The 113,931-nt window shown below is 42.1% G+C and overlaps 3 protein-coding genes across 4 annotated transcripts in view; 2 read left to right on the plus strand and 1 right to left on the minus strand.

The window, feature by feature from the left end:
* Positions 1–19,570: 19,570 nt before the first annotated feature.
* On the plus strand, positions 19,571–27,281 carry LOC139561266 (cyclin-dependent kinase 2-like). The gene is made up of 7 exons (XM_071378253.1): positions 19,571–20,030; positions 24,253–24,330; positions 24,425–24,542; positions 24,745–24,915; positions 25,078–25,179; positions 25,264–25,467; positions 26,775–27,281. The coding sequence occupies exons 1-7, from the start codon at positions 19,915–19,917 to the stop codon at positions 26,877–26,879; spliced, it is 894 nt and encodes a 297-aa protein (XP_071234354.1). The 5' UTR covers positions 19,571–19,914; the 3' UTR covers positions 26,880–27,281.
* An 8,061-nt stretch (positions 27,282–35,342) lies between these two features.
* On the plus strand, positions 35,343–95,695 carry LOC139561290 (SAP domain-containing ribonucleoprotein-like). The gene is made up of 11 exons (XM_071378282.1): positions 35,343–35,558; positions 38,730–38,829; positions 39,340–39,380; positions 39,510–39,583; positions 39,939–39,990; positions 50,563–50,636; positions 53,022–53,059; positions 53,147–53,175; positions 60,588–60,656; positions 93,682–93,768; positions 94,791–95,695. The coding sequence occupies exons 1-11, from the start codon at positions 35,526–35,528 to the stop codon at positions 94,830–94,832; spliced, it is 639 nt and encodes a 212-aa protein (XP_071234383.1). The 5' UTR covers positions 35,343–35,525; the 3' UTR covers positions 94,833–95,695.
* A 5,157-nt stretch (positions 95,696–100,852) lies between these two features.
* Positions 100,853–113,931, minus strand: part of LOC139561276 (growth/differentiation factor 11-like) — a 42,954-nt gene continuing 29,875 nt past the window's right edge. Inside the window, exons 2-3 of one of the 2 annotated variants that reach the window (XM_071378271.1) lie at positions 106,647–107,020; positions 100,853–101,359 (exon numbers count right to left, since the gene is read on the minus strand). In XM_071378271.1, the coding sequence (XP_071234372.1) occupies positions 100,982–101,359; positions 106,647–107,020 (752 nt within the window). In that variant the 3' untranslated portion in view covers positions 100,853–100,981. Of the gene's footprint in view, positions 101,363–106,646; positions 107,021–113,931 lie in introns of both variants that reach the window. The other variant, XM_071378263.1, reaches the window with a different exon arrangement.

Consider the following 113,931-nt stretch of genomic DNA (forward strand, 5'->3'; position numbering starts at 1 on the left):
CAGAATGTATTTAAAAAAAATGCTATCTTTGCACTGGTGCTTGAAAGAAAGATGAGGCATAAAACGCTTTCATTTCTTTTGAAGAATTTAGGAAATGATCTGATTTCGGACATACAATTTCTCCAACAAGTACAGAGTGATACTTTTCCCATTTTCATAAGACAGTGGGGACATGGAATGAATGGCTTAGTGGTTGTGGTAGAAAAACGCAATAAATCAAAGTTTATTGGTCGTCTACATAGATTTGCCGATTTTACATTTTGGTCATTTAGCAGACGCTCTTATCCAGAAAAATGTACAGGAGCAATTTGGGTTAAGTGCCTTGCTCAAGGGCACATCCACAGACTTTTCACCCATTAGGCTTGGGGATTCGAACCAGTGACCTTTTGATTACTGTCCCAATGTTCTTAATCTACCAGATGTTATCGCAGGTGCAGAAAAATACTTATGTTTCTAGCTCCAACAGTGCAGTAACATCTAGCAATACAATACATACATAATCCATGAGGATGAGCCATGGCTAGAATACAGTACATATAAAGTGGGTAAAACAGTTTCTCGGCCCCGGCTTTGATACATCTGTACGGTCTCCGTCTGCTAGATGGTAGCTGGGTGAACAGAGTGTGCAAAGGGTGTCATCAAGGCAAAGGGGGCTACTTTGAAGAATCTCAAATATATTTTGATTTGTTTAACACTTTTTTGGTTGCTACATGATTTCCATATGTGTTATTTCATAGTTTTGATCTCTTCACTATTATTTTACAATGTAGAAAATAGTAAAAATAAAGAAAAACCCTTGAATGATTAGGTGTGTCCAAACTTTTGACAGGTACTGTATATGTCTAGAAGTATGCTTTGGAATGCTTTTTAATACTTGTAACATAAGCTTTATGCCTTGTATGCGAATCCATTCATTGTACAATGTTAACTAAATATCTGCTTTTGATATAGACAATTGTCAGACCAATTCTTGCTAGTCAACGTCAACTCATTGCCTAATGCTCGAGTGTATATTTGAATTATCTTTATGTAGTCAGATAAACATTTTAATAGGCTAATTGCTTAGTCTTATTACGAGTCACATGTGAGGTATCTATAATATCATATACACGTCAAATATTACTGCACACTACAATATCTCCTATTGTCCACAATCAGAGAGGGAGGAGAGGTGAGGTTCTAATCAGGCTCGGGTGGCGAGCAAACCATCCACCAATTCCGATTATTTTAAAGTAGACAAAAGGGACTGTAACAAACTCTGTTTAACAAAATCATGATTCTCTGCAGATATATTGTCCCCGTCCATACAGCCAGCGGGGTTCTCCGTACATCACGCGCACAGAAAGAAAGAACTCTCCGGGAAAAACAAAGGTTGAGGGGTATGTCTCATGATTAACAACTCATGGTGTGAATGTAGTAACGTACAGGAACTCAAGTCCTTTTTCTCTCCCGATCTGGAATACCTCACCATCAAATGCAGACAGCATTACCTCCTGCGATAATTGTCTTTGGTTATTGTCACTGCCATGTACATTGCCGTCAAGCCGACACTGTGACGGCTCTAAAGGAACTACACTGGACTTTGCACAAACTGGAAACCGCATATCCTGAGGCCGCATTTATTGTAGCTGGGGAATTTAAAAAAGGAAATCTGAGGAAAACGCGCTCGAAATTAAACCAACACAACTCCTGTGCTACACGCGGAGAGAACACGCTTGACCATTGTTACTCTCCATTCCGGGATGGCTACAAGGCCCTCTCCCGCCCCCCTTTTGGCAAATCAGATCACGCCTCCATCCTGCTCCTGTAGGCAGAAACTTAAACAGGAAGCAACCATGGAAAAGACTGTTCAATGTTGTTCTGACCAATCGGAATGTATGCTTTAGGATTGTTTTGATCACGCGGACTGGGAAATGTTCTCGGTCGCCTCTGGGAATAGTATTGACGTACACACTAACTCGGTAACTAGTTTTGTAATGAAGTGCATAGAGGATGTTGTTCCTCCTGTGACGATTAGAACTCACCCAAACCAAAAACCGTGGATAGATGGCATCATTCACGCAAAACTGAATGTGCAAACTACCACATTTAATCACACCAAGGTGACTGGGAACATGGACGTATACAGATCAGTTATGACCTCCGTAAGCCAATCAAAGAGGCAAAATGACTGTACAGGGACAAAGTGGAGTCGCAATTCAACGGCTCAGACACAAGACGCATGTGGCAGGGACTCCAGAAAATCACGGATTATGAAGGGAAAGCCAGCCACATCACGAACACCGATGCCTCACTCCCGGACAAGCAAAACCCCTTCTTCGCCCGCTTTGAGGAAAACACAGAGATGCCGAGGTAGGCCCTCACCGCTCACGAGGACTGTATGCTCCCAATCTCTGTGGCCGAAGCGAGTAAGACATTCAAGTGTGTTAACCCTCCGGCTTGCAAGGCTGCCGGGCCAGACGGCATCCCAAGCCACATCCTAAGAGCATGTGCAGACCAGCTGGCTGGAGTGTTTATGGACATATTCAAACTCTCCCTATCGCAGTCTGTTGTCCCCACTTGCTTCAAGATATCCTCCATTGTTCCTATACCCAAGAAAGTGAAGGTAACTGAACTAAATGCCTATCGCCCCCTATCACTCACTTCTGTCATCAAGAAGTGCTGAGCGGCTAGTTAAGGGCAATATCACCTACACCTTACCTGACACACTACAATTTGCAACAGATCCATGGACGACGCAATCGTCATTGCACTGCAAACTGCCCTATCCCACCTGGATAAGATGAATACCTATGTGAGAATGCTGTTCATTGACTACAGCTCAGCCTTCAACACCATAGTGCCCTCCAAGCTCATCACTAAGCTCAGGGTCCTGGGTCTGAACCCCTCCCTGTGCAACTGGGTCCTTGACTTCCTGACGGGCCAACCCTAGGTGGTGAAGGTAAGCAACAACACCTAATTCTCAACACGGGGGCCCCACAGGGGTGTGTTCTCAGCCCTCTCCTGTACTCCCTGTTTATCCATGACTGCATGGCTATGCCCGTCTCCAACTCAATATCAAGTTTTCTGACGACAACAGTGGTAGGCCTGATTACCAACAACGCTGAGCAACAATTACCAACAATCCCTGGTGAACCTCTCCCTCAACAAAACGAAGGAGCTGATCCTGGACTACAGGAGACAGCAGAGAGAGCACGCCCCCATGCACATCGATGGGCCACAGTGTAGAGGGTCAAAAGCTTCAAATTCCTCTACGTGCACATCACTGAGGTCCTGAAATGGTCCCTCCACACAGACACTGTGGTGAAGAAGGGGTAACAGCATGTTACAAAATGTTCAACCTCAGCATGTTCAACAGCATGTTCAACCTCAGGAGGCTGAATACATTTGGCTTGGCCCCTAACACCCTCACAAACTTCTACAAATGCAACATCAAGAGCATTCTGTCAGACTGTATCACCGCCTGGTACAGCAACTGCATCGTCCGCAACCACAGGGCTCTTCAGAGCGTGGTGTGGTCAGCCTAACGCATTACCAGGTGCACACTGCCTGCCCTCCAGGACATCTACAGCACCCAGTGTCACAGGAAGGCCAAGAATATCATCAAGGACCAAAGCCACCCGAGCCACAGCCTGTTCACCCTGCTACAATCTAGCAGGCAAAGACTGTAGTATCAAAGCTGGGACAGAGAGAATGAAAAGCATCTTCTATCTCCAAGCCTTCCGACTGTTAAACAGTCATCACTAGCTGGCATCCGCCCGGTACCCTGCCTTGCACTTTAGACACTGTCACTAGCTGGCTACCACCCGGTATTCTACCCTGGACCTTAGAGACTGCTGCCCTATATACATGTACAGTGGGGAGAACAAGTATTTGATACACTGCCGATTTTGCAGGTTTTCCTACTTACAAAGCATGTAGAGGTCTGTAATTTTTATCATAGGTACACTTCAACTATGAGAGACGGAATCTAAAACTAAAATCCAGAAAATCACATTGTATGATTTTTAAGTAATTAATTTGCATTTTATTGCATGACATAAGTATTTGATACATCAGAAAAGCAGAACTTAATATTTGGTACAGAAACCTTTGTTTGCAATTACAGAGATCATACGTTTCCTGTAGTTCTTGACTAGGTTTGCACACACTGCAGCAGGGATTTTGGCCCACTCCTCCCTACAGATCTTCTCCAGATCCTTCAGGTTTCGGGGCTGTCGCTGGGCAATACGGACTTTCAGCTCCCTCCAAAGATTTTCTATTGGGTTCAGGTCTGGAGACTGGCTAGGCCACTCCAGGACCTTGAGATGCTTCTTACGGAGCCACTCCTTAGTTGCCATGGCTGTGTGCTTCGTGTCGTTGTCATGCTGGAAGACCCAGCCACGACCCATCTTCAATGCTCTTACTGAGGGAAGGAGGTTGTTGGCCAAGATCTCGCGATACATGGCCCCATCCATCCTCCCCTCAATACGGTGCAGTCGTCCTGTCCCCTTTGCAGAAAAGCATCCCCAAAGAATGATGTTTCCACCTCCATGCTTCACGGTTGGGATGGTGTTCTTGGGGTTGTACTCATACTTCTTCTTCCTCCAAACACGGCGAGTGGAGTTTAGACCAAAAAGCTCTATTTTTGTCTCATCAGACCACATGACCTTCTCCCATTCCTCCTCTGGATCATCCAGATGGTCATTGGCAAACTTCAGACGGGCCTGGACATGCACTGGCTTAAGCAGGGGGACCTTGCGTGCGCTGCAGGATTTTAATCCATGACGGCGTAGTGTGTTACTAATGGTTTTCTTTGAGACTGTGGTCCCAGCTCTCTTCAGGTCATTGACCAGGTCCTGCCGTGTAGTTCTGGGCTGATCCCTCACCTTCCTCATGATCATTGATGCCCCACGAGGTGAAATCTTGCATGGAGCCCCAGACCGAGGGTGATTGACCGTCATCTTGAACTTCTTCCATTTTCTAATAATTGCGCCAACAGTTGTTTCCTTCTCACCAAGCTGCTTGCCTATTGTCCTGTAGCCGGTCTACAATTTTAGCCCTGATGTTCTTACATAGCTCTCTGGTCTTGGCCATTGTGGAGAGGTTGGAGTCTGTTTGATTGAGTGTGTGGACAGGTGTCTTTTTTACAGGTAACGAGTTCAAACAGTTGCAGTTAATACAGGTAATGAGTGTAGAACAGGAAGGCTTCTTAAAGAAAAACTAACAGGTCTGTGAGAGCTGGAATTCTTACTGGTTGGTAGGTGATCAAATACTTATGTCATGCAATAAAATGCAAATTAATTACTTAAAAATCATACAATGTGATTTTCTGGATTTTTGTTTTAGATTCCGTCTCTCACAGTTGAAGTGTACCTATGATAAAAAATTACAGACCTCTACATGCTTTGTAAGTAGGAAAACCTGCAAAATCGGCAGTGTTTCAAATACTTGTTCTCCCCACTGTATATAGGGCAGTAGTCTCTAAAGGTGCAGGGTTGAGTAACCAGGTGGTAGTCGGCTAGTGATGGCTATTTAACAGTCTGATGGCCTTGAGATAGAAGCTGTTTTTCAGTCTCTCGGTCCCAGCTTTGATGCACCTGTACTGACCTCGCCTACTGGATAATAGCGGGGTGAAAAGGCCGTGGCTTTGGTGGTTGATGTCCTTGATGATCTTTTTGGCCCTTCTGTGACATCGGGTGCTGTAGTGATATGTTGGGCAGACCGCACCACCCTCTGGAGAGCCCTGCAGTTGCGGGCGGTGCAGTTGCCGTTAAAGGCGGTGATACAGCCCGACAGGATGCTCTCAACTCTGCATCTGTAAAAGTTTGTGAGGGTTTTGGCACTGTTGCACATTCTTCACCACACTGTCTGTGTGGGTGGACCATTTCAGATTGTCAGTGATGTGTACGCCAATGAATTTGAAGGTTTCCACCTTCTCCACTGCGGTCCCGTCAATGTGGATAGGGGCGTGCTCCCTCTGCTTTTACCTGAAATCCACGATCAGCTCCTTCGTTTTGTTGACGTTGAGGGAGAGGTTGTTTTCCTGGCACCACTCCGCCAGGGCCCTCACCTCCTCCTTGTAGGCTGTCTCGTTATTGTTGGTAATCAGGCCTACTATGGTTGTGTCATCTGCAAACCTGATGATTGAGTTGGAGACGTATGTGGCCACACAGTCATGGGTGAACAGGGAGTACAGGAGGGGGTTGAGCATGCACCCTTGTGGGGCCCCTGTGTTGAGGATCAATGAAGCGGAGGTGTTTTCTACCTTCACCCCCTGGGGGAGGACCGTCAGGAAGTCCAGGACCCAGTTGCACAGGGTGGGGTTCAGAACCAGGGCCCCAAGCTAGATGATGAGCTTGGAGGGTACTATGGTGTTGAATGCTGAGCTATAGTCAATGAACAGCATTTTTACGTGGGTATTTATTTTGTCCAGATGGGATAGGGCAGTGTGCAATGAAATTGCAACTGCATCGTCTGTGGATGTATTGGGGCGGTAAGCAAATTGAAGTGGGTCTAGGGTGTCAGGTAAGGTAGAGGTGATATGATCCTTAACTAGCCTCTCAAAGCACTTCAGATGACAGAAGTGAGTGCTCCCGGGCGATAGTCATTTAAATCAGTTACCTTTGCCTTCTTGGGTACGGGAACAATGGTGGACATCTTAAAGCAAGTGGGGACAGCAGACTGGGATAGGGAGAGATTGAATATGTCCGTAAACACTCCAGCCATCTGGTCTGCGCATGCTCTGAGGACGCGGCTAGGAATAACGCCTGGGCCAGCAGCCTTGCGAGGGTTAACATGCTTAAATGTCTTACTCACGTCAGCCACGGAGAATGAGAGCCCACAGTCCTTGAGAGCGGACCGTGTCGATGGCACTGTGTTATCCTCAAAGCGAGCGAAGAAGGTGTTTAACTTGTCCGAGAGCAAGACGTCGGTGTCCACGATGTGGCTGGTTTCCCCTTTTTTATCCGCGATCGTCTGTAGAGCCTGCCACATACGTCTCGTGTCTGAGCCGTTGAATTGTGACTCCAATTTGTCTCTTTACTGACGTTTTGCCTGTTTGATTGCCTTACGGAGGGAATAACTACACTGTTTGTATTCCCAGTCACCTTGCTGTGGTTAAATGCAGTGGTTCATGCTTTCAGTTTAGGGCGAATGCTGCCATCTATCCACGGTTTCTTGATTACATCAAGCTTATGACTCTACAAACTTGTTGGATGCACTTGCTGTTTGTTTTGGTTGTGTTTCAGAGTATTTTGTGCCCAATTTAAATTAATGCTAAATAATGTGCCATTTTGGAGTCACTATTATTGTAAATAAGAATATAATGTTTCTAAACACTTCTATATTAATGTGTATGCTGTCATGATTACAGATAATCCTGAATGAATCATTAATGATGAATGAGAAAGAAATCGGTAACAGAATCCCTCCCAAAAAACAAATCAGTCACGAAATATCTGCACTTGAATTGGCTACAATGGTAAATCATAGTAGTCACAAACCACAGATGGGTCACCTGCTACTGTCCTCACTTCCACTGGCATACTGTTATGTTCAGCTGATAACTGTTTTCTGTATTTTTCTGTCGTTTGGTGGTTGAAGCAAAAGTGTGAAGTCTGGACAATACTCCCTCTCTCTTCTCTGTCTCTCCAATTAATGTCACATCTCCTGGCACTTGCTGACACCTTACCATGAGCCCCCGCTCTTTCCCTTTACTGTAACCAGAATCCTCACCCACTGAGCACCAACCGACACCAGACGTCCATGGACATTAAAAAGTAGTTGAAATTTGGTCAATCTGCCCTGGATTTGATTTCAACATCCACAGACGTTTTTCTATCCAGTCTGGACCAGCGTTGATTTCAACATCCACAGACATCTGAACTAGCCTTAATTTGGCCAAAACATAGACATCCATGATTGGTTCAAATTTGGTCCGATCCGGACCAAATCTGAACCAATCCCAGACGTCTATGTTTCACAAGTTTGGACAGCATAGTACAGTACAGTAAAGAAAAATAGAGAATAGTTATACAGTAGGCTGTCATTGTAAATAAGAATTTGTTCTTAACTGACTTGACTAGTTAAATAAAAGGTTAATAAACATATTAAAAAATATATAGTACAGTCCTGAACAGTATAATATAGTGGTGTAGAGTTTAGTACAGTACACAATGGAGCACACTAGAGTTGAGTACACTATAATGTACAGTACTGAACTAAACTATACTCTACTCTACTGTTCCATGCTGTGTTCTACTGTGTTATACTTTGATGTCCAAACTTGTGAAACGTAGACATTTATGATTGGTTCAGATTTGGTCTGGACCAAATTGTCTTGTTTGGAACTCATTAAAATAATAGGCAGTGTGTAGAATAATACATAAATATGCAAAGGATATTGCATATTTCTACCTTTGTGTGTCTATTTAGGGTACATCACCATGAAGAGAATGACATTCATATCCATAATTATGCATTTCTGTGTAGTACAGATCAAGGACCCATGATGAAATTATGTTACTGCAATTCTGTTATAGGGTGTAAATCCATTTCACTTACTGTAGTTCAATAACCAAAAGCAATTTTTTCAAATTCAAGTGTCATGTCATAGCTGCACCCCATTCTTTCTGCAGCCATCATTGAATCTTAATTCAGAGCATATATTTAACAACGATTTTGGAAAATGTGGTCAGATTTACCCGAAATTCTGTTACCAAACTTTGCATCTGCACAGTTCTTCCAGTAAAAGTGTTTTTGTCAAATGTTCTGTGTAAATTGTTCAAAGTAGTTATTGTGCATAGGGTTATATGGTTAATTAAACTTTGAAAGCAATGGTTTTTGTTTGGCATACATTATAAGTGAAAAACCTGAATCCTTTACCATGGAATTGCCCTATAGCCTGTGAGCAGGCAGGAAGTTCTTTGCTAATGTTGTCTTATGGAGTTGCAAAGGTCAACGGTCACTATAGGAAGTTGAGAATTGAATCAAGGTGTGTGTCCCAATAATCTCTCATTTCTACCGAAGTGTACACTTCATGAATTTGAAGGGAAATAACTGGTATATGGAAACTCTCTATACCCAATGCCTACACCAATCCAATGCTATTAAATGTGTGGGCAGTAGTGAACAACTGTACACTTCAGAAAGAAGGAGCGATTATTGGGACGCACCCTTGATATGAAGTCATAGTTATGTATTGGCGTTCGTTACTCCCCCGTCCCAGGAAGGGCCATAAAGAAACAGACTTTTCGATTTCTTCTGTACTCTTATGTTACTAATTTGACCCTTTCAAGTTTAATCTCTTACTTTTTGCATAATGTGTTTGTATCGCAATTTCCATGCATAAGTTGAGACTTGTTCCTTTGATGATTTGCCCTACACTTGTTTTAAAGACAATTTTCAGCCAGATTCCATGACTCCACCATATGCTCTAACGTCACTCTAACCTCACTTAATTAACTTTTTTCATTAATATCACTTTTCAAATATGAGCACCATCTATCATATTCTGACAGATTTCGAACAAATGGAATTTAATGTACTATACGTAATGTCTGTTCCTTATAGGGATGCCTGGAAGAATTGGCTTAGCTGCAATCATGCCTGCCCTGACGTCCGACCTTACAGCTGTGCGTGCATGGGTATCACAAGATGAGTGTGTGGGGATGGCAAATCAATAGCATCCTTTTACTCCCCTCTTTCCCCATATTCTCCTTTCAGTGCCATAGGCCTCATACCAAGTCAAATTATCTATGCTCGTAGCAATCCACATACGCTGGGAAACACTTGTGCTTGCTTTTTAACGCCTCTTCCGCATTCCAGAACGATTCAGTCAAACAGACTAAGACATTATTGAACTAATGGGGTAGAAATGAAGGTCTTAATGGTTAAAAATACCACAACTTTGACCAGTGTGACGGTTTGTGTGGGAAAACATAGTATTGTGATGACCTTTGATTGACAAGAACAATTACCTAGCTTTCTAGGAGCAGTGGTAATGTGTCTGGGTCTGGACCCCCAAATCACGTCTCTCAACTTCGTGCTACTCCCATTGTTTCGGTACAGTATTATCAAAAGTTTTAAAGGTTGAATGAATATAATATTTTTGTTTTTAATTCAGAAAAATACTGAATGTACTCAAATCAAATTTTATTGGTCACATACACATGGTTAGCAGATGTTAAAGCTTGTGCTTCTAGTTCCGACCATGCAGTAATATCCAACAAGTAATCTAACAATCTAACAACTTAACACCATGAAACAAAATAACATGCATGCAACTCAGTATATACTTAAATCTGGTCAAATATTTCAACAAATTATTCAGTTGATGTATGGACACACAAAGGCAGGGTTATGTGGAGGCCTCTGCAGCCACAAGTACTTTTTATTTTATTTTTAATTTAAACTTGAGGTGCATTCAATGGTAAGTCTGTGTGTAGCTGACAGAGACATATGATCTTGCCATTCCAATTGCCTTAGGTTGGTGGTGAGATTGTTCAAGCTGCACAACATGTGACCACTCATGTGCTAACAACATTGCTCACTAAAGCACACAGAGCACCTGACCGACCACACTGCACAGCACTGAAAGATACCAACACAGAACACTGGCTTAGACAAAGCCCACACAAACCTGATTGAAACTAGCTGTACGGTTATAGTGAGTGAAATAAAAACTTTTCCTCAATTTGAGAGTTGTGTAAAATAATGTTTCTGGAGACACATTAAACTGAAGAGTAATTCAACTGTTCCCTTTCAGTCAGTCAACTTCATGCACTAGCTCCCTCCACTGAAGAACATTAGAATCACGCCTAACAAGGCCAATGAACACAGTGCCTCACCGGAATAGTTATAAACCCAAGACACGGATTAATTCCTTAAATTCTTCCGCTCTTCATTTCGATCTGAACAGAACATTTTCACGCATTCTTTAAAATAAACATGGAAATGCGAACTGTCCCACTTAAGGAGGGCCTGCCCATCCTTCTGGGCATTGTGTGTTCAAGCCCGGTAACTGGTTTTGTGAGTTTCCTGATTAATTTGTTAGTTATTCTTCTGCCGGTTTAGCCTAGCTAACTGAATGATGCTGCGTTTAGACGAGGGACACAAAAAACATCATACCAGCCAGCATAGCGGGACAAGAAAGCAAGAAAGATGGTTACAGCAAAAGCAAGCCAGCACAACGGTATGTGGCACTATGGTGATTTCAGTAAACAATCAGTGCAAATCAACATCCGGAAGACAACAACGCTATGGCATACGACAAAAGTTGAAATATTTTTACTTTGGCGGCAAGTCCCGTCTACCGTGGCGGCTGACTTCATTCACCGCCAGCCTCAACGGCATATACCGTCATGCTCTCACTCAAAACAATAACATCCAGTTTGCCGTCTACCGTGTACCATGTAAACGCGGTATGAGTAAAATGGCTAACACAACCAAAATGACAAAGGCTAACAAGCTGGGTTCGGGTTCAAAGACCCGTACCTCGGCTGAGTCAGTTACGGAACGCGGGAATTAATTATCGATTTTGATCCGATAAAATGTCTTGTCACAGTACCGTTTGCTAGCCGATGTCACCCATGCGGCTTCTTAGTCTTGATAAGCCAGTAGACCAGAGGTGTCTGTTTGTGTGACCAATTTTGTCTGTTTTGCTAATCCGGCTTGTGGTAGAGCGCTTTCTAAGCAGCGTCTCTCCCACTGGCTTGTGGAGGCTATTTCTCAGGCATATGACAGCAAAAGGCAAAAATGACCGAATGGTGTACGCGCCCACTCCACCATGGGTCTGGCAGCTTCTTGGGCATTGCTTAAAGGGTTGCCTGTAGGAGATATTTGTGCTGCGGCGAGTTGGGTATCACCACACACTTTTGTGATGTTCTATCGCTCGGATGTCACTGCCCTAAGTGTAGACCACAGTGTGCTTACAGCTGGAGCAGGAGTGGGTCATTAGGCAGCACGCAGATTACACAATACCCAAGTACCGCAGGTTTTCCTGTCGGGTTGGGACTTTGGGTGGTCTGCCATGGGCCATTTCATTTGGTGTCTGCTGGGGTCAGCTTGGGGCGACCCCAGTAGACACCATAGTTGTGTTGTATCGAGTTGACCGACTGAAAGGGAACGTGCAGTTATGACTAACTACGGTTCCCTAAAGGAGGGAAACAAGGTACAACACCTGGTCGGGTCAGGGCTTGGTGAAGAGCAGAGCTGAATTAAAGGAATGAATACGTGCCTCAGGTTTATCACCTGTGGAAAGCGGAGATTCTGGTGAGGCACAGTGTTCATTGGCCTTGTCAGGCGTGATTCTAATCTTCTTCAGTAGAGGGTGCCAGAGCATGAACTCCCCATCGCTGTGTTGTACCTCATTTCCTTCCTCCAGGCAACAATAGTTATAGTCACAACTGTACGTTTCTAGCATGGCTTCCTTCAGTTACAGTATTACCATTTACACACACACTTGACTTGATGCCATTGAAATGAAGGCAAACAAATGATTAATTCTCGGCACATGAAATGTAACTCTAGGTTGCTCTCGAGAACCCAAAAAGGGCTTCACAGCTTCCTCTTCGGTTCTCAGCTGAAGCTAAGGACCAAAGCTGGTTCCATGTGAACTACAATCCTGACACTCTGTTTAAAAGTTTGGAAATATTAATAATCCTTACTTCCAATATGATGTTGGAAACATAAAGCCCTCTACTTTCACATCACATCAAAATAATGTAACATTGTTGCAACTGACAGTACTTTTTAGTTGCAAACCTATTTTTGTCCTTCTTCCGTTACACACAGGCATTCGGAGATGCTTCGATAGCTAATTAGAACAGGTGGTCGCCTCTGTCTTCTGTAAACAAGCACTGTAACATGGTAATTGTCCCAGACTAGCTACAGAGTTGTAACAGGATATGTGATGCTCCACTACCTGTTAAAGTTTAGCTAGTGTAAAGCCTCGGAAGGAATTTTTCTAACCTCTTCTTGGCGCTACTTTCTTCCTTTTCGATTCAGAAGAAAAGTGTCTCTTCTAAAAGTCTGTGTCCAGTTGCAGGTGGTTCTCCAAAAACTAGAGAATATATAAATCCACATTTTGCACCGAGTGAGGAGTTTCCTCAACATTTTACTTGCCAGACATCTTGCATTTCTCAATATCTTTGCAGGAACTAGTCGTTTCGATGTGACCTGGCCGCGGGCATGTGTAGAAGTAGATGACAAAGCGTCACACAGTGTGATCAAAACAAAGATCTTCACACATGCAAGAGGCATTTCTCAGTCGATACAAAACGTGGATGTAATATCTTTCTGAATATTCTCAGTTTTTTGGAGAACCACCTGCAACTGGACATTTAGAAGAGACAGGTAAGTTGAAAAATTCCTCCCAGCAGTTTACATTAGCTAAGCTAAAACGGGTAATGGAGCATCACATATCCCGTTACAATTCTGTAGCTAGGCCCAGAGTTAGTTCTGGGATACATATTGCCTGGAAAAACTCCAGGTCTTGACTGTCCTCTCTCTCTCTATCACTCACACACAAACACAACAAAAGGTTGGTCCACTCTGGGATCAGAGAGCAGAGTGGAAGACTGATAAACCCCTGAGGAATGTCAGGAATTTTAACATAATCAGGAGTCAACAGGACTTTCCAAAAGTAACCTTTCTAGAAAACATAAAATGTTGTTTGATTATTGGAATGGTGTTGAGTAGGAAAGTTTAATAATTTTTTTCTTAGGGGGTAGATCAGCTTTAAGCCTCCTGTTGTGTTTGTTTCATGTTAATTAATTCTGTGTTCCCGGTCCAAAATGACCGCCCCATTATAGCTGATTATAAATCCATAATATTACATACAGTGGGGAGAACAAGTATTTGACACACTGCCGATTTTGCAGGTTTTCCTACTTACAAAGCATGTAGAGGTCTGTAATTTTTATCATAGGTACACTTCAACTGTGAGAGACGGAATCTAAAACAAAAATCCTGAAAATCACATTGTATGATTTTTAAGTAATTAATTTGCATTTTATTGCATGACATAAGTATTTGATCACCTACCAACCAGTAAGAATTCCAGCTCTCACAAACCTGTATATTATCACCTAATGTTGTGTTAGATCTTTTTATCAACTTAAGATCTAGTGAACATTACAAGTTTTGAACTTCTATTTGCTATTTATGGCCTGTAGGCCTCATTGACCGGAGCTCATACAACTAGTTTTTGAGTAAAAAATGCATAATGTATGGATTATTTTGACTATAACAAATACTCAGATGAAACATATTGTGCTATTTATCACAGACTACTTTGTGTCAAAGTGTATTTTGTGTGTTCAGATGCTCTGTGTGGACAAAGTCATGGAACCTTATGACAATCAGATTAAATGAAGTACATTGGGAGGCGCACAATTGAGCCAGCATCATCCGGGTTAGGGTTTGGCCGAGGTAGGCCGTCATTGTAAATAAGAATCTATTCTTAACTGACTTGCCTAGTTAAATAAAAGGTTAAATAAAATAAAAAACTAGTGAACAACCACACCTAGGCTTCTACTTCCAGCTCATACAATCTATATACATTTTATAGGCTCAGTCTATTTTATAATAGTTATATATATTTTTTTTTTACTCCTGTCCTTCCTCTAACCTCAACCCCTCCCATGTATTTCTTTCACAAAAGTTCAGAACCTACATACGTTTTACGGACACAGTTAGTTATCTTGTTATTATTGCCAACCTTCAGCTCCATTCAACCTCTCCCATCTATCTCTTAACACCATCCATATTGGATTTTCATTTGCCATATTTTTGTCAACTGTGCTGTGATGTTTCACAAAAGTTCTGAACCTTTCTATTCTCATAATTTCTACAGGTTGTAAATTAAAAATATATATTTTTGCTAAATTTATTATTAATCGATTGACTATGACTTTTCAGATCACCCACTAGTGCTATCTGCAGAGTTTGTATGAAAGTCTTAATGAGATAATAATGAAACTACACGGTCTCACTAGCTAGGTTCCCATCCAATTGGCGACAGATTTTCACCAGTAGTGTTTCCACCAAATGGATTTGATGCATATAAAAATCAGTGCGCGATGAAGTGATACACACAAAATCAGTGGGTGATGACGTAGTGCACACAAAATGTACTTTTTCAATTAAATGTTCATGTAAAATCTAAAATTCTATTTGTTTCCATTGTATTTTCAACTATACCTATAGTTTTGTCACAAAAACTACTGCGTTAAATAGAAAATGTGCCTACTCTGGTCTTGGCACCTGCGCTCTAATCAACAGCTCCCAAATACAGTGTGAGAAGTCTGTATGGAGGGGCTAAACTACATGATGAGATTATTATGGATATGAACAAGAATATTTTTATTTGTCAAACGGCAATCAAACATTGATCATCATGTCACCAGAATAAGACCCTCGATATTTATTGGAATGGAGCATCAAGATCACCGTGCACTTTCACCACCCTGTGAAGTTCATAATTTATTTCATCTGTAGCATAATAAACTGCACTGTTTTCCCGAGTCATAGTGGGATGACCACACACCATATCATCATGTGACTCCAAGTTTAGTTCGATATGATGGTTGTTATATCAATATAAAGGCGTTTCCACTACCATTTCTTGCATAATTAATTTTACCGACACAAAAAGATCCCACCAGGTTAAATGAACAAATTCATTATCTGTCGGCATTTATAAAATTGTACCAAAACGTCCTGTTTCCATCACAGCTGACGTGATTTTTTTGCATATGGTATGACTTTACTCGCATAAAAACAATGAATGAAAACGTGGTTACTGTAACCTGAGAGAGCAAGAAGAGGGAGGGTCATTCAATCATTATTTACCATTTCAAATGGAATGATCAAATCAAATGTATTTATATAGCCCTTCTTACATCAGCTGATATCTCAAAGTGCTGTACAGAAACCCAGCCTAAAACCCCAAACAGCAAGCAATGCAGGTGTAGAAGCACGGTGGCTAGGAAAAACTCCCTAGAAAGGCCAAAACCAGGAACCAGGCTATGAGGGGTGGCCAGTCCTCTTCTGGCTGTGCCGGGTGGAGATTATAACAGAACATGGCCAAGATGTTCAAATGTTCATAAATGACCAGCATGGTCAAATAATAATAATCACAGTAGTTGTCGAGGGTGCAGCAAGTCAGCACCTCAGGAGTACATGTCAGTTGGCTTTTCATAGCCGATCATTAAGAGTATCTCTACCGCTCCTGCTGTCTCTAGAGAGTTGAAAACAGCAGGTCTGGGACAGGTAGCACGTCCGGTGAACAGGTCAGGGTTCCATAGCCGCAGGCAGAACAGTTGAAACTGGAGCAGCAGCACGGCCAGGTGGACTGGGGACAGCAAGGAGTCATCATGTCATGTAGTCCTGAGGCATGGTCCTAGGGCTCAGGTCCTCCGAGAGAGAGAAAGAAAGAGAGAATTAGAGAGAGCATACTTAAATTCACACAGGACATCGGATAAGACAGGAGAAGTACTCCAGATATAACAAACTGACCCTAGCCCCCAGACACAAACTACTGCAGCATAAATACTGGAGGCTGAGACAGGAGGGGTCAGGAGACACTGTGGCCCCATCCGATGATACCCCCGGCACACGGCACAACCCAAGGGGGGGCGCCAACCCAGACAGGAAGATCACATCAGTGACTCAACCCACTCAAGTGACGCACCCCTCCTAGGGACGGCATGAAAGAGCACCAGTAAGCCAGTGACTCAGCCCCTGTAATAGGGTTAGAGGCAGAGAATCCCAGTGGAGAGAGGGGAACCGGCCAGGCAGAGACAGCAAGGGCGGTTCGTTGCTCCAGAGCCTTTCCGTTCACCTTCACACTCCTGGGCCAGACTACACTCAATCATATGACCCACTGAAGAGATGAATCTTCAGTAAAGACTTAAAGGTTGAGACTAAGTCTGCGTCTCTCACATGGGTAGGCAGACCATTCCATAAAAATGGAGCTCTATAGGAGAAAGCCCTGCCTCCAGCTGTTTGCTTAGAAATTCTAGGGACAATTAGGAGGCCTGCGTCTTGTGACCGTAGCGTACGTGTAGGTATGTACGGCAGGACCAAATCGGAAAGATAGGTAGGAGCAAGCCCATGTAACGCTTTGTAGGTTAGCAGTAAAACCTTGAAATCAGCCCTTACCTTAACAGGAAGCCAGTGTAGGGAGGCTAGCACTGGTGTAATATGATCAAATATTTTGGTTCTAGTCAGGATTCTAGCAGCCGTATTTAGCACTAACTGAAGTTTATTTAGTGCTTTATCCAGGTAGCCGGAAAGTAGAGCATTGCAGTAGTCTAACCTAGAAGTAACAAAAGCATGGATACATTTTTCTTCATCATTTTTGGACAGAAAGTTTCTGATTTTTGCAATGTTACGTAGATGGAAAAAAGCTGTCCTTGAAACAGTCTTGATATGTTCGTCAAAAGAGAGATCAGGGTCCAGAGTAACGCCGAGGTCCTTCACAGTTTTATTTGAGACGACTGTACAACGATCAAGATTAATTGTCAGATTCAACAGAAGATCTCTTTGTTTCTTGGGACCTAGAACAAGCATCTCTGTTTTGTCCGAGTTTAAAAGTAGAAAGTTTGCAGCCATCCACTTCCTTATGTCTGAAACACAGGCTTCTAGCAAGGGCAATTTTGGGGCTTCACCATGTTTCATTGAAATGTACAGCTGTGTGTCATCTACATAGCAGTGAAAGTTAAGATGTTTTCGAATGACATCCCCAAGAGGTAAAATATATAGTGAAAACAATAGTGGTCCCAAAACGGAACCTTGATGAACACCGAAATGTACAGTTGATTTGTCAGAGGACAAACCATTCACAGAGACAAACTGATATCTTTCCGACAGATAAGATCTAAACCAGGCCAGAACTTGTCCGTATAGACCAATTTGGGTTTCCAATCTCTCCAAAAGAATGTGGTGATTGATGGTATCAAAGGCAGCACTAAGGTCTAGGAGCACGAGGACAGATGCAGAGCCTCGGTCTGACGCCTTTAAAAGGTAATTTACCACCTCCACAAGTGCAGTCTCAGTGCTATGATGGGGTCTAAAACCAGACTGAAGCATTTCGTATATATTGTTTGTCTTCAGGAAGGCAGTGAGTTGCTGCGCAACAGCTTTTTCAAAATGTTTTGAGAGGAATGGAAGATTCGATATAGGCCGAACGTTTTTTATATTTTCTGGGTCAAGGTTTGGCTTTTTCAAGAGAGGCTTTATTACTGCCACTTTTAGTGAGTTTGGTACACATCCAGTGGATAGAGAGACGTTTATTATGTTCAGCATAAGAGGGCTGAGCACAGGAAGCAGCTCTTTCAGTAGTTTAGTTGGAATAGGGTCCAGTATGCAGCTTGAAGGTTTAGAGGCCATGATTATTTTCATCATTGTGTCAAGAGATATAGTACTAAAACACTTAAGTGTCTCTCTTGATCCTAGGTCCTGGCAGAGTTGTGCAGACTCAGGACAGCTGAGCTTTGGAGGAATACGCAGATTTAAAGAGGAGTCCGTAATTTGCTTTCTAATGATCATGATCTTTTCCTCAAAGAAGTTCATGAATTTATTACTGCTGAGGTGAAAGCCATCCTCACTTGGGGAATGCTGCTTTTTAGTTAGCTTTGCGACAGTATAAAAAAGAAATTTCGGATTGTTCTTATTTTCCTCAATTAAGTTGGAAAAATAGGATGATCGAGCAGCAGTGAGGGCTCTTCGATACTGCACGGTACTGTCTTTCCAAGCTAGTCGGAAGACTTCCAGTTTGGTGTGGCGTCATTATGTATGACTGTGACAGTGAGTAGGTCCAGAGACATGTTGGACAAAACCCACTGAGTCGATGATGGCTTCAAAAGCCTTTTGGAGTGGGTCTGTGGTCTTTTCCATGTGAATATTAAAATCACCAAAAATTAGAATATTATCTGCTATGACTACAAGGTCCGATAGGAATTCAGGGAACTCAGTGAGAAACGCTGTATATGGCCCAGGAGGCCTGTAAACAGTAGCTATAAAAAGTGATTGAGTAGGCTGCATAGATTTCATGACTAGAAGCTCAAAAGACGAAAAATTCTTTTTTTTTTTGTAAATTGAAATTTGCTATCGTAAATGTTAGCAACACCACCGCCTTTGCGGGATGCACGGGGGATATGGTCACTACTCACTAGTGTAACCAGGAGGTGAGGCCTCATTTAACACAGTAAATTCATCAGGCTTAAGCCATGTTTCAGTCAGGCCAATCACATCAAGATTATGATCAGTGATTAGTTCATTGACTATAACTGCCTTTGAAGTGTGATGACATACGCATCAGCCAAATGTAGGACACGGAGTTGACAGGCTTCAAATAAGAGTATATTGTTAGCTACTTAATTTAATTTCAATAATTTACAAATCTCTGGAGGGAAGATCAACATTTGAATATCAACTGAAGGCGGGCGATTGTAAGCGCCTCAGAAAAACGCGACTGCCAGAGAAGCTTTCCTAAAGCTAAAATTCCATGTTCCACCCATTCTGCGTTTGTTTCTGTGCTGAATGGGCGTGTCAGTCATATTATTATTAAACGTTTTTAACCATTGGGCTGTCAGTGATTGGTCGTATATTGAAAAGTTTCGCGTCGCTGTCGTTCTTCCGGGGCGGGGCATACACAACGCGGGACCTGTTACTTTTGTTTTGAGTGGAAAGTGTTACTATTATAGAGTTACAACCGGCTCAACTGATCCTTTTTATTTATTGTGGGATTTTATTTTTTACAGTCTATGGATAATCCTGATGTGTTCCCGCTACAAGTTGTTTCCCCCCCACAGAATTTACTTAGTTCGCATGCTTACGTTAGTTTGAAGTTGAGCTAACGTTAACGGTTTTCTTTGTTTTAAAAAATCACAACGGTTTGAATCGTTAGCCAAACAGAACTCGTGTGACATGGAATTATTCCAGAAAGTGGAAAAGATTGGAGAAGGGACGTACGGGGTGGTGTACAAGGCAAAGAACAAAGTCACGGGAGAGACTGTTGCCCTCAAGAAAATCAGACTAGACACGTAAGTGGTGTCTGACTGAAAATTACCTGGCTACCTAAGTGTCTTTAGCCATCTAACGTTAATTGTAGCCCGGTCAAGCAGCTGACTGACTCCTCACAGTAAAATTAGTCCGGATGTGACTATGCTTTCCATTTCCACAGTTGTTTGCTAGCTAATCTTGGTAACTATGTCGCTACTCTAGCTAGTTATTTGACCTGAATTGATAACCAGTGAGTCTTGAAAGTAGGTAACGTAAGTATAGTTAATAACTAGCGAACTCTAAGCTTGCTAGTTGCCTGGAAACCCGACGTTACATTTACATTGAATTCTACATCGGGCTGAAATTTGCGTTTGAATCAGGGTTCTACTAGCCAGAACGTGGAGTAAAATGATATTAACATAGCTACTTTACCGGTTGATCTTTTTGGCGGTGGGAATGTGAGTCAAACGTCGAGTTTCCAGGCTGGCTAGCTATATAGCTTTGTATGACAAACAAGTCACTGTAATGACAGCTACTGGCACTTAACTAGGAAAGTCAGTTAAGAACAAATTCGTATTTACAATGACGGTCTACCAAAAGGCCTGCGGGGACGGGGGCCTGGGATTAAAAAGAGAAATACAATATAAATGGACACATGGACATCTCATAAAAAGATTCATCCAAAGATGATTCAGCAAGCCAGAAGCAGGAAGGAATCACATATATATATATATAAAACATTTTTTTATTTTTTTTATGTCAAATTACAATCAAACAAGAATATTGGATTTCTAGTAAAAATATATTTAATTTGTGGACATATTTCAAGTATTAGTTTTTCTGTATATAACATTTACCAGAGAGAATGAAGAAATGAACGACTAATTCAGTAGTTTTGTTTTCATTTATATAATAACATCTTTCATTGAAAATACGGGTCTTATTTGGTATTTTATTAGGATCCCCATTAGCTGTTGCAAAAGCAGCAGCTACTCTTCCTGGGGTCCACATGAAACATGACACAATACAGAACATCAATAGACAAGGACAGAACTACATAAAAAAAACGTAAAGCCACACACAGCCTACAAATCAATGCATACACACAAACTATCTAGGTCAAATAGGGGAGAGGCGGTGTGTCGTGAGGTGTTGCTTTATCTGTTTTTTTAAAACCAGGTTTGGTGTTTGTTTGAGCAATATGAGATGGAAGTTCCATGCAATAAGGGGTCTATATAATACTGTACGCATTCTTGAATTGTTCTGAATTTGGGGACTGAAAAGACCCCTGGTGGCATGTCTGGTATTATTAATTAAATAAAAAATGAATTGTCTCGCTCCAAAATAACTGTCACATTCAAAGTGTATAATAGTTTTCCCTTATCACAGAAGAGGCATATGTCCTCTAAGTCCTTGAATTTAAGCAAGTTATTGCAATCCCATTGGAATCACATCTAGACTGAACAAAAATATAAATGCAACAATTTCAAAAAAAATCTTGAGTTACAGTTCATATGAAGAAATCAGTCAATTGAAATGAATTCATTGGGCCCTAATCTAGCTATGGGCCTCCAGATTTCATCACGGGGCCTCCCGAGTGGCACAGCGGTCTAAGGCACTGAGGCGTCACTACAGATCTGGATTCGATCCCAGGCTGTGTCGCAGCGGTCCGTGACCGGGAGACTCATGAGGCGGTGCACAATTGGCCCAGCGTCGTCCGGGTTAGGGGAGGGTTTGGCTGGCTGGGATGTCCTTGTCCCATCGCACTCTAGCGACTCCTGTGGCGGGCCCAGGTGCATGCATGCTGACACGGTCGCCAGTTGTACAGTGTTTCCTCCGACACATTGGTGCGGCTGGCTTCCGGGTTAAGCGAGTAGTGTCTCATGAAGCAGTGCGGCCTGGCAGGGTCGTGTTTTGGAGGACGACCTTGCCGACCTTCGCCTCTCCCGAGTCCGTACGGGAGTTGCACTGATGGGACAAGACTGTAACTACCAATTGGATATCATGAAATTGGGGAGAAAAAGTAATACAAATAAGAATACAGCATTTTTATGCATTCAAATTGCCATCGATAAAGAGTAATTGTGTTCGTTGTCCGTAGCTTATGCCTGGCCATACGATAACCCCACTGGGGCACTCTGTTCAAAGTTGACATCGGCAAACCGCTTTCCCACATGACGCCATACACATGGTCTGCGGTTGTGATGCATTGCCAAACTCTCTAAAATGACATTGGAGGCGGCTTATGGTAGAGAAATGAACATTCAATTCTCTGGCAACAGCTCTGGTGGACATTCCTGTAGTCACCATGCCAATTGCAAGCGCTCTCAACTTGAGACATCCGTGGCATTGTGTTGTAACAACTGCACATTTTAGTGGCCTTTTATTGTCCCTAGCAGAAGCTGTACCTGTGTAATGATCATGCTGTGTAATCAGCTTCTTGATATGCCACACCTGTCAGGTGGATAGATTATCTTGGCAAGGGAGAAATGCTTACTAACAGGGATGTAAACAAATTTGTGAACAATTTGAGAGAAATACGCTTTTGTGTGTATGGAACATTTCTGGTATCTTTTATTTCAACTCATGAAACATGGGATCAACACTTTACATGTTGTGTTTATATTTTTGTTCAGTGTAGATACATGTAAAAGGGGAGGGATTAACTGTGCACCATGTGTGACGCACCTGGCTTTCCCACTGTCAGCAGCCAGTATACACATTACACAATCTTGGATGGGCATTTTCTTCTTCTTCATCTTCTTTAGAGTTTAACGGCGGTTGGCAACCAATATGTTGCATTACTGCCGCCAACTGGATTATATTATAAATCCATTATACTTTGTGTTACAAAAGAGGAAAAACAAAAATGACACCCTTCCAACTAACCCTACGCTCATTAAAAACCCACTACCCCATTCCACTACTTTGACCCTTAGTGAAGCTTATACACTACATGACCAAATGTATGTGGACACCTGCTCATCGAACATCTCAATCCAAAATCATCGGCATTAATATGGAGTTGGTCCCCCCCTTTGCAGCTATAACAGCCTCCACACTTCTGGGAAGGATTTCCACTAGATGTCGGAACATTGCTGCAGAGACTTGCTTCCATTCAGCCACAAGCACATTAGTGAGGTCAGGCAATGGTGATTGCCGATTAGGCCTGGCTCGCAGTCTGCGTTCTAATTCATTCCAAAGGTGTTCGATGGGGTTGAGGTCAGAGCTCTGTGCAGGCCAGTCAAGTTCTTCCACACCGATCTCGACAAACCTTTTCTTTATGGACCTTGCTTTGTGCACGGGGGAATTGTCATGCTGAAACAGGAAAGGGCCTTCCCTAAACTGTTGCCACAGAGCAGGTAACGTCTCCTGGCATCCGCCAAGCCCAGATTCAGCCATCGGACTGCCAGATGGTGAAGCGTGATTCATCACTAGAGTCCAATGGTGGTGAGCTTTAAACCACTTCAGCCGAAGCTTGGCATTGTGCATGGTGATCTTAGGCTTGTGTGCGGCTGCTCGGCAATGGAAACCCATTTCATGAAGCTCCCGACGAATAGTACTTGTGCTGACGTTGCTTCCAAAGACAGTTTGAAACTCGATAGTGAGTTTCTATTATTGCTTAATTGCTTAATTATATCAAAGTAAACTTGGAGTCACGCAATGACATGTGGTCCTTCCACTACGACTTGTTGGGAAAGGATGCAGTTTATTAGGCTACAGATATAATCAATTATGATGAACTTCACAAGGTGGTGAAAGTGCAAGGTGATGAGCTTGATGCTCCTTTCCAATAGATATTAATGTTTTTATTCTGGTGACATGATAATCAATGCTTGAGGCCATTTGTCAAATAGTCTCGCTCTTTTGTCCATAATAATATTTTCATGTAGGCTATACATGCGCTCTAGCCAACAGCGCAAGTGCCAATACCAGACTATATAACACAACATATTTGTGAGAAAACCATCAGTAGAGTTGAAATTGCAATGGAAACCCATTTAATTTGTATTTTTTTTATTCTGGAATTTAACATCAAAAAGTATTTATGTGCACTATGTCATGATGCACAGCCTTTTATCTGCAACAAGTTAATTTGATGGAAACACATCACTGGTGGGAAAATGTGCATATCATTTTTATGTGGATTTTAGAATATTCACATAAATCTGTCACCAATTGGATGGAAACCTAGCTAGTGTCTGTGTGAGTAAAGGGAGGATATTGTGTGACTAATGTCGTAGCTATATGCCTTTTTCTTAGGGAAACCGAGGGAGTACCAAGCACTGCCATCAGAGAGATATCGCTCCTCAAAGAGCTCAGCCACCCAAATATTGTCAAGTATGTACAATTGAGCTACTTGTTATGTTAAACATCAACTGTCTCTGTTAAATTGTGCTTACATTGACATCTCTATGTACTTTCACACCGACAGGCTCTGTGATGTCATCCACACAGAGAACAAACTGTACCTGGTTTTTGAGTTCCTTCATCAGGACCTTAAGAAGTTCATGGACTCCTCGGTCTCTGGTATCTCTCTGCCACTTGTCAAGGTATGCACAGACTGCACATCCAACGTGTTCAGACTGGGGGGGAGGCTTATAAATAAGTGATATACCCCCCAATGTCTGTCAATGCTACATATATTTTGTCACATTTTTAAATGAAAACAATATGGAAACCTACGAGGTTGTCTGACTGTGTGTCTCTCTTAAGCTAATTAGGTGTGTCTGTTTTGTGTGTGTGTGTGCGCAGAGTTACCTGTTCCAGCTGCTGCAGGGCCTGGCCTTCTGTCACTCCCACAGGGTTCTCCATCGGGACCTGAAGCCCCAGAACCTGCTCATTAACGCCCAGGGGGAGATCAAGCTGGCTGACTTCGGCCTGGCTAGGGCCTTTGGGGTGCCTGTCCGCACCTACACTCATGAGGTGAAGCATACATACACCACACTGTAATTTGCTGTGCGGTTTTTAGTTGGCCAATGGCTAGCAACATGGGTCTTTAGTGTTTCACTTGTGTTATTCTTCTGTAAGCATCTCAAATGATTTCTGAACCCGTGATGGGGAAACTAACATTTTAGCATTTCTCAGGTGGTAACGCTATGGTACCGAGCTCCAGAAATTCTTTTGGGCTGCAAATACTACTCCACAGCGGTTGACATCTGGAGTTTGGGCTGTATCTTTGCTGAAATGGTAAATGTATTCTCTGGCTATACTATTTTGTAGCTTTAACGTTTATAAAGCATGGTCTCACTTCATGTTCAATTCTTCCTTCAGATCACCAGGAGGGCCTTGTTTCCAGGCGACTCAGAGATCGATCAGCTGTTCCGGATCTTCCGTACCCTGGGCACACCGGACGAGGTGGCCTGGCCAGGGGTCACTTCTATGCCTGACTACAAGCCCTCCTTCCCTAAGTGGGCCCGACAGGAGCTGTCCAAAGTGGTTCCCCCGCTGGACGAGGACGGGAGAGAGCTGCTCAGGGTGAGAACCCTTTTATTATATATATATATATATATATATTTTGTATTTTACCCCCTTTTTCTCCCCAATTTCGATCTTGTCTCATCGCTGCAACTCCCCAACGGGCTCGGGAGGTGAAGGTTGAGTCATGCGTCCTCCGAAACATGACCCGCCAGACCGTGCTTCTTAACACCCGCCCGCTTAACCCGGAACCCAGCCACACCAATGTGTCGGAGGAAACACTGGGCCAGCCTGCAGGTGCCCGTCCCGCCACAAGTAGTCGCTAAAGCACGATGAGCCAAGTAAAGCCCCCCCGGCCAAACCCTCCCCTAACCCGGACGAATCTGGGCCAATTGTGCGCCACCCTATGGGACTCCCGATCATGGCCGGTTGTGATACAGCCTGTGACCTAATCCCGGTCTGTATGGACACCTCTAGCACTGCGATACATTGCCTTAGACGGCTGAGCCACTCAGGAAGCCCAGGGTTAGAACTCTAACAACATTGACCACTTTTTAATTATGCTTTGGTATTAGGCTGGTACCAATAAGGTTAATAATAGGCAGACTACTGCACATCCAAAGCTGATTTGTGAAAGTGCTGGAGGCAAAACTGGAGAAACAGGAAAAAGCTTTGTCAGATGCAAATTTATTTTAATTATAGCTGAGCTTTCAATCAGTCCAACTCCATTAGAGCATGTCTCCACAAACAACAGTGGGACAGATAAGGCCACACTGCGAGCCAGAGGTAATTGCAGACACCTAGTGGCCCTTTAGATTACCACAGTCATAATATCAGATAGAAATACAGGATAGAACAGAACATGTTATAGATTTATTTCTACTAGAACAAAACACAGGGAATGTGGTGTTAGTAAGGAACCCAGACTCTCAAAGAAATCCGAAAGACGGCAAAAGGAAAATATATACAACACTATATACAAATGTAGAACCAGGGGAAATCTAATAAAACAACTAGGTTAAGGTAACCTGTCGGAAGTATTGGGCCACTAGGGGCATCATGAATACAGGACACCCTAATACCAGGGAGTGTGTGTGAAGCTAAGATGATGACAATGGGAATTACAACATGACCCTCATATCAAAACCCTCCTTAAGTCCTTACGGCTGTAGGGTGCCTAAAGTATAAATCCAGAAGTTCTCTCTGGCAGAGTTTACGGTCGTTTTCTTCTCTTTTATTAATAGGGTTAATAAAATATAATTAATTGAAATTTGTGCTCAGAGATTCACACTTTGTTTTCACATAGGCCTATGACACATGTAGTCGATATGTCCCTTTTTATGACGTATTTGTTCTTATTTTTCCAGCAAATGCTGAGCTATGACCCAAACAAGAGGATATCTGCCAAAAATGCCCTCGTCCATCGGTTGTTCCGTGATGTCACCATGCCAATGCCACACCTACGACTGTGACATGCAGACTGACAGGAACAATACATAGCCCAGGGTCTTTCCATGAGAGATACCTGAGCAGAAGGACTGCCCCAGCTCTTATCCACACCTGAATACTACAGTCCAGGAGATGGGAGAGATCACAGTGAAATATGGATGCCTTTCCAAAAATCATTCTAGCAGCCAAAAACCAGTATTTGTATAAATTGGATGTCCTGTGAGTTTTTTTTCTCTACAGCTATGAGTGCCTGTTATGTCACGGAGAATGAACTCTACAGTTGTTTCAGCATTTTATGTGTATTGAAAGGGTTAACTTGGTTTGTGTACATTTTAGTCATTTAGCGGATGCAAGCTCTTAATTTGTTCATTGCATAATTTATGATAAAAAGTTGATTAAATTCGTTTGAGCTTTGTGTGAAAATATATGAATATTACGAATTTGTCTTGTGTTATAACCTCACTGGCAGTAAATCTTTGGCAGATTTTGAATCTAGCCATGACATAGGAAATCTGAATAATTCTGCGTTCATAACCAAGTGGGAATTTACCACATACGACTGGTAGAAATCCACTAGCTATCATGCTTGTTTAAAAAAAAACATTCAGAAATTGGATCTGGGGACCCATGCCAAATCTTTTCAGTCTCCTGAGGGAGAAAAGGTGTTGTCATGCCCTCTTCACGACTGTCTTGGTGTGTTTGAACCATGATAGTTTGTTGGTGATGTGGACACAAAGGAACTTGAAACTCTCGACCCGCTCCACTACTGCCCCATCGATGTTAATAGGGGTGTGTTCGGCCTGCCTTTTCCTGTAGTCCACGATCAGCTCCTTTGTCTTGCTCACATTGAGGGAGAGGTTGTTGTCCTGGCACCACACTGCCAGGTCTCAGCTTATAGGGAGGAGGTCAGTCTCATCATTGTTGGGGATCAGACCTACCACTGTGTCGTCAGCAAAGTTAATGATTGTGTTGGAGTCGTGTTTGGCCACACAGTCGTGGGTGAACAGAGTAAAGGGTGGGACTAAGCACGCACCCCTGAGGGGCCCCAGTGTTGAGGATCAGCGTGGCAGATGTGTTGTTGCCTACCCTTATCACCTGGGGGTGGCCCGTCAGGAATTCCAGGATCCAGTTGCAGAGGGAGGTGTTTAGTCCCAGAGTCCTTAGTTTAGTGATGAGCTTTATGGGCGCTATGGTGTTGAACGCTGAGCTGTAGTCAATGAACAGCATTCTCAGGATTTTTTTTATAAGCGTCCGGATTAGCGTTCTGTAGCGTAGCATGGTTTAGATGCAGCTGCACAACATAGCTCTTAAAGGGGCAATGTCTTAACAGGGCAATGTTGTGTCCAATGGGGTAAATGCAGATGGACAAACCGCATGCTTCAGCCTAGGTACATTTTTATTGGCACTATGCTTCATCAGTTGGCCTGCAGGTCATAATGCCTATTGCTAAAAGCACATCTGATAATATAGACTATACACAGGCTATATGCATGGTACAATATGTTATTGGGCCTATTTCTGGAGGTGGAATTTATGTTTTAGATGGTGTCAACATTTTATTATCATTCATTTTGAAGTAGAATGTCCTTTTAAAAAGTCTCCAGACCTGAGCTTATCAGTCCTTCTGCATAAAAATGATCTCTGGGAGGATCCCGGACCCCCTAAGCAAGGGGACTTGAGTTGGTCAAATTCGCTGTTTAATACATGTGCAAAATGATCCTCTTTCCCTAAAAGCATGATGGTCATGGCTTTTATTACATGAAAGGGGAGGTCAATTTAGCGATCTGAGATCGACTTAAGTTTCAGTCATGGGATTTTTGTGTTGTTGCTTTAACCCCTGTGAATGCATCCAACTGGTATTTACAACTTCACAACTGACAAATTCCCACTTTCCACTTGGTTATGAATGCAGCATAAGTCCGAATCCCAAATCAACTCCTTAACCCTATGCACTTGTGAGAGGATTTGATTGATTTATAAGCAATATGGCGAAACTTCCATGTAGTCTATCAGAAGGCGAGGTTATGATTATCATATTGCTTACATATATTGAATCCACTCAGATCTCCACAAATGCATTGGACCTAAATTAGATTTTGGGCTCGATCAAATATGTTCTATTATATTGAGAAGACAGTCGAGTGACGCTCTAACAATGGAAACGCGTGTCCTCAAATATGGATGGCAGGTGGGAGGAAGCAAGATCAGGTGGGACCATAGAGTACCACAGAATGAGTCATAATACCCATAAAACCTAGCGGTCAAACAGGGAAACGGTTCCAATTGTTTTTCCACCATTTTTTTCTATAGGGGATTTTAGAAAGACTTCAAATAAACACGTCAACCATAAACTTTTAGTTTATGGTTGACGCAGCTGGTAGGCCATTAGCTAACCTAACGTAGCAGGCGTAAAAGAAACACCTGAAACTGTTGGGGGAAGTTCTCTTCTGCACTGTTGAACCAATCTAGTAAATGTGGAGGAGGAGTTAAGATGGAGTGTCGCCTCGCTAACGTCCAAAAACAGAAGTCGGGTTACAGGCTGTCTTTCCATTTCCCATGGAAACCGGAACATCTGTTTGTTGGGGACTCGGCAGGCTATCCATTAGCCAATCAGTGTTTCTCAAGGAGTTCAAAGCATGTGAATGCATCCAACTGGTATTTACGACATCACAACTAATAACTTTCCCTCTTGGTTATGAACGCAGCATCAATATACACTACATGACCAAGAGTATGTGAACACTTGCTTGTCGAACGTCTCATTCCAAAATCATGGAAATTAATATGGAGTTTGCTCCTATAACAGCCTCCACTCTTATGGGAAGGCTTTCCACTACATGTTTGAACATTGTTGCGGGGACTTCCATTCAGCCACAAGCGCATTAGTGAGGTCGGCACTGATGTTGGGCGATTAGGCCTGACTCGCAGTCGGCGTTCCAATTCATCCCAAAGGTGTTCAATGGGGTTGAGGTCAGGGCTCTGTGCAGGCCAGTCAAGTTCTTCCACACTGATCTCAACAAACCATTTCTGTATGGACCTTGCTTTGTGCACAGGGACATTGTCATGCTGTAAGAGGAAAGGGCCTTCCCCAAACTGTTGCCACAAAGTTGGAAGCATAGAATCGTCTAGAATGTCATTGTATGCTGTAGCGTTAAGATTTCCCTTCACTGGAACCAAGGGGCCTAGACCGAATCATGAAAAACAGCCCTAGACCATTATTCCTCCTCCACCAAACTTTACAGTTGGCACTATGCATTGGGGCAGGTAGCGTTCTCCTGCGATCCGCCAAACTCAGATTCACCCGTCAGACTGCCATATGGTGAAGCATGATTCATCACTCCAGAGAATGCATTTCCACTGCTCCAGTGTCTAATGGCGCCGAACTTTACACTACCCCAGCCGACGCTTGGCATTGCGCATGGTGATCTTAGGCTTGTGTGCGACTGTTCGGCAATGGAAACCCATTTCATGAAGCTCCTGACTAACCGTTATTGTGCTGACCTTGCTTCCAGAGGCAGTTTGGAACTATATAGTGAGTGTTGCAACCGAGGACAGATAATTTTTATGCGCTTCATCACTCCGCACTGTTCTGTTCTGTGAGCTTTTGTGGCCTACCACTTCCCGGCTGAGCCGTTGTTGCTTCTAGATGTTTCCACTTCACAATAACAGCACTTAAAGTTGACTGGGGCAGCTCTAGCAGGGCAGAAATATGATGAACTGACTTGTTGGAAAGGTTGCATCCTATGACGGTGCCACGTTGAAAGTCACTGAGCCCTTCAGTAAAGCCATTCTACTGACAATGTTTGTCTATGGAGATTGTATGGCTGTGTGCTCAATTGTATACACCTGTCAGCAACTGGTGTACCTTAAATAGCTGAATCCACTAATTTGAAGGGATGTCCACATACTTTTGTATATATAGTGCCAATAATTCTATCTTCATTATTCCTGCTTACAAGCAAAAACTAAAGCCGGTAGTACCAGTGACTCACTCAATACAGAAGTGGTCAGATGATGCGGATGCTACGCTACAGGACTGTTTTGCTAGCAGAGAGTGGAATATGTTCCATTATTCATCCAATGGCATTGAGGAGTATACCACTGTTAAGATATTTTATCAAGGTTTAAGATAAATGATTAAATAATTCTACACAGAAACTTAACCATTAGGATTAGAGGTTATGTAGCATGGACAAGGGGTAATTAAAAATGGTAACCATTGTGGAAGAAAGGAATGTATGTTTGAACCGACCAAGCTATAACTCTGTTGAGATAAGAGAAGATAGCAAGAGCCCCTCTAGGTTTTCCGTATCTGGGGGGGAACTGGAACTGTCAGCTAAGTGGTAATAAACTGTGGTGAGACTTCAGGAGATAATCCAGATATAGTGTGTAAATGTATGTGCGTTAGTGTGTTGGAATGGACTTTTGGTCAGCTTTGTCCTTGTCAGAGAAGAGGAGGGACCTTTAGAAAGCTATGACGCTATGTGGGATATATATACTAATGTAAATTATATTTTGATCTAGAGCTCTCTCGAGAATAAACGCTATTGATTAATTTGGTGGCTGGTCTTTGTCTATTTTATGCAAATAAGAACCTTACAAATTCTTATAAACGGACAGAGTGTTTGCTTTGTTATAATTAAATTGGTTAACGAACACATAGGAATCAAATTCCTTTAACAACCACCTCAGTCACCGGCTTCATCAATAAGTGCATCAATGACATCGCCCCCACAGTGACCGTACATACATATCCCAACCAGAAGCAATGGATTACAGGCAACATCTGCACCGAGCTAGAAGCTAGAGCTGCTGCTTTCAAGGAGCGGGAGTCTAATCCAGACTCTTATAAGAAATCCCGCTATGCCCTCAGATGAACCATCAAACAGGCAAAGCGTCAATACAGGACTAAGATTGAATCCTACTACACTGGCTCTGACAATCGTCGGATGTGGCAGGGCTTGCAAACTATTACAAACTACAAAAGGAAACCCAGCCGCGAGCCTACCAGACAGGCTAAATGCCTTTTATGCTCGCTTCGAGGCAAGCAACACTGAAACATGCATGAGTGCACCAGCTGTTCCGGATGACTGTGTGATCACGCTCGCCGTAGCTGATGTGAGCAAGACGTTTAAACATGTCAACATTCACAAGGCTGGCGGATTACCAGACGGAATACCAGAACGCGTACTCCGATTATGCGCGGACCAACTGGCAAGTGTCTTCACCGACGTTTTCAACCTCTCCCTGACCAAGTCTGTAATACCTACATGTTTCAAGCAGACCACCATAGTCCCTGTGCCCAAGAAAGCGAAGGTAACCTGCCTAAATTATTACCACCCCGTAGCACTCACATTGGTAGCCATGAAGTCCGTTGAAAGGCTGGTCATGGCTCACATCAACACCATCATCCCGGAAACCCTAGGCCCACTCTAATTCGCATACCGCCCCAACAGTTCCACAGATTACACAATCTCAATTGCACTCCACACTACCCTTTCCCACCTGGACAAAAGAAACACCTATGTGAGAATGCTGTGCAGCACGCAGCTCAGCGTTCGACACCATAGTGCCCACAAAGCTCATCACTAAGCTAAGTACCCTGGGACTCAGCAACTGGATCCTGCACTTCCTGACGGGCTGCCCCCAGGTGGTAAGGGTAGGCAGTAACACATCTGACACACTGATCTTCAACACGGGGGCCCCTCAGGGGTGTGTGCTTAGTCCCACCCTGTACTCCCTGTTAACCCACGACTGCGTGGCCAAGCACGACTCCAACACCATCATTAAGTTTGCTGATGACACAATGGTGGTAGGCCTGATCACCGACAACGATGAGACGGCCTATAAGGAGGACGTCGGAGACCTGGCAGTGTGGTGCCAGGATAACAACCTCTCCCTCAATGTGAGCAAGACTAAGTAGATTATTGTGGACTACAGGAAAAGGAGGGCCGAACACGCCCCGATTCACATCGAGTGGGTCAAGAGTTACGTTTCTTGGTGTCTACATCACCAACAAACTATCATGGTCCAAACACACCAAGACAGTTGTGAAGAGGGCACAACAACGTATTTTCCCCTCAGGAGACTGAAAAGATTTGGCATGGGTCCCCAAATCCTCAAAAAGTTCTAAAGCTGCACAATTGAGAGCATCTTGACCGGTTGTTAACTGCTCGACATCCGACCGTAAGGCGCTACAGACAGTAGTGCATACGACCCAAGACATCACTGGGGCCAAGTTTTCTGCCATTTAGGACCTACAGTGGGGAGAACACGTATTTGATACACTGCCGATTTTGCAGGTTTTCCTACTTACAAAGCATGTAGAGGTCTGTAATTTTTATCATAGGTACACTTCAACTGTGAGAGACGGAATCGAAAACAAAAATCCAGAAAATCACATTGTATGATTTTTAAGTAATTAATTTGCATTTTATTGCAAGACATAAGTATTTGATCACCTATCAACCAGTAACAATTCCGGCTCTCACAGACCTGTTAGTTTTTCTTTAAGAAGCCCTCCTGTTCTCCACTCATTACCTGTATTAACTGCACCTGTTTGAACTCGTTACCTGTATACAAGACACCTGTCCACACACTCAATCAAACAGACTCCAACCTCTCCACAATGGCCAAGACCAGAGAGCTGTGTAAGGACATCAGGGCTAAAATTGTAGACCTGCACAAGGCTGGGATGGGCTACAGGACAATAGGCAAGCAGCTTGGTGAGAAGGCAACAACTGTTGGCGCAATTATTAGAAAATGGACAAAGTACAAGATGACGGTCAATCACCCTCGGTCTGGGGCTCCATGCAAGATCTCACCTCGTGGGGCATCAATGATCATGAGGAAGGTGAGGGATCAGCCCAGAACTACACGGCAGGACCTGGTCAATTACCTGAAGAGAGCTGGGACCATGGTCTCAAAGAAAACCATTAGTAACACACTACGCCGTCATGGATTAAAATCCTGCAGCGCACGCAAGGTCCCCCTGCTCAAGCTAGCGCATATCCAGGCCCGTCTGAAGTTTGCCAATGACCATCTGGATGATCCAGATGAGGAATGGGAGAAGATCATGTGGTCTGATGAGACAAAAATAGAGCTTTTTGGTCTAAACTCCACTCGCCGTGTTTGGAGGAAGAAGAAGGATGAGTACAACCCCAAGAACACCATCCCAACCGTGAAGCATGGAGGTGGAAACATAATTCTTTGGGGATGCTTTTCTGCAAAGGGGACAGGACGACTGCACCGTATTGAGGGGAGGATGGATGGGGCCATGTATCGCGAGATCTTGGCCAACAACCTCCTTCCCTCAGTAAGAGCATTGAAGATGGGTCGTGGCTGGGTCTTCCAGCATGACAACGACCCGAAACACACAGCCAGGGCAACTAAGGAGTGGCTCCATAAGAAGCATCTCAAGGTCCTGGAGTGGCCTAGCCAGTCTCCAGACCTGAACCCAATAGAAAATCTTTGGAGGGAGCTGAAAGTCCGTATTGCCCAGCGACAGCCCCGAAACCTGAAGGATCTGGAGAAGGTCTGTATGGAGGATTGGGCCAAAATCCCTGCTGCAGTGTGTGCAAACCTGGTCAAGAACTACAGGAAACATATGATCTCTGTAATTGCAAACAAAGGTTTCTGTACCAAATATTAAGTTCTGCTTTTCTGATGTATCAAATACGTATGTCATGCAATAAAATGCTAATTAATTACTTAAAAATCATACAATGTGATTCTCAGGATTTTTGTTTTAGATTCCGTCTCTCACAGTTGAAGTGTACCTATGATAAAAATTACAGACCTCTACATGCTTTGTAAGTAGGAAAACCTGCAAAATCGGCAGTGTATCAAATACTTCCTTCTCCCCACTGGTATATACTAGGCGGTGTCAGAGGAAGGCCCTAAAAATTGTCAAAGACTCCAGTCACCCAAGTCGTAGACTGTTCTCTCTGCTACCGCACGGGAAGCGGTACCAGAGTTACAAGTCTTAGTCCAAAAGACTCCTTGACAGATTCCACCCCCAAGCCATAACACTGCTGAACAATTAATCAAATGGCCAACCGGACTATTTGCATTGACAACCCCCCTTTTGTTTTTACACTGCTGCTACTCACTGTTGATTATATATGCATATGCATTGGCTAACCTGTATCCCCGCACATTGACTCGGTACCGTACAATGTATATAGTCTCATTATTGTTATTGTTTTATTTTTATTCTTAAGAAAATAGTTAACTGCATTGTTGGTTAAGAGCTTTTAAGTAAGGATTTCACGGTAAGGTGTACACCTGTTGCATGTGACAAATAAGATTTGATTTAGTGTAGCTATAAATCACTTAGTTAGCTGTGTTTACACAGGGAGCCCAATTCTGATGTTTTGCCCAATTATTGACAAAAGATCTGATCTGTTTGGTCAAAATATCAATACTTTGGCAAAGGATAAGATATGGGCTGCCAGTGTAAATGCAACCGTAGTTGCTGTGGGAATGACGAAAAAAAGAAAGTAAAAATCTTCACACAAAGTTTCGCAAGATGGCAGCACCACTTAACATTGCTACCATTTCACGAGTATAAGCGGCATATATCCAATCATCGGTCGTTTTATTATACCGTTCACTAAAACGCATTACCATTGGATAATTTTCTTCCGCGCTTACCCTATACAAACAAGATGGCTGGGGTTGTTGAACTCCAGAAATTGAAGGTGAGAACTATTTAAAAAGGAATCAAATCCAATACATAAGTAATTCCTTATAGTCTGGCATCGTGTAAAATGTATAAGTAATTTACGTATTGTACGGTTTACCACTCCACTCACTAGATAATGTAGTTGTGCGGTAGTAATACACCGTGTGATTTGCCTGCAAATGGAAGCTAGCTACCTAACACAGCTGTCTGCTAGTGTTAGCTAGCTAGCTAACTAACACGCACGTTCGTTACTGTAAAACATTAAATAACCGAGAGCGTCGTCATTTGACCAGCTAGTTGCACGAATTAATTTAGCTAATAAATACATTTTACCTAGCAAAGTAATTGTATTCTTAGCTAGTTCTGGTAGCTACCTAGTTTGATTAATCAGGCTGTAATACACAATTGGTATATAAAGCTTTATAGCCGATTTATGCTTGATCTGGCAATGCGAGCGGAAGCTCCGTACGGAAGGTGACACGATTACGACGCCTCGGGTGGCTTGTGGAAGCCAAATCGAGCTTCGCACGGCGATGCTTCCTCTTCCGCTAGGAGGTTTAACGGCGGTTGGCATCAAATAAATGTTGGATTACCGCCACCTACTAAACTGAAATATAGATCCCTTTAATGTTGCTCGAAAAAAATAACATAAATACCATATCATCTAATACTACACACACACAGAACAAAAACATACTCCACTATTTAAACATATTTAGTCCTACTTCAGGCCAACAGTCTGAAATGATGGAACACGACCACTTAACAGGCTCCCGAGTGGCGCAGCGGTCAAAGGCACTGCATCCAGGTTGTATCACATCCGGCTGTGATTGGGAGTCCCATAGTGCGGCGCACAATTGGCCCAGCGTCGTCCGGGTCAGGATTTGGCAGGGGTAGGCCGTCATTGTAAATAAGAATTTGTTCTAAACTGACTTGCCTGGTTAAATAATCAAAATCAAATTGATTTATATAGCCCTTCTTACATCAGCTGATATCTCAAAGTGCTGTACAGAAACCCAGCCTAAAACCCCAAACAGCAAGCAATGCAGGTGTAGAAGCACGGTGGCTAGGAAAAACTCCCTAGAAAGGCCAAAACCTAGGAAGAAACCTAGAGAGGAACCAGGCTATGAGGGGTGGCCAGTCCTCTTCTGGCTGTGCCGGGTGGAGATTATAACAGAACATGGCCAAGATGTTCAAATATTCATAAATTACCAGCATGGTCAAATAATAATAATCACAGTAGTTGTTGAGGGTGCAGCAAGTCAGCACCTCAGGAGTAAATGTCAGTTGGCTTTTCATAGCCGATCATTAAGAGTATCTCTACCGCTCCTGCAGTCTCTAGAGAGTTGAAAACAGCAGGTCTGGGACAGGTAGCACGTCCGGTGAACAGGTCAGGGTTCCATAGCCGCAGGCAGAACAGTTGAAACTGGAGCAGCAGCACGGCCAGGTACACTGGGGACAGCAAGGAGTCATCATGCCAGGTAGTCCTGAGGCATGGTCCTAGGGCTCAGGTCCTCCGAGAGAGAAAGAGAGAATTAGAGAGAGCATACTTAAATTCACACAGGACACCGGATAAGACAGGAGAAGTACTCCAGATATAACAAACTGACCCTAGCCCCCCCGACACATAAACTACTGCAGCATAAATACTGGAGGCTGAGACAGGAGGGGTCAGGAGACACTGTGGCCCCATCCGATGATACCCCCGGACAGGGCCAAACAGGAAGGATATAACCCCACCCACTTTGCCAAAGCACAGCCCCCACACCACTAGAGGGATATCTTCAACCACCAACTTACCATCCTGAGACAAGGCCGAGTATAGCCCACAAAGATCTCCGCCACGGCACAACCCAAGGGGGGGGCGCCAACCCAGACTGGAAGATCACGTTAGTGACTCAACCCACTCAAGTGACGCACCCCTCCTAGGGACTGCATGAAAGAGCACCAGTAAGCCAGTGACTCAGCCCCTGTAATAGGGTTAGAGGCAGAGAATCCCAGTGGAGAGAGGGGAACCGGCCAGGCAGAGACAGCAAGGGCGTATGAAGTATGAATGCTCTGGCCAGTGGTGTAAAGTACTTAAGTATAAATACTTTAAAGTACTACTTAATTCATTTTTTGGAGTACTTTACTATGTATATTTTGGACAACTTTTACTTCACTACATTCTTAAAGAATATAATGTACTTTTTACTCCATACATTTTCCCTGACACCCATAAGTACTCTTTACATTTTTAATACTTTGCAGGACATGAAAATTGTCCAATTCACGCAATTATCAAGAGGTCATCCCTACTGCCTCTGATCTGGTGGACTCAATAAACACATGCTTCGTTTGTAAATTGTGTATGAGTGTTGGAGTGTGCTCCTGGCTATCTGTAAACAAAAAAATATGAAATCTGTGCTGTCTGGTTTGCTTAATATAAGTAATTTGAAAGATTTATACTTTTACTTTTAATACTTAAGTGTATATTAGCAATAACATGTACTTTTGATACTTAAGTATATTTAAAAGTATCTTTACTTTTACTCAAGTATGACAATTGAGTATTTTTTCCCACAACTGACCGTATCGCCATAAATGGTGTATGGCCAATGCAGAAAACGGATGAACCATACAGAGCCTTTAACGCCTCATGTCCACCAGATGCATCGACGTCTTTGCAGCGGAAAATATTCATTGTCAATGGTACAGTCCACAATGATACGTTGGGAATGCCGCACTAGGCTGCAGTGCGTTCTGTGTACCGCATGCGTTCAATATTTTCAACTAGTGGTTGCTTTACTGTGCGGTGGTACAAACGAAGGTACACACAGACTTTTAGCTAGTTGAAAAGTGAAGAACGTGTGTCAAGTACGGAAAATGCGGGCTTGACATCCAGCAAAACAAAACTCATATGCACCTGGTGGACATCGGGTGTTAGCTCTTGAAAACTGCCTTCTCCCTTGCCTGGAAACCCTATTGCATTGAGTTCTACGTCAGGCAGATGGTCTGTTGCCAATGGCTGCATTGTTGTGCCAAAACTCTTTACTAATGTGGTAGCCATGTTTTTATGACTGATTTAGTGAATTTTTTTGTAGTTGACCTTTTTATATAAATGCAATCAATGTTAATTGACAGCTGTATTATATGCATACGCTCTTCACTAAAAGTCTTCTACATTTGTTGACCCTACCTTCTTCAGTTGGCTGAGCTCAAGCAGGAGTGTGCTGTGAGGGGATTGGCCGTGAAAGGAAACAAAGGTGACCTTATTGGCCGGTTGCAGGCGTACCTTGAGGAGCATGGTATGATGGACTTGTCTTTCTTCCACTAACACTTACTCTTTTCTTACCAGCACTGATTGTAAAATGTAGCCTAAATTAGTAAAAAGAATTGTATGAAGGCATAATGTTCCCCTGCCCTGTGAATGAAGTGATGGGTAGTTCACTTCAGTTCCAAATATTAGCATAATGTATTGTCATGTTTAGGTGTCGGTATGTCTGTGGTTTCTTATTTTTGCTCAGTAACAAACACTTTCTTTCCCTAAGATCGACATTTTCTCTTGATTTGTTTCTGAACTCACCTTAACAAAACCACTGCAATATATACCTTACTCTTTCTTGGATGTTGTCATGAAATGTCTTGATTTCTCCAATAACTGAACCTTGGTTTGGTAGATGTATGTAGCATTATTCTCTCCGACAGATGGCGTATACATTCTCTTCTGTACTATGCTCGGTTAAATATTCTTGTTTTTCAGCCAACTTGTCTTGAAAATGTGAGGAACATTTTGTGTTTTACCTTTTATGTTACAGAAGATGAGGTGAACGAAGAGGAGGTTTTGGTAGAGTTGGAGGTAAGCATGTGAAACATGTTTAATAAAAATATGATTGTTTAAAGACTTATTTTTTCAGAATATTTTACTCTTATAATATTTCAGAATATTTAAAATTGTGCTGATTACCTGCTTGGTGTATATTTACAGGACAATCCTAAAGAGGAGGAAATCAGTGAAACACCTGCAGAAGTGGCAGTAGAAGAGGCAGCTGTACCTGAAAAGTCAGTACTCTATTTGTTACTCAAACCTACCTATAGGATGTTTCATGTCCTAATGACTGATGGTTATTATGTGATTGAAGTGGGCCTAGCCTAATCATTGTTATCGTGATTCTCATGGCAAATTCAGCAGTTTTTCAACATGTTAAGATAAAGCTTGATGTTGGCATCTTCCTTTTTTAGTCTTTGAATGTCAGTCATGATCAATTTAGGTTGTCATACGGTATGTACAAGATGTCTTTGGGGGATTATTTCACTGGATGTGCAGTGGATTATTTTTAACCAATAGAGGGCAGGCTAGGTTTACAAAGTTTTCCACTGGATAGTTTATTCAACTTCACATTTTGTCTTGCTTTAGGGATGCTGAGAAGCAAGTTGTAAAAATCACTGCCCCATCAGTTGCGGATGAGGTATGTAGTACAATATTCTAATTGTGTGCATGATGCACACAATAACTGCATTAAATAGCTAGATTTAAAATCTTGTTTTCATCATCAGCTCTGGGTCGTTCCATTTAATTTCAATCAGTTTTGACTCAGCCCATTTGATTTGACTGAAACCTTCTATATATATTTGCCCATGGTCGAAGTGGTCAGAAAGTTACTTTTTGGAACTGAAAGACAAACATTTAGGTGATGGAGGTGCTAAAAATTCACCCATTTTGCATACCCCATCCTACCATGAGACATCCATGTCTTCATCAGTGGAAAAGATAAACAGTTGAGTTTGATATAATTTAAAAGCTTACAAACAGGGTTGTCAAACAATTTAATAATTTATAGATAAATAAACATTGTCATTTTTTTTCTCCTTTAACATCAATTATCTAAAAACACCTGAAGTTAGATGTTTTTCATTTTCGCATATTTTGTAGATTAGACCCTATTTGACGTAATCTCAGGGGTTTGTGTTGTGCCTGCCTTCGGTTGAGACACAGCATACTCTTGAATACAGTGTGGGTGTAATTTAAATAATAGAAATATAATTCATAGAATGGACATATCCCTTTAGACTAAGGGCTGTGGCAGTCATGACATTTCTTTCAGACGGTTATTGTCATTCAAAAGACTGCTGGTCTCATGGTAATTGACAGTTAATGAACATAAACACATTTAGCAGCTCCATGCATACAAGCCGCTGATACGCGCCTTTGGAACATCTAGATAAAACATTTTTTTAAGTCTAACAAATCAATTTAATATACACCATCACAAAAAAAAACATTATTTTAGACCGGTCTAAAGAAACATTATGATACAAAGAAAATGTATTTCAAAAGTAAATAATGAGTTGGCCTACTGTGTGTTATCTGGCTATGTGCCATTCCATAGGCTGTCAGCTTGTTCGTTTAGCAGATAGGATATGCTTATAAGTCCCGTGCCATTATTTCATATTATATGATTTTATAGTAGGAATAATATAATTTAACTTAGCAGAATAAAATAGAAAATATATTTTTTCCATTCCAGAGTGCACATATGAAGTGGCTATGTTGAGCGTAAAAGTGATCATTTGAAACAGGTCCTATATGCTAGATTTAGAGTTATTTGGCCACTTTAGTTGTGAATGATACAAACCTTAGAATGTCTTAGAAATCAGAACATACAGTATATGGGCTGCATGGCGCGACTATAGGCTATTGATGATTTGTGAAAGTCCCCCAAAAAGTTTGCGCTCTGTTCTTTGCCTCAAGTTGCATACGCTGTTCTCTCATAAAGTGATCATATACTGAACGAAAATAAGAACGCAACATGCAAAAATGTATGATTTTGTTGAGTTTCCGTTCATATAAGGAAATCAGTCAATTGAAATAAATATATTAGGCCATAATCTATGGATTTCACATGACTGGGCAGGGGGCGCAGCCATGAGTGGGCCTGGGAGGGCATAGGCCCACCCACTTGGGAACCAGGCCCAACCAATCAGAATGAGTTTTTCCCCACAAAAGGGATTTATTACAGACAGAATTACTCTTCAGTTTCATCAGCTGTCCGGGTGGCTGGTCAATCCCGCAGGTGAAGAAGCTGAATATGGAGGAGTTGGGCTGGTGTGGTCTGTGGTTGTGAGGCCGGTTGGACGTACTGCCAAATTCTCCAAAACGACTTATGGTAGAAAAATTAACATTAAATTATCTGGCAACAGCTCTGGTACACATCCCTGCAGTCATCATGCCAGTTGCACGCTCCCTTAGAACTTGATACAACTGTGGCATTGTGTTGTGTGACAAAACTGCACATTTTAGAGTGGCCTTTTATTGTCCCCAGCACAGGCACCTGTGTAATGATCATGCTGTTTAATCAGCTTCTTGATATGCCACACCTGTCTTGGCAAAGGAGAAATGCTCACTAACTGAAATGTAAACAAATATGTGCACAAAATTTGAGCGAAATAAGCTTTTAATGCGTATGGAACATTTCTGGGATCTTTTATTTCAACTCATGAAACATGGGACCAACACTTTTACATGTTGTGTTTTATATTTTTGTTCAGTATATTTTCAGTATATTTTCACCCATCAGACTAGTCTCAATTTAATCTTGTCTTTACTAAAATGTCAAATTAATTTAGATTTAAAATGGCCAATTATCAAAGGGGCAGGGTAAAAAATACATGTCATCAGTATGCACTCGAATAGCGAATGGAGACTGCTTAGTTTTTTTCAGTCTGGGTAGCGTTCTCCGGTTATTTCACTCCATGCATCATCCATTGTTTGAGGATGCAGCCTCTTACTCAGCAACGTTATATTCCTCCCAAACGCTGAATGCCATGGGTTCTCCAAACCTATTCCTGCAGCTACCCAGTGCTTAATTGGGAAATTGAGTGAAATCTATTCAGGAACATCGATAGTAACATGTTTTCCCAACAAAACATATTTCACCAAACTGTTGACAGCCCCTCTGTGTGCTCGAGAAGGAAATGAAGGCGAGATAGGAGATGGAAATGCACTGTGGTGAGATAGTCTGTACCTAAAGGTAATGTGTCAGCCTATTCATTATATATTCAAAAACAAATGTACTATAATTGTAGGCTAACCCTGTAAGCCGACCTGTAAAATCAATACACTAACAACATCGCCTAGTCCTAGGCCTACATGTTCTCTCCCAGACTCATGGATAGAACGTTTGGAGGATAGCATAAGGTAGCTAACCAGTCTATCAAATATGCATAATTATACAGTCCACACTCAAAGAAGATTACTAGAATTTGTTTTATTTTGGAGTATACGCTAGACCAATTATGTAAAGACATCTTAAATCCGTTTGGAAAAAATTATAATTTCTGCCATGCGTAATATGCGGTAGGCTATGTATTGTATAACTTATTTCAGGCTTGAGCTCATGTATAGGCCTATGGGTATACATAAGCTCTAATATGCCTTTTGGGTGTTTTTAATTAATCATCACCTTAGAATGCACTGCCCATTTCGTTGTGTTATGCTTTGAAACAACATCCACAACGACCATGTTTTCCACTCAGTTTCAACCTAGTGATCAATTTGAAGAAAAAGTACAATCACACTGAGGTGAGTTTTAAAAGCAAGGAACTGTTTTGATGATGTGTTTGTGATTTATGATTTCATTTACACTGTCAGAGTGGTTAGAGGGACAATAGAGCCCTTAGTACCAGGCCATTAGTGACCTGATGGTCATTAGTGAGTTGGGTACTACCAATGTATGTCATGTGGAATTTTACTGCGGTCATAACTCATGACCGCAGGTGTGGTGGTAATATGGTCACCGCAACAGCCCTACTGCAATTTAGTTCGTACATCATTAACATTTTAATTGAGTACACATTTTTACTTCTAATTACTACCACAATGATGGCCACCGGTCCACCCACAGTCGAATGTCAACTTAAATGGTAATGTAAAGTCTGTTATCTGTACAGCGTATTCAGAAAGTATTCAGACCTCATCACTATTTTGTTATGTTACAGCCTTATTTTAAATGGATTAAATTGATGAGGGAAAAAACAATCTACACACACAACCCCATAATGACAAAGCAAAAACTGTTTTTTAGAAATGTTTGCAATCAACTGAAATATAACATTTACATAAGTGTTCAGACCTTTTACTCAGTACTTTGTTGATGCATCTTCGGCAGGGATTACAGCCTCGAGTGTTCTTTGGTATGACGCTACAAGCTTGGCACACCTGTATTTGGGGAGTTTCTGCCATTCTCTGCAGATCCTCTCAAGCTCTGTCAGGTTGGATGGGGAGCCTTGCTGCACAGCTTTTTTTCAGGTCTCTCCATAGATCTTCGATCGGGTTCAAGTCCGGCCTCTGGCTGGGCCACTCAAGGACATTCCGAGACTTGTACCGAAGCCACTCCTGTGTTGTCTTGGCTGTGTGCTTAGGGTTGTTGTCCTGTTGGAAGGTGAACCTTTGCGCCTGTCTGAGGTCCTTAGCATTCTGGAGCAGGTTTTCATCAAGGATCTCTCTGTACTTTGCTCCGTTCATCTTTCCCTCGATCCTGACTAGTCTCCCAGTCCCTGCCGCTGAAAAACATCCCCACAGCATGATTCTGCCACCACCGTGCTTCACCGTCTTCAATGGTTCCAGGTTTCCTCTAGACATGATGCTTGGCATTCAGGCCAAAGAGTTCAATCTTGGTTTCATCAGACCAGAGAATCTTGAGTCCTTTAGGGGTCTTTTGGCGAACTCCAAGCGGGCTATCAAATCCAAATCAGATTTTATTTGTAACATGCACCGCATACAACATGCTTACTTACAAGCCCTTAACCAACAATGTTTTAATAAGTTAAGGAAAAAAAGTGTTAAATAGAAAGTAAAAGTAACAAATAATTCAACAGCGGAGGTAAAATAACAAACGAGGGATACCGGTACAGAGTCAATGTGCGGGGGCACCGGTTAGTCGAGGTAATTGGGGTAATATGTACATGTAGGTATAGTTAAAGTGACTATGCATAGATTATAAACAGAGAGTAGCAGCAGCTTAAAAGAGGGGTCTGGGTAGCACTTTGATTAGCTGTTCAGGAGTCTTATGGCTTGGGGGTAGAAGCTGTTAAGAAGCCTTTTGGACCTCGACTTGGAGCTCCGGTACCGCTTGCTGTGCGGTAGCAGAGAGAACAGTTTATGACTAGGGTGGCTGGAGTCTTTCAATCTGGCCACTCTACCATAAAGGCCTGATTGGTGGAGTGCTGCAGAGATGGTTGTCCTTCTGGAGGGTTCTTTCATCTCGACAGAGGAACTCTGGAGCTCTCTGAGGGTCACCTCCCTGACCAAGGCCCTTCTCCCCTGATTGCTCAGTTTGGCCGGGCGGCCAGGTCTAGGAAGAGTCTTGGTGGTTCTAAACTTATTCCATTTAAGAATGATGGAGGCTAATGTGTTCATGGGGACCTTCTATGCTGCAGAAATGTTTTGGTACCCTTCTCCAGATCTGTGCCTCGACACAATCCTGTCTGAGCTCTACAATTCCTTCGACCTCATGGCTTGGTTTTTGCTCTGACATGCACTGTCATCTGTGGGACCTTTTATGTAGACAGGTGTGTGCCTTTCCAAATCATGTCCAATCAGTTTAATTCAAAATCCCATTTATTAGCCAAAACATGACTCCCACCTTGTATTCAAGATCATGCTGTGTCTCAACCAATGGCGTGCACAACACAAAACACCCGATGATGTAAAATAGGGTCTAAGCTACAACATATGCGAAAATGAAAACATGCTTCTTCTTTTTTTTAGATAATTCAAGTTAAAGGTTAAAAAATTAAAAATGTATTAACCATTTTTTCCAAGAAATTATCAAATAGTTTGACAACCCTGTTTGTAAGCTTTTAAATGATATCAAACTCAACTGTTTATTTTTTCCAGTGATGAAGACATGTATGTCTCATGGTAGGGTGGGGTATGCAAAATGGGTCAACTGACCAACTCTTTCTGGTAAATGTTTTGGCATTCAAGTCCAAAAACTACTTCTACCATTGGCAAATATGCATAGAATCTTTCATTCAAATCCAAAGGGGTTCGGTCAAAAAGTTATTGAAATCAAATGGAATGACCCCTCTTGTAATCCACACTGTGTTGGAATGTGAAACTGATCTATTGTAGGGCTGACCGCAGTTAGTCAACTATTCGATTGTTTGGTCGTTAGGTTGTTGATCGACCAAGATTGTGTTAGTGCTCGACTAAAACAATCTCGGTCGACCAACAGCCTAACGACCAAACAGTCGACCAGTCGACTAATATATACATTACAAGTTTGGACACATCTACTCATTACATGTATGATAATTGTATAATAATTGTGAAGACATCAAAACTATGTAGTAACCAAAAAAGTGACTACCTCATGAAGCTCAACCAGCTTTATGAGGTAGTCACCTGGAATGCTTTTCCAATAGTCTTGAAGGAGTTCCCACATATGTTAAGCACTTGTTAGGTGCTTTTCCTTCACTCTGCGGTTCAACTCATCCTAAACCCATCCTAAACCATCTCAATTGGGTTGAGGTTGGGTGATTTGTGGAGGCCAGGTCATCAGATGCAGCACTCCATCACTCTCCTTCTTGGTCAAATAGCCCTTACACAGCCTGGAGGTGTGTTGGGTCATTGTCCTGTTGAACAACAAATGATAATCCCACTAAGCGCAATCCTGATGGGATGACGTATCGCTGCAGAATGCTGTGGTAGCCATGCTGGTTAAGTGTGCCTTGAATTCAAAATTATTCCCTGACAGTGTCACCAGCAATGGACCCCCCACTATCCCACCTCCTCCATGCTTCACGGTGGGAACCACACATGCGGAGATCTTCCGTCTCACAAAGATGCGTGGTTGGAACCAAAAATCTCAAATTTGGACTGGTCAGAAGAAAATGTAGTCAATTTCAGAAGAAAATAATAGCATACTCTGTTGTCCTGATGTGGCTATGCCAAATGGCTGTGGGCTACTCTAGTTAATTTAGCAGACAAGATTGGCTTATAATTCCGTGGCATTATTTATATTTTATATTATGAAGAATACAATTGAACAAAGCTGAATAAAATATAATTATTTTCTCCAAATGATTTCAGGGAGTGCGCACATGCGGCTATTTTTGAGTTATTAATTTCACTTGAGTTCTTCAAACATTGGGCTATATGTTTTGATTTTAAAACATTGATTGTAAGGCTATATGATGAGAGTAATGATGACCTGAAAAAAGTCGCTTGAAAGGCATGAGCACTGATTTGTTTTTTGCGCAGGCTGTACATGCGCCATCAGTCTCTCATTCACAATTTGACAAGCACTTGATAATGCTTTGAATTTCACGGCGGCATCCCCTTTGTGGCCGCAATGCACCCTAAAAAAATCTATGCCTTTTTACGTCCCGGAGTGCTGTTGGGTCCTTCTCCCTGAGTGTGCTCACACGGTTCTCCATCACGTGATCGGGTCATTATCACAGGCTACAAGACAGACGCATCGGGGATGCAACTGCACGCGTCCTAATCCAATTCCGAGGTGCATATTGAAGATATTGGAAGAACCGTCCACATTTACTTTTCTTCAGCCAAGAAGATGAGTAGGGATAACAAACAGCAAAAGCACTATTCTATGTCATTCTACTATCCCCCATAGTACAAAAGTCGACATTCTGTTGTGCAAGAAATAAATATTCCAAGCATAGTCGGGGACAGTTGTGGGATGCGATACAACCGCTAGTATCAAAAAACCTTTTTAGGCAATGCGGCTGACACAACAGATGAAAACGTTTAGCTTAAAATGTTGATAAACTATTAGGCTATTTCTTCACATTATAAGCACAGCGATGTACACATGGTAGTAGGCTTTAAGTGCGAATGTTCCATTAGCGGAAGACACCATTATCAAAAGTGACCGCAAATGCAATTATGCATGTAATATTTTTATTATAAAGGTGCATTGCTATAGTAAAAATTATCTTCCCCAAACTTGAAACTATAGAGGTGCTTTTATATGCCAGATAGGCTCTACACCCCTTGTAAAGCAGATTCGTGTGCTTAATTTTAGGAAGTTATTTAGCCACTTTAGTTGTGATATAAACCTTTTTAAAACATATAGGCCAGGCTACATGAGGTGTGCGACTATGATTCGAAAAGGTCACAAAAAAAGGCATTGTTTCTTATGCTCGGCATCATACATAACATTTACATTACATTTAAGTCATTTAGCAGACGCTCTTATCCAGAGCGACTTACAATAGTGATAATATAGCATTCATAAGTGATAGGTGATAGGCACCTATCAGACTTCTTGATTTAATCTTGTCTTTACATATACACTTTTTTTAAAACATTTTTATTTAACCTTAATTTATCTAGGCAAGTCAGTTAGGAACAAATTCCTATTTACAATGAAGGCCTACCGGCCAAACCCTCCCCTAGCCTGGATGACACTGGGCCAATAGGGAAGTGCACTATCAGACTCCCGATCACGGCCGGTTGTGATACAGCCTGGGATCGAACCAGGGTTTATAGTGACGCCTCTAGCACTGCGATGCAGTGCCTTAGACCGCTGTGCCACTCGGGAGCTCATATATATATATATAAATAATATGTGACATTTGTTTTGATTTAGAATGGACCATTATCATGCACCTGCATCGAAACAACGGGGGCAACTGGAAAAATACACTTAAATAGCGAATGGAGGACGCTTTTCCCCATGGTTTATTTTCATGCCAGCCAGGTAGGCTGTACTCCGGTTGTAAATATTAGCAATGTGCTTAATATTAGGAAAGTTGAGAAATAAATATAGTAGGCGTAGCCTATAGAAAGCTGATGGGATCCTCCAATTTTTATTAGCGGCCATCACTCTGTTTCCTCACGCAATTGCCTAGCCTATTGAAATGTTGCGCAACATGAGCTCATGGGCTCTCATGAAGTGTTTGATTCGATTTTCGAATACATTTGCATTGATGCCAGAGTGATTAGAGGGACAATGGAGTGCTGAGTACCAGGCAGTAAGCAAGTTTGGTAGGTTACTAATAACCAGCAGCATCAGAGCTTGGAAAAGTCTAATTACCGTGACTAAAAGGTAATGTGGAATTTAACTGCCTTCATGACTCGTGACCGCAGGTGTGCCGGTAATACGGTCACTGCAACAGCACTATTCCTTTTCTGTGGCTGTCCTCATGACAGCCAGTTTCATCATAGGGTTGAATGGTTTTTACGACTGCACTTGAAACTTTCAAAGTTCTTGAAATGTTCCGCATTGACTGAACTTCATGTCTTAAAGTAATGATGGATTGTCGTTTCTCTTTGCTTATTTGAGCTGTTCTTGCCATAATGTGGACTTGGTCTTTTACCAAATAGGGCCATCTTCTGTATACCACCCCTACTTTGTCATAACACAACTGATTGGCTCAAACGCATTAAGAAGGAAATAAATTCCACAATTAACTTTTAACAAGGCACACCTGTTAATTGAAATGAATTCCAGGTGACTACCTCGTGAAGCTGGTTGAGAGAATGCCAAGAGTGTGCAAAGCTGTCATCAAGGCAAAGGGTGGCTACTTTGAAGAATATCAAATATCAAATATATTTTGATTTGTTTAATACTTTTTTTGGTTACTATATGATTCCATATGTGTTATTTCGTCGTTTTGATGTCTTCACTATTATTCTACAATGTAGAAAATAGTAAAAATAAAGAAAAACCTTGAATGACTAGGTGTGTCCAAACTTTTGACTGACTGGTACTGTATATACATATATTTATATTTGCGCCCGTCTTAGTGAACTAATCCATTGCGGAGGCCTAGACGAAATGCCAATTTTTGCTTGATTAAAAAATTGTGGAGCTTTCAGAGGCATGATGTTGCCAAAGGGCCTCCCAAATGTTGTAACAATGCAGAGGGCTCTGTATAGCGCCGCATTGACATGATTGGTTGATGGTAGGTGGGGGCGGTACATCATGTAGGAAACACAAACTCACAACAGCTCTGCAATGCTCTGCGAAGCGCAGGAAGTAGGAATGGCCTGACTTCTGCTGAGGCCGTATCACCGTAAATGCTGCATGGCCAATGCAGACGTCGGATTGATCATGCGCCCAGATGCACAATGCACTTCTCTCTTCAGAATACGCTCTCTCCTGCCAATTTGTGCACATTCATTGTTTCTTAACTTCATTGTGTGAATTGTTTGTGTGTTAATTGTTAGTGTATATCAATTCCTTATTACATATATTACCAGTAATACATTTACCGTTAATTCCTACCATTTCTAATCTACAATGTTTGTTACTTTGGTTACTCCTGTCACATTGTTTGCAGAGTGCACAACCTATGCTACACTTGTGAGAAACAAGTTTTGTCAATTTAGTCATTGTTTTTTGTTTTGAGCGCTCCTGTAAATGTTGAGTAAGAATGCGCACGCATGGAAGTATGCCTATAGGCCACCTGGCCTGCGCTCAAATGTAGGCATATAAATGTGCCCATTTGGGGGGTCTGATTAGTATTTCTGATTGGCTTAAGGCACCACTACTAATGACCTGTGGAGCTTCTCAAAGTAATGTTTTCTTCACCACATACAGCAAGCAAACAGTCTGGTTTTACATCCATTGAGAATTACAATAGTTCCTCAATGTATTTAAAAAATCTTCCTATCTCTCTCCCTTTCGGTAATCACTCAGCGTGAAAGGGAAAAATGTCATGCTCTGATCCAGTGGAAACTTCATAAAATTGGCCTAACTGATTACTTCTTATCAGTGCTTGACTTGGACTGAAATAGGTTCCGGTACTCATTTTGGGGGCAGTGACTATTTAGGTGCAGGAGCTCCACAATACTTTTGAGCTAATATTCTTTAAGGAACAGGTTTGAGGTTCCGGTACTCAGCTTCGGTGAGCTCCTGCCCAAGTCGAGCACTGCTTCTTATCCCTTGCGCAATTAGTCTACAGCTGTGTCTGTGCACGGGAAACTCGTAGGGCCCAGAATATTTTATACAATGTTACAAGTTCGCTAGTAGTATGAATATTTAACTTGTATCTATTTGTGTCCACAGAGGCTGCAGAAGAGGGCAGAGCGTTTCAACCTGCCTGCTACTGCTGATAGTAAGAAAGAGGCCCGCGCTGCCAGGTGAGCCCCTGGACCGAATTACACATTATAATGGATCATATGTTGGACCTCGCTTTGTGCACGAGAGCATTGTCATGCTAAAATAGGGAAGGGCCTTCCCCAAACTGTTGCCACAAAGTTGGAAGCACAGAATCGTCTAGAATGTCTAGAATCAAGGGGCCTAGCCCGAACCATGAAAAACAGCCCCAGACCATTATTCCTCCTGGTAGCGTTCTCCTGCCATCCACCAAACTCAGATTGGTCTGTCGGACTGCCAGATGGTGAAGCGTGATTCATCACTCCAGAGTATGCGTTTCAACTGCTCCAGAGTCCAATGCCGGCAAGCTTTGTTTCCAGAGGCAGTTTGGAACTTGGTAGTGAGTGTTGCAACCAAGGACAGACGATTTTTGCGTGCTGCACGATCCAGCACTCGGAGGTCCCTATCTGTGAGCTTGTATGGCCTACCACTTCGCGGCTGAGCTGTTGTTGCTCCTAGACGTTTCTATTTCATAATAACAGCACTTACAGTTGACCAGGGCAGAAATCTGATGAACTGACTTGTTGGAAAGGTGGCAATAGAAGAATCTTAACATTTATTCTAAAACCCACAGTCAGCCAGTGCAGAGACCTTAAAATCGGTGTAATGTGTGTTCTCCGTCTGTTCTTGGTCAGTGCCCGTTCTGCAGCATTCTTTATGTTTCTGACATTTGGGTGAGGTTGAGTCACAAGTGGCGGTGTGTCACGACCGAGAATCCCATGATTCTGCCCACATCCTAGGCAGCACACCTCATGTGTAGTGTGCCTTCCTGAGCTCGACGTACATCTCTGGAGTAGCCTGCCCTTCCATGTCCAGGAGGACCTAGGCCTGGTAGGCCTGGAGGAGGACCAGGATGTTCAGCATGGCTGCTGACTGGGCGGCTACCTTGTAAGACTTCTCTGCCAGGTAAGCGGTAATACGGCATGCTCTGGATGACAGCTGCGGCTTCTCTGCCCCGGAGGCTGTTGAGAGGTGTGAGGCTAAGGCTTCTTCGTGCAGGGGCATGGCCAGATTCCCCAGCTCGGGCTCTGTGTCGATCCTGGACCATGAGTTGAAGCTCTGGATGTGAGAGTGTGTCTGTGGCTTCTCCCAGGACTGCCTCAACTCATTCCTGACATCCGTGAACAGGGGGCGGGGTCTGTGGGGGCTGGCTGGCTAGCCGGTGACTGACGGTGGGAAGTAAGCCCCTGCCAGCATGGTTTCAGGGGCTGGTTGTGGATTTGGCCAAGACAGGCATAGCTTAGTCACAGCCCTGCCCAGGACCTCCATCAGCTCCTTGTTGTAAGGATCCTTGTCAGAGATCGGACGGGCAGCCGGCATCTCCTCCTTGTCCTCCTCTATGTCACCCTTCACTCTGAGCCAGGATCTCCATAGGCATTCAACTGGCTCGCATGGAAGTCTCTCAGCTCCCGGTGCGCTGCGTCCTCGAAAGAAGCAGCAGTTTGGGGAAGGGCTGAGGTGGAGGCTCTGTCAAGTATTGGAGCGTATTGCACATTATTTCAGCCTGAGGAGAAAAATATTTTAAAAAACAGATAAACCTGAATGAATCCGTCTGGTACCCACACTCAAAGCTCACGAACACTGTTTGAGTGTGATTGGGAAAGCGATTTATAAAATAATTACCTCAGAATCCTTGGTCTCCTCAAGCGGACACGTTAGCTAGCTATATAGCTAGATGGACCATTAGCAAAGAGTGGGTAGCAAGCTAGCTGACTCAGGCTGCTAAACGGACCAACGCCGAAGGAATCTAAATCAAATCTAAAATATCTTCTTCGCTGCTCGGTCGAATGTGTAGGCCGTCCGAAATTGAGAAGTTTAGACACAAAATAAGAAAATATTAATTTACAGGTGATAAATGGTGGCTTTGTTAAACAGTGGTGGCTGAATAAAGCAAGAGTGACACTCTGGCTGGGCAGTGTGTATTATACCCTCAGGGTATAATGAGTCATGGCCCTGAGGGGCCAATCACTGCCAAGATGGGACTTGGGTGGTTTCAAAGTTGAAAAGTATTCAGTGGTGCTGTCAAGAGACAGCTTATAGCATAGTAATAACTCAAGTTCGAAATGAAGTAAAAGCAGTCATGTACTGTTAATCTTGCATGTAGGCAACAGCAATGTTTCACACTTTTATGACCCCTTGATATCCTCAAATGTATGAAATATTGTGGTTGACAATCAAGTTTTGATCATTACTCAGTGAACCATGTCAGGTAGTTATGTAAAAAGAATATTTAATATACATATTTTATGTGGCAATAATCTACTCCAGGGTCAACTCATATTGGGCTGTCGAAAGGATAGTAAAATGGATGTTAAAAAGATGTTGGCTGTGAGAGTGAATATTAATTGAATTGATCTGATGTTTGTCAGATTTGGTTTACCGGCTCTATCACCGGCTTCCAAACCAGGTGAGTTGGATTTTCGTAGGTTTTTCAGCATGACCAGTCAAAATTGTATGTTGTTATTGATGTATATTTTTTCTCTTTGTCTATTAGGTGCATCAGTTGCAAATAGTAAACTAACTGTGAGTATCAATGGGGTTCATATAATTTATTTATTTTTCTATTGCGACAGTGCCTGCACATAATCAGCACATTTACTGTAGGTTGCTATGACAATGTTGGTGTTTCCCCTCTATTAATTTGGCCAAATAATATGGAACAGGAAAAAATATATTGATGGTAGATGGAAAAGCTTTCCCAAAAACCTTCTCAATTAATGGACCCCCCCAGAGGAAGTTGCCCCCATTATTTCGAAGCAATTTCTAGTCCTAAAGAGGGAATGCACTTTTAGGTTCCACCTCCGAAGAATGACGAAGGCTACATATACATATTCACGAATTGGGTGTGGTAATTTCCATGTGGAGTTGATAAACATCAACAACAAGGGCACTGACAGCTGTCAGAGTATCTAGCTAACATGCTAACCTTATCTAGCTAGCTATCCTGCTAATCTTATTTAGCTAGCTAATGTTATCTGTTGTTGTTGCTGGGTTTTACTACACCGTATTCAAAAGATTAACCAGATGGCTCTATTGCTGGTTCTGTAGATGGATTTATCATAATAAATTATTTAGGGAAAACTTTGCCACAGATGGAAACCACTGGACAATCTTTGACTTCTCCATCTATTGTTTTTTCCAAAGTTTGGCATCTTCCATTTTTTATTTCTCCAAATATGATAGCAGCCTACACCAGAAATAACTAATTTTGATAACCATCTAGACGATACATAGCCTACATACAGTCTACTACTCAATGGGGAGGGCATGAACGGCAACACCGGGACAGTGCCCTTCGCTCCCGCTTGACAAATACTACTGTCCGGTAATGGCATGGGAAGTAGCTACCTAGTAGCCATTAGCCAATATCAGGGTGACAGTCACAGTAAGCACACGTATACAACGAATTAAGTAACAGTAAACCCATCATAAATAGTTTTTTATTTTATTTTTTATTTAATTAATTTTTTTATCCCCTTTTTCTCCCCAATTTCGTGGTATCCAATTGTGTTAGTAATTACTATCTTCTCTCATCGCTATAACTCCCGTACGGGCTCGGGAGAGACGAAGGTCGAAAGCCATGCGTCCTCCGAAGCACAACCCAACGAATCCGCACTGCTTCTTAACACAGCGCGCATCCAACCCGGAAGCCAGCCGCACCAATGTGTCGGAGGAAACACCGTGCACCTGGCAACCTTGGCTAGCGTGCACTGCGCCTGACCCGCCACAGGAGTCGCTGGTGCACGATGAGACAAGGATATCCCTACCGGCCAAACCCTCCCTAACCCGGACGACGCTAGGCCAATTGTGCGTCGCCCCACGGACCTCCCGGTCGCGGCCGGCTGCGACAGAGCCTGGGCGCGAACCCATCATAACAAACAATCGTCAGTTTTATAACTGAAAATTGACAATTATTTGTGTAAAAGTAATAGTGAAATATGACTGACTCATCCATAATTGTCAATTTTCAGTTATAAAACTGACGATTGTTTACTTTTGATGAAAAGTAATTATGATGGGTGTACTGTTACTTCATTTGTTGTATGCGTGTGCTTACTGTGACTGTCACCCTGAAAAAATATATTTGTATATAAGTGTGAAGTGCAAAAACATAAGTTTGCTCACCCTATTTTAATTTGATCCGTGGACACGGGGCTGTTTGACTCATCTCAGTTGCGAAGAGTAGTAACTCAACAATGTCATGCTGGTAGGTAGTAACATTCAAATAAAACGAAACGTAGGCTGAAAATAATTTCTATGTCAAATCATAGGAAAATACAAAACAAAGTGGGCAGTTCAGATTTGTCACTTCAAGCCCAAATATATCATACTTTGACTAAATCGTTGTGCAACAAATCAAATAAATGTTTATTGGTCACATACACATGGTTAGCAGATGTTCATGCGAGTGTAGCAAAATGCTTGTGCTTCTAGTTCCGAACTCTAACAAGTAATCTAACAAATTCACAACAACTACCTTATACACACAAATGTAAAGGGATGAATAGAATATGTACATATAAATATATGGATGAGCGATGGCGTGCGACATAGGCAAGATGCAGTAGATGGTATAGAATACATTATATACATATGAGATGAGTAATGTAGGATATGTAAGCATTATTACAGTGGTGTTATTTAAAGTGACTAGTGAAACCTTTATTAAGTCAATTTATTTAAGTGGCCAGAGATTTTAGTCTGTATGTTGGCAGCAGCCTCTCTATGTTAGTGATGGCTGTTTAACAGTCTGATGGCCTTGAGATAGAAGCTATTTTTCAGTCTCTCAGTCCCAGCTTTGATGCACCTGTACTGACCTCGCCTTCTGGATGATAGTGGGGTGAACAGGCAGTGGCTCGGGTGGTTGTTGTCCTAGATTATCTTTTTGGCCTTCCTGTGACATTGGGTGCTGTAGGTGTCCTGGAGGGCAGGTAGTTTGCCATGTGCAGACCGCACTACCCTCTGGAGAGCCTTGCAGTTTAGGGCGGCGCAATTGCCGTACCAGGCGGTGATACAGCCCGACAGGATGCTCTCGATTTTGTATCTGTAAAAGTTTGTGAGTGTTTTAGATGACAAGGCAAATTTCCTCATCCTCCTGAGGTTGAAGAGGCGCTGTTGCGCCTTCTTCACCACGCTGTCTGTGTGGGTGAACCATTTCAGTTTGTCAGTGATGTGTACGCCGAGGAACATAACTTTCCACCTTCTCCACTACTGACCCGGGCTCCCTCTGCTGTTTCCTGTAGTCCACGATCATCTCCTTAGTTTTGTTGAAGTTGAGTGAGAGGTTATTTTCCTGACACCACACTCCGAGGGCCCTCACCTCCTCCCTATACGCCATCTTGTCGTTGGTGGTAATCAGGCCTACCACTGTAGTGTCGTCTGCAAACTTGATGATTGAGTTGGCTTGCATGGCCACGCAGTCATGGGTGAACAGGGAGTACAGGAGAGGGCTGAGGACGCACCCTTGTGGGGACCCAGTGTTGAGGATCAGCGGGGTGGAGATGTTGTTTCCTACCTGGCCGTCAGAAAGTCCAGCACCCAGTTGCTCAGGGCAGGGTCAAGACCCAGGGTCTCGAGCTTAATGACGAGTTTGGAGGGTATTATGGTGTTAAATGCTAAGCTGTAGTCAATGAACAGCATTCTTACATAGGTATTCCTCTTATCCAGATGGGATAGGGCAGTGTGCAGTTAGATGGCGATTGCATTGTCAGTGGATCTATTGGGGCGGTAAGCAAACTGGAGTGGGTCTAGGGTGTCCAGTAGGGTGGAGGTGATATGATCCTTGACTAGTCTTTCAAAGCACTTCATGATGACAGAAGTGAGTGCAACGGGGCGATAGTCATTTAGTTCAGTTACCTTAGCTTTCTTGGGAACAGGAACAATGGTGGCCATCTTGAAGCATGTGGGGACAACAGACTGGGATAGGAATTGGTTGAATATGTCCGTAAACACACCCGCCAGCTGGTCTGCGCATGCTCTGAGGACGCGGCTAGGGATGCCGTCTAGGTCGGCAGCACTGCGAGGGTTAACACATTTAAATGTTTTACTCACGTCAGCCACGGAGTAGGAGACCCCCGCAGGCTTTGGTAGCAGGCCGTGTCAGTGGCACTGTATTGTTCTCAAAGCGAGCAAAGAAGTTGTTTAATTTGTCTGGGAGCAAGACGTCGATGTCCGCAACGGGGCTGTTTTGCTTTTTTGTAATCCGTGATCGCCTTGCCATGATTAAAAGTGGTGGCTCGCGCTTTCAGGTATTGCGCAAATGCTGCCATTAATCTACAGTTTCTGGTTAGGGAAGGTTTTAATAGTCACAGCGGGTAGGTACGACTTCTCAAATGCACTTGCTTATAAACTCACTCACGAGTCAGCGTATACATCAATGTTGTTGTCTGAGGCTATCCGGAACATATCCCAGTCCACGTGATCTAAGCAATCTTGAAGCGTGGATTCCGATTGGTCAGACCAGCGTTGTATTGACCTGTTCACGGGCGTTTCCTGTTTTAGTTTCTGTCTATAGGCTGGGAGCAACAAAATGGATTCATGGTCAGATTTGTCGAAGCCAGGGCACGGGAGGGCTTTGTGTGCATCGTGGAAGTTCGAGTAGCAATGATTCAGAATTCTGACAGCTCGTGTCGCGCATTCGATATGCTGATAGAATTTAGGGAGTATTGATCTTAGGTTAGCTTTGTTAAAATCCACAGCTACAATAAATGCAGCCTCAGGATGTATGGTTTCCAGTTTGCATGGAGTCCAGTGAAGTTCTTTCAGGGCCGACGAGGTAACTGCTTGGGGGGGATATACATGGCTTTGACTATAATCGAAGAGAATTCTCTTGGAAGATAATGCGGTCGGCATTTGATTGTAAGGAATTCTAGGTCAGGTGAACAAAAGGACTTGAGTTCCTGTATGTTGTTGTGATTTCACCATGAGTCGTTAATCATAAGGCATATACCCCCTTCTTCTTACCAGAGAGATGTTTGTTTCCGTTTGCACGATGCGTGAAGAAACCGGGTGGCTGTACCGACTCTGACAACGTATCCCGAGTGAGCCATGTTTCCGTGAAACAGAGAATGTTACAATCTCTGATGTCTCTCTGGAAGGCAACTCGTGCCCTAATTTCGTACACCTTGTTATCTAGAGATTGGACATTGGCGAGTAATATGCTAGGAAGGTGGATGGTGTGCTCGTCTTCTGAGTCTGAGCAGTAGGCCGCTCCGTCTGCCTCTCCTGTGGTGACCGCGTTGTTTTGGGTCGGCCTCTGGGATAAGATCGTATGTCCAGGGTGGAGGTCCGAACAATGGATCCGCTTTGGGAAAGATGTATTCCTGGTCGAAATGATGGTAAGTTGACGTCGCTTTCATATCCAATAGTTCTTCCCGGCTGTATGTAATAACAACATTTTCTGGTCTAACAATGTAAGAAATAGTACATAAAAAAAACAAATTACTGCATAGTTTTCTAAGGACATGAAGCGAGGCGACCATCTCTGTCGGCGCCAACAACATGGTTAAGGTCTGGCCATTATCTTTCAGCTCAAAAAAGTGGATTTCTACCGGTGTGGGCGTTTAAATGTTAACTAGCTACTAAGTAGCTTACTTGACAGAATGAGATTGTGATTATTTGAATCAATCCAGTATACTCTACGGAAACACTGCTAACCAAAAAACTGCTAGGTGCATGCAAACTTGAATTAAAGGGTTGTAACGGGTTTCGTCCTCTTCGTCTGAGAAGGAGTAGCAAGGATCGGACCAATGTGCAGCGTGGTAAGTGTCCATAATGAGAATTTAATAAATCAAATGAACACTGAACAAAATAACAAAAGTACAAACAAACAACCAAAACAGTCCCCTAAGGTGACATCCACTACACAGAAAATAATCACACACAAAACACAATGAAAAACAGGCTACCTAAATATGGCTCCCAATCAGAGACAACGACTGACACCTGCCTCTGATTGGGAACCATACTAGGCCAAACACATAGAAATATAATCATAGAACAAAACATAGAAAAACAACATAGAATGCCCACCCTAACTCACGCCCTGACCAAACTAAAATAAAGACATAACAAAGGAACTAAGGTCAGAACGTGACACGGGTAATAACTACATTAAAAATGTCAAAAATTTTCCCAGTTCTCAAAAGTGGTCTCCTGGTGTGGTTTTAGCATTGTTGTTTACTTAGAACATCCATTTTTTGGTTTTTATATAAGAAATATGTGATTGAAAGATCTAAACCCTGAAAAAAGGGTGAGGGAATCCGAAACCTGAACACTCCCTACCTCCCCACCACCCTTCCGACAGCCTTGCAGGCATCATTTTTCGGTGATATTCATTGCTTTGATCTCAAAATAGTCATCCACGTGAACCGTGTAGAGCTGTAAAAAAAAACGTGGGGGTCTGACGAAAAGTGGGCAGACGCAGTGTGTATCTCCCATTGAGCTATAAAAGAGAGGGGCAAAAAATATCTTCTCCCTGTGTGATCGCTGTGTGATTGCTTCTTTGGCGGCTGTGTCATCACACATTCCATGCAAAAACTTTGTTCCTGTCTGGGAAATTTGGAATGCAACTCGAGGTAAGTAACCTGTGTTCGAAATAATGCTGCGATTATACTTGATGAAAAGCTAATTATAGTTGCGTGTATGTTTCAATAGCACAAATTATTACACACAAAGTTAACATTAGCTAGTTGATGTTAGCCAGCTAGCTACGTTAGCATCTAAGTTGGCAAGCTAACATTACCACCTGCATGCCTCCACTAACTATGTGTTGCCTCAGCTTACTTCACATGTCTGTCTAATAACCCACGGAACACTTATATGCATTGGAGGAAGCGAGGGAGTAACTTTATAAACTTGGTTGCTTTGTTACTAAACCTAGCATGGTAGCGCGGGCAGCTGCACAACAACGGTGTATACTGGGGTCATAATGTTCCAATACTCTAACAATGATACCAATGAATAGGTACACGCTAGTGCCGTGTTTGAGTACTTACCTTAGGCAAACCCACATTATCACACTGTAGGTAGTCTCTAGTTATTATTTAGGAAATTAGAAAATCAAATGTACTTATTATTATACTGTGTTATCATACTGTGTTGTTGGCATCTTTGTATTAAATAGTGTAATTTATGCTTTCGTTTTCAGAATGAGAGAGTTTTAGGAGAGGGAGTCACTGTCTAAGCTTGAGTCAGGTTTGAGGTTCAAGTGGAGCTGGGCCTGGCTGAAATTAGATGCAAAGACTTATGTCAAGGGATTGCAGCACACCCCTCCCACGTTTAAAAAAAATTATGTAAAGATAGACAAGCCAGGTCATGCAATTTACAGCCGGTTACTGTTTATTATTATGAGCATTAAAATAATTTTTGTAAAAATAATGGGGGTTATGAGTCGTGTATGACAGGTCAGATTATATTAAAATGAGACAGAGTTGTTTAATGTTGGCTGAAAATAAAGTAGTTATTTAGCAGATAGCTTAGACCTTCACCTTACACTTCTTCATTAAACCCACTGGAAAATACATGTCCACAACAAGAAAATAAGAAAACCCTGAACTGTCTGGGGAGACAGATGATCATGTCATAATTAACCTTAAACCCAGACCAAAGAGCCTAACTCCCCAATACCGCAGGACACAATTTTCTCTGTCTATTGTGGTTTGGAAAGTTAGGAGTATTGAGATTGTTCAAATAGGTACTTGTTATTCTCTGACAATATGTAAGTAATATGCAAATTGTCACCTTTTTGGACCCTCACCTGTTTGCATCCCTGTTTATTGGAGAAGAACAAGCCTGTGGTTTTCTGTTTGTAAGAGGATGACAGGATTTGGTTTTCCTCGCTTTTTCAATGTGATGTTATGAATAGGAATTTGTGAACACCTGACTTGTCTTTATGGAGCACATAAATAACACCTCTCCTCCCTCTGTGGCGTTAGGTCAGCGTTGAGGTCCTGAAGAAGCGGGCAGAGCGCTTTGGCATGAACGTCTCCTCTGTCGCCAAAACGGTAAGCTGACTCATGAATTCAATACATAACCAAAATTATGTGAACACCTGCTCGTCTTCTCTCGATCGCTCTCTTCTCTTGATCGCTCTCTTCTATATATCGCTCTCTCTCTATCCTGTATGGCGTCGTGTGGGCGAACGGTTTGCTGATGTCAACGTAGTGAACAGAGTGCCCCATGGTGGCGGTGGGGTTATGGTATGGGCAGGCATAAGCTACGGTCAACGAACACGGTTGCATTTCATTGATGGCAATTTGAATGAACAGAGATACCATGATGAGATCCTTTGGCCCATTGTCGTGCTATTCATCTGCTGCCATTACCTCATGTTTCAGCATGATAATGCACGGCCCCATGTTGCAAGGATCTGTACACAGTTCCTGGAAGCTAAAAATGTCACAGTTCTTCCATTGCCTGCATACTGACCAGACATGTCACCCATTGAGCATGTTTGGGATGCTCTGGATCGACATGTAGGACAGCGTGTTCCAGTTCACGCCAATATCCAGCAACTTCGCACAGCCATTGAAGAGGAGTGGGTCAACATTCCACAGGCCGCAAAATCAAGAGCTTGATCAATTCTATGCAAAGGAGATGTGTCTCACTGCATGAGGCAAATGGTGATCACACCAGATACTGACTAGTTTTCTGATCCACGCCATTACCATTTTTTTGAAGGTATCTGTGACCAGCAGAGACACCTTTATTCCCAGTCATGTGAAATCTATTAATTAGAGCCTAATTTATTTAAATTGACTTGATTGCCTTAAATGAACTATCAATGTACTTTACTCAAACCAGTGAATATCACTTATTATGAATGAGATTATTAACTATCAGCTCTTGGAATATCCAGGGCATATACTGTTTGTATTTTTGTTCTAAAACAGCAAATCCAGAATTTCTTAAATATGTCAAGGGACAAGACATCATAATCCTTCTCGAAACATGGTGTTGTGGAGGCATTGATACTCCGTGTCCCTCAAGCTACAGAGAAGGTTTACTACCATCAATCAAACATAAAAACATTAAACAGGGTCGGGACTCCGGTGTAATCATAATTTGGCATAACCAAATTTGGCTAAAATTTAATAAAGGTACAATCAATTTTGACAATGATGTATACATACAGTGCCGTGGAAAAGTATTTCCCCCCTTTCTGATTTTCTCTATTTTTGCATATTAATTAAATAAATACATTTTTTTTTTTAAGTAGACCCAGGAAGCTAGGCATATGTCACGCGTCACTACTTCTTCACAGGAGAGCCATTTGAACGTAAACTTTATTTTATTTTATCAAAATGCGTTTTTTGGTAGAAATGCCTTCTGGAACGTGAACTTTCATGTGCCTTAATAACAAACTTGAATGCCGTCTGTAAATACGAATACAATTGTTAAATTATGAGCCTAGTTTGTTTATCCACGGAAAAAGTCAGCAACCTTCCCGCTAGCCATGATTGGCTGAGATAATGAGTGGGCTGGACATGCCGAGAGATGAGTTCGGATTGGTCTGCCATATAGCACACTTCTGTATATAACATAATCTGGTCAGTATGTGTAGGTAATCCTATCTAAAGCGGCTTTTTTGAAAGATTTCACGTAGTAGAACTGCATAAGTGTTGCTCTCCACTTTCTGGAGGCCCGAGTTTTGAAATCAGTAGAATTAAAGTCTGATAGCTAAGGAGATGGAGAAAATTCTTGTGTTTGTCTGCATATTTGCAGTCAGAGTCTAAAAGAGAACCCACAAAAGGCTGTTGTATAAAACACCTGTCTCCGGATTACATCTTCAAACTAAGGGCAACCATGGCATCCGTGACAGAGAGGGTGAAGCGTCAATCCATGTATACGGATAAGAGAGCTAGCTACATTTTCAGATATATTACAAGTTTCTAATTTTGTCAAAGTCGTTTTCATTTCAAGTTAGTGTACTGTTAGCTAGCTAGGTAACGTTAGCTGCCTAGCTCGCTAGCTAACGTTACATGTATGGTCTGTGTAATAATATTATTCGTATCTCAGAGCCATTGCTAGTTTTCGCCTAATATTAGCTAGCTAACATTGAGCCTGGTTGGTTGGCTACCTGTAGATTCATGTAGGGTAGTAACGTTATGAGTTGGGATTATGGACCATTGTTTAGCTAGCTAGCTAGGTGTTTATCCCACTGAGCTGTATGGAACCAAAAGTCAGGCTTTGAGTAGTACACATACAACCCGGCTGACAGAACCTTCTCTCCCAGAGTTATAGCTACTGCAGTCCCTGTACTGGGCAAAGTAAGCCAAGCACTAAATTCCTAGAATTACTAGTTAGCCCTGTCCCGGACCTATGGGTTCTCAACAGCCATCTGATAAAAGTTAATGTTCCATATGCTTACGCACAATGTGCTGTCTCGCTCCATTTGTTAAGGCGATTCTTTCACTACTGTCGATCTGCAGGATGCTTATTTTCATAAACATTCTGCCAGCACAGAATGTTGAACAGAGATGAATGTTCAAGTTCGCCTTTCAGGGCATGGCCTATAAGTATCTCACTGGTCCATTTGGACTATTACTAGCCCCTCAGATTTTCAACAATGTGTGGAGGTGGCATTGAACCCACTGAGGTGCAGGGGGCTCAGAATCTCTGTGTACTGTATATAGATGACTACCTGCTTTGTACCCACACACAGGAGCAAGCAGTTAGAGACACGGCTATCCTTACAATCCACCTCACAGAGCTTGGTCTCAGGATCAATCCAATAAAGAGCTGTTTGGTGCCCGCACAGAACAGAATATCTGGGCGTCAGAATAAATAATATTTATTTCCGGGCCACCCAATCAGAGAGGCGAGTCACGTCATTCCGCCTATGCCTCTTCGTGTTCAGGCTGGGGCATACGGTCACAGAAAGGATCTCTGTATATTGGCGTTGATGACCTCCACTGTCTTACAGTGCTTCTAGCTCTACAGCAATTTCTGCCTTTTTATTCAGAATCGTAACGTTCTGATCAGAATGGACAATATGACTGCAGTGGCATACATCAACCGCCAGGGTGGCACCCAAACCATGCACCTTCACAAACTCCTTCTGTGGAGCAGAGTACAGCTCCTTTCTTTACACGTGACCCATAATGAATACAGAAGCGGACTTGTTGTCCAGAGGGAATCCCTTGTACGGGTAGTGGGAACCTCACCTCTTTTGTAGTGGCCCAAATATGGGAGAAATACGAACAGGCGTCCGTAGATCTTTTGGCATTGTGCGTAAACGCACACTGCCCACTGTTCTTTACACTGGCAGGCGACGATGCGCCACCATGGGTGGACGTGATGGCACACCCATTGCCAAGGGTGTGTCTTTACACTTTTCCCCCTCTGTCTGATTCTTCCCACTCTCTCCAGAGTGAGGGAACGACCAGCCCTGGCAGTTACCGTTATGCAGGGATCTGTTGACAACAAGCAAACAGAGATTTTCCGTCCTCGTCCGTACATGCTGGCTCTTTGTGCCTGTTCCGTGATAGGATGAATCTTGAAGGGCAGCTCTGCCATTTTTCAACCTTATATTCATCATCTCCAGCACCAAACAAGTGTCTACATTAATGAACACAGCGTGTTTCTATGATCTGTAGTTAAAAAGATAAGAAAGGTCTTAAGAAAAAGCTTCTCTGTGAAATCACAGGTTAGGATTAAAATGAAAAAATTGATTTTTTTACAAAACCTGCAACGAGTTCTAGCCCAAGGGAGGGTATTTGCTTTCTCCCCACGTTACCCCGAATCTCAATGTTTGAAAATCACTATTTTTAAAATGCTATGAACTTTGAAACTTTTTTTTTCTTCTCCAAAACGTGACGTTTTCACATATGTTGACCTGATACTGTGCTGGAGATAATGAAAATGAGGTTAAAAAGTGATGAAGTTGCCCTTTACTGTGACATGCCTACCGCTCTGTGTTGTGGAGACTATTCAGAGCGCTAGGCCCCTTCTACACACTCACTTTATGACAACGAATGGCGTGTGTTTGAGAGATGATGCGAGCGGAAACGGGTTACTCCCTTTCTATGCTCATTTTCAGAGGTACATTGCTTTCTGCGGGACCATCTCTGCCTGCTATATTTTATTTTTATTTTACCTTTATTTATACAGGTTTTTTCTCATTGAGATAATATCTCTTTTCCAAGAGAAACCTGGTCCAATAGCAGCAGGGAGAATAACGTTTCAGACAAAACAACTTACATACACTAACACAACATTAAACAAAACTATAAACACACATACAGTACAACAATTACATATTACATTAAAAACACAAACATTTACTAAAAACAGCTGGCCTAAAAACAATTACACTCTTCTATGATATATACATCGATCAAGTGTTTAAACTCCACCAACGAAACTAGATCATCACATTTTAAAATGTTCAGGAGAGAATTCCAGGACCACGGTGCTAAGTAACTGAAACTATTTCTACCATGACCTGTTCTAATTTTTGGTACTGTTAGAAGCAAATCAGAATGGGACCGTAATTGATATTTATTTATTGACCTGACTAAAAAAGAACAGAGATAAAATGGCATTTTACCCAATATGGCCTTATAAATCAGTGTATACCAGTGTTTAAGCCTACGCAAGGTCAATGACGACCAGCCAACAGAGCTGTAGAGATCACAATGATGTGTTAGACGTTTCTGATTTGTAATAAACCTGAGGGCTGCATGATACACTGAATCAAGTGCTCTCAGGGTAGTGGCTGAGGCCTGCATATATATAACATCACTAAAATCTAAAACTGACAGTAATGTACATCGTACCAGCTCCTTCCTGGCCTCAAAAGAAAAACAAGCCTTATGTCGGTAATAAAATCCTGTTTTCAGCTTGAGCTTCCTTATCAAGTTCTCTACATGCACAGTGAAGCTCAGCTTATCATCAACCCACACACCCAAATATTTCTACACTTTAACATGCTCTATAGTATGTCCAGCCAATGTAGCAATGACATGATTTGTAACATGCCTGGCATTTGAAAATATCATGCATTTTGTTTTACCCGAATTTAGAATCAGCTTTAAATCATACAGATTCTGTTGTATGATGTTAAATGCTCTTTGGGCATTTTCAAAAGCTAAAGATAAACTACTACCACTTGAATAAAGAACAGTATCATCTGCATAAAAATGAACATCCGCTGTTTCAATAAGATCCCCAATGTTGTTGATATACAAAATAAACAACAGTGGGCCCAAAATAGAACCTTACGGAACACCTGAGCACACCTCTATGGACTCAGATTTACAACCATCTGCCATTACACATTGTGTACGATTTGATAGGTAATTTATAAACCAATCTAGAGCATGACCAGTAATTCCACAACATTTTAACCTTTGCACTAACACAACATGGTCCACGCCTTCGACAAATCGATAAAAACGGACACACAATGTAACTTCTTATCAAAAGCATAGTGGATGTCATTTAACACCTTCAATGTTGCTGAAACAGTGCTGTGGCCAGACCTAACACCTGATTGCATTCCATTTAAGATGTTGTTTTCTTGGAAGTAGGTCTTTAGCTGCCTACTAACTAAGGACTCCAGTACATTTGACAGTACAGACAATTTTGATATGGGTCGATAGTTGTCAAGTAGCGAGGGATCTCCACTTTTCAGGAGAGGCAGTACAAAAGCAGATTTCCATAACTTGGGAATTTCCTTAACATCAAGCGTAAGGTTAAAAATACATGTTAACTTCTCTAGGGTAGGGGGCAGCATTTGGAATTTTGGATGAAATGCATGCCCAAATTAAACTGCCTGCTTCTCGGGCCCAGAAGATATGATATGCATATAACTGGTAGATATGGATAGAAAACACTCTAAAGTTTCCAAAACTGTTAAAATAGTGTCTGTGAGTATAACAGAACTGATTTGGCAGGCGAAAACCTGAGAAAAATCCATTCAGGAAGTAGTTTGTTTTTTGTTTTTGTAGTTTTCTATTCAATGACATTACAGTATCCATTGACTTAGGACTCAAATTGCAGTTTCTATGTCTTCCACTAGATGTCAACAGTCTTTAGAAATTGTTTCAGGCTTGTATTCTGAAAAATGAGGAAGTAAGAGCAGTCTGAATGAGTGGACCCTAAAGTGTCACAGACGTTTTTCATGCGCGAGACCGAGAGAGTGCGTTTCTTGTTTAACTTTTAAATTGACGACGTTATTGTCCGGTTGAAATATTATCGATTATTTAGGCTAAAAACAACCCGAGGATTGAATATAAACATCGTTTGACATGTTTCTATGAACTTTACGGATACAATTTGGATTTTTTTGTCTTCCTGTTTTGATTGCGTTTGAGCCTGTGGATTACTGAAGAAAACGCGCGAACAAAACAGAGGTTTTTGGATATAAAGAGACTTTATCGAACAAAAGGAACATTTATTGAGTAAATGAATGTCTGCTGAGTGCAACCATATGAAGATCATCAAAGGTAAGGGATTAATTTTATCTCTATTTCTGACTTGTGTAACTGTTCTACTTGGCTGGTTACTGTTTGTAATGATTTGTCTCGTAGGCTATGTTCTCAAATAATCGTAAGGTATGCTTTTCGCCGTAAAGCATTTTTATAATCTGACACCGTGGTTGGATTCACAAGAAGTTAATCTTTAAACCTATGTAAAATATGTTTTGTTTTCTGAATTTTTATAATGAGTATTTCTGTATTTGAATTTGGCGCCCAGCAGTTTCACTGGCTGTTGAAGAGGTGGGACGCTAACGTCTCATGTACCCAAGAGAGGTTTTAAGGGGGGAGCAATGATGTCTGCGGCTAGGTGTAGGAGGCGGGGGTCTAGTTCATCAGTGCCATGGGGATTTTAAAAAATCAATTTCTTTCAGGACTTTACACACTTCTGAAACAGAGAAGGATGAAAAGGAGAACCTGGTGAAGGAGTGCACAGGGGTGTCAGGTAAATTTATAGGGGGCTCAATTATACCTTTTGACCTTTTCAAATAAACTGCCTGCATCTAAAAAATGCTGGTTCAAGGCTTTCAGAATGGAAGTTCTCTCAGTTACAATCTGTGTGTCGACCAACAATTGTTAAGGAAGCTGTGTATCTTTTCTGCACTCCAAACCTTTCACTACTTGCCAAAATTTGGATGGATTATTTGAATTTTGTGAATTAGATTTCAGGTAGTGGTCTGCTTTCAATTTATGGATCATAGCCACACCCATATTTCAAAGACGTTTAAAAGCCATCCAATCATCTGCCAAACCAGTCCCTCTTGCTTTAGCCCACCATAGCATTTCGTTCCCTTATGATTTTTGTAAGTTCCTTAGTAAACCAAGGGTTCTCTATATAAGCTTTAACAACGATACAGAGGCGAGACACCCCCTTATCTGACATTTTATGAAGGGCGGCGTCGCTTTCACCCGCTATCCAAGAAGCTAGTCCCATCCTGGGACCTATCTATTGTGCTTGAGGCCATTTCACAGCCGCCGCTGGAAAGCTGGGAAGTGAGACTTATCTCATTTAAAACTGCTTTACTTTTAGCCATTACATCCGCATAGCGAGTGGGAGAGCTGCACGCACTGTCTGTCCACCACTCATGCCTGCACTTTGCCCCTGGGTTGTCCAATGTTACCCGACAACCTAACCCCGCTTTTGTGCCTAAAGTAAGTAGTGCTTACAATAGACTCACTTTGGACCTGTCAGCCTTTCACCCACTGCCTTTTTCCATTTTGGAGGAATGGCGTCTCCACCGCTTGTGGAGCATCTACATGGACAGGACAAGAGCCCTTAGAAAGAGCGACTAGCTCTTTGTCTCTTGGGCACCTCCCCACGCAGGGAGGCCCATTTCTCGCCGGCTCTTATCCCATTGGATAGTGGATGCTATTATAGTGGCCTATAATAGCAACGGTTTACCACCTTCAGAGGGCCTGAGAGCTCATTCCACTGCAAGTTTGGCTGCGTCATGAGCATTGTTTAAGGGCATCTCTGTTCAAGAGATCTGTAATGCTCCATGTTGGGGAACCCCCTCGTTAGAGCATACGGTGCTTAGTGTCGGGACTTCTGGGGGTTGATTCTGTCTAGACAACCTGGCTTCGGAGAGTATATGAGAACTACGGGAGTTGGCTATATCCCCATCGTAAAAGAGATCAAACAAGTATTTTGAAATTAACCTTTGGGTTACTTGACGTAACCCCGTTCTATGATAATGAGTGACGTCTTTCACCACGTTTCCCTTCACGCTTTGCAAGAAGAAAACATATACTTGGAAAGTAAAGCTAGTAGGGGATGACGGAGCCTTATAAAAGATTGGGGGCTTCCAACTATTCGCCATCGCTCGTGTCTGTCTACAACAGATGTGTGATTGGAGCTTCCTTGAATCATATACCCATAGTGAGAGACCTCACTCATATTATCATAGAACCGGTGTTACGTCAAGCAACCAAATGTTTCTTTCTTTAACCGGTGATCCATAATCAAACAACGGGAGAACATCGCTAACTACACATACAGTACATTCGTAAAGTATTCAGACCCCTTGACTTTTAACAAAAAAAATACGTTGCAGCCTTATTCTAAAATGGATTAAATGTTGTTTTTTTTACCTCATCAATCTACACACAATACACCATAAAGACAAAGCAAAAACGTAATTCTTTTTATTTTTGCAAATGTATTAAAAATTAAATGAAATATTACGTTGCGTAAGTATTCAGACCCTTTACTCGGTACGTTGTTGAAGCACCTTTGGCAGCGATTACAGCCTCGAGTCTTCTTGGGTATGACACTATGAGCTTGGTACACCTGTATTTGGGGAGATTCTCCCATTCTTCTCTGCAGATCCTCTCAAGCTCTGTCACGTTGGATGGGGAGCGTCACTGCACAGCTTTTTTCATGTCTCTCCAGAGTTGTTCGATCGGGTTCAAGTCCGGCCTCTGGCTGGGCCACTCAAGGACATTCAGAGACTTGTCCCGAAGACACTCCTACGTTGCCTTGGCTGTGTGCTTTGGGTCGAAGGCGAACCTTCGCCCAAGTCTGAGGTCCTTAGCATTCTGGAGCAGGTTTTCATCAAGGATCTCTCTTTGCACAGTTCATATTTCCCTCGATCCTGACTAGTCTCCCAGTTCCTGCCGCTGAAAAACATCCACACAGCATGATGCTGCCACCACCATACTTCACCGTAGGGATGGTGCCAGGTTTCCTCCAGATTTGACACTTAGCATTCAGGCCAAAGAGTTCAGTCTTGGTTTCATCAGACCAGAGAATCTTGTTTCTTATGGTCTGAGTCCTTTTAGATGCCTCTTGGCAAACTCCAAGCGGCTGTCATGTGCCTTTTACTGAGGAGTGGCTTCCGTCTGGCCACTCTACTGTAAAGGCCTGATTTGGTGGAGTGCTGCAGAGATGGTTGTCCTTTTGGAAGGTTCTCCCATCTCAACATAGGAACTCTGGAGCTCTGTCAGAGTGACCATCGGGTTCTTGGTCACCTCCCTGACCAAGGCCCTTCTCCCCCGATTGCTCAGTTTGGCCGGGTGGCCAGCTCTAGGAAGAGTCTTGGTGGTTCTAAACTTCTTCCATTTGCAAAAATGTCTAAATACCTGTTTTTGCTTTGTCATTATGGGGTATTGTGTGTAGATTGCTATATTTTTTTTATTCAACCCATTTTAGAATAAGGCTGTAAAATGTGGAAAAAGTCAAGGGGTCTGAATACTTTCCGAATGCACTGTACATACAATAAGTGTTTTTCTCATAATAAATAATTTGCTTAATCAATGTCTAGTTATTCATAAAGACAATTCTTTAGATTAAGTGACAGGGCATAGGACAACCGTCACACAGGTAACATATTTATTAGTTAAAAGATAAGTGAAAAGTACAAAATGTCAATTTTCAGTTGAGGCGTTTTCTTTTTTGGTACACCACTTTTTCTGTATTGAACTTTATTCTTAAGTTACACACATACAGTAGCTTTTATAGTGTGGACTTTATCGCCTTATGGAAGATGGTGGCATCTCTGTCAATTGATCTGTTCAGGGATTGTAACTTACATGTTTTGTTATGTATTGTGACGATATGGCTGTCGTTAGTAGAATGTAGTCATGCTATTGAGAACACTGTCACCGCTGGACAGTAGATCTGTCAATTTGCAAATCTTTTTTTTTTTCTTGATGGGAGGTAATCAGTGAACCTGACTTAACCCTTACCTCACCCCTCTCACACATTTGAATCCTTCCTTTGTCTTTTGTGTTGTCGTCCCTCCTGCTATGAGGCTTGCGCTGTGAGGGGAGGGGTGTACATCAGATTTTGGTCAATGCCCCCCACTCGAATCCACTATCCTGTTTGATTGTCCTTGAGAGGCTCTCGCTGGTCAGGGATAATGGCTAGTGACAGGATGGAGAAAGGCCCTGTCAGCCACGGTGATTGTTACAGAGAAGGGGTCTGTCACTGCAACCGGCCAGCCACCTGGAGAGAAGAGCTTGCTTGTCCACCTCAGAGCTATTGTGCCAGGGTGGCTAGGCTAGGCAAGGCCAGTCCAGGCTGGGAAGAGAAGGCAACAACAGTAACACATGGGAGCAGGCTCTAGGGGCAGCAGAGCACAGCATTGTTCTGTCAGGACTGAGGTTCAGTTAGCAGAGCAGGGAGAAGGAACTTCTCCCCTTCAGGGTTCTGTGCTCTATTCTACAGGACCTTTGTGGACTCTGTGCTTTGTTGAAACAGCTTTGCTCTGTAACGTCAAGGTGATGTGCTCCTACGCTGCCATTCTCATCTGCTCAGATAAGATTTTGATGCAATCACCCTCTTGATGTGATTGACGTTGTTCCCTCACAGTCAGTTGAACTCTTTTCTTTTAAAATAATTAAATTATTGCTGCTACAGCCTTACTGTTCTGTCAATGGAATGCTACATTTCTTTCCTCCGAATAAGTGCTTTCTCACTCCAATTGAGCTGGTTAAATGTGAAAGCCAGTGAATGGAGCAACCTCAATAGGCGAAAATAAACAATTGCATTGGTCCAGGAATACAGCGGGGGAGAGCCAGAGGGAGGGAGAAAGGCCCCCCTAACAAGCTAAGATTCCCATGGAGACTTACGCACTTAGGCCTCTCTCTGTTTAAAGCAGGCTCTCGTAAAGTACTTCAGCAGTAGATGATTTCTTTTCTTATAACACATACTCACTCTGAGACACACACACACACACACACACACACACACACACACACACACACACACACACACACACAATTTGCTCCTCACTTGTCCAGCACTAGCCCTCAGAAAAGCAGTCCATTGTTTGCAAGTGAAAGGCTCTTGTTTCAGCTGTGTAACTAAATCAAGAGCTCCTTCCACTCAGAGGCCTACACAGCCTCACTCCTCCAGATTGTGTCCATTCGAGTGGCCGGGGTATTAACTGTGTTCCCCCATTGTTAGGAGAGCACCCCCACAACCTCAACCACTTGCCCCACGCCCAATTTCTCCCGTGGTCCAAGTTTATGCCCTCGCCTTTCCTCAAGGTTTCCATTTCAACCCTTTTAGAAAGACAGCAGTGAAGGAGGTTGGTCAGTGATCCTATTTGAAGTGTGTATTCCATTTAGAAAAGGGGGCAATGTATGGTTCTAATTTTAAATAAATGGATGAAAATTTATAAATTCCAATCTTTCTAAATTTGAGTTGTCAATCTACTACTTGTATGGTCATATTAGAGCCATAGGCTATATCTTTTATGTATCAGTAAGCTTATATCAAGACCTCACACTGACAAAGAATTTATTTGTATTTAATTTGTTGTTTTTTATGGGATAAGGCAAAACCTGAACACTGTGAGAAGTGCACATGGGATTTACAAGGTTTGGAGAGAGTACGCATGGTTTCCTAAATCTAGGAACTGAGCCTCGGGTCAGGTCATTGGTTCCTCTTCCCAGTGCACCCTCTTTGTATGATGTCATTGTGGCAAGCCTCTGCCAGCTAACCCACTTTGCAGCTACACAAGGACATGAGAGGAGCCTTTTTTAAACAGGGTTTGTTTATTCTTGTTTTAATTGGTTAACCATTTAAAGGCCCAATGCAGCCATTTCTATCTCAATATCAAAATATCAAATTATTTTATGGGTAACAATTAAGTATGTTACTGTGATTGTTTTCAGTCAAAATGTTCAAAAAGAAACAAATCACTTCTTAGGAAGACCAATTTCTCAAGCAAGAATTTTGCTAGGATTGTCTGGAAGTGGTCTGAGTGGGGAGGGGGAAAACTGAAAACTAGCTGTTTGGAACTCTCTTTCTTATTGGTCTATAAAGCCATTACGTCATTTACGATTATGAAATATCAAACTGTTGGGGCGACAAAACAAACTCAGGCGAGACGTCATAACATGCTCCATATAAGAGTTCTCATAGCAGCCGCTGGGCCAACCACCCTTCGATCAGTCAGTATCACACAGCTGTGTTCTGGTTTGCTTGTAGCCTACAACGAGCATGTAGATTACTCTACTGTATAAAAATTACAATTTACATGTGGAGTCAACTATGAATGTTACAGCAGTAAAATTGTATTTTAATTTAATAGACAAGTTCAACAATATAGGCCACCTACTGCAGTGCAACAGTAGCACCATTATCTGCTTGATTTCTTGCAGTGTAAACACTTGCCTGGAAAAGTCCAACCTCAGCAAATATAGGGTTAAATAAATTCACCATCAAAAGGTTACAGTAGTAAACTCCACATCCAAGAGGAAAACAATTAGCCAGCTATCAACTCCAGTAAAGTTTGCAAGTGCATGAACGTTTATTTGGCTGTTGGCATAATCACCCGCCGGTAGGCTATGCACATTTGCAAGCAATGTGTGTCGATCGATCTGTTTCTAGCTAGTTTTCTTCACTTGCATACCAGTAGATAGAGCTGGATTTGTGATTATTATCCATAGTGTCCAGCATGCTGCTGGCACTGGCCGTGCTAAGAAGTCTGAAATGTGATCGAACTAGCAAGTGTTTGACTAGGAAAATATTCTCAATCCCTTGCTGAATGAAAATCACCCACAATTCCAGTTTTCATTTAGAAGCTCAAGCTAGCAACATCAAAGCAACTTTGTAATGACAGACCCACCAATCTGTGGTCCTGTGTATCGTCACCTGTCGCACAAACAGGCAGACGGACTGACAGCCAGGAGACAATATTATTAACCTCTAAGGCGTCTGTGTCCCTATACCGGGACGGTTGTTGCTAACGTGCGCTAATGTCACTAGAATGAAGTTGCAAGTAAGAGCCAACATTCCAGGACATAGACATGTCTTATATGGGTAGAAAGCTTAAATTATTGTTAATCTAACTGCACTGTCCAATTTACAGTAGCTATTACAGTGAAATAATACCATGCTATTGTTTGAGAGTGCACAACAACAAACAACTTATCACGACAACTGGTTTGATTACATTCAGTAATCTTGCTCTGATTTGTCATCCTGAGGGTCCCAGAGATAAAATGTATCATAGTTTTGTTTGATAAAATCAATTTTATATTCAAATGTAGGAGCTGGGTTCTACAGTTTGAATCCCTGCTGTGTTTGTTCGTAATATCTATTACCAGATCTAATGTGTTATATTCTCCTACATCAATTTAACAATTCCACAAACTTCAAAGTGTTTCCTTTTCAAATGGTTTCAAGAATATGCATATCCTTGCTTCAGGTCCTGATCTACAGGCAGTTAGATTTGGATATGTAATTTTTTATTTTTTATTTTTTTTATTTTTTTTTAATGGTCCTATCCTTAAGCGGTTTTTAACCATTACGACATGCATTTGTCAGCTAAATTACAAGTTTATTCTGTATCACTCAACTCTCATTCATGAGTCTTATTTGTATTGAGAAGGATATATGTACATGTAGCTAGATATGTATTGTTGATGTGTTGCTGTAGTCATACATGGATCAGAGGGACAGAGAAAGTGCATAAGAGAAATTATCAATAGGCATATGCATTAAATTTCCTGGAGAAATCTGACCTGCAATTTGTAAACAAAGCTGCTGTACTTATAATTAGTAAAACCTTTATTGGTATCACTTTGAAGTGATCCAAATGGCAAATTTATCTTTCATTTATACATTTAGAGATATATATTAAGCCAGAAATAAAGTTAAATTGTATTTAGTCTGGCTTTAAAGATGCACTATGCGGAAATCGCAATGTCATTTCCTGGTTGCTAAAAATCAAATAGTTTGCCTAAATTCAGTTTGTGACAGAGTAAGCAAGTATAGTGTACCGTCTAAACTGCTGTGAAATATATTTTCAAAATAATTTGTATTTTCAGTTGTTTGAAGCTGGTGTACAAAACAGAAAGAAAAAAAATCAAAACGGGGCGGATAGAAATAGCGCACATTGAACAGCTCTACTGTTTCTTAGACTTGCGTTCAATGAGTGACAGATCTATAACTCTCACATTTCTATGCTTTAACTAATTTACCGCCTGACAGGCAGACCAAAACTCTATCCCACCAAAACAATCCCTGAACAGATCAATTGACAGAGATGCCACCATCTTCCATAAGGCTAAGAGAGCTTTAGTTACCAGTGATACCTCACCCCCACTGCCTTTTCATTATCCGAATCTCATTTCCTTGCGGACTTGGTTATGACCGAACCCTCATTACTCCACCTCAGCCCCATGCTGAGCGTTCCAGTCCGACCTGGAAAGGAGGGGTGGTGTCTCTAATGAGGGGTCCCCGGAGATCGGGGGCAGGGACCCGAGAGCGGGTGACGCGCCCGTGGACCTGGCTGTGTTTGGGAGGCGTGATTGGACTAACGTGATTGTTTAAACCACTAATTAAGAAAGTATTATTGGTGCAGCAGTGCTGGCAGCTGGTGTTAGGGAGAGAAGTGAGAAGGTAGAGGTGGATTAGCTGGAGAGAGAAAGAGAACCATTTATAAGGTAAAGAGGCTTGAAGATACAATCGGTTACGGTGGCTTACGTTGAGATTTTGTTTTTGTCATTACCAAGCAACTGGAATTTGAATGATTTTATTTTGCTATCTGACCGTGTGTTCTTTAATTGGATCTCTGGGTCAACAACATGGCCTAAATGTAACTATTGTTAAAAAAATATATTGGTTCTCCACTCTTGTGTTCAGACCACTCTTGTTGTGACGTGTCTTGTAAGAGCGCTCTAATTTACTTCTGCTAATGCTAATACAGGGCTCCAAGCTAATGATGGCTAGCTCCCAAGTAGTCACTGCTGAGTACACTACAGGGATTTTTCTGCCAATGAAATCCTTGGGTGGGCTGCCTAAGTGTTTTTTTTGTCCAAACAGTGTTAAAAAAAATTATATATGAGAAAAACAACCTGCACTCACTAATTGCATAGTTGAGCAGCAAGATGGTTAAATGCCAAGTTGATTAGTTGGTCAATATTTTCAAGTAGTTGACTTTTTCCCCTTGACTTTTTCCACATTTTGTTGTGTTAGTCTGAATTTAAAATTGATTAAATTTAGATTTTGTGTCACTGATCTACACATAATTCCACTTTGACACTATGGGGTATTATGTTTTTACACATTTTAAATAAAAAGCTGAAATGTCTTGAGTCAATAAGTATTCAACCCTTTTGTTATGGAAAGCCTAAATAAGTTCAGGAGTAAAAATGTGCTTAACAAGTCACGTAATAAGTTGCATGGACTCACTCTGTCTGCAATAATAGTGTCTAACATGATTTTTAAATGACTACCGCATCTCTGTACACCCCGCATACAATTATCTGTAAGGTCCCTCAGTCGAGCAGTGAATTTCAAACACAGATTCAACCACAAAGACCAGGGAGTTTTTCCTATGGTTTGCAAAGAAGGGCACCTATAGGTAGATGGGTAAAAAAGCCCTTTGAGCATGGTGTAGTTATACATTTTACATTTTGGATGGTGTATCAATATACCCAGTCACTACAAAGATACAGGCGCCCTTCCTAAATCAATTGCCGGAGAGGAAGGAAACCACTCGGTGATTTCACCATGAGGCCAATGGTGATTTTTAAATGGTTACAAAGTTTAATGGCTGTGATAGGAGAAAACTGAGGATGGATCAACAACATTGTAGTTACTCCACAATACTAACATAAATGGCAGAGTAAAAAGGAAGCCTGTACAGAATAAAAATATTCTAACGCATGCATCCTGTTTGGAGTAACGCATTACTGTAATAGTGCAAATTAACTTTTTGTCCTGAATACACAGTGTTATGTTTGGGGCAAATGGTGGTGGCTTGCATCATGTTATGGGTATTCTTGTCATCGGCAAGGACTAGGGAGTTTTTTTAGGATAAAGATAAACGGAATAGAGCTAAGCAAGGCAAAATCCTAGAGGAAAACCTGGTTCAGTCTGCTTTCCAACAGACACTGGGAGACAAATTCACCTTTCAGCAGGACAATAACATAAAACACAAGGCCAAATCTACACTGGAGTTGCTTACCAAGAAGACCTGGACCCCTTTCTGTGTTTACAAACATTGCCGCACGATGACGATGCGTGCAAGTTGGTGGCAGAACAAGGGGGAGTTCTTATAGAACGGCAACAAAAGCCTATATTTGCATGTTGCTTATGAATTAATTTCACACTACTTTTGGATTGTAATTGGATTTTAAGGCTCATATGAATGTCCTGCTTAATGTAATGTTTGTCATCATTGCAAATCAACTGAATTATACTGAAAAAACAGTTAAACTTCAACCCGTAAAATGGCACTTTGGCTAGCTTTTACGACAGCATATATCAATGAGAGTTAGGATTCTAGCTAACAACTACTGCATCCAAACTAGTTACAGTATTTTGCAAAGATCACAACCAAATATAATCTTAGCGATGGTTCAAGCAAGAATCAAAACGTATGAGAATCCCAAAAAAGGGATTTTGTTTAGAAGTAATAAAAACGTAAATCTAGGGTATGTTGAATGGGCACAGATGGCGATGGCTTTCTTACTGCCGCCAAAAGTTGCGCGCATCAGTGAGTGACGTCAGTGTTTCATGTACTAGAAAATGGTCTTGAATGTTCCTAAGTGGACGAGTTACAGTTTTGACTTAAACCGGCTTGAAAATGTATGGCGAGACTTGAAAATGGTTCTCTAGCAGTGCTTTTGAAAAACATGTTTTGACTTTGTCATTATGGGGTATTGTGTATACAGTTGAAGTCGGAAGTTTACATACACCTTAGCCAAATACATTTAAACTCAGTTTTTCACAATTCCTGACATTTAATCCTAGTAAAAATTCCCTGTCTTAGGTCAGTTACGATCACCACTTTATTTTAAGAATGTGAAATGTCAGAATAATAGTAGAGAGAATGATTTATTTCAGCATTTATTTATTTCATCACATTCGCAGTGGGTCAGACGTTTACATGCACTCAATTAGTATTTGGTAGCATTGCCTTTAAATTGTTTAACTTGGGTCAAACGTTTCGGATAGCCTTCCACAAGCTTCCCACAATAAGTTGGGTGAATTTTGGCCCTTCCTCCTGACAGAGCTGGTGTAACTGAATCAGGTTTGTAGGCCTCCTTGCTCGCACACGCTTTTTCCAGTTCTGCCCACACATTTTCTATAGGATTGAGGTCAGAGTTTTGTGATGGTCACTCCAATACCTTGACTTTGTTGTCCTTAAGCCATTTTGCCACAACTTTGGAAGTATGCTTGGGGTCATTGTCCATTTGGAAGACCCATTTGCGACCATGCTTTTACTTCTTGACTGATGTCTTGAGATGTTGCTTCAATATATCCACATAATTTTCCTACCTCATGATGCCATCTATTTTGTGAAGTGCACCAGTCCCTCCTGCAGCAAAGCACCCCCACAACATGATGCTGGCCCCCCATGCTTCACGGTTGGGATGGTGTTCTTCGGCTTGCAAGCCTCCCCCTTTTTCCTCCAAACATAACGATGGTCATTATGGCCAAACAGTTATTTTTTGTTTCATCAGAACAGAGGACATTTCTCCAAAAAGTACGATCTTTGTCCCCATGTGCAGTTGCAAACCGTAGTCTGGCTTTTTTATGGAGGTTTTGGAGCAGTGGCTTCTTCCTTGCTGAGCGGCCTTTTCAGGTTATGTTGATATAGGACTCGTTTTACTGTGGATATAGATACTTTTGTACCTGTTTCCTCCAGCATCTTCACAAGGTCCTTTGCTGTTGTTCTGGGATTGATTTGCACTTTTCGCACCAAAGTCCGTTCATCTCTAGGAGACAGAAAGCGTTGCCTTCCTGAGCGGTATGACGGCTGGTGTTTATACTTGCGTACTATTGTTTGTACAGATGAACGTGGTACCTTCAGGCGTTTGTAAATTGCTCCCAAGGATGAACCAGACATGTGGAGGTCTACACATTTTTTTCTGAGGTCTTGGTTGATTTCTTTTGATTTTCCCATGATGTCAAGCAAAGAGGCACTGAGTTTGAAGGTAGGCCTTGAAAAACATCCACAGGTACACCTCCAATTGGCTCAAATGATGTCAATTAGCCTATCAGAAGCTTCTAAAGCCATGACACAATTTTCTGGAATTTTCTAAGCTGTTTAAAGGCACAGTCAACTTGATGTATGTAAACTTCTGACCCACTGGAATTGTGAATTATAAGTGAAATAATCTGTCTGTAAACAATTAATGGAAAAATTACTTGTCATGCACACAGTAGATGTCCTAACCGACTTGCCAAAACTATAGTTTGTTAATAAGAAATTTGTGGAGTGGTTGAAAAACGAATTTTAATGACGCCAACCTAAGTGTATGTAAACTTCCGACTTCAACTGCCAAAAATCTATTTAATCAATTTTGAATTCAGGCTGTTACATTAGAAAATGTGGAATAAGTCAAGGGGTGTGAATACTTTCTGAAAGCACTGTACATTAGAAAGACAAGAAGGAGTATTAGTAAGGTTATCTGCCAGCTCAAATTTAACACGATTGCACCGTTTTACAGTTTCCCAAAATGTTCTGCACTCTTTAAAAACTGAGAGGAGTGAGATTGCTTAGGGGTGACTAACAAGTACACCTTTTAATGGCCTTTGTTTTATAGAACTTGGCAGCACATATTGCCTCAGCCTTTTGTCGCCAGACTGTCCCATATTGCTCTGTGGACCTACTCACATCAGGAGTGTTATGGATAAGTGAGTCAGAGGCCAGGACTCCTAACACCTGAGGGACACAGCACACGGTTTTGGGGGGGGGTGTGAGTGCCATCAGAAAACTCTTTCTCACAGATTTACTAATCCACTCCCTTGATAAGAGACCTGTTTAGTCAAGCTGGTTTGTGGCAGGTTTAAGTGTGCGTCTATGTGTAAGGCTGGTTGTGTAGCCTAACCGGGGAAAGCATTTGTCTTGGTTGTTTTCCAAAATGGCTGTGGGAGTTGTAAGTGTTTTTGGCATTGGGGGTTGAGGTGAGGTTGAATGTGTCGATGCTGGCGTTTTGATAGGGGTAAATTTGACCTGACAGGGCCCAGGGTCTCCAATGAATCAAATGTGTCAGGAAGGCGCTGGAGATGGAGGGGTGCCCATTGTGGCACTGACACCTACGAGAGGGGCCTTGGCTGCTCTGGGTCAAGTGTGACACCTCATTAGAACAATGTTGATTTAGTGAGGCCACAACGCAACAGACCACAAGGCACTGGACAGAGAATGAGGCCCACTGCTCCTCATCTGAAGGGTAATCAGCTGACAGCTTGCAAATCAAGCACCTCCAATGCCACGGCCACCCTGCCCCCTCTTTAAATCAAATCAAATGTTATTGGTCACATACACACATTTAGCAGATGTTATTGGAGGTGTAGCGAAGCGCTTGTGTTTCTAGCTCCAACAGTACATTAGTATCTAACAATTCACAACACTACAACACAAATCTAAAAGTAAAATAATGGAATTAAGAAATATATAAATATTAGATTGAGCAATGTCGGAGTGGCATTAACTAAAATACAGTAGAATAGAAAACAGTATATACATATGAGATGAGTAAAGTAGTATGTAAACATTATTTAAACATCATTATTAAAGTGGCCAGTGATTCCAAGTCTATGTATATAGGGCAGCAACCTCTAAGGTGCAGGGTTGCGTAACCGGGTGGAAGCCGGCTAGTGATGGCTATTTAACAGTCTGATGGCCATGAGATAGAAGCTGTTTTTCAGTCTCTCGGTCTCAGCTTTAATGCACCTGTACTGACCTAGAGCTGCTGGATGGTAGCGGGGTGAACAGGCAGTGGCTCGGGTGGTTGACATCCTTGATTATCTTTTTGGCCTTCCTGTGACATTGGGTGCTGTTGGTGTCCCGGAGGGCGGGTAGTTTGCCCCTGGTGATGCATTGGGCAGACCGCACCACCCTCTGGAGAGCCCTGCGGTTGCGGGCGGTGCAGTTGCCGTACCAGGTGGTGATACAGCCCAACAGGATGCTCTCAGTTGTCCATCTGTAAAAGTAAGTTAGGGTTTTAGGGGTCAAGCCAAATTTCTTCATCCTCCTGAGGTTGAAGAGACGCTGTTGTGCCTTTTTCACCACACTGTCTGTGTGGGTGGATCATTTCAGATCATCAGTGATGTGTACTTGAATCTTTCCACCTTCTCCACTAATATGGGCGTCCTCCCTCTGCTGTTTCCTGAAGTCCACGATCAGCTCCTGTATTTTGTTGACGTTGAGTGAGAGGTTATTTTCCTGGCACCACTCTCCCAGGGTACTCACCACCTCCCTGTAGGCTGTCTCATCATTGTTGGTAATCAGACCTACTACTGTTGTGTCTGCAAACTTGATTGATTTGGAGGCGTGCGTGGTCACGCAGTCATGGGTGAACAGGGAGTACAGGAGGGGGATAAGTGCGTACCCTTCTGGGGTCCCTGTGTGTTGAGGATCAGCGAAGTGGTGGTGTTGTTTTCTACCTTCACCACCTGGAGGTGGCCCGTCAGGAAGTCCAGGACCCAGTTACACAGTGCGGGTTTCAGACCCAGGGCCCAGAGTTTAATGATGAGCTTGGAGGGTAATATGGTGTTGAAGTCTGAGCTATAGTCAATGAACAGCATTCTTACGCAGGTATTCCTCTTGTCCAGATGGGATAGGGCAGTGTGGTGATTGATGGCGATTGCGTCATCTGTAGATCTATTTGGGCGGTAAGCAAATTGAAGTGGGTCAGAAGTGAGTGCTACGGGGCGATAGTCATTTAGTTGTGTTACCTTTGCTTTCTTGGGTAAAGGAACAATGGTGGCCATCTTGAAGCAAGTGGTGACAGCAGACTGGGATAGGGAGAGATTATATATGTCCGTAAACACTCCAGCCAGCTGGTCTGCGCATGCTCTGAGGATGCGGCTAGGGATGCCGTCTGGGCCGGCAGCCTTGCGAGGGTTAACAAGCTTAAATGTCTTACTCACGTCGGCCACGGAAAAGGAGAGGGAGGGCCCTCAGTCCTTGGTAGCGGGCCGCGTCAGTGGCACTGTGTTATCCTCAAAGCAGGCGAAGAAGGTGTTTAGCTTGTCCAGGAGCAAGACGTCGGTGTCCACGACATGGCTGGTTTTCCCTTTGGTGTCTGAGCTGTTGAATTGCAACTCCACTTTGTCTCTGTACTGACTTTTTGCCTGTTTGATTGCCTAAGGAGGGAATAACTACAATGTTTGTATTCGGCCATATTCCCAGTCACCTTGCCATGGTTAAACGCGGTGGTTCACACTTTCAGTTTTGCGCAAATGCTGTATGTTTTAATAGTCACAGTGTGTACAACATCTACTATACACTTCCTGATGAACTCAGTCACCGTATTCGTTGATGTTATTCTTAAAGGCTACTCTGAAAATATCCCAATCCGCATGATAAAAACAATCTTGAAGCATGGATTCCGATTGGTCAGACCAGCGTTGAATAGACCTTAGCACGGGTACTTCCTGTTTGAGTTTGTGCCTATATGAAGGGAGGAGCAAAATGGAGTCGTGATCAGATTTTCCGAAGGGAGGGCGGGGGAGGGCCTTGTAGGCATTTCAAAGTTAATCATGAAACATACACTCCCGCCTTTCTTCTTCCCGGAGAGTTCTTTATTCCTGTCTGACCGATGTACTGAGAACCCAGCTGGCTGTATGGACGGGGACAGTGTATCCTGAGAGAGCCATGTTTCCATGAAACAGAGTATGTTACAATCCCAAATGTCTCTCTGGGAGATCCTCGCCCTGAGCTCGTCTACTTTATTATCCAGAGACTGAACATTAGCGAGTAATATACTCGGAAGTTGGACTGGAAGTCCACTCTGAATACCTCTTCTCCGCCGGCGGTGTTTTGGAGCAGCCTCTGGAATAAGTTCAATTGCCCTGGGAGGTACGAACAAAGGATCCAATTCAAAAGTTCTTTCCGGCTGTATGTAATAACAAATTCTGGGGTAATAATGTAAGAAATAACACTCCAAAAAAATTAAAAATACTGCAAAGTTGCTTAGGAGCTAGAAGTAGAGCTGCCATATCTGTCGGCGCCATCTTACATTTGCACCCTTTCCCTACATTTATTTTATTTATTTTAAATATTTGTACGTTGAATATATAAGGTAGCTAGGTTCACAACTGTTTTCAGTAATTTGTTTCGTAGTATTTCCTCCCCTCTTTTCTTTTCTTTAAAGGAAAGGGTGCTGGTCTGTTTTTGTGACCTCCCTCTATCCCTGACCTTTCACCTTTTGATCTTTGGGGTTGGATTTGTTCTCAGTAATGTCAAGATTAGTTTTGACAATCTGCAGTTGAGCTTGTAGAGAGGCCTTGCAGGTTTTGGGAATGGGGGTGGGATGGGCAGAACACATTTTCACGTTTTATGTCTTCATTTGTTATTGCTCTCCCCCTGAATGATTTGTGGGTACTGGTGGATCATTCCTATTCTTTCTGTGATGTCCAACTTACATAGGCAATATGGGATCATGCTTTTTTATATACAATGTCACTTTTGTGTTAAACTTACAGCAGTTAGTGCTTCTCACAAAGTTTAGGTTAGTTAGACTGAACTAAATCTCCATGAAATTATATTAGGTTTATAGAACCTGTATATTACGCAGCCTAATCTATCTATTAGTGAGCTTACATTGATTGAAGGATAGCAGTATATTGTAAGTAGTGCCAGTTATAAAAAGAGTAAATAAGCTTAAAATATGTATCTTTCTAATGCTAGCTAAATAGCTATTGTATGTTCTATGTGTCTTTAAAAGAAATCTGGTTATTACAGCTTTCTGGGTAAGTCAGGCTTTCCACACCTGTATTGTGCAAAATTTGCCTGTTAAATAATGTTAAACACTATCATTGCACACAGAGGGAGTCCATGCAACTTATTAATTATGTGACTTGTTAGGCAAATGTTTACTCCTGATTTTATTTAGACTTGCCATAACAAAGGGGTTGAATACTTACTTATTGACTCAAGAAATGTCGTCCTTGTTTTATTAATTTGTAAAAAAAAAAATATATATATACAGAAACATAATTCCACTTTGACTTTATTGGGTATTATGTGTAGGCCAGTGACCCCAAAAAATCTCTATTTAATACAGTTTAAATTCAGGCTGTAACACACCAAATTGTGGAAAAAGTCAAGGGGTGTGAACACTTTCTGAAGGATCTGTACATGGCTCCTGCGTGGCGCAGCAGTCTAAGGCACTGAATCTCAGTGAGAAGGCACATCTGTTAATTGAAATGCATTCCAGGTGACTACCTCATGAAACTGGTTGAGAGAATGCCAAGAGTGTGCAAAGCTGTCATCAAGGCAAAGGGTGGCTATTTGAAGAATCTGAAATATAAAATATATGTTGATTTGTTGAACAATTCCATATGTGTTATTTCATGGTTTTGATGTCTTCACTATTATTCTACAATGTAGAAAATAGTTTAAAAAAATAAGAAAAACCCTTGAATGAGTAGGTGTTCTAAAACTTGACCGGTACTGTATGTGAAGTAGTATGCAATTTCTGGGGAACGTGCGTGCTACTTTCAGAACTACTGCATAGAAAGTATGCAAAATGACAGGAGAATCTCTATTAATAGCCTACTAAGGCATGGAATTCAATAGTTCGAACATTTCAACCATGTCCTTTGTGTACAACATAAAATGTGTATGTAAGCTACACCAGACAAAGGAGTCATCGCCAATCAAAGCGGCAGGGGAGCACTGAGCAAGCTACTATGTAGTCAGCAGAGTGGGAAGCAGCTACATAAAAAAATCTATATTTTTTCGCCATGTCGGGTTTCCAGAAAATCCAAAACCGCAGCCACTACGTATTTTTGTCTTGAACACGTGTAACCTTTATTTAACTAGGCAAGTCAGTTAAGAACTACTTCTTATTTACAGTGACGGCCTACACCAGCCAAACCCGGACGACACTGGGCCAATTGTGTGCCGCCCTATTGGACTCCCAATCACGGCTGGTTGTGATACAGCCTGGATTTGAACCAGGGTGTCTGTAGTGACGCCTCTAGCGCTGAGATGCAGTGCCTTAGAACGCTGCGCCACTCGGGAGCCCATCCATCTCTCTAAATCATTATGACAAAGTGTATATTTTGTTCAAATGTTAATATCCTTTCTTCCTTCAACTACCATTGCGCAAAGCAATTTTATCCTCTTGTCTTCAATCTTGCAGGCTCGCAGGGCCCTTTCGCGTTGCCATAGCAACTTGGCTCACACAGCTTTGAGCTAGAAACCCAATCTCTACCAGGTTGAACATAGTCAGATAATGCCGTTTATTTCAGGGATTTTACAACTGGCTAAATACTTCACATGCTGATATTGACTTTTGTATTATTGTGTGTTGTTACGTTTTCTAGCTAGCTACCAGCCTTTCTATGGGGAATATTCCATTGTGGGTTTTGTAGTCAACTTGAGCACTGCAGATTTCCACAATTTTCACATGTTGCTTCCTAACTTATTATAACGCTGATATTGCCCAAAAAATTGCAACCTATATTGTTCTCATATATTTGCATTATTTAACAATGTAAATCATAGGGATTTGTAGTTTTGAGTGGATTATTCCTTTAAGTCATACAAACCATATCTACCCGTATTTAGAAGCAAATATGTTTTACTAACTGTTACATCATATACACAATTAAAAAATCTCTGTTCTTTTAACTTAAAATTGTGAGTGAGGATAAAATCACCAGTCTGATTAATCACCAACTCATTAGAATGTATGGTGGATGGCTGTTATAGAAATTGTGTAAACAAGCCTAGAGTTCAAAACTGTATCCCCCACACCCACCTTATCCTCTGCTCTCCATTTCTCTTCTGTGTACCCATTTACTGAGGTTACGCGTACAGATGAATGCATATTCTAAGAGTGTGTGCATGCATTGAGTTGAGCTTGTTTTTGCTGATTTCATGGGTCAACAGATGAAAAACAATCAGTTTCCTTTCCATTTGGGACTTATTGTACTGGTCAACAACATTTGCATAGAAGAAGCATCTCAAGACCTAATGACGTCATTCACATGGATGTGATGGTGATGGAGACAGGAGAGACGTATCATTTTTGGCAATGACTATGGTTTTGGTGTATGGTTTTTCAGCTTGAAATCAACATATTTTGCGTTATAGTTTACGTAAAGTAAGTAATTTATCACGAACAAAGTACTAGGGTAGTGACTTGATGTTAGCTTCAGGAGTAAGCTAGCAACGAAAGTTAGCCTACAAAGCTATCTTCTTGCATTGTAAAGTGTCCTAGCCTGTAATGGGCATTGTTTTGCGAACAGTAATTAACAGCTGCAACATTTCTACATGCCGTGTTGCATTATTCAAGTGTGTTCATTTCTGTGCAGTGGGGAGCTAACATGATGCATCCCAGACTCCCAGTGAGTGCAGTCGTTCCCCAGGACAGGCTACAGCTAGCAATGAGTAAGTGTAGCAAGCACGGTGCACTCACGCTATAAGGGGACATAGGCTGCACTGATAGACAGAGTTCATAATCTCTCAATCTAGTACTGAACCGTTTTTCATGTTATAGTATTGAAATAGTACAGAAGTAGTACAGAAGTATCAGGATACAGTGGAACACTAATGCCTATTACACCGCAAAGCCAGCCACTCACTGTCACTGCTATGCTGTCAAAGGCTCCCACCAGCACCTAAATCATTGCTGAAATCTTTTTATATCTGCAACGGTTTGAATTTGAGTGGGGTGAGACTGATGACTTCCCCCATATGTGATGGCCAGCAATCACTACGCTGTGCCCCCCTCTCCCTACCCTGCATTCCACAAAAGACAATTGACGAGCCGTTTTCTGCATTACCACATCATGCATACTTTAATTTGAATTGAAGAAAAGCAATGAGCCAAATTTAATTTATCGGTCCTGAGAATGAATGAGTGAATAACTGAATCCCCAGCTTTGGTCATTTATCATTCTCCACACATAGACAGGGCATTTGTCTACTCATTTGAAGGACCATCATTTACATGTGTGATTTTTAAGGAGGAGGCTTGGCTGGACTTTCAGCTCTATCTGCATTTGAATCTGGAATTATAATAGCAATAGGCCCTTTCCCCCCCACAAAGTGTATGGAACCACACTCAAATGTACGCACACACTTTTGAATAGAAGTATAGAGGGCCATCTGTCCAATCTGGCCATACATATCTGGGAAAATAAAGAAGGCTTCTTGACATGTCACATAATTTAATGTCCCTCTGAATAGGGGCATAGACGTCAGTTCAACATCTAGTTTTGATTTACATTTGGTTGAGTTCAAAACAAAGTTTATTAGTCGCTTACACAGTTTAGCAGATGTTATAGCGGGTGCAGCAAAATGCTTATGTTACTAGCTCCTAACAATGCAGTAAAATCTCAAACAGGTGTACACAAATAATCAACTTAAACTAAGAACAAGAAATAAAGGAATGTCGGAACGAATCCAATTGACAACCCAAATAGCACTGTAACAGTAATCCAAATGCAATCTTTACGTATCTACACCAAATTAATTTACACAAGATATACTAGGAATGATATATACAGCAGGAAATATATTAGTAGTGCAATTTTATTTTTAACCTCCGTCTTAAGCTGTTGGGGGGGATACTAAGCTAACATATGGAATTGTTTTAAGATGGTCATACCATGGATCATTTAGCTTTTTGATTTTTAATTTTATGACCCCTTTAGGTATAAAAAAATATATATTTTTGAAACAATATTTAATTTGGCCTTTACTACTATTTCCCATTGAAACGCGTTGAATAACACATTCATAAATTGGTTGAAAATACAGCAAAAAAATTGACCATACTGAATAATGTTTTGAAGTGTCCTATATCTAGGAGATATAAGAAAGCTCAGGAAATGTATATATTTTTTGACACATTTAACCCCTTATTTTTGTTGGCACAAAACTACCTCCATACTTCCATTTGTTTGTATGGGTTACCTTCAGACGAGTCCCCTATCTATAGAGTGGTCATATTAGTTTGTAAGCCAAAGCGTCCGGACGCTACCGATTTTCAGAAGGCCAACATTGGGTAGATGCGGTTGATTGAGACGCAGCCCATGCAAAAAATACATATCTCAAGCTTAAACTGATGGATTTGGATGGGGATTTGCATGATCGAGAGGGATAGAGAGCCGTTGCTTCGTGAGGTATCTCTTCATGAAAATACATGATCGAAGTGAACAATAGTTGGCATTCAGCAGTCATAAAAATATGCCTTATTTATTTTAAAGAACTACTAAAATAGTGATTTTGTCAGACAGTATAAGGCAGCAGCTCTATAGAGATGAGGTGATGACTTGGAATTAAATAATAGTAATCAAATAAAACAAAGATACACAACTGAAATTTGATTAAAGTAATGTGAATAAATGATGGTTAATAAGCAGTAATGGTAAGCAGTAATGGTCACTACCATCATGGGACTTTTATTCATTGTTTTATTCTGTGTTAAAGCATTCAACTCACATAATGCATAGTGTATTTCATTAAAAAAATTATACTAATCAAAATCGAACCGACCTCAAAAACCACTAATCGCTCAGCAGTATATATTACAGTGAGCTATGTCAAGAATCCAGTATATAAATAAATATGCAGTGTGTATAAACGGTAACTAAAATGCTATGTAGAGTAGTAGAAATATTAGTAATATTAGAGTTGTCAACTAACGTGAATTCAATGTGAAATCAAAAAAAGATCACATTGGATTTAGGTTAAAAAAAAGTTAACTTACTTTTTATTTACTTTTTGCAAACCCAAATTAATTTTCAACGTCATCACATAGATTTTTAGGGGTTGAAATGATGTGGAAACAACATTGATTCAACCAGTTTTTGCCCAGTGGGTGATGTCAAGGTACAGAGATGATCGAGAGTTCTTTGTCGGTTTCTATTAATCAGAAATAGCAATGTCTGAAAGCTTTCGTATTTGAGTGTTTCTGTGGGCAAGGTTGTGATTTGTGGAAAAAGTGACATCATACGAAGTGTTAGACCCGTCATCTCGCCTCTGACCGGTTCATTTTCCCCTCGTCTTTGCATTTAGTTAAGAATGATAGATTTGTGAATGCACTTAGCTACATGCCATGGTCCACTATTGTAGCCTCTGATTTTTTACTCATTAGTTTGAATAATAACTGTCACTAATTCAAGCTGTTCTAGAATGGCTTTGTGAATAGAGAAAGAAAGAGAGCGAGGGAGAGCAAGAGAGGGAGGATAGAGAGGCCTGAGAGATTAACTCCAGTGAGCTCACTCCGTGAGGCCCAGGAATGGCTGAATATTGTTCTAGGGGTGGGGGGATGAACTTGATGATCTCGGGGGGTGGAGGGGGGATTGCTGTTCCCTGCTCCTGACAATCAAAATTAGATTGGCCAGCACTGTGTCAACACTGGCCTCTGCTTAAGGCATCACAGGGGCAGGGGGGGACAAGCGGTTTTTGAGAGTTTGCCATGTGAACTATGGAGAACCCACAGAGCCTTTCACTGACTGTGCCGGCCTTAAAGAAATGCACAACTCTTTTCATAGGCCAACACTGAAACAACCCTTCCCTCATCTCAATCTTTTGTGATATCCTCTCAGTATATGATTATGTTCTTCTGTTCATCAATATCTTGTGAAAGTATTGTGTGAAAATAGTATTAAGTAATTGGAAATGAAAAGATTTCCCGCCTCTTCTCATTCCTTCGGCACATCTTCACTGTGAAGGGGCCAAAACAATCCATTCCTGTTCAATAGAAGGCTGGTTGGTGAAGGCAGAGCCTGGAAGAAGGTACGCTATATGACCAAAAGTATGTGGACACCTGCTCGTCGAACAACTCATTCCAAAATCATGGGCATTAATATGGAGTTGGTTCCCTCTTTGCTGCTATAACAGCCTCCTCTCTTCTGGGATGGCTTTCCACTAGACGTTGGAACATTGCTGCAGGGACTTGCTTCCATTCATCCATGAGCATTAGTGAGGTGGGCACTGATGTTGGGTGATTAGGCCTGGCTCGCAGTCGGCATTCCAATTCATCCCAAAGGTGTTCAATGGGGTTGAGGTCAGGGCTCTTTGCAGGCCAGTCAAGTTCTTCCACACTGTTCTCAAAAAAACATGTATGTATGGACCTTCCTTTGTGCACGGCGGCATTGTCATGCTGAAACAGCAAAGGGCCTTCCCCAAACTGTTGCCACAAAGTTGGAAGCACAGAATCGTCTAAAATGTCACTATGCTGTAGCGTTAAGATTTCCCTTCACTGAAACTAAGGGGCTTAGCCCAAACCATGAAAAACAGCCCCAGAACATTATTCCTCCACCAAACTTTACAGTTGGCACTATGTATTCGTGCAGGTAGCGTTCTCCTGGCATCCACCAAACCCAGATTCATCCGTCTGACTGCCAGATGGTGAAGCGTGATAAATCACTCCAGAGTACGCGTTTCCATTGCTCCAGAGTTCAATGGCAGCAAGCTTTACAGCACTTCAGCCGACGCTTGGCATTGAGCATGGTGATCTTAGGCTTGTGTGAGGCTGCTCAGCCATGGCAACCCATTTCATGAAGCTGCTGACAGACAGTTATTGTGCTGAAGGTACTTCCAGAAGCAGTTTTGGGCTCTGTAGTGAGTGTTGCAACCGAGGACAGACACAGTTTACGCGCTATGCGCTTCAGCACTCGGCGGTCCCGCTCTGTGAGCTTGTGTGGCCTACCACTTCGCTCCTGAGCCGTTGTTGCTCTTAGACATTTCCACTTCACAATAGCAGCTCCAGCAGGGCAGAAATTTGACGAACTTACTTTTTTTGAAGGGTGGCATCCTATGACGGTGAAAGTCACTCAGCTCTTCAGTAAGGCCATTCTACTGCCAATGTTTGTCTACGGCGATTACATGGCTGTGTGCTCGATTTTATACACCTGTCAGCAACGGGTGTGGCTGAAGTAGCTGAATCCACTAATTTGAAGGGGTGTCCACATACTTTTGTATATATAGTGTAGGTCAGACACTTTAGGCACATGGGGTTTGGCTTTCCATTCTCTGCATTTGAATGTTGTTCAGACTCACAGCTTCGACGTCCCTTCAAAACCAGAAATGACTGTGAATGTCAGCACAAGGATGGAGAAGCTTGTCATCATAGTGTTTGAGACTGGAGCCGCGTGATTGGGTTCTTCGAATCTAGCACTAATGCATGCACAATTCTGGTTTGAGAGTCTCGGATCTTCAGAGCCGGCCCCCAACTCAAATGAGACCTGTGGACTTGTCTAATTCAGGAGAGAGGACTTGCAGGCAGCTTTACAAGGGGACTGCTTTATCACTTCCAGCGAATGGAGGTCTTCTGGGAAGGAATTTCTCTGGCAGTACTAGAAAAGCAGTATCTTACATTGAGAATGGTCGGTATCTGGAGAACCAGAATTTTAAGGAGGAGCTTGGTTGATAGACTGGTATGTGGCTTCAATCAAATACATTTTTATTTGTCACAATACAACAGGTGAATACAACAGGTCTAGTAGACCATACCGTGAAATGCTTACTTACAAGCCCTTAACCAACAATCCAGTTCAAGAAATAGTTAAGAAAATATTTACAAAATAAACTAAAGTAAAAAATTATATGAAAAGTAACACAATAACAATACCGAGGCTATATACAGGGGGTACCGAGTCAATATGCGGGGGTACAGTTTTGTCGAGGTAATTTGTACATGTAGGTAGGGGTAAAGTGACTGCATAGATAATAAACAGCGAGTAGCAGCAGTAGCAGGGGTGTCAATGTATAGTGTGGGTGGCCATTTGATTAATTGTTCAGCAGTCTTATGGCTTGGAGGTAGAAGCTGTTAAGGAGTCTAGACAAGACTTGGCACTCCAGTACCGCTTGCCGTGCGGTAGCAGAGAGAACAGTCTATGACTTGGGTGACTGGAGTCTTTGACAATTTTTTGGGCCTTCCTCTGACATCGCTTAGTATATAGATCCTGGATGGCAGGAAGCTTGGCCCCAGTGATGTACTGGGCTGTACTCACTACCCTCTGTAGCGCCTTATGGTCGGATGCTGAGCAGTTGCCATACCAGGTGGTGATACAACCGGTCAGGATGCTCTCGGTGGTGCAGCTGTAGAACTTTTTGAGGATATGGGGACCAATGACAAATCTTTTCAGCCTATTGATGCGGATGAGGCGATGTCGTGCCCTCATGACTGTGCTGGTTTGTTTGGACCATGATAGATCCTTAGTGATGTGAACACAGAGGAACTTGAAGCTCTCGACCCCTTCACTACAGCCACGTCAATGTGAATTGTGGCGTGCACGGCCCTCCGTTTCCTCCGTAGTCCACGATCTGCTCCTTTGTCTTACTGACGTTGTGGGAGGTTGTTGTCCTGGCACCACACAACCATGTCTCTGACTTCCTCCCTATAGCATGTTCCATCGTGTCGTCGGTGAACTTAATTAAAGGGAAACTACACCCCCAACTGCACCTTCTTCTGATGGGGTTTAAGCATTGTTGTGGACTTATTAGAACATCAGACTTTTGTAGTTTTTCTATTTAAAAAAGTGTGAAAACCTGATAAAAATAGGGACACCTGGAAAAACTAAATGGGGAAAACTGAATTTACCAAAAGCAGATTTTATAGAGCCCTACAACTGTATATTGACTGTTCAAGATCGCTAACAATAACACACTTTTTGAGATTGCGCAAATGTAATCAATGTAAATCTGATATTGTCAAGTTAAAATTGTAATATTTGTGTATGGAGGTTAGGTCATTATAGACTATGCTACTTGCTCAGCCCGCAAATTAAAGATAACATTTAAATGATGCGCGCAGCATCTGCTTTTCCAGGACAGTTTTCTTTTCATTGGGGGCCAGTAGCTTTCAGTTGGTACTGGCCCGGTGTGCCAATGGCAAAGTTATCTGAATGTCAAGCCCTGCAAGGGCATTCTAATTTAAAAGATGGCTAGTCATTTTTATCCTGGTTCTTTATGGAATACAGGTACATTATGGGCCACAGGTCAGGTCATTATCCCTGCGCATCCCCAAATCATGTGCTTGTGCCATTAACTGAAAAGTTAGTCGAGAAACCTGTGTTGAGGAGAGCTTGCTAGGAAGCATTTCACTGTACCGTTTACACCCTGTACACGTGACCAATAAACTTTGATTTGATTATTGCTGAAGTAGCCTATGGCCACAAATGTAAACTTCTTATTTTTCTTCTTAATTCAACAATTATGGCGGTAGCGCAACCAAAAGCTCATATTTGCCTTCTTTGTTGGTCTTTAAGGTAGTAATGCTGTATGTGGTGTCCCACTCTCAGCCCTTCCCACTCCTCACGTTGGTTCTGGGATGTGGACGGGGATGGAGCCGACCTCAAGGGTTGTGTTTTGAATGTTTGACCAGTGACCTGGAATCTGTCAGTTTGTTCTTGTTGGCAATCTCTTGCCAGAACACAGTGTGTGAGGGAAAAGCTTGCTGTGTCCTCGCATAACCTTAACATTATTCGCCAGGCCAACATTATTCGCCAGGCCACCAGATTTTCAGCCTTTTAATTTACACCCAGAATTTGGGGGTATTTTTCTTCCCCCTTACTCAATGTACCTTGGCATTTCTGTCAGCGGAATGTCATTTATTTGTTGCTTTTCCAAAAGACTAAGTCTCCTCATCCATTTCTGATGTGTTGCAGGTTGAAGTCGACGAGAAGCTGAAAAAGAGGAAGGAGAGGTTTGGGATTCTCACTGCTGCTGCTGTAGTTGGGGCCGAAGATAGCGAGGTACAAAAGGTTTTGTTTTCATGTTCTTGGGCTATGACCTGTTGTTGCCAAAAGAGAGCTGGTGGGACAGATTTGTAAGTGATCAAACACGGTTGTGAGAAACATTAAAAATAAGCGAATGAAATGTTCACATAGCTGTGTGTTGGGAAGGAGGGTATAAGAATGTTTTGTAAGTTGCTATTAGAATGTTTTAGAACAGAAAAATAATGAAGAATAGCAAAGTTTTGAAAGAAGAAGAATTGGGCATTGCCTCAAAGTTTGAAAGAGAAAACCAAAATCAAACATTTTAGTTGATGTTATGAACCTATTTTGAGTCAATAGATGTGTAAAATCTGTTGGGTAAATGTCATGTGAGTCATCTTTAACAAGTGTAAATGATTGCTTAATTTCCACATTCCACAATTCATATGGAATTGTTGGAAAATGTAATTGTTTCCAAAGTTCATAGGGGTATACAGGCGTAGAGTCTAACTTTACAGTTCTCAAAGTTTCTACCTTGAGTTTTTTGAAAATGTCTTGAATGATTGATGTTCTCTTGAACACACATGAATTCCAGATGGTATCGGAGCATGTCGATGACCTATATAGTCACCCAGCAATGACAAGCAGTTAGTGTTTTGTGCATTGCTTACTTCTGCTGTTATGATATCTAGCATACAATATGGTTATTAATTATTTTGCATAAATAAGTAATCAAATTACTAAATCATATATGTAAGGATGATGCTTGCAGTTGTAATGTTGCAGGTATCAGGCCTGCTTGTTTTGATCCTGACTTAATACTCTGATGTGATGTTTCTGCTTCCTAACCACCACCCTGTCATTTAAATAATAATTCAGCAATTCTAATCTCACTTGATAAGAAAGATCTATTTATTACTGTTGCACATGCATATTCCACAAATTTAAATCCTGAGTCACAATTTACAATGAATTCTGTATATGCTCTTCTGTATACATTTCAAACACATGACATTTATGTAGAATGTTCCTTACATGTTCATTTTCCCCCCCCATTTCAGGCAAAGAAGAGGAAACGAGCAGACCGATTTGGAAATAATTGATTCAATTTTATATTTGTACTTTTTTAATGATTTAATTTTGTATTTTTTAAAACTTGTTACTCTTGTTTTACAGTGGTAAAATACCAACCTGTGCTGTTCAGTAAGAAATAATCTTTACACAATGTAAAAGTTGGGAAATTAAAGATCTTATCCAATTTCCCAACAACCCTTAAGTAAACTTGTTCTATTGCTGTTGGGAAATAAGTCTGTGTACCCAATTCGGTGTTAAAGGAACTTCTCCAGGGGAGGGATGGTCCTGCTGTATCTGCTCTGCTCTAGAGGGGAGAAGGGGTTGATGTTCCCTGGCAGGGATTTTAATAACTAAACAACATATAGCTAAACCTGTCAATAGGTGTTATGGTACCACTGCTCCAGGTTTGTGACATGTCACTCAGTGGACATGCTGTAACAAGTGTGGAGGCACTAAGCTACTTTTCAGTTGGGAATTCATTGTTATATCAGATATCCACTTCAATAGTTTGCCAGTTTGGATTCCTGGCTGCACACTTAAGCTAACTTCATAATGAGAAATGCATCATCTTACAGTAATTTAATAGTGCTACAAAATACATTTCAGACACTTAGGGATGATTTAGGCATAGCATTTCAAACATGAAGTATTGACTTGGCATTGATTTTTTAACAGAAACGCTAGTTGGCATTTGGTGATGTGAGCCAGGTAAACAAAAGCATGGATTGTTGTGGTCTCTGCTTTTCCAAAGACTACTTTCATATTGTTTTCCTTACACTGTGATTTTTAAATTGGGTGAACTATCCCTTTAACACATTTGCTAAGTGGGTTTGTAAACAGTTAATAATGAATAGATTGTTTCTAGATCTAATAAAACGTGACTGTTATTGGACTTCTGACATTGTTCTTATTACATTTCACAATATCATTTAAATCAAACTCCAGCTAAAGGTCTCCTTAACCATATGCTATAGCACCAGCAATACCTACTAACAACACCAATACTGTTTTTTTTCTTCATATTTAACCAATTTAATCAAAACACTTGAATATTCCCTGAGACAGTAATTCGGGATGGAGGCAATTATCACTTGAAGTTGAAGCGTCCCTGAAATGGGCAGAATTGGTCTCTTTCATCCTTCACACAAGTGAACAAGTGTTATCTTTTTTCTTGAACAACCTCCCTCTCTGAACACTGATCTGTTATTGAGCAGGACATAAAGGTGTTACTGATTACTGTGTTAAGCAATCAATCCTATTGAGTGCTGCCCCCAATTCACCTTCAATTCACTTTTCTTCACCTTATGGCTATTGCTGCAATCATAAACTTCCCAACCCTCTTTCTTGGGAGTTTTGTAAGATTTGAATATTTTTCCTGTTTTCCCCTCGAATGCATTTAAACAGGTTTATTTTATGATTTGTAGCTGTTGTCAGTGGTTTTATGTGTTAAAGTATGGTGACAAATTTAGCTGTAATGTTTGTGATACCAATGTAAATGACTAATGATGATAAGAAGTAGTTGTGGAAGTTGGACAAAGTGTTAGTAGCTAAATAATTGCCACTTTAGCACTTTAACCAGTGCCTGTCACTTGTAGCTTACCTGAGGGGATCTGATTGTCCTTTTGGCAGCATGAATTTGAGAGCTCTCTCACCCTCCCTCAAATGATCTGTACTCTACTAGTTTGACAGTTTTTCATTGAAGACGACATTGACTGAGAACAGGTCCCCTGTGGCTTTTAGTGGTCCATATAGGCCAGAAATGAGTTGTGAATATCTATCTATGTGTGCGCATAGGTGAGAGTTTGATTTTCAGTGTGTGATTATGGGCAGAGGAGTGTGTGAATGTTTTGTTTGGTAATGTTTTTGTGTGAGCATGTCGTAAGGTTTATGTCATTGCTGGCGTCAATGTTCTCTTCTCTGGGGTGGTCTGTGTGCATTTGCATCAGTAAAGAGCTCCGTGTTCAGTCTCATTTGTCCCCCATTGATTCGCTAAATTAGGTTAATGAGAGGCCGTCCTATCAGGTAACATATAAATTGGGTCATGCTAGATCCCGTACGAAATCTAAACAATAGCCTCCCAACACTAAACCTTTCTCTTCGGGCCTGTTTCTCTCCTCCTCTCTCTCTTCCACCAATTAGCCTCAGAATTAATATGTCAGAGTTTCCTGTTACCCTCAACCCTTAACCATCCCAAGAGTCAGGATGCCACCAGGCAGTACCTGACCTCTTAAATGCATTTTGTGTGACCCATGACAGGTATGTTTATAAGTTAGGAGCTGGAAATGCCACAAGTAAGGTGTGGCAGTGGGCTAGGGTAGGGTAGGGGTAGCCAGAGAAACACAGGGAAAGGTCAATCAATCAGCCGTGAATTTCGTAAGCTAAATAAATGATTTATTGTACAAAATAAAACAAATAACAAAAAAATAAAAAATAACCATGGAACAATTATTAATATGCACAACCATTAAACTACAATGTTGGGGTGAATTTTATCTACAGAACATGATGAACAAATGAAAGCAAAAGAAAGTTGGCAAAAACAGAAGCGGAGAACCTGTCCAAAACATAAAATGTCAACATTTGGGTATTTATTTACATAGAGATTTTTTCCTCTCATATATTTATATATATGAAAACACTTTCTTACACATACCGGTATACAGACACAAAAATTCAAAATGCAACTTTATCCACAGCCTTAACCAGAGTTCAGCCATGTTCCTCCTGGCCACAGCCATTTTCTTCTTCTTTTGTCAGTATACATTACCTTTAGCTATTTGCTTCAGTCACTCTTTTGAACTCAGCTGTCAATTACTCAATCTTGACTTGAGACCAAGGTGACTCTGTGGCTTTAGTCTACTTTTTTGGGTTTACTATCCAGGTTACAAGTTTGCACAGATTAACTCATAACAAAACCTAACTGTCAAATTTATAACAGAACGCTGAAGTGAGGTAGACATACTTTGAAATTCATTGATTTGATCTTAATAAATACAGAGACACTTGACCAGTTGAATTGTTTCCAACCGCTGCCCATACCACGTTTTTTTCTCCCTTTGAAATTGTTTAGCATATATATTCCTGCAGTTACAAAAGTTACAGCACACATATCATCCTCTACTTTGGCTAACGATCCCTGGATACTTTTTCCCATTCTAATATGGGCACTTTCACTCAAAACACACAAAGGCAAAACATGTCTGTGTTAGACTGTCAACACAAGTCGCTCAAATTCAAAAGGACAAAAGTCTCTCAGAGTTGATGACAGATTGATTGAAGTTGACGGAGGGGCATTTCCAGTTTAAAGCGTTCTATGTTCATCGGTCCAGACACTTGTAACACACGACTTATCACCCCGGGAGGGCGAGGAGGCCTTTTGGCCGCTGGTCAGTCCAGGTTTCTGAGTTGAGTGTAAGAGGAGCGTGAGAATATGGACAGGCCTCCGCTTCAGACGAAAAGGAAGTCAGGAAAGCGTGATGGTAACAAAATAAGTGATAGGCTCACTAGTCTATCCACATGGTGTATCGCCAGACGCTTGGACCGTTCTTTTTTCAATTGTAAAAGCTCTTGTGCTCGATAAGGTAAAATACAAACACAAACAACAACACGACTCCTCACGCCATGAACGTCCCATAGTGCAAAATTTATTGTTGGTAAGGTAGTGCCCAGAAAGTATTTTTTGTACCCCTTTTTATTATATACATATATTATTTATATATAATGTCAGAAGGCTCTTCCTTTATCCAACAGCATAGTGCTTTCGTTTTTAACAAAGGGATATCTTCACTTTGACATCCAGGAGACACGACAGACTTTCTAATCTACACTACGTTCAAGCACTTCCAATATTTACTGCATGTTACAGATGCAGTTGAGGTGGGGGTGGGGGCATTGAAATATTCAATCAAAATATATGTTCTCTCTAAACTAGAAATGGCATTTCAGCTGTATTCTTGTCCGTATCAATGTTCCTTATTTTCTATATGACTCACAATCTAGCTCTTCCCTTTACTTACTAGTATGAAGGCCTATGTCAATCAAGCATTTGATTTTCTTTCCAACACAAGGTTGTCTCCTTTGCCACAACCAACATTCCCACCATAGCAACTTGTCAGAATAAATTTGTTCCTCTGATCATTAGGTTTGTTTGTGTAAATGGGAATGCTAAATGCACAGTGTGCAGAGTGAAAATAACAGAAGTATATAAGGCTGCGTTTACACAGGTAGCCCAAGTCTGATCTTTTTTTCACTAATCTGTCTTCTGATCAATCGGGTCCACTCTGAAAAAGATCTGATGTGATTGGTCAAAAGACCAATTAGTGGGAAAAAGATCAGAATTTGCTTGCATGTGTAAACACCGCCTAAGTAGGCTATATTCATGTGGACCAGATGTACTTGTGGGGTTCCCTTTCACTGTGAATTTACTCCATACAAAATAATCTGACAATTACAGTAGTGTAAACTGGCACCCTTGCATCATTCTCTTGATTTAGTTGATATGTAATAGATATCCAAAGATGGACTATACAAAAATCTAACAAGCCAAATCTTGAATTCTAAAATTGTGTTCCCTAGACCAACCAGAAGGTTTTATGAGTGTAGCTTTGACATGTTTGTCTTAGTTCATCTAAACATTGTGCGCAGGTTGATATTGAGGTCATCTGAGCTGTTATGTGAGCTTCTGCAGTAAAACAGATAGAATGTGTATTACAACCCTTTCCTGTTCACTTTTAAAGGTCCATTGCAGGTGTTTTTATCTCAATATCAAATAATTTCTTGGTATCAATTAAGTACCTTACTGTGATTGTTTTCAATAAAAATATTAAAAAAGAAACAAAAATAGCTTCTTAGCACGAAGCTATTCCTCAAGAAGGAATTTGAGTGGTCTGAGTGAGGAGCCTAATTGGAGGAGGCTAATGGGAAGGACATGTAACCTGAAAACTTGCTGTTATTGGGCAAGTTTGTTTGGCATGGCCCGGTGCCCCGGGTGGCTGGAGATTTCACTTAAGGACCAATGGAATGGTCTAACATGTACAAACTCCACCTACACGGGGCACCGGGCCATGCAAAATTAACTTGCCTATTGTCAGAGAGGAGGGCAAACTCTCTGTTATTGGTTTATTAACTCATACCACCTGGTGATGTCGCCAGGTGGTCCAAAACCCCACCCTTGCAAAACAAGCTGAAATTTCAGGCGGCTTTTTCAAACAGCTCTTACACTAAAAGGGTATTATCATAGTTTTCACAATATTATTCCAACCTCAGTGTGGTAATAATATAAAACATAGGGAAATCACGTTTTTGACTGCACTGCCCCTTTAAAGGTAGTGAAATAACTCCTTTCTTTTCTTATTTTTCTCAAAATAACTGAACGGGTTCAAAGGGCACAGAGTTTGGCTTTGGATCTCAACACTTTAAACCTTTAGAACAGTATTTTCATAAAATGTTGGATTCATTTCATCAACTTTTAAGTCTAAAAGTAGACAAGTAAGGGAGATTTGTTTTGTAATGACATAAAGATGCTAAAAGTGAAGCATTGCACAATAGCACTGGTAATTAGTAGACGAAGTCCCCCTCTATTGGCACTGTCCATAAATGTCTTGGTTGTGAAACAAATCCCGTTGATAGGAGTATAATATGTGAATAAAGCATTTTTTACACAGATAAAACAGTTTGGCCCCTCACCTCAGAACTGAATTTGCTTGGAAGTAAAGATGTGGAAAAATTATAATATACTGTAACTGCTTAGGAATGTCTCCCTCCATCAGCCTGGATCCACTATCCAGGACATTTCAACAAAGACACCATCTTTTCAAGAAACCTGATAGACATTTTCTTTCAAACTTTTTTTTGAAGAAAACCAACCACAAACGAACAAACACCTAAAACATAGTTTTGTCTTATTTACCATAAGTTTCTCAAGCTGCTCCACAGACACATCCCCTTTATAATATTCAATATATATTTCTACCACTCAGCCTCAGTCCTATCTTCATTTCATATTTCATTTTTACGTTTGACTAAAATGAATAACTAAGAGAATGCAGGTCCAGTGGGATGTTTTGTGGCGGAGTGAGAAGGGGGATAAAGTCTGGTGCCAGAGGAGCGCTTAGTCAGGGTTTTGGGTGGAAATGATGTGGAGTTAGGCGTGCACGAGTATGCATGACTTCCGTTGGGTCTAAGAGCAGCCACACCTGTCCACCACCATGCCAGGGATCTTGCCGTGGATGATCTGCTGCTTGTCGTTAAAGTAGAGCATGTTGATGGGCGACATCTTGGTAGGGGTACAGCAGGGCCCTGCTGAGCCTCTGGGGTTGGCGTGTTGTACCAGGTGGGTGTGTGGATACTTCTGCATGAACATGTATTCGCACTGGCCCGAACAGTAGTTGGCCTTGTAGCGCTTGGGAGCGATGATCCAGTCCCAGCCGAAAGCCTCAAAGTCCACCGTTAGCGGGTAGCGGCAGCAGCGGGATTCAGTGGAGTGCTCGTCGCAGTCCAGTCCCAGGTTACGTCGGGAACGTTTGGTCGTCTCGAGAACCTTAACCTCCAGGAACGGCTGCTGGAATCAGGGGAGGGGGAGGGGAAAGGAGCGGGGACAGGAGGAGAATGGAGGTGATTAAGATAGAACTCAACAGTGAGGCGAGTAATGCTTCTAGGAAAAAACCTGGAGTACTGGGACGATTAACGTCACTGGAGAAAAAATAAAACTGATGCACTCCTCTTACTACCTATGGTTTTAACAGGGTTGGAGAGTAACTGATTACATGTAATCAGTTACATGTAATATGATTACCAAAAAACTGTAACTAATCAGTTACGTTACCAGCAAAAAATATTGTAATCAGATTACAGATACTTTTTGAAAAACTTGGTTACTTATTGGATTACTTTTAAATTCAGAAAGGATGTTTGTGAAAAAATGCATTTACACCTTTCTGTTTTCTCAATGACATTCAATCAGCATTGAAAATAGGCAAAAATTGAAGTTTGTTCCACCAGAGACCACTGTGATGATACATCAAATACATTTGATGCATATTTTTTGCGTTCTTCTAATGCCTCTTAAGGGGAAAGAAATCCAAAAGTAACAGAAAGTAATCCCAAAAAATCTAATCAAATTGTATTGGTTGCATACACATATTTTGCAGACGTTATTGTGGGTGTAGCGAAATTCTTATGTTCCTAGCTCCAACAGTGCAGTAATACCTAACAATACACACAAATTCCAAAAATATAAAGAAAGGAATTAAGAAATATATAAATATTACAACAAGCAATGTCAGAGTCCGGAATATAAATATACTGTATATGTATATGATGGTGTGGAGACATTATGGACAGTATATGAATAGAAAAGGTGTTTACAGCAGTAGTTATATAGGATGAGCCTGGACTAGAATACAGTATATACTGTACATTATGAAGGTTATGGTTAAAACAGTATGTAAACAGTATGTAAACATTATTAAAATGACCAGTGTTCAATGACTATGTCTCTAAGGTGCAGGGTTGAGTACCGGGTGGTAGCCGGCTAGTAACAGTGACTGAAGTTCAGGGCAGGGTACTGGTCAGGGCCGGCTAGTTGTGACTATTTAACAGGCTGATGGCCTGGAGATAGAAGTTGTTTTTCAGCCTCTTGGTCCCAGCTTTGATGCACCTGTACTGTCTCCGACTTCTAGATGATAGCGGGATGAACAGGTCTTGGCTCGGGTGGCTGAGGTCCTTGATGATCTTCTTGGCCTTCCTGTGACCCTGGGTGTGCTGTAGATGTCCTGGAGGGCAGGCAGTGTGCCCCCGGTGATGCGTTGGGCTGACCGCACCACCCTCTGGAGAGCCCCGCTGTTGCCAGGCGGTTATACAGCCAGACAGGATGCTCTCAATGGTGCATCTGTAGAAGTTCACTAGGGTCTTAGTGGCCAAGCCAAATTTCTTCAGCCTCCTGAGGTTGAAGAGGCACTGTTGCGGTGCCTTCACCACACTATCTGTGTGGATGGACCATTTCAGGTTGTCAGTGATGTGCACGCAGAGGAACTTGAAGCTTTTCACCCTCTCTACTTTGGTTCCGTCGATATGAATGGGGGCGTTCCCCCTCTGCTGTCTCCTAAAGTTCATGATCAGCTCCTTCGTTTTGTTGTCTTTGAGGGATAGGTTATTTTCCTGGCACCACTCCACCAGGGCCCTCACCTCCTCCCTGTAGGCTGTCTTGTTGTTGTTGGTAATCAGGCCTACCACTGTTGTGTCGTCTGTAAACTTGATGATTGAGTTGGAGACATGGGTGGCCACGCAGTCATGGGTGAACAGGGAGTACAGGAGGGTGCTGAGCACACACCCTTGTGGGGCCCCCGTGTTGGGGATCAGCGTAGCAGAGATGTTGTTGCTTACACTCACCTGAGGTCGGCCCGTCCGGAAGTCCAGGACTCAGTTGCACAGTGCGGGGTTCAGACCCAGGGCCCCGAGCTTAGTGATGATTTTGGAGGGCAATATGGTGTTGAAGTTTGAGCTGTAGTCGATGAACAGCATTCTTAAATACGTATTCCTCCTGTCCAGATGGGATAGGGCAGTGTGCAGAGCGATGGCGATTTACATCCATGAATCTGTTGGGGCGGTGTGCAAATTGTAGTGGATGTCGGGTAAGGTGAAGGTGATATGATGGGGGCAGGTAGACAAATCCCTGAGCCAACTAGGTGAAAAACCTGTCTATGTGCCCTTGTGCAAACCACTTAACCCTAATTGCTCCTGTAAGTCGCTCTGGATAAAAGCGTCTGCTAAATGACAAAACATTTTATGTAACTAGCCTCTCAAAGCACTTCATGATGACAGAAGTGAGGGCTATGGGGCGATAGTCATTTAGTACAGTTACAGTTGTCATTGTAAATAAGAATTTGTTCTTAACTGACTTTCCTAGTTAAATAAAGGCTAAATAAAAACTAAAAACAGTGCCTTCGGAAAGTATTCAGACTCCTTGACTTTTACAACATTTTGTTGCATTACAACCTTATTCTAAAATTGATTAAATAGTTTTTGTTCCCTCATCGTTCTACACACAACACCTCATAATGACAAAGCAAAAACAGTTTATAGAAATGTTTGCTAATTTATTACAAATAAAAAATGGAAATATCACATTTACATAAGTATTCAGACCATTTACTCAGTACTATGTTGAAGCACATTTGGCAGCAATTACAGCATTGATTCCTCTTGAGTATGACGTTACAAGCTTGGCACACCTGTATTTGGGGAGTTTCTCCCATTCTTCTCTGCAGATCTTCTCAAGCTCTGTCAGTGTCACGCCTGCCTCCCCCTCCCTGGTGCTCGAAGGTGCCAGGCTCCCCAGCATTACGCACTCCTGCCACCATCATTACACACACCTGCCTTACCCTCGTCACGAGCATCAGCGATTATTGTACTCACCTGGACTCAATCATCTGTTTATTACCTCCCCTATATTTGTCATTTCCCCATCTCCAGGCATCCCACCTGGGCGAGCCTGACGGGCCAGCCGAGGCACGGGCGCTGGACAAGCCGGCTGAGGCATAGGAGCCCGACGATCCAGCTGGGATGTGAAAGCATGTCGATCCCGCTGAGGCATGGGTGCCCGATGATCCGGCGGAGGCGTAGCAGCCTGACGAGCCGGCTGGGCGTAAAAAACAGACGATCCGGCTGAGGCCTGACGTGAGATGGGTGCCTTCCGAGCCAACCGGGGCAAGAACCTCTCGAGCCAGCTAGGGCGTGACAGCCCGAAGAGCTGGCTTAGGCACCCTCGGTTCCATCAATAGCGGCCCCCGGACCCGACGTCACCACCAACCGGAACACGAGCTCTCCCCGATGCTTCGTATGATGGGTGCTGCATTCTGTAATGACCGACGCTGGAGTCGAGAAGCTCAATTTCGAGTCTCATTGCAAAGGGGCTGAATACTTATGTAAATAAGGTATTTCTGGTTTTTATTTGTAATAAATTTGCAAACATTTCTAAAAAACGTTTTTTACTTTGTCATTATGGGGTATTGTGTGTAGATTGCGGAGGATTTTTGTATTCATTTAATCAATTTTAGAATAAGGCTGTAATGTAACAAAATGTGGAAAAAGTCAAGGGGTCTGAATACTTTCCGAAGGCACTGTACCTTTGCTTTTTGGGGTACAGGAACAATGGTGGACATCTTGAACCAAGTGGGGACAACAGACTGGGATAGGGAGAGATTAAATATGTCCGCAAACATTTCACCCAGCTGGTCTGCACATGCTCTGAAGACGTGGCTAGGGATGTCATCTTAAATGTCTTACTCACGTCGACCACGTCGACCATAATCTGATTACGTTACTGAGTTTGGGTAATCCAAAAGTTAGGTTACTGAGTATGATTTTGGACATGTAACTAGTAAATGTAACGGATTACATTTAAAAAGTGCCCTACCCAACCCTGGTTTTAAAGACACATAATACTGAGGGGAAGATGTCAGTCGTATCAGTTGATGCAAAGCTGACCTCTGTTAACATAAATTGAATGGCCAACATTCTATACGCTTAGCTTGATCTATGATCTCTGGAGTCATCCACAGGTTACCATAACCTTGACCCTTGGGCATGCGAGAGCAGCGAATATTTTACTCCAGCATGTTTATTTTACAAAGCCCTCATCTCTCCACAGAAATCCCAATTTAGACTTGAGTAGTTTTTTGTGATGCTTTCAACAGAATAAATAAGCTGAGGCCAGAAGGGTCAACCCACATCGGCTTGCGCTTTAGGGCTTTTGTTGCTATGGGGGAAAGCAAAAAAATATAGGTTCAGAGGGGAGTTTGCCTCTTTCTTTACTTTTTGTGTTTTGTTTTATTTTTGTACACAGGCCTCTGTCTTTCTTCTTCTCCTTAAGAAAAACAGAGCTTGCTGCTGTGCAAGGATTCATTGGCTGAGAGGCCAGAGTCAACCCCTGGGCCATGCTGTGAAGAGCTGAACCAAATGAAATTACTAGTGGGTTACCATTTCGTGATGCTTAATGGGGAAGAAACTTGACTTACTGTATGTAGTCATTTGGGTTTGAGATTGGCTAGCTGGGGCCCAACCAAATCTCGCTTAGGGCCCCCAAAAGGCTAGAGCCGGCCCTGCCAATGGCTCTCAAGTGATCTTTCCTTGATTCTTCGCTTTCTATCTCCCTGCCTATTTCTCAACTGTATTGGAGGAGAAGGTCCAAGGTCCCTCCCTTTAGACTTTCTTTTCCAATGCATTTTGAGAAGGAGGCATGAAGAGAGGATGCCAGGGATCGAGGAGAGATTAATTTACATAGTTTTTTTTTCATTTGGGCAAAAGACCATCCTCTCCTCTGAGACCCGGAAACTGATAAGTGGTCGAGGAGTGTCAATTCATTAGTAGGCAAACGGAAGAGTGTCCTCCCCTTCTCGATAACCACCTTTCATCGATGATACTCATGTGTATCCTACCATGGAAGAGTTTTGAAATCTGCCACACCCCCTTGATAAAGGTTTAACATCAGCCCTTGTTTTGTCAGAGGAGAAAAACATGCACGTTTAAAAACAATATGCTGCTTATTGTTTTATCTATAAAACGTCTTGCACAACTGAATTTGTTTTTAACACTACAGATTTATTTGGGGATCCACCCCGTAACCGTAATTAGCCTAATGATGCGCGAGTGGAGAAGAACCGTCTCAATTCAAGCAAGCGCATTGACATTCATGTTCACTCTCCTCGCCGACTCTCCTCGATTAACTTTGACCTTGTTCAAAAGGAGGCGAGAGAGGACGCAGGAGGTGAGCAAATCTAATTTATAAAAGGCCAAAGTGTCATTGTGTCAGTGGGTAAGGCTGCGACAGGTCTGAGGGTCCTTACCAGCCCTTCCTCCCCCGGTCTTAGCGAGGTCACTGCCAGGTCGTTGCCGCTCTCATCGAAGGCGTTGATGTCGATCCCCCAGTTGGTGTGCGGCTGCTTGAACCAGTTCTGCAGCACGTTTTTGAAGTCGATGCTCTGCCAGTGGCCCACACGGGAGTTGAGCTCGATCTTCAGCGAGCGGATCCGGATGTGGCGGCTGCCCTTCTCCGTGACGGGCTTCAGCCTGAGGATCTGCAGGTAGATGGTGGAGGTCTGCTGCAGCGGTCGTAGGTACACCCACAGCTGAGCCTTCAGAACCTTGGTGAACATGAGCTTGGGGCTGAACTTGAAGAAGCAGCAGCTGGGCTTGCCATCCACCTGCACCAAGGGCTCCGCTGTGGGACAGAGACAGAGAGGGTTTCCACATGAATAAAGGTTTCATATCTGTAAATACAAGTAACTGCCAAAATAAGGGGAACACTTGAGTAAATGAGGGATACAAAGTATATTGAAAGCAGGTGCTTCCACACAGGTGTGGTTCCTGAGTTAATTAAGCAATTTACATCCCACCATGCTTAGTTAAATAAAGGTTAAATAAAAAAATCAATAGGGTCATGTATAAAAATGCTGGGCAGGCCATTATTTTGGCTATCATGGCTACGATCCCATAGGATAGCAATACCCCCATCCACAGGGCACGAGTGGTCACTGAATGGTTTGATGAGCATGGAAACAATGTAAACCATATACCATGGCCTTCTCTGTCACCAGATCTCAACCCAATTGAACACTTATGAGTTGATTATGGAGCATCACCCGAGACAGCGTTTTCCACCACCATCAAAACAAAAACAAATGATGGAATTTCTTGTAGAAGAATGGTGTCACATCCCTCCGATAGAGTTTCAGACACTATGGCATCTATGAAGCCGTTCTGGCTTGTGGTGGCCCAACACCCTATTAAGACAATTTATGTTGGTGTTTCCTTTATTTTGGCAGTTGCCTGTACATAGATATGCAGTTGAAGTCGAAAGTTTACATACACTTAGGTTGGAGTCAGTAAAACTCGTTTTTCAACCACTCCACAAATTTCTTGTTAACAAACTATAGTTTTGGCAAGTTGGTGAGGACATCTACTTTGTGCATGACACAAGTAATTTTTCCAACAATTGTTTACAGACAGATTATTTCACTTTATAAGTTCACTGTATCACAGAAGTTTACATACACTAAGTTGACTATGCCTTTAAACAGCTTGGAAAATTCCAGAAAATGATGTCATGGCTTTAGAAGCTTCTGATAGGCTAATTGACATCATTTGAGTCAATTGGAGGTGTACCTGTGGATGTATTTCAAGGCCTACCTTCAAACTCAGTGCCTCTTTGGTTGACATCATGGGAAAATCAAAAGAAATCAGCCAAGAAAAATTGTAGACCTCCACAAGTCTGGTTCATCCTTGGGAGCAATTTCCAAATGCCTGAAGGTACCACGTTCATCTGTACAAACAATAGTACGCAAGTATAAACACCATGGGACCGCGCAGCCATCATACCGCTCAGGAAGGAGACGCATTCTGTCTCCTAGAGATGAATGTACCTTGGTGCGAAAAGTGCAAATCAATCCCAGAACAACAGCAAAGGACCTTGTGAAGATGCTGGAGTAAACAGGTACAAAAGTGTCTATATCCACAGTAAAACATGTCCTATATCGACATAACCTGAAAGGCCGCTCAGCAAGGAAGAAGCCACTGCTCCAAAACCGCCATAAAAAAGCCAGACTACAGTTTGCAACTGTACATGGGGACAAAGATCGTACTTTTTGGAGAAATGTCCTCTGGTCTGATGAAACAAAAATAGAACTGTTTGGCCATAATGACCATTGTTATGTTTGGAGGGAAAAGGAGGAGGCTTACAAGCCGAAGAACACCATCCCAACTGTGAAGCACGGGGATGGAAGCATCATGTTGTGGGGGTGCTTTGCTGCAGGAGGGACTGGTGTACTTCACAAAATAGATGGCATCATGTGGTAGGAAAATGATGTGGATATATTGAAGCAACATCTCAAGACATCAGTCAGGAAGTTAAAGCTTGGTCGCAAATGGGTCTTCCAAATGGACAATGACCCCAAGCATACTTCCAAAGGTGTGGCAAAATGGCTTAAGGACAACAAAGTCAAGGTATTGGAGTGGACATCACAAAGCCCTGACCTCAATCCTATAGAACATTTGTGGGCAGAACTGAAAAAGCGTGTGTGAGCAAGGAGGCCTACAAACTTGACTCAGTTACACCAGCTCTGTCAGGAGGAATGGACAAAATTCACACAACTTATTGTGGGAAGCTTGTGGAATGCTACCTGAAACATTTGACCCAAGTTAAACAATTTAAAGGCAATGCTACCAAATACTAATTGAGTGTATGTAAACTTCTGACCCACTGGGAATGTGATGAAAGAAATAGAAGCGGCAATAAATAATTCTCTCTACTATTATTCTGACATTTCACATTCTTAAAATAAAGTGGTGATCGTAACTGACCTAAGACAGGGAATTTTTACTTGGATTAAATGTCAGGAATTGTGAAAAACTGAGTTTAAATGTATTTGGCTAAAGTGTATATAAACTTCCGACTTCAACTGTACATACGAGATCACAAACAAGGTGTCAGCATATACATGAAGATCAATGACACTGGACTGGAGCATGGCTTTAAAAATATCAGTTTAGCGTTGTATGTTGTCAATATCTTCTTTCATACTTTACGATGGTTAAAAAGGTATTGCCTTTGAAAAAACGACTTCATAATGAAGATTTCAGATATCATGGTGGAGCACTGGAGCTATTATAATATTGCTTTATACCGATCCAATCCTTTCAGTTCTACACCGTGCCTGGGGGGAAGGGGTTTGGGTCGATTTGGAATTGAGCAACTGACTTATGTCACCCAATGCGAGCTTGCCGCTCTCCAAATCCAAGAGCAGCCATTGGTTTTCACCACTAAATAACTGACATAGCATGGAGATCCCGCCTAATGTGGGGATCAGGGGTCAAAACCAATCTCCACACAGCTGCCACCAAAATCACAGGCAGGAGGAGGGATGGGGAGTTAGATGGGTGTCTGAAGAGCCAGGAAAACAGCTAAGCAAGACTAGTCATCAAATGGTTAATAGATCCCCTGAGCAAACTCATGATCGAACCGTCAGTTAAACCATCAAAATGATTTGCCGTTTTGGAGCCACTTCTAGTCTAGATCCAGTTAACTAACATTAGTGGAGATTTGAATGGGCTCTGTAGAGCTAAACTGTATGTTATAGTCATTTGGGGAGAGTACATATTCTCTGTAACACCCAAATTAAAAGTTATGGTTACTGTTGCAGTCTCTGAAGTAAAAAAAATAAAATAAAAATGCTGTCAAGATTTATTACCAGATAATCTAAATGACACCATACCAGGTAAAGTACTTTAAATAGAAGCACGCTGTTTTTAAAGGAGGCATGCTTATTTAAAAAATGCATGTATTTGGTGTATGCATTTATTACAATGCATTGAGAGGCCCCTTGCTAAATCCAGTACCAACATTTTATGGAAGAAATTATATACATACAATGAACCAAATATTATCAATGAGTTACATTCAACATTGACAGCAACCTTCCACAGAATTCACCAGTTGGTAGACTGCAGATAGTTTGGTCTTGAAGCAGACAGCCGAGAGTGTTAATGATCTAGAGACTCAGCTGAATAAAGGCTTGTGTTCCCTCTCATTGTTCTCTGCTGAGAAGTGTGTTGCTGCCTCATTTTAACATAAAGTGCAGGGACCTGTCAATCATTTCTAAATCTGAGGTTGCTCAGGCAACCTGCCAAGGCTTCCTGGGTCAAAAGGTCACTTTGGCACCTCGGCCTAGTTAAGAAATGGGGTCAGGGGTCAAAACCGTCAGCCTTTTACATCCTTGGGGTGCTGGGGAGGTGCAGTCCTTATAGCCAAATTGAGTTTGAAGGTCAAGGTCGAACCTATGGCGATGGTAATATGTTTTTCTTCACAACAGTCCTTTCACCTATTCACACAGAGAACCCATTTTATATTTCAAAGGTATACAACTTATTCATACACAATTGTTGTTGTGTTTTGGGCGGGGTTTAAGCAGCCAATGGTGAATTGTTTACAGACTTCGACTGACTAGAAGAGAACACAGAACAATACTTCTTTTTTTTTACACTGAACAAATGTTGTAATTGATTTAGCAGGCATGCATAGAGGAATATGAATTCAATGAGGTAAAGACAGAATTATATCCATTAGAATAGTCCAGAGGAACATTGAATAAGTGCCAAGCGAGAGACAGACGTGGTCCTTCAGCCTGTATTACAAGGGCCAGTCATTAGTGAGTGTAAATTATACAGTGTCTCACGGTGGACAAACAATATGTCAATGTTCCTTTTGGTGGGTTGCTTGGGTCGCAGCAATTAACGTGTTGTGTTGTTGTTGTGTTTGCTCATCAACACCAAACCGGGAATGAATGATTCTGCAGTTTTCTCCGGGTTTACTTGAGATTACTATTTGTTGTTGTTTTTCTGATGCATAGTGAATGGTGAAACTTTACCAATACCTTTCCACACTGTACCTTTATCCAAATGAACAACTAACCAACAGCTGAAAGAAAAGACTCCCTTGAAACAACCGGTTTGAGTTGCTTTGGCAATTCACTTTCTTCTATATGTCTTCTGCAATAAGCTGAGACCTAAAGTAGAGTTTTCTACGTAATCTGAGATGCAGGTTTTTCTTGGTCATGCTACATTTAGTGCCATATAACAGTAAGTTATTAAACACACATGCACAACATATGAGCTACATCATGCTAAACAATGAGAGCATTGATTGGTAAAATCAATTTGTGCCTTTATAGAGCTTGAATGGGAAAAAATGTAGGGAAACTCAGTGAAATGTGCATACCTGCAGCCTAATTATGTCATATACCTTGGCAGAACTTTCCACCCATATTAAATGAGGGAGGCTTGTAAAGATCACTCAAAACCAATGGGATTTTAAGCCCCGGCTTGAAATAGCTTGATCCCTTTTGCCAGGAAATATTACTGATGAATAGAGTTAAGTATTTTTCTGCCAGTGGGGTCTAGTAACATTTATGTGTCTTCATTTCCTGTACCCATTTCTTTATAATGGAAAACCCCTCCCCAATCCCCCAGTCCCCTTACCTCTTTATCCAAACCTGGTGCACTAGCTCAGGTTTTGCATACAGCACCACCTACCTGTGCAATGACAACCCCTCTCTCATCAGAGTACCTGCTGCCATATCTCCTCCCAGAAACATAGCTGCTGGAAGATGTTTGGGAGTAGGGCTGCTGTGATTTGTCGCACTACAGACGGCTGTATCAGTCTGCTAATGCAGGACTAGTAAAGGCTCAATGCAATGACAAGCCCTCTACTTTTGTGAATTGATCAATTTATTTTTATATTCAGATTTTTCAGGAGGTGCTGCAGCACCCTCAGCACCCCTATTTCCCGCGGCTATGCTCAGAAACACAATTCAACTGTTGACTGAGATATCAACCTTCACCTACTTCTGGCTTTTCTTACAAAGACAACTAAGGAGGACTCATACATGTGAGCAGTGTTTAAAATCAAATATTATTTGTCACATGCTTAGTAAACAACAGGTGTAGACTAACAGTGAAATGCTTACAGGCCCTTCCCTTCAATGCAGAGAGAAAAATATAGAAAAAATAATAACAAAAGGAATAAATGCACAATGAGTAATGATAACTTGGCTATATACACAAGGTATCAGTACCGAGTCGATGTGCAGGAGTACGAGACAATAAAGGTTCAGTGCCTTCAGAAGGTATTCATACCCCTTGACTTATTCCACATTTTGTTGTGTTACAGCCTGAATTCAAAATTGATTAAATATATGTTTTTTCTCACCCATCTACACACAATACCCCATAATGACAAAGTGAAAACATGTTTGTAGATTTTTTTTACGTTGATTGAAAATGAAATACAGAAATATCTAATTTCATAAGTATTCACACCCGATGCAGAAGCACCTTTAGAAGCACCTTTGGCAGTGATTACAGCTGTGAGTCTTTCTGGGTAAGTCGAGCTTTCCACACTTGGATTGTCCAACATTTGCCCATTGTTCTTTTCAAAATGGGTTGCTGATCATTGCTAGACAACCATTTTCAGGTCATGCCATAGATTTTCAAGTAGATTTAAGTCAAAACTATAACTCGGCCACTCAGGAACATTCACTGTCTTCTTGGTAAGCAACTCCAGTGTAGATTTGGTCTTGTGTTTTAGGTTATTATCCTGCTGAAAAGTGAATTCATCTCCCGGTGTCTGGTGGAAAGGTTTTCCACTAGGATTTTGCATGTGCTTAGCTCCATGCTGACGTTGAGGGAGAGGTTGTTGTCCTGGCACCATGCTGCCAGGACACTGACCTTCTCTCTATAGGTGGTCTCATCGTCGTCGGTGATACCACCATCGTGTCGTCATGAATCTTAATGATGATGTTGGAGTCGTGCACAGCCACGCAGTCGTTGGTGTACAGGGAGTACAGGAGAGGACTAAGCACGCACCCCTGAGGGGCCCCCGTATTGAGGGTCAATGTGGTGGATGTGTTGTTGTCTACCTTCACCACCTGGGGCGGCCCGTCAGAAAGTCCAGGATCCAGTTGCAGAGGGAGGTGTTCAGTCCCAGGGTCCTGAGCTTAGTGATGAGCTTAGAGGGCACTATGGTGTTGAACACTGAGCTGTAGTCAATGAACAGCATTCTCGCATATGTGGATCTGTTGGTGTAGTATGCGAATTGGAGGGGGTCCAGGGTGTCTTGGATGACGGTGTTGATGTGAGCCATGACCAGCCTTTCAAAGCATTTCATGGCTACAGATGTGAGCACTACGGAGCGATAGTCATTTAGACAGGTTACTTTGTCGTCCTAGGGCACAGGGACTGTGGTGGTCTGCTTGAAACATGTAGGTATTACAGAATGAGTCAGGGAGAGGTTGAAAATGTCAGTGAAGACACCCGCCAGCTGGTCAGCGCATGCTCTGAGTATGCATCCTGTTAATCTGTTTGGGCCTCCGGTTAACTTGTTTAAAAGGTCCTACTCAAACATTGGCTATGGAGAATGAGATCACACAGTTGCCCGAACTGCTGGTGCTCTCATGCATGGTTCAGTGTTGCTTGCCTCGAAGCGAACATAGAAGACATTTAGCTCGTCTGGTAGGCTTGCGTCACTTGGCAGGTCGCGTCTGGGTTTCCCTTTGTAATCCGTGATAGTTTGCCAGCCTT

Source organism: Salvelinus alpinus, chromosome 2 (assembly GCF_045679555.1).
Source record: "Salvelinus alpinus chromosome 2, SLU_Salpinus.1, whole genome shotgun sequence".
NCBI classification, from domain to species: domain Eukaryota; kingdom Metazoa; phylum Chordata; class Actinopteri; order Salmoniformes; family Salmonidae; genus Salvelinus; species Salvelinus alpinus.

Coding starts and splice junctions, on each gene's coding strand:
- LOC139561266 (XM_071378253.1), top strand. CDS start 19,915: ATGGAATTATTCCAGAAAGTGGAAAAGATTGGAGAAGGGACGTACGGG. Junction 20,031..24,252: donor AAGAAAATCAGACTAGACAC/GTAAGTGGTGTC, acceptor CCTTTTTCTTAG/GGAAACCGAGGGAGTACCAA. Junction 25,468..26,774: donor ACGGGAGAGAGCTGCTCAGG/GTGAGAACCCTT, acceptor TTATTTTTCCAG/CAAATGCTGAGCTATGACCC.
- LOC139561290 (XM_071378282.1), top strand. CDS start 35,526: ATGGCTGGGGTTGTTGAACTCCAGAAATTGAAG. Junction 39,991..50,562: donor CCCCATCAGTTGCGGATGAG/GTATGTAGTACA, acceptor TTGTGTCCACAG/AGGCTGCAGAAGAGGGCAGA. Junction 93,769..94,790: donor TTGGGGCCGAAGATAGCGAG/GTACAAAAGGTT, acceptor CCCCCATTTCAG/GCAAAGAAGAGGAAACGAGC.